The sequence below is a fragment of the Hibiscus syriacus genome, unplaced genomic scaffold (genome assembly GCF_006381635.1).
Source record: "Hibiscus syriacus cultivar Baekdansim isolate YM2019G1 unplaced genomic scaffold, ASM638163v2 tig00110462_pilon, whole genome shotgun sequence".
NCBI lineage: Eukaryota > Viridiplantae > Streptophyta > Magnoliopsida > Malvales > Malvaceae > Hibiscus > Hibiscus syriacus.
Genome location: NW_024062747.1, coordinates 2473838 through 2603021, shown reverse-complemented (window position 1 = coordinate 2603021; position 129184 = coordinate 2473838). Strand labels below are relative to the sequence as shown.

At 34.8% G+C, this 129184-nt stretch overlaps 14 protein-coding genes, 1 long non-coding RNA gene, 1 other non-coding gene and 5 pseudogenes across 22 annotated transcripts; 9 read left to right on the top strand and 12 right to left on the bottom strand.

Moving 5' to 3' along the window:
• Positions 1-7588: 7588 nt before the first annotated feature.
• LOC120126862 lies at positions 7589-7954 on the top strand. The gene has a single exon (XM_039144923.1). It carries the CDS (start codon positions 7589-7591, stop codon positions 7952-7954), a length of 366 nt encoding a protein of 121 aa, XP_039000854.1.
• A 22843-nt stretch (positions 7955-30797) lies between these two features.
• LOC120126941 (protein XRI1-like) lies at positions 30798-33794 on the bottom strand. The gene is made up of 9 exons (XM_039144978.1): positions 33575-33794; positions 33347-33466; positions 33099-33244; positions 32245-32299; positions 32053-32155; positions 31932-31972; positions 31694-31777; positions 30876-31462; positions 30798-30836 (listed from the first exon to the last, which is right to left on the bottom strand). Exons 1-8 carry the CDS (start codon positions 33741-33743, stop codon positions 31185-31187), a joined length of 996 nt encoding a protein of 331 aa, XP_039000909.1. The 5' UTR covers positions 33744-33794; the 3' UTR covers positions 30798-30836; positions 30876-31184.
• Positions 33795-35883: 2089 nt separating this feature from the next.
• Positions 35884-36676, bottom strand: LOC120126943. The gene is made up of 2 exons (XM_039144979.1): positions 36635-36676; positions 35884-36553 (listed from the first exon to the last, which is right to left on the bottom strand). The coding sequence occupies exon 2, from the start codon at positions 36528-36530 to the stop codon at positions 36042-36044; it is 489 nt and encodes a 162-aa protein (XP_039000910.1). The 5' UTR covers positions 36531-36553; positions 36635-36676; the 3' UTR covers positions 35884-36041.
• Positions 36677-37256: 580 nt separating this feature from the next.
• Positions 37257-40033, bottom strand: LOC120126944. Its single transcript, XR_005516489.1, has 6 exons — positions 39994-40033; positions 39815-39884; positions 39352-39417; positions 38102-38179; positions 37839-38010; positions 37257-37303 (listed from the first exon to the last, which is right to left on the bottom strand). It is a non-coding gene; the product is annotated as an uncharacterized LOC120126944 (long non-coding RNA).
• Positions 40034-41910: 1877 nt separating this feature from the next.
• On the top strand, positions 41911-43794 carry LOC120126960 (ankyrin repeat and SAM domain-containing protein 4B-like). The gene is made up of 4 exons (XM_039144988.1): positions 41911-42214; positions 42853-42927; positions 43037-43099; positions 43578-43794. The coding sequence occupies exons 1-4, from the start codon at positions 41930-41932 to the stop codon at positions 43620-43622; spliced, it is 468 nt and encodes a 155-aa protein (XP_039000919.1). The 5' UTR covers positions 41911-41929; the 3' UTR covers positions 43623-43794.
• A 313-nt stretch (positions 43795-44107) lies between these two features.
• Positions 44108-48092, bottom strand: LOC120126946 (GPI transamidase component PIG-S-like). Of its 3 annotated transcripts, none has more exons than XM_039144982.1 (13): positions 47886-48092; positions 47112-47766; positions 46809-46893; positions 46637-46726; positions 46409-46482; positions 46050-46134; positions 45868-45957; positions 45604-45734; positions 45306-45387; positions 45181-45228; positions 45005-45077; positions 44836-44893; positions 44108-44481 (listed from the first exon to the last, which is right to left on the bottom strand). In XM_039144982.1, exons 1-13 carry the CDS (start codon positions 48061-48063, stop codon positions 44445-44447), a joined length of 1686 nt encoding a protein of 561 aa, XP_039000913.1. In that variant the 5' UTR covers positions 48064-48092; the 3' UTR covers positions 44108-44444. The 3 variants fall into 3 exon arrangements, with proteins under 3 accessions (XP_039000913.1, XP_039000912.1, XP_039000911.1); XM_039144981.1 differs by having other exon boundaries at positions 44109-44481; positions 44790-44893; positions 45604-45698; XM_039144980.1 differs by having other exon boundaries at positions 44113-44481; positions 44790-44893.
• Positions 48093-48149: 57 nt separating this feature from the next.
• LOC120126861 lies at positions 48150-49706 on the top strand (annotated as a pseudogene).
• Positions 48167-48239, top strand: TRNAK-UUU. The gene has a single exon. It is a non-coding gene; the product is annotated as a tRNA-Lys (tRNA).
• Positions 49707-50243: 537 nt separating the features above from the next.
• Positions 50244-53550, bottom strand: LOC120126957 (B-cell receptor-associated protein 31-like). The gene is made up of 2 exons (XM_039144987.1): positions 52953-53550; positions 50244-50763 (listed from the first exon to the last, which is right to left on the bottom strand). Exons 1-2 carry the CDS (start codon positions 53250-53252, stop codon positions 50407-50409), a joined length of 657 nt encoding a protein of 218 aa, XP_039000918.1. The 5' UTR covers positions 53253-53550; the 3' UTR covers positions 50244-50406.
• A 3731-nt stretch (positions 53551-57281) lies between these two features.
• On the top strand, positions 57282-58998 carry LOC120126955 (RPM1-interacting protein 4-like). Of its 2 annotated transcripts, XM_039144986.1 has the most exons (5): positions 57283-57383; positions 57847-57993; positions 58051-58395; positions 58595-58777; positions 58882-58998. In XM_039144986.1, exons 1-5 carry the CDS (start codon positions 57378-57380, stop codon positions 58909-58911), a joined length of 711 nt encoding a protein of 236 aa, XP_039000917.1. In that variant the 5' UTR covers positions 57283-57377; the 3' UTR covers positions 58912-58998. The 2 variants fall into 2 exon arrangements, with proteins under 2 accessions (XP_039000916.1, XP_039000917.1); XM_039144985.1 differs by lacking the exon at positions 58882-58998 and having other exon boundaries at positions 57282-57383; positions 58595-58835.
• A 2995-nt stretch (positions 58999-61993) lies between these two features.
• LOC120126822 (cell division control protein 45 homolog) lies at positions 61994-62644 on the top strand. Its single transcript, XM_039144898.1, has one exon. The coding sequence runs from the start codon at positions 62009-62011 to the stop codon at positions 62477-62479; it is 471 nt and encodes a 156-aa protein (XP_039000829.1). The 5' UTR covers positions 61994-62008; the 3' UTR covers positions 62480-62644.
• Positions 62645-63577: 933 nt separating this feature from the next.
• On the top strand, positions 63578-65749 carry LOC120126772 (annotated as a pseudogene).
• Positions 65750-66706: 957 nt separating this feature from the next.
• LOC120126948 lies at positions 66707-70388 on the bottom strand (annotated as a pseudogene).
• Positions 70389-74927: 4539 nt separating this feature from the next.
• On the bottom strand, positions 74928-76772 carry LOC120127093 (dolichol-phosphate mannose synthase subunit 3-like). 2 transcript variants are annotated; one of them, XM_039145098.1, is made up of 5 exons: positions 76562-76772; positions 76224-76293; positions 75395-75582; positions 75198-75305; positions 74928-75019 (listed from the first exon to the last, which is right to left on the bottom strand). In XM_039145098.1, the coding sequence occupies exons 3-5, from the start codon at positions 75494-75496 to the stop codon at positions 74960-74962; spliced, it is 270 nt and encodes an 89-aa protein (XP_039001029.1). In that variant the 5' UTR covers positions 75497-75582; positions 76224-76293; positions 76562-76772; the 3' UTR covers positions 74928-74959. The 2 variants fall into 2 exon arrangements, with proteins under 2 accessions (XP_039001029.1, XP_039001028.1); XM_039145097.1 differs by lacking the exon at positions 76224-76293 and having other exon boundaries at positions 75395-75527; positions 76562-76754.
• Positions 76773-76900: 128 nt separating this feature from the next.
• LOC120127092 lies at positions 76901-82061 on the top strand. Its single transcript, XM_039145096.1, has 4 exons — positions 76901-77269; positions 77646-78173; positions 81018-81184; positions 81844-82061. The coding sequence occupies exons 2-4, from the start codon at positions 77804-77806 to the stop codon at positions 81961-81963; spliced, it is 657 nt and encodes a 218-aa protein (XP_039001027.1). The 5' UTR covers positions 76901-77269; positions 77646-77803; the 3' UTR covers positions 81964-82061.
• A 5021-nt stretch (positions 82062-87082) lies between these two features.
• Positions 87083-105416, bottom strand: LOC120127091 (ethylene-responsive transcription factor-like protein At4g13040). 2 transcript variants are annotated; one of them, XM_039145094.1, is made up of 7 exons: positions 105256-105416; positions 90435-90549; positions 90094-90224; positions 88809-88899; positions 88177-88357; positions 87556-87677; positions 87083-87460 (listed from the first exon to the last, which is right to left on the bottom strand). In XM_039145094.1, exons 2-7 carry the CDS (start codon positions 90475-90477, stop codon positions 87369-87371), a joined length of 660 nt encoding a protein of 219 aa, XP_039001025.1. In that variant the 5' UTR covers positions 90478-90549; positions 105256-105416; the 3' UTR covers positions 87083-87368. The 2 variants fall into 2 exon arrangements, with proteins under 2 accessions (XP_039001025.1, XP_039001026.1); XM_039145095.1 differs by lacking the exon at positions 105256-105416 and adding an exon at positions 90933-90973.
• On the top strand, positions 95897-120545 carry LOC120127089 (GTP cyclohydrolase 1-like). Of its 2 annotated transcripts, XM_039145090.1 has the most exons (4): positions 95897-95902; positions 103288-103293; positions 118744-118972; positions 119231-120545. In XM_039145090.1, the coding sequence occupies exons 3-4, from the start codon at positions 118774-118776 to the stop codon at positions 120427-120429; spliced, it is 1398 nt and encodes a 465-aa protein (XP_039001021.1). In that variant the 5' UTR covers positions 95897-95902; positions 103288-103293; positions 118744-118773; the 3' UTR covers positions 120430-120545. The 2 variants fall into 2 exon arrangements, with proteins under 2 accessions (XP_039001021.1, XP_039001022.1); XM_039145091.1 differs by lacking the exons at positions 95897-95902; positions 103288-103293 and adding an exon at positions 100963-100966.
• On the bottom strand, positions 110230-114085 carry LOC120127090 (nuclear transport factor 2-like). Its single transcript, XM_039145092.1, has 10 exons — positions 113909-114085; positions 113417-113484; positions 113198-113335; positions 112729-113017; positions 112434-112654; positions 112122-112305; positions 111855-111976; positions 111730-111789; positions 110726-110789; positions 110230-110488 (listed from the first exon to the last, which is right to left on the bottom strand). Exons 2-10 carry the CDS (start codon positions 113468-113470, stop codon positions 110232-110234), a joined length of 1389 nt encoding a protein of 462 aa, XP_039001023.1. The 5' UTR covers positions 113471-113484; positions 113909-114085; the 3' UTR covers positions 110230-110231.
• On the bottom strand, positions 115302-116778 carry LOC120127095 (ER lumen protein-retaining receptor erd-2.2-like). Its single transcript, XM_039145099.1, has 6 exons — positions 116547-116778; positions 116273-116472; positions 115977-116117; positions 115794-115874; positions 115571-115698; positions 115302-115458 (listed from the first exon to the last, which is right to left on the bottom strand). Exons 1-6 carry the CDS (start codon positions 116776-116778, stop codon positions 115419-115421), a joined length of 822 nt encoding a protein of 273 aa, XP_039001030.1. The 3' UTR covers positions 115302-115418.
• A 319-nt stretch (positions 120546-120864) lies between the features above and the next one.
• LOC120126859 lies at positions 120865-121463 on the bottom strand (annotated as a pseudogene).
• A 1865-nt stretch (positions 121464-123328) lies between these two features.
• On the bottom strand, positions 123329-125349 carry LOC120127087 (annotated as a pseudogene).
• Between the last annotated feature and the right edge of the window lie 3835 nt (positions 125350-129184).

The window sequence follows — 129184 nt, the reverse complement described above, 5'->3', positions numbered from 1 at the left end:
AGTCGGTTACTTGGCTACCCGATATCGAGTTATTTTCTACTCAAGTTCACCGAAAACATAGATAATATTTTTCAGGGAGATGACACGCTTACAACGCGACAACCAGAAACAGTGGAAATATTTGCAGAGATATGAATGTAGTAGAACCAGATGAAGATAACCATGAACAATATATGGCAGACAAACATAAACCTGATTGCAACCAATGTGATAACTCAAAAAATAGAGGCGATAAGACTACCAAATTGGACACAGATGGGACATTCGGTGTATGAATTTAGTCTCTTAACTATTAAATGAATCAATTTAGTCCCTGATTCAAATTCATCCATCTACTATAGATGAATCAATTTAATCTATATACTAACAAAGAATCAAATATAATCTACGCACTAGTAAAATGAATCAATTAACACCGATATATATAGATTTAACATTTATTGTTTAAAATAATGTCATTAATATTATTAACTTTTCGGTATAACCAATGGAATCTTAATCTGACTCGTTCATTGGCCGATTAAGTAATCAAAATCTATAGAGTTTGATTATGATAGTAACACTCATAATTCAATTTTCTTCATTCACAGGATTTGAATCTCTAACATTATTTAAAAGATTTAATATATCATCCAATTAGACTAATTGATAATTTTTCAATCGTGATTTAACTCTAAGAAAAGATTTCATTTGGAGATCCATAAAAGTTATAAAAATATCATCTGTTACACACTAATCGACAATAAATAAACTGATATTATTAACCCCGTAAAAAATGATTTTATTTTGTTCTTTTTACTAGTATAGGGACTAAATTAACCTATTTAATAGTAGAGCGATTAATTAGAACCAATCAATAGGGACTAAAACCGGTCTCTTCCATTTAGTAATACAATTGCTACAGTAGAGGTACCTGGCAAGGTACTTCAACCCACTAATTTATGCCAAATCTCACGGGTTAGGAAGAACGCAATTCTCTATGGATCGGAATCCTGCAGTAATTCTAAAGGATATGTGGATGTGCTTTTGTTCATTGAAACTCTAATTTAGAGCGAAATCCGAACAATTCTAACAGTGCCTCAACTATCCCAATGGAAATCCAATCCTACAGTACGCTGTGCAGTGGAAAACAATCAAACCAACAAGATGATCAAAATTACAACTTAAAGAATGCTTAGTGGGAGATCAATTCCAATAGAAATCAGATTGCAAATTTAAGAGTCGAAATCAATGTCAATTAAGCGAACACCTGAATAGTATGTTGATCTTAAGACGACAAAGCCAAAGACTCTAAAAACACCAAAGAAACACAAAGATCTGATTCCCCAATCAAGGTAATAATACTATCATTATTACCGTCCACCGTGATTCATCGACAATTTGACATCATTATTTCTTGGTTTTGTTTGCGCCACCGCCACCGGCCTTGTTCCCTTCAGCTGCCGCCTGTGCCACCTTCTTTGCAGCCTTTTCTTGCAAGGCCTTCGCATCTCTGCCCATTCACAATTCCAAAAATCAGAAGGAAAGAAATAAATAAAACTAAAAATAAATGTGAAAGGAGGAGGAAAATACGAAACCTTTCACGGCGTTGCTCAGGGATTAACCCATCGTCCTTGGTCTTGCCTTTGTTGCCCGCTCGGGCTTGAGCCCTTTCTCGATCTCGATCTCTCTGGTTACCGCGTTAGCTACATTAACAAGAACAGTTGAGAGCCCAATAATTAACGAATTATGCATTAATCATACAGATCGAGAGGATATGAGTCATGACTGATTCCCGAAACCAGATTACGATCAGCAAACGTTAACCGCTGAAAAATTCAAACAATCGATGAAACACGTAACAAAATGATTAAAGAGTTTAATTTATAGGGCGAGAAAGAAAAATTACCCGCAAAAAAGGTGAATTGGATCTTGTAGTGGAGGAGAAATAAGGCGTGGACTTTAAAAGAACGAGAGTTATTTGCGGCCAAATGGATCAGTGAAGGATTCCACGAGCCGCATATAATAGTCTTCAAGCCATGTTTAGAAGGCAAATTTTATTCTCATTGGTAAATCAAATAGTTGTGTTTCGTTAGTAAAGAGTACTAAAACATTTAGCCATTCATATAATTTTGAGGTTGCGGTATAATTTAAATTAAAATATTAGTATATATGAAATTTTAGTAAATTTTTAATTTAGTTCAATAATTTGGTTTCGGATCTTTATATTAGCTGGTTTGGGATTTGATTTTTTTTCGTTCTGATGTCAATAATTTTTTATTAAAAAATTAAATATAAATACTGATAAGGTTGTAATAAATTCTAAATTTAATTCAATGACTAAGCGTTGGATCTTTTACCCAGCGGTTTTCAGGTTTGATTCCTTTTCCTTCTTAAAAGAACGATATCCTTAGAATAAAAGGCAATGTTAGTGACAATATTGTCAAAAATAATAGTTAAGTGATTAAAAAAATCAATAGTTTTGTAACACTGAGCGTAGTTTACCCTAAACAAAATTTTAAACAAATGAAGTCATTTACTTGTCAAAATGAACCGTTTTGGTCATCAAACATTACCATATACATCATTTTAGTTGCATTGAGCTCGGCTGAACTCACGTAATAATACTGTGAAAAAAATTTATTCACAGCATAATACTCTCCAATAATTAATTCTTGAGATGGTGCGAATGCTACAGGGGTGAGATTGGTCGCCATGCAGTCGGGGCGAAGCATGTATTGGTCGTCATGCAGTCGGGGCGAAGAAGTAGGTCGCCATTCAGTCTGTTGAAGGTCGCCATGCACGTTCGGCATTGTTCTGCATGCACGGTTGGAGGTAGCTGGAAAATAATCATTTACTGGAAACACCATGATTCATATTATACTATTCCCTCAATTTTATATTTGTTCTCATAATGCACATATTTTAAGAAAGTCAACCTTCTTAAGCTTTATCATATCATTATAATTATTTTAACCCATTATATTAAAGTTATGTGGTTGTAAGAGTATTATATTAAAGTGGGGTTGTAAGAGTATTATATTAAAGTATATAAATATTTATTAAACCCATTAATAATAAAATATTATTATTGTTATTAATAGTTTAACACTTGGGCCACATGTGATATACTGGCTAACGGAAATATTGTTCATTAAACAATCTAAATGGTTCAACGAAAATATTGTTCATTCTAGAGGTCTTAGGTTCGAACAACTGGATCTGTAAGCTGTGTGTACGTTATTAATTATTAAGAAAAATTCTAAATCGATGATATATTGTAATTATCCTATACTATTTATAAAAAAAATAATATTTTAAAATATATTATTAAAATACAATATACAACAAATAATATAAGTAACTATTGATTCTACGAACCCTAAACCCTAAAATATTTTGGTTGTTGCTGAAAACCTTTATAAATTCATGGTATATTGAGGGAAATGAAAGTGGTAGAGGATGGTGATATCTACCATGATGGTGGTTACAAATTTGTTTTTTATAAGAAGAAATTGTTTGGATGGAGAATTGTTAGGGTTCAAGGTTTAAAGTCTAGGGTTTAGGGTTTTTAGCAACAACCAAAATATTTTAGGGTTTAGGGTTTATAGTTCACAAAATCAATAGTTACTTATATTATTTGTTGTATACTGATTTTACGAACCTTAAACCCTAAATATTTTTGGTTGTTACTAAAAACCTTTATATATATATAGTATGTTGAGAGCAATGAAAGGGGTAGAGGATGGTGATATCTACCATGATGGTGGTTACAAATTTGTTTTTACAAAGAGGTAGAGGATGGTGATATCTACCATGATGGTGGTTACATATTGTTTTTACAAGAAGAAATTGATTGGTAGATAAAGGTTTTAGTAACAACCAAAAATATTTAGGGTTTAAGGTTCATAAAATCAGTACACAACAAATAATATAAGTAACTATTGATTTTGTGCACTATAAACCCTAAACCCTAAAATATTTTGGTTGTTGCTAAAAACCCTAAACCCTAAACTTTAAACCCTGACCATTCTCCCTCCAATCAATTTCTTCTTATAAAAACAAATTTGTAACCACCATCATGGTAGATATCACCATCCTCTACCCCTTTCATTGCCCTCAACATACCATGAATTTATATAGGTTCTCAGCAACAACTAAAATATTTTAGGGTTTAGGGTTCACAAAATCAATATACAACAAATAATATAAGTAACTATTGATTTTGTGAACCCTAAACCCTAAAATATTTTGGTTGTTGCTAAAACTCTAAACTCTGGACTTTAAACCCTGAACCCTAACAATTCTCCATCCAAACAATTTCTTCTTATAAAAAACAAATTTGTAACCACCATCATGGTAGATATCACCATCCTCTACCACTTTCATTTCCCTCAACATACCATGAATTTATAAAGGTTTTCAGCAATAACCAAAATATTTTAGGGTTTAGGGTTCGTAAAATCAATAGTTACTTATATTATTTTGTTGTATATTGTATTTTAATAATATATTTTAAAATATTATTTTTTTATAAATAGTATAGGATAATTACAATATATCATCGATTTAGAATTTTTCTTAATAATTAATAACGTACACACAACTTACAGATCCAGTTGTTCGAACCTAAGACCTCTAGAATGAACAATATTTTCGTTGAACCATTTAGATTGTTTAATGAACAATATTTCCGTTAGCCAGTATATCACATGTGGCCCAAGTGTTAAACTATTAATAATAATAATATTTTATTATTAATGGGTTTAATAAATATTTTATACTTTAATATAATACTCTTACAACCCCACTTTAATATAATACTCTTACAACCACACAACTTTAATATAATGGGTTAAAATAATTATAATGATATGATAAAGCTTAAGAAGGTTGACTTTCTTAAAATATGTGCATTATGAGAACAAATATAAAATTGAGGGAATAGTATAATATGAATCATGGTGTTTCCAGTAAATGATTATTTTCCAGCTACCTCCAACCGTGCATGCAGAACAACGCCGAGCGTGCATGGCGACCTTCAACAGACTGCATGGCGACCTACTTCTTCGCCCCGACTGCATGGCGACCAATACCTGCTTCGCCCCGACTGCATAGCGACCAATCTCACCCCTGTAGCATTCGCACCATCTCAAGAATTAATTCTTGGAGAGTATTATGCTGTGAATAAATTTTTTCACAGTATTATTACGTGAGTTCAGCCCATTGAGCTCATTAATCTAAAACACTTATGTATTTTACCTTTATAATTTCATATATCATTTATTATTTGGGTTGATTGTGTTGGGCCTTTTTGTGCTCATTTATCTATTAGCAACCCAATATATTCAATAAAAGGTAATACCATGAATATACGGAGAATGAGTGAATTCATGGAGACCCGTTGAGAGTTCCCGAGCGTGTTTGGTCAGAAAATCTACTACTTTGTTGCAATCTCTTGGGGTATGCTTGATTTTGACTATCTGTTCCCATGCAAGTAGGGTATTGATATGTTATAGTAGCGTAAGTTGTCTCCCTTCATTACGGTGGCTCAACTTCACAATTTCGTTGTTGTCGTTTTTATTATTGTTCGTCTTTTCCCGATCTTCCATGCGCTTCTGAAACCCTCGTATTCCCTATAGTTCTGCTCCAATGGTTGAGCATATTCTATTTTCTTTGCAAAGCCTATTAACGAAGCTCCTCTATTGTACCTTATAGCTCCCCCGCCGGTAGCCTCACCAGTGGAGCTATTACGGGTGTCGTCCGTGTTCACCTTGCACCACTCGGGTGCCACGACCCAAGCCCTTGCTTCTGCTGTTAATCTCCTGAGCGGGTTCGGGCAATTTTGGCTTCAAATATTTCTTGGGTCAGCCTGATCCCTCTCTCTCCCGATGTTTACTGGATCAAATATGGCTTGTTTCTTCTGTCCCATAGGTCCACAATCACATCTATAACTACAACCAAAGAACAACAAATTGTAGACTTAAATTTAATATTAATTCATATTAAGGAAGATAAATAAATAAATGCAAGTTGAGGTGTAAAACTCGTAGGTTGGCGTAACGTCTGAGTTGATTCCTTAGAATCATTTATATATATAAAGAACAATACTAACCATTAACTAAACTATTAAATAATATTGGTCTTACATGTGAGCTCATCAATATTAAGATAAATAAGAAGCATATCGTGTCTAAAGTCAAACTAATACTTCATTGTTCCCACCTATATAGTTTGCTCGGTTGGCCAGTTGCTTAAATCAAGATGGATGGAAGACGTCAGGTTTAGTAATCGCTTTTTTAAAAAAATATTTTTTTATTATTTTATAATTTTTATTAAAAATTATCTTTTTATTCTTTAAAATTCTATAAATTAGTTTTCTAATACAAATCTTACATAGTCCAAAACATAAGCTGATGATATATTTTTTATTTTAATTATATCTATAAATGTTACATTAAATGTAAACTTTAATATAATTGTGATAATTTAATTTGGAGTATCTACGGTGGACAATTTATAATTCTGATTGTCGGAGGTCTTCCACGAAAGTTGCTCTCATGCTACTCTCAAGCTGGCATTGGAGGCAGCCTACTATCTTACCTCCCCCTCACCCCATTACATATGGGAATATGGTTAGCTAATTTTTTTTTACTCATGTTACTCAAAAGATATTTAAGTGTAAATATTGTTTATTTGACATGACATTTTAAAATTGAATAATATATTAATATGATTAATTATAATTTAATCAAAATTATTCCATTTAATTTAAATGTAGATGACGATAGTTAAACATATAACGTCATATCTTAATTTTAAAAAATAAATCATTTAAGGGTCAGTTTGTTTTAAAAAAGATTTTAAAAGTATCGTAAAAAAATATTTTTGAAAATAATAATTTAAAATTTAATTATTTTAGATTATTATTAAAAATGATTTTAAAAAAATAAAACGTCTATTTTAGATATTATGTTATAAATAAAAAAATATAATATTTGAGGATAAAAATATAACTTCATCAAAAAGTGATTTTTCACGATAAAAATCAAAAATTTGAACTTATAAAATTAGAGGTTAAAAATCACTTTTCAAATTATAATTTTAAATCAATTTTTAGATATTTAAAATTACTTATAGGAAGAAAAAAAATACTTTTCATTATTAAAAACATTCTCAGACTGATCACAAAATTATTTTTCTTATTTTTAAAATTACGAGGATGAAGATACAATTGCACAATTTTGTTTTTACATGTGATAATTGGAAGATCTGAGAAATTAAATCCAGCAAAGTGAGGAAAGGTTGTTTGTGTCTTTATATAACCCGACAAACTGCCACGCGGATCTCTAAGGTTAATGTTTATTTATTAAATATCTGATTGTAATAACCATGTCCACCTTCTTTAAACCCTTATTATCTCATCAGAAGATCACCCGAGCTTTAAGCCAAACAAACTCCCCGATATTCTTCTCCACTCTTTCATTTCCAAGAATTCTAAGAACTTTCTCTTTCTATCCTTCATTTGTTTTCTACCTCACTGTATCATTTTTAAAATACTAATCATGAACAAGTGAATTCCTTCTTTCTTTTTTCCTTTTTTAATGAAATGGAAAGTGGTAACCGGACGAGGAGTACGCTTTTTGAGCAGATGACGGCGGTCGAGAACGGCCGGGACGCTCTGGTCGGTCTAACTCCCGATGCCATTTTGGGAAACGCTAAGCAGCCTGAACAACCGCCGGCCCAGAACCGTACCCTTCTGGAGATTATACGAGACGATGAGTCTAACAAGGACAAGAAGAGTTGGAAAACGTTACGGGACAAGCTCCTGCTCAAGCGACCTATCTCTGCATGTAGTTCCTCAGTTCATATCCCGGCTTCTGATGTCATTTTTAATAGGAATAATCCCAGTTATCGCGGCACAGTTCCTTTCGTTCCCACTCTGCTAAACCCGATGATTCGTGTTGACTGTTGAGAACGGAGGCCAAAGTGTCCCGGTTTCAGACCCGCCGGTTATGAACTTTCGACCGCAATTGGCGCGAAGTGGTTCGATTCGGGTCAGGCGCAGTCCGGTTGATAACAATATCGGCTTGCGGAGCAATGCTTCACCGTCGAGAAGCTTTAGGTTAGAAATTACCGTGGGGAATGATGCTGACAGCAGCGAAGATGACGACTCTCCTGTGGCGCGTAATGAAACGCGGCAACTTAGAACTGCATTGACGCTGGAAAGGGCATTATCTGCGAGAGAAACGGCGGCGGAAGAGCCGGTGAGGATTTCACTGATGGACTTTTTGGAAGAAACGGAGCAGCAAATGGGGCTGATGGGAACGATCGACGATGAAGAATACGAGGAGGAAGACATGGGGGAAGCGAGCGGTGGGATGCAGCACATGTGTTGCGTGTGCATGGTTAGGAATAAAGGTGCGGCGATTATTCCATGCCTTATACCTTTTGTCGGGTTTGTTCGAGGGAGCTTTGGGTTCAGCGTGGGAACTGCCCGCTCTGTAATCGCATAATCCTGGAAATCCTTGATATCTTCTAATGTCTCATTTTCTTTTGAACAATAAAAATTTATATAATCACATTTTAAGGATTACACTGATAAACATCACATTTTATATAATAAATTTTATTATTGATGTTAAATATAATCATAATCTAGGTAAATATCATACTATAAAATCTAAATAAAAAGTTGGGATCAAATCCCATTTGTCTTCCTATAAACCAAACAGCATGATGATGAATTATAATGAATTTTGCTTTCTATGGGTCCAATCATTTTGTTTTAGCCACGTAATCAATTAAGCTTTTGATTATTTCATTGCTAAATACACCTTTTCATATCACTAAATCCACGTCAGCAAAAAGGTTTAAATAAGAGAATAATGACAAATCCCAAATTAATAGCCAAACTAGAGTTTTTTTTTCTTAATCCAAGATAAATATCAAATACAACTTCTTATTGTCTAAACAAATCCTACTTCATCCTTGATGAAAACTGTAAGGAGAGTCTATGTCAATCCTAAGTTAAGATAATGTTATTGATCTTGTAGAAAACAATAAATAATATTCACAAATTAATTATTAAATGAGATTGTTGATGAGATTTAACCTCTAAGTTTTACTAAAATATTAAATACTCATTAACTGAGATAAATTTTTTTTTACAAAGACTAGATCTAATCCTAATCATATCTAAAGGGAGGGGAAGTGGAACTCTAGGAAAAAGAAATAGAGTGTTCCTAGTAGGTCTAGAACACATGACCTAAAAGAGTACGAGGGAACAAAGATGAATAACTTAACCAACCGGATAAATGTTCTCGCTCCACTAACTAAGATTTTAAAATTCAAATGTTAGTGAATCCATTGGTATGTGCATTCTCGATGGCTAAAAAAACTTGAACAAGCTGTCATAACAATTTTTTATAAAAAAATTAAAATATTATTTTAAAAAACGATTATGACTTTAATTTTGGAAAAACTGGTGATTTTGAATTGATTGAAATAAAATGGAAAAGGGAGTCGCCATCGACCTTTGAGTTAGGTAGGTCGAATACCTAAAAACATCTTTTAAAAACAATTTTAAGGAAAATCATTTTTAAAGACAAAAATGGTCTGCGTTTACCAAATATTCGATTTAAACGGGTTCGAGAGTCGGTTACGCGTAGGGAATGATTAGCACCTCCACAACGCCCAAAAACTGGTACTGTGTCGCTTACACACTGTCGTAATAATGAAAATGATAGATCGAATATAAAGTTAAAAGATGATTCGTTTATTGAAATGTGATTGATTTGCTTCGAATTAACTATATAAAGAAAATCCTTTAACTTGATAAAAAATCTTGAAATTAGCAATCCTCCGTCGGGAAAGCTACTTCAACTATTTTTCATTGTTAAAGAATATTCTATCTTTGATTATGAAAAACAATATGAATCGAATATAACTATAAAACGATGTTTACATACAAATAAATTGATTAACTAAAAATTTGAATTGAATACAAATGAAAATTTTGAAATTTACATTTACATTTACCTAAAATAAAATAAATTACTATTTAAAATAACACACATTGCATCATTTGCACAAATTAACAAAATATACTCAACTTATTTTAAGTTACTTTGTCGTTAAAATGCCGTATCGGATCGCACCACTTCGACCAAGTGATACTTTCCACGCTCATTCTACGCATAAATGTTCTTAAAAGTATTCAAATAATATTAACAAATAAATAAAACCATGGAAATAAACAAGATTAAAAACGAAATAAAACATGTACAATAACTAGAGCCAATAATATATATATTCACAAATAACTACATTATATAAAATATTCATACATAAAGGACTAAAATAAAACTAAGATAAAATTACAAATCCAAATATAAATCAAATAAACACATAGGATAATTTCGGGGACTAAAATGATAAAACATGAACTTACATGGCTAAAATAGCAAAACAGAAAGTTAAAGGACTAAAATAGCATAAACATGAATTTATAGGACTAAACTGAAACAAATAGAAACTTAGGGACTACAACAATAATTACAAACAAATCAGATCCCAAGTAGAAAATGTTAAATAATACAAATACTGAAATGGAAATAACCCAAAAATTATGATAAAGGATTAAAATGAAATAAAAGTAAACATACATGCTACATTCCAGATTTAACACAAAATAACCAACAGTGACCAAAATAAAATTTTCATAAATTCTTTAGCCAAATTTGAACATCAAAGAAAATACACAAAACACGAGATTGGTGACTTAAATGCAACAATATAAAACATGGTGACCAAATTCGGATAATAACAATTGTAACCTAATATACAATAATAGGACCAAATTGAAATAAACATAAATTAAAGGGTCAAATTCGAACATCAACAAAAACATACACCACATAAAATCACTGACTAAAATGAAAACTTTAAAGAAAACTATGCTCAAAATAACATATAAACATACACATATTTAATATAAAGGCTAGGACTAAAATACAATGAAAACAAACATGATGCCCGAATCAGAATTAAACCAAATATCCAACAGTGACTAAAATAAAGACTTTACAAATGTCATGGCCAAATTAGGATGTCAATGAAAATGAACAACACACTAAAATAGTGACTAAAATGGACTAATTAAAAGTATCATGACCATATTCAAGCAATCATAGAAATATGTAAGATAAATGACTAAAATAAAATTATTACAAATAGGGTGGCCAAATTAGAATAACACAAAGATTATAAAATACATGGAATCAGTGATCAAATTGAAATATTTGAAAATATTGAAGACAAAATCAAATATAGACAAAAATGATATAAAACGTGGATAGTGACCAATATATAACAGTGAAAAAAATAAAAAAAAACTCAAAGTCAAATAAAATGAAACTTCATTTAATTGCTAAATCATGAGATTACAAGGATCAAGGACCTACGGTGTAGTTTACCCCTTTTACCAAAACACACAAATCCCCACAGCCTCAAACGACGTCGTTTCGCTTGATGGCTATAAGCCTAAAATCGGGCTTTCTCTGCCCATTTTCCTCATTTATGCTTCATTCTAAAAACAGAGAAGAGATAGATATTAAAACTTTCTCAACCTCTCCTTGCCGGCGAGAGGGAACCACGGCGGATTCGTGGCGGCGTACGGCGGCGCCAACGGTCGGAGAGAGAGAGAGACCCAAAAAGCCTCATTTCCTCCTCCTCCTCCCAGAAACTCACATACTTTTCCCTACAAACAACCTTAGAGCCTCAAATCTAAAAGGGTTACCTCTCGAATCAACGAAACGCCGACGACCCGTGGGCTTCCCCGACGAGCTCCGACCATGGTAAGGGCTTTTTTCACTCCCTTTCTTTCTCTTTCTTTTATTCTTTTTTAAGACCCCGAATGCTCTCTCTCTCTCTTTCTATTGTTTTTTTCCTTTTCTGATTTTTTTCTCTATTTTTCTTGTTTTCCCAAATCTCCCTCCTGGTCCCTTCTCTTGCATGCGATATCTCTTCTTTTATGCCCCAGAAGATTGATGGATTTGTGCTCAGTTTGTAGGGAAATAATACCCTAGGTTCTAGGATAAGATTTGTTTTGATTTATTTCTTTGTTTTCTGACTTGGTGTGATTTCTATCCACTGTTGATGATGGATGCGAGTCACTATTGTTGCAGAATAAGACGGCAACAACAGAAGGCTATTGGAGGGGAGGCTCAGCTTGATCGGCTCGACGACTGAGAAGCTTGACCAGGAAACTGAAACACCAAGAGCCGGCGGCTGCTGGGAAGCCAAACGGTTGATTTGGTACTTTAGGGTTTCAAAACCCTAAATTTTGAGTCGGGTCAGTTTTTTGGGCGGTTCACTGCTGATGGGTTGTATTTTTTTGGCTCCAGTATTGGGCTTTGATCACATGTTGGGCTTCGGGTGGACTGGGTCTTGGGTGAGATTATATTTGGGCCTATAAAAATTGTAAATTAATTAATTAATTAATAATAATAATAATAAAAAATTAAAATTAAATAGAAAAGACTCGGACAAAAACGGGTGTCTACAGCTGCCCCTCTTTGCACATTATTGTGTTAACAAGAATAGGGCAAAGACGATAAGACAACACGTTTTTGTCTGATTTTCTTCCTTTTTTTACTTAGAAATTGGATAATGTTGATTGCTGGGGACGACATTGCTCATACGTGGTGAAGAGTTCGGGTCGTCTAAGGGTGACTCGGTTCCTACGTGATGAGGAAATCTGGTCGAGGGATGACACTGCTCATACGTAATGAAGAGTTCTGGTCGGGGGATGACACGGCTCATACGTGATGAAGAGTTATGGCCATCTTTAGGAAGGGCGATAACACGGTTCCTACGTTATGAAGACATCTGGTTATCTATGGTTGACACGGCTCCTACGTGATGAAGAGATCTGGTCAAGGAATGACACTGCTCATACGTGATGAAGAGTTCTTGGCCATCTTTAGGAAGGGTGATAACACGGTTCCTACGCGATGAGGACGGTTGGTTATCTAGGTGTGACACTGCTCCTACATAATGAGGAGGTCTGGTCAGGGGATGACACGGTTCTTACGTGATGAGGACGACTAGCCATCTTTAGTGATTATGGTTTCAAGGGAAAATGTCTCAAAAGAGACAAAATTTTGTTTCCAAAGAAACCGACTCAAAGATTTTTTGTTTCAAAAGAAACAACTCAAAGATTTTTTTTTCAAGAGAAACTGTCTCTAGGGAGACAAAATTTGTTTTAATAGAAACGATCTCAAAGGTGTGTGTTTCAAGAGAAACTAACTCAAAGATAGGTGTTTCAAAAGAAATGAGTCAAAAAAATTTCACGAAAAATTGTCTCAAGCGAGACAAAATTTTGTTTTAAAAGAAAGATACTCAAAGATGAGTTTTGTTTCAAGTGAAACAGACCCACATATGGCAAATGTTATTTCCAAAGAAACAGACTCAAAGATTTTTCAAAAGAAACTTTCTCAAAAGATAAAATTTTGTTATCAAAGAAACATACTCAAAGATTTTTTCATTTTGTTTCAAGTGAAACAGACTCAAATATCCTTTGTTTCAAAAGAAACGACTCAAAGATGATGTTTGCTTCCAATGAAACAACTTCATAATTTGGAAAATTGTCTCAAGTGAGACAACATTTGTTTTTAGAGAAATTGTTTCAAACGAGACAAAAATTATTTTTAGAGAAAACGATCTCAAGTGAGATCAACTTTGTTTAATGTGAAACAAATTCAAAATTTGTATCTCAAAGGAAAAGTGTCTCAAGTGAGACGAAATTTGTTTTTCAAGAAATTGTCTCAAACGAGACAAAATTTGTTTTTAGAAAATTGTCTCAAGCGAGACAAAATTTGTTTTTCAAAAGAAGTTGTCTCTAGCGAGACAACATTTTATTTCGAGAGAAACAACATCAAAGGATACTGATAATCTTCTTGTTCCTGATAGTGGATGAAATGCCTTCAGAAGATTTAATTGTTGACTTCAGGAAGTCAAATCATTGTTTCTTCAAGTTTGATACATCTGGTAATTTCCGAGCTTTGATTTCCTGAGAGATCAAAATGATGCATTTTTGACTGACTATCTTGGATGTTATGATGGATGTCAAAATGAAATTTATTTGATGTTTTATCGAATTTTTCCTCAAGAGAGGAAAAAATGTCTTTAATACACATGATGATAAATGTTTGATGCAAATTTTATGTATCATATATGTATGCGTATGTATGTATGTATGTATGTGTGTATGTATGTATGTATGTATGTATGTATGTATGTATTGATGTATGTTTTTCTCGATCTGGAAGAAGAATAGTTGCTAGAGCAGTTTTCACTCTATCATTGATTCAGTTTGTCTGCATTTCCACTAAAGTGTACTCTTGCAAACCTCAACCTGAGACAATTTGTTTTCCTTGCCCCATCAAAATTTGCCCCAAAAAGTTATCTTTTGTAAATTCCGCAATACCGGGTTAGTGACCAAATTATAAAGTTTCAGAATTTGGTGACTAAAGTATAAGAATGAAATAGTTCAATGATTATTGGATATATATGATAATGGTTATTTAGTAATTATTAAAGGAAATAAAGGGCAAAAGGGTCAATTGACCAAGAAATGAATTAAAAATGGGATTATAAATGCACGTGGAAAGGGAGAGAATTCTCCAGAGTTCTCTTCTCCTTTCTTCTTCTTCTTCACGTGGAAGCAAAGAGCCAAAGGTAAGTTTCTTTGTTTATAATTGAATTGTTGATTTTAAGGTTGGGTTTTAATTATTAGATGATAACTAAGCTTAAGGAAAGCTTAAATCATCTTAAAAGCAAAGGATGGTGGAGTTAGGAGAGATTAGAGATTTAGAGTATAAATGAAATCTTGGAATAAAGTTCATTTCTTAAATTGGAAGTTAAATTTAACTTGTCAATGGTTAAATTAAGAGATTTGGAGTGATAGAATTGGATTTATAACATATAGAAAATTTGGTATGATTATTGAATTATATATGGAAGATAGGATTTTGAGGTTTAAGATGAAATAAATGAATATAGATTGGTTTAAGTATGTGTACTAGAGTTAAGAATGAAAAAGGGGATGATATATGAAGTGTTTGAGAGGAAATGAAGTAATTTTCGTGCTGAAAATGATTTCTGGGTTAGGGGGAATCAATACCCATTCAAAGGGGTACCGATACCCTCTCAAACGAACATGGAATTCCAGAATGCCAGAGGGGAACCGATACCCCCACAGGAGGGAACCGATTCCCCCTAAAGGAAAAATGTGAATATTGGTTTAATAAGTTCGTTTAAGTTGCTAGTATCCAACTACAAGGTGTAGGTATCTAATGATTGCCTCAAAATGTACATTTATGTAGATTCTGCGCATAAAGCAATTCCGGAACATTTGGCAAGTAAGATCGATCAAGGGAAAGATAAGAGGTTGGAATTGACTAGTAAGGCCAAGGTGAGTGCATACTAGTGATATGTAGTGTTTAATGGAAATAAGACTTGCGATGAGTCTATTTCCTAGAGTAATATGCATGAAGTCATGGACATGATTATGTGTTGTTATAATTATATGTGATTATCTATATTACATTGATTGTATGTATGCATGACTAAAGATAATGATATGCTTTGTATATGCTATATGATTTATGTAAGACTTTAATATGTAATAATGGAAGAACATGAAATAAGTTATATGATAGAGTCATAATAAATGAAATGAACATGAGAGAATAAGATAATCAAGTATAAGTTATATGATATGGTATAAGTGATTATATGAGAAATGTTAGGAGACTCTAAGAGAATAGTATGAATTCGAGGGCATAAATAAGGATACATAAGTTATATAGGGAAGATTGATAAATTAAAGGAAACTATGGTTTATGTATTATAGTGAAGAGCTACAAAGTTTTATTAAAGAGTATTGTGGAAGTCATGAGAAATTGAACTAAATAAATAGATTGTTTATGTGAGTGGAAAAGGAAAATGATATAAAATAAGTGGAAATTATTCATAAGATAGCATGAGACTAATTGAACATGTAATATAAACTTTATAAAGGAGTACTTGGGTAAAATCATTATATGATACAATTATAGAGTATTACTATACAAATTATATTAAAATATGATATATGAGAATATGAGTAAGTTTATATGATATTGATAGGACATATAAGAATATTTAAATGTATGATGATATGAAAAAGGGAATACAAAGAAATGGAGCATAAGGTAGATAATATGATATCAGTTATTATATATCTATATGATATATGTCATCAGGTAATATGAAAGGACTCTGAAAATTGATATAAGCTATGAGAAAGTGTTCTAGGTGTTTCTATGTGTTATATGAAGCATATATGATCATATGTGAACAATATATGATATGTATGTTTATATGAATATCTGAGAAATGATCTAAGCTATATGATATGATATATGTGATTATATGCACTTTGGGATATATGTTATATGACATGGATCTATGTAACTATGCGAGAAAGTATATAAGCTATGTGACATGTAAATGTGACTCATATGAAAATGTTCTATGAGTAATTGAACTATGTGTTATGTGAAATGATAAGTATAAAAGAAAATGCCCATGTTATGTGTCTTGAGAGCTAGGGGTATAGTTGGCATGCCAAGAGTCGAGGGTCTATGTGGTCCTTCGGGACATATATGTATTCTTTGGAACATGTGTGAAGTCTGGTAAGACACATACTTGATCCCTAGTATATGTATATGATTCTTAAGGAATGATATGTGGTCCTTCGGGACATATATGTATTCTTTGGAACATGTGTGAAGTCTGGTGAGACACATACTTGATCCCTAGTATATGTATATGATTAAAGAATGATATGTGGTCCTTATGGACATTATTATATGGCACTACGGTGCAACTCTACGCGGTACTACGGTGCAATTCTATGTGGCACTTCGGTACATTTATATGAGCTGTGGTGACAGCATTAGTGCACAACCTCCATAAACTCACATATCTATAGTTCTCACATATGTACATGGGCTAATCAAGAGATATAAACAAATATATGTTAGTGATATGATAAATGTTATAGAAATGATATGATGTTGTGTATGTATAGTGTTTGATTGAAAAGGTTAAGCATAAAAGTATGTGATTACATGATAAACTGTTAATGATGAGTTATGTGTATGTATGTATTTACTGTAATTAATCTGATATGATTTTATATGATACGAGGGAATCATGTAATTTGGTATAACAGGATAGAACAGAACATGCATGTATTGATATATGTTATAAAGTGCATTATAAGTTTTTATGCCTCACTAAGTCTTCGACTTAGCGTGTGATTGTTTCACACGTAGGGTACAGAAGCAAGAAGAGAAGAAGAGTAATACAGGTCAGCATCTCCCTTACAAGATTTCAGATCAGAAAATAGATAAGTTAAATGTTTTTGGTTATTTTGAGTATAGTTGGCATGTACTAATTGGTTGAATTAAATATGCTTCGATTGATTTTGGTTATTGTGGTCAATTTATGTAACTAAACCTCTTTTACTTTAATGAAATGTTTTAAAAAATCTTTGAATTTTATCAAGAGTCAAAGTTTGAAAAGTCAATGTGACACCTCATACTCATATCTGGGTCGTGTACGGGTTGGGGTGTTACATTTAATGGTATCAGAGCTACGGTTTAGTCGATTCTCGGCATAAACCGGAGTCTAGAGTGTCGTATAATGTATACATGCCAACAAAATAGAAAAAAATTATGATATGAAATTGTAAGGAATATGTTATCTTGCTAATAGAATAAGTTTAATAGAATACAATAGAAATGTGATTATAAGAAATGACAAAGTGAATCGATAGCTGACAAATCTGATGGTGATAGCAATTCACCTGCCCTGGCCAGGCAGGATGAAGAGCAGAAACCTAAGAAAGTGTCTTATAAGATTAAAGATTGATTTCAGAAATTGAAATCATATTCGAATAGTTATAAAAAGGGTTCTCACTGTTTCGAATCGAAAAAGTGATACGGAGAAGTTTTGTTATAAAGTGAATAAGATAGAATATGGTGAGCAAGTGTCACAATAAGGATATGGTTAGAATTTGTGGAAAGTTCGAGAATAAGTGCATCAGTGACAAGCATATAAGATATATACAGTCAGAGTTGATGAGTTTGAAATAAAGGAATAGTACTGTGTATTAATAAGAATGTGGATAGATTAAGGGTTTACATTTTGGATGGAAAGAGTTAGCGTTGGCTAACCAGATTATGTGATGGAAAATGTATAAAATTTAATATTTTGAGATGTTGTCATGATAAGACAACCAAATATGAAATGGATATGGATACAATTGTATATTTGGATCATAGTACTGTGGTATAGTAAAGGGAATAAGGATTGGTATATTTGAGTAAAGCTGAGGATTGATAAGAAGAGTTTAGGAATGGGTATATCGATGATCAGTTTATAAGACAAAGTAAGTCAGAATGTTCAGTTGAACAACGGAAATTATAGGATGTATGAGAATGGAGGTGAAATTGACAAGTTAAGTGAACGAATTGAGATAATTTCGATTGAAAAGGATGTATGTGATTGGTTGATTAGGGTTGTGTTCTAGATTGGACAGATGTTATCGATTAACTGTCAGAGTAAAAGTGATAGAGTTATAAGATTGGAATAAAAGGTAAAGTTGAGTTAATCAATTATGATGTGAATCTGAATATAGTTCGGTATTCTGATCAGATAGCTATGATGTAGAAAAGGAGATAAGTATTTGCATGGAATTTTAAGAAATGAAAATACAAGTATAAGAAATAATAAAGAACAAAGTTCTGTATAAGAAATAGGTTATCAAAGTTATGAGGATGCAATGAAGATTGGTATATAGCGATGAATATAGGTGATAAGACAAGAGTATGTAAACATGAAAGAAAAGATATGATTTGTGTATAAGGAATAAATAAAGGAAGAATGGAATAAAGAAATGAAATGGAATTGAGTTAAAGAATCCGACACGATAAAGGTTATATGGAAATGTAGGTGATAATTTTGGATATACCAGTGAGAAAAGAGGGATTGGTGAGGTGAAAAGATTTTATAAAGTGTATGTTGAATCATATTTAAAGAAGATTTAAGGTCGTGTTCTTGGTTAAATGATGATGGAAAATGAATTTGGTTATTATTATAAGATAGTTAAAGATGGATTTATGATGTTGATTGATGAAAATGGATTGAAGTTGCTGGTTGTTGTTTAAGTGATAAGTGACATGATATGAATATATATATATATAAAGGAAAAAGGTAATTGAAAAGCTAAATGATTGAAAAGTAAGTTTCTGATGATGACAAGAAAGATTAATTAAATGAAGCAACATGAGAACTTTAGAAGATATGTTTCTATCAAGATGTCCATTGAAAAATTCGAGGACGAATTTTCTTAAAAAAGAGGGGAGATTTGTAACATCCGCAATACCGGGTTAGTGACCAAATTGTAAAGTTTCAGAATTTGGTGACTAAAGTATAAGAATGAAATAGTTCAATGATTATTGGATATATATGATAAAGGTTATTTAGTAATTATTAAAGGAAATAAAGGGCAAAAGGGTCAATTGACCAAGAAATGAATTAAAAATGGGATTATAAATGCACGTGGAAAGGGAGAGAATTCTCCAGAGTTCTCTTCTCCTTTCTTCTTCTTCTTCACGTTGAAGCCAAGAGCCAAAGGTAAGTTTCTTTGTTTATAATTGAATTGTTGATTTTAAGGTTGGGTTTTAATTATTAGATGATAACTAAGCTTAAGGAAAGCTTAAATCATCTTAAAAGCAAAGGATGGTGGAGTTAGGAGAGATTAAAGATTTAGAGTTTACAAATGAAATCTTGGAATAAAGTTCATTTCTTAAATTGGAAGTTAAATTTCATTTGTCAATGGTTAAATTAAGAGATTTGGAGTGATAGAATTGGATTTAGAACATATAGAAAATTTGGTATGATTATTGAATTATATATGGAAGATAGGATTTTGAGGTTTAAGATGAAATAAATGAATATAGATTGGTTTAAGTATGTGTACTAGATTTAAGAATGAAAAAGGGGATGATATATGAAGTGTTTGAGAGGAAATGAAGTAATTTTCGTGCTGAAAATGATTTCTGGGTTAGGGGGAATCGGTACCCATTCAAAGGGGTACCGATACCCTCTCAAACGAACATGGAATTCCAGAATGCCAGAGGGGAACCGATACCCCCACAGGAGGGAACCGATTCCCCCCTAAAGGAAAAATGTGAATATTGGTTTAATAAGTTCGTTTAAGTTGCTAGTATCCAACTACAAGGTGTATGTATCTAATGATTGCCTCAAAATGTACATTTATGTAGATTCTGCGCATAAAGCAATTCCGGAACATTTGGCAAGTAAGATCGATCAAGAGAAAGATAAGAGATTGGAATTGACTAGTGAGGCCAAGGTGAGTGCATACTAATGATATGTAGTGTTTAATGGAAATAAGACTTGAGATGAGTCTATTTCCTAGAGTAATATGCATGAAGTCATGGACATGATTATGTGTGGTTATAATTATATGTGATTATCTATATTACATTGATTGTATGTATGCATGACTAAAGATAATGATATGCTTTGTATATGCTATATGATTTATGTAAGACTTTAATATGTAATAATGGAAGAACATGAAATAAGTTATATGATAGAGTCATAATAAATGAAATGAACATGAGAGAATAAGATAATCAAGTATAAGTTATATGATATGGTATAAGTGATTATACGAGAAATGTTAGGAGACTCTAAGAGAATAGTATGAATTCGAGGGCATAAATAAGGATACATAAGTTATATAGGGAAGATTGATAAATTAAAGGAAACTATGGTTTATGTATTATAGTGAAGAGCTACAAAGTTTTATTAAAGAGTATTGTGGAAGTCATGAGAAATTGAACTAAATAAATAGATTGTTTATGTGAGTGGAAAAGGAAAATGATATAAAATAAGTGGAAATTATTCATAAGATAGCATGAGACTAATTGAACATGTAATATAAACTTTATAAAGGAGTACTTGGGTAAAATCATTATATGATACAATTATAGAGTATTACTATACAAATTATATTAAAATATGATATATGAGAATATGAGTAAGTTTATAGGATATTGATAGGACATATAAGAATATTTAAATGTATGATTATATGAAAAAGGGAATACAAAGAAATGGAGCATAAGGTAGATAATATGATATCAGTTATTATATATCTATATGATATATATCATCAGGTAATATGAAAGGACTCTGAAAATTGATATAAGCTATGAGAAAGTGTTCTAGGTGTTTCTATGTGTTATATGAAGCATATATGATCATATGTGAACAAGATATGATATGTATGTTTATATGAATATCTGAGAAATGATCTAAGCTATATGATATGATATATGTGATTATATGCATTTTGGGATATATGTTATATGACATGGATCTATGTAACTAGGCGAGAAAGTATATAAGCTATGTGACATGTAAATGTGACTCATATGAAAATGTTCTATGAGTAATTGAACTATGTGTTATGTGAAATGATAAGTATAAAAGAAAATGCCCATGTTATGTGTCTTGAGAGCTAGGGGTATAGTTGGTATGCCAAGAGTCGAGGGTCTATGTGGTCCTTCGGGACATATATGTATTCTTTTGAACATGTGTGAAGTCTGGTGAGACACATACTTGATCCCTAGTATATGTATATGATTCTTAAGGAATGATATGTGGTCCTTCGGGACATATATGTATTCTTTGGAACATGTGTGAAGTCTGGTGAGACACATACTTGATCCCTAGTATATGTATATGATTCTTAAGGAATGATATATGGTCCTTATGGACATTATTATATGGCACTACGGTGCAACTCTACGCGGCACTACGGTGCAATTCTATGTGGCACTTCGGTACATTTATATGAGCTGTGGTGACAGCATTAGTGCACAACCTCCATAAACTCACATATCTATAGTTCTCACATATGTACATGGGCTAATCAAGAGATATAAACAAATATATGTTAGTGATATGATAAATGTTATAGAAATGATATGATGTTGTGTATGTATAGTGTTTGATTGAAAAGGTTAAGCATAAAAGTATGTGATTACATGATAAACTGTTAATGATGAGTTATGTGTATGTATGTATTTACTGTAATTAATCTGATATGATTTTATATGATACAAGGGAATCATGTAATTTGGTATAACATGATAGAACAGAACATGGATGTATTGATATATGTTATAAAGTGCATTATAAGTTTTTATGCCTCACTAAGTCTTCGACTTAGCGTGTGATTGTTTCACACGTAGGGTACAGAAGCAAGAAGAGAAGAAGAGTAATACAGGTCAGCATCTCCCTTACAAGATTTCAGATCAGAAAATAGATGAGTTAAATGTTTTTGGTTATTTTGAGTATAGTTGGCATGTACTAATTGGTTGAATTAAATATGCTCCGATTGATTTTGGTTATTATGGTCAGTTTATGTAACTAAACCTCTTTTACTTTAATGAAATATTTTAAAAATTCTTTGAATTTTATCAAGAGTCAAAGTTTGAAAAGTCAATGTGACACCTCAGACTCATATCCGGGTCGGGTACGGGTTGGGGTGTTACATCTTTTCTTGCCCCAGCTTCAATCTTGAGCTTCAGAGAGATCTTCGTTGAATTCCAAGATATGCCTCCAGAGATTATCTTGTTTGAAAAACATTTTTCTTCATCTTGTATTTTCAAAAGTATGAAAATATCAATTAAAAGAGTTTTGAAAAAAATATTTAATCAAAAGTTTTGAAAATATTGCTCCTTTCAAGGTTTCACAATTGACAAATCATAAAACAAGAGTTCATTGGATATCAAAGAATTAATTACTTTGTTAATCCTTCAATAAATTATAGTTATTTGACAAGTGTCAAAGTTATTACTATTTTTAAAATGGTTAAGTAAGAAAAGGATAAAAAAGTCTCAGGTGGTTATTTTTGGTCAGAGGTTTGGTATTCTCATTTATTTGTTGTTCACTGATCTGATGGAGTAGCTTCTGTACTTAGTTAATGGAAGTGTTCTCCGACTCCCAGCTCTCATGATCTTATTCGGGTTGTGCGATGCCTCATCAAGGAATTTGTGTGATCACCTCCTATGAAATAATTGTACATTCTTTATATTCGAGCCACATTTTCAGGTTTTCAACTTGAATCCTCATTTGGTTTCAAGACGTTACTCAGAATTTACGTCTTGAACCCCCTTTTTGTTATTTTTTATCTATCATGCATTAAATATTTTAGAAAACCTTTTGAAAATAAAAGATTAATCCTGATGGGCGGGATGAAATCTAAAGATAGTCTCTTCTGTTTAGAAATCCATGTATGATTAGAATGGACTTTTAAGGCACGTAATGTAGGCTGGGGTTCATGGTTATGAAAGAAATTGATAAAAGGCCAAACAAGTGTTTAAGGGTAATTGAACCAATGATCAATTCAATCTGATGCCTTCAATCTGGTTTTGCTCAATTTGGATCTGCTCGTATATGTCTTTCTCTTAATGTTCTATGATCTTCGAGTGAAGTGATTCTGAAGTGATTGTGCTTGATCAATCTCTCAGTTTTAAGCTCGATACGTCATTTGAGTCGAGAGACTCTTTGTCTGTGCTCTTTGTCCTCTTTCTTTTTTTTTTTTTTTCCTTTTTCTTTCTGCTTGTTTTTCTCTTTGTTTCTTTCTCTTTGATTTTCTTTGTTCTTCGCTTTTATTTGATCTTTGCACTCTGCATCTGGTTCATATTTCGGTATCTTATCTAGATCAATGGTCTTCACTCATGCGAGCAGATTTCCTCCAACTTGCCCCCCAGTGTGGGGGGTGATCCTTGGTTAGGGTTGAGTTAGAAGAAAATATCATTTAGGCTCAAATGGGGACGCAAGGGATATATATTTTCTCCTGTTGTGAAGGGATAAAGAAAGAAAGTCGTTCATCATCTCATACATAGAAATCCTTGCAAAAGAGGTATCCCCAGGGGGATAGATTTTTAGGATGAATTTTTATTCACATGAAAAAAATGTAATTAATGCATGATAAAATTATTTTGAAATAATTTCTTTTTCTTCTTCTTGCTCTCAGCATGCCTAAATTGTTTAAGCTCATCTTCAGAAAATTGATGCGAGATGCCCCACGTTGTCTTATTGTAGGAAGCTTCATGTTCAAATGAACAATCTTGTACTCAATGTATGTAGGTCTTATTGGTAGAAAAATGTTGGTTTGAAGTCTAGGAAGATGATGGTGTGAATTTATTAGCTCAATGAAAAATAAGGGTATGACTTTTTGTGTCTCGAAAAAAAAAAGATAAAGGCAATGTTTAAAAGTCTCAAAGAAAAGGGATGTCAAAATTTGGTTCTTTGGCAGTGGCCATGAATTATTTTGGGTCAAGAATTGAGAGATTTTATTTTGGGGTTGGACATGATAAGAAAGGTATAATCTTGTCATATGTCAAAAATCTATAATTCTTGAAGAATTAAAAGAATACGTAATTCATTTGATATTCAAAGAACTCAAGATTAAAACTCGTTCAATTACTCAACCTTAGAAGGTAACATAAGTTCAATCATTAAGATTAAAAAAATTAAGAAAATATTAAATACAGATAAAAAATGAGTCAAAAACAATAATCTCTCTGGATGCAAATAGATGCAATGACTTCTCTTGCTTAGCATTAGGATGCCCCTGAATAAATCAGATTCTGGATTTTGATCTTTAATTCCTTGCAGTTCTCAACGGAATGTCTGGAGCTTCTCAGGCGGTAATTGCGTGCTGGATCAACATCGTAGCCCTCAGGATATGGGACTCTTGTCTCATATCACCATGGAAGGCTCAATCCTATAACCAACTGAACAAGCTTTCATCGTGCTGATTTATTCGAATCTTGCTTCTATTCTCAATGGCGTCACATGATCAAGATCAGATCATTTCCATCGAATTCTCCATGAACTAATTTCATGCATGTGAAAATGCTTAAAAATTGAAATACATATGCAAAATGCAAATGCAAACGCAAAAATGTTGATCCCAACGATGAATATTTTATAAAAATTTTCACCAGAGATAAAAGTTTTCACATTACATGACAGTCCACTTTACATACTTGACTTCACTTAGATGTTGAATCTAGAGTGAATCATTGCTTTGTCTCAAATCTTCGTCCTAGAAAACGATGCCCTTCACGCGCTTTGTTAATGGCTCGATGGTGTTGAATTCATTACTTCACTCTTTGGTTGGTTAGTGATGGAATGTTCGCAGATGAGAATCTACTGTTGGGTTACTCCTCGGATCAATGGATCGTCATTTTAGCCTCGAATATTGCACGATCTTCGAGCTCACTGCTTCGTCTCGGATATATTTGGAACTGATGCCCCTCAATGCTTTGTAAAACTAACTTTGTTAATGTCTCGGAAGTGCCGAAGTTAGTGTGTCGCTCTTTGATTACTAGTATGACATGATTGTAGATAAGACTCCACTGCTGGATTACTCCTCGAAATAGTGGGTCATCATATCAATCTCGAATGTTGCACGATCTTCAAGGAAGCCTCATTCTAGTACTCTGTGAATTTCTTTTAGCCTTCGGTGCATATCTGTGTACGCGATTGCTTGATTGAAAACTTTTATCTCTTCTTGTGAAAATTTTCTCATGGATATCCCCTTGCGGATCAACATTTTCGCATTATGTTATGTCGATGCAATGCAATACAAAGAATAATAAAAAATGACACAAACAAAATAAATAAGTCAGTGTACACAAACAAAAGAAAAGAAATTAGTTAGTACAAGTAAAATAATTGATACAGATAAAAATGTTATTCAGAGATGAATATAACACCTACCCCGTCATGATATCTACCCGAGCATGCTTTCCATAGATAACATTCCTACCCGGGCATGCTTTCTACCTACAATGATCTATTTTCAAGAAATTGGTCCTAATCGCATGGTATCTAGTTCGCATGCTTTTATTCGAAAAGAAAATAGATTCTACGAATTTAAAGCAAAAGATAAGGGTTTAGAAACGCTCCTCCTTTGTGTACACCTATTTTGGGTACCTACTAACAGATAGAGGTTCGTTGTGACTATTTCTAGGGTGACCGTTCTACAGTTCACTATATGCATGGTTTAAGCTCTAACAGAAAAAGGGGACTCAAATTGTCCTTAATGTCGGTGCCCCCTTGGGCTGCCAGACCCTCGATCCTTACCCATTACAGGTTTTAAACGGAACGAGTTCAATTCGAGGGGATTCACTACCTTATACACATACGAGGAATAAATCCCTACGAAGGTATAAAGTGTGTATCCCATAGGTTATTTGCTAAAACTCATACGAAGAATAAATTCTTACGAGAGTAAAGCAATCACCCTGACTAATTTGGATCGAAGCTCGTGTCTAGAGCTTATGTTATGCAAATGCAGTGATGTGTGTGAGGAGGAACATACCTACCTTCGACTCAAAAGGAAAACAAAACAAGGAAAAAATGATAAAATCTTGACAAAGCTGAAAGCCAAAAATAAAATGTTAGTATGACAAAAAAACGAAGCAATTAAAAGTTTCAATAAACAGATCATAAGTTAACTATGTACTCAAACTTATAGTTTCCACTAAGACGACAATGTGTAAGCGACCTACAGCTTAACTCTCTAAAAGATGTCCCCAACAGAGTCGCCAAGCTGTCATAACCATTTTTTATAAAACAATTAAAATATTATTTTAAAAAACGATTATGACTTTAATTTTGGAAAAACTGGTGATTTTGAATTGATTGAAATAAAATGGAAAAGTAAGTCGCCATCGACCTTTGAGTTAGGTAGGTCGAATACCTAAAAACATCTTTTAAAAACAATTTTAAGGAAAATCATTTTTAAAGACAAAAATGGTATGCGTTTACCAAAGATTCGATTTAAACGGGTTCGGGAGATGGTTACGCGTAGGGAATGATTAGCACCGCCACAACGCCCAAAAATTGGTATTGTGTCGCTTACACACTGTCGTAATAATGAAAATGATAGATCGAATATAAAGTTAAAAGATGATTCGTTTATTGAAATGTGATTGATTTGCTTCGAATTAACTATATAAAGGAAATCCTTTAACTCGATAAAAAATCTTGAAATTAGCAATCCTCCGTCGGGAAAGCTACTTCAACTATTTTTCATTGTTAAAGAATATTCTATCTTTGATTATGAAAAACAATATGAATCGAATATAACTATAAAACGATGTTTACATACAAATAAATTGATTAACTAAAAATTTGAATTGAATACAAATGAAAATTTTGAAATTTGAATTGAATACAAATGAAAATTTTGAAATTTACATTTACATAAAATAAAATAAATTACTATTTAAAATAACACACATTGCATCATTTGCACAAATTAACAAAATATACTCAACTTATTTTAAGTTACTATGTCGTTAAAATGTCGTATCGGATCGCACCACTTCGACCAAGTGATACTTTCCACGCTCATTCTACGCATACATGTTCTTAAAAGTATTCAAATAATATTAACAAATAAATAAAACCATGGAAATAAACACGATTAAAAAACAAAATAAAACATGTACAATAACTAGAGCCAATAATATATATATTCACAAATAACTACATTATATAAAATATTCATACATAAAGGACTAAAATAAAACTAAGATAAAATTACAAATCCAAATATAAATCAAATAAACACATAGGATAATTTCGGGGACTAAAATGATAAAACATGAACTTACATGGCTAAAATAGCAAAATAGAAAGTTAAAGGACTAAAATAGCATAAACATGAATTTATAGGACTAAACTGAAACAAATAGAAACTTAGGGACTACAATAATAATTACAAACAAATCAGAGCCCAAGTAGCAAATGTTAAATAATACAAATACTGAAATGGAAATAACCCAAAAATTACGATAAAGGATTAAAATGAAATAAAAGTAAACATACATGCTACATTCCAGATTTAACACAAAATAACCAACAGTGACCAAAATAAAAATTTCATAAATTCTGTAGCCAAATTTAAACATCAAAGAAAATACACAAAACACGAGATTGGTGACTTAAATGCAACAATATAAAACATGGTGACCAAATTCGGATAATAACAATTGTAGCCTAATATATAATAACAGGACCAAATTGAAATATACATAAATTAAAGGGTCAAATTTGAACATCAACAAAAACATACACCACATAAAATCACTTACTAAAATGAAAACTTTAAAGAAAACTATGCTCAAAATAACATATAAACATACACATATTTAATATAAAGGCAAGGACTAAAATACAATGAAAACAAACATGATGCCCGAATCAAAATTAAACCAAATATCCAACAGTGACTAAAATAAAGACTTTACAAATGTCATGGCCAAATTAGGATGTCAATGAAAATGAACAGCACACTAAAATAGTGACTAAAATGGACTAATTAAAAGTATCATGACCATATTCAAGTAATCACAGAAATATGTAAGATAAATGACTAAAATAAAAGTATTACAAATAAGGTGGCCAAATTAGAATAACACAAAGATTATAAAATACATGGAATCAGTGATCAAATTGAAATATTTGAAAATATTGAAGACAAAATCAAATATAGACAAAAATGATATAAAACGTGGATAGTGACCAATATATAACAGTGAAAAAAATAAAAAAACTCAAAGTCAAATAAAATGAAACTTCATTTAATTGTTAAATCATGAGATTACAAGGATCAAGGACCTACAATGTAGTTTACCCCTTTTACCAAAACACGTAAATTCCCACAGCCTCAAACGACGTCGTTTCGCTTGATGGCTATGGGCTTTCTCTGCCCATTTTCCTCATTTATGCTTCATTCTCAAAATAGAGAAGAGAGAGATATTAAAACTCTCTCAACCTCTCCTTGTCGGCGAGAGGGAACCACGGCGGAGTCGTGGCGGCGTACGGCGGCGTCAATGGCCGGAGAGAGAGAGACACCCAAAAAGTCTCATTTCCTCATCCTCCTCCCAGAAACTCACATACTTTTCCCTACAAACAACCTTAGAGCCTCAAATCTAAAAGGGTTACCTCTCGAATCAAAAAAACGCCGGCGACCCGTGGGCTTCCCCGACGAGCTCCGACCAAGGTAAGGGCTTTTTTCACTCCCTTTCTTTCTCTTTCTTTTATTCTTTTTTAAGACCCCGAATGCTCTCTCTCTCTCTTTCTATTATTTTTTTTTCTTTTCTGATTTTTTTCTCTATTTTTGTTGTTTTCCCGAATCTCCCTCCTGGTCCCTTCTCTTGCATGCGATATCTCTTCTTTTATGCCCCAGAAGATTGATGGATTTGTGCTAAGTTTGTAGGCAAATAATACCCTAGGTTCTAGGATAAGATTTGTTTTGATTTATTTCTCTGTTTTCTGACTTGGTGTGATTTCTATCCACTGTTGATGATGGATGCGAGTCACTATTGTTGCAGAAGAGGACGGCGGCGACAGAAGGCTGTTGGAGGGGAGGCTCAGCTTGATCAGCTCGACGACTGAGAAGCTTGACCAGGAAACTGAAACACCAAGAGCCGACGACTGCTAGGAAGCCAGACAGCTGATTTGGTACTTTAAGGTTTCAAAACCCTAAATTTTGAGTCGGGTCAATTTGTTGGGCAGTTCACTGCTGATGGGTTGTATTTTTTTGGCTCCAGTATTGGGCTTTGGTCACATGTTGGGTTTCAGGTGGACTGTGGACTGGGTCTTGGGTGAGATTGTATTTGGGCCTACAAAAATTGTAAATTAATTAATTAATAATAATAATAATAATAAATTAAAATTAAATAGAAAAGATCCGAACAAAAACGGGTGCTACAAGTATTATCTTGTAATTACGTATATTATTTAAAAAAATTAAATGTTAGCAACGGCATTAATGATGAACAGCTTGCTGATATGATACTTGTTTGGGGGCACAATTAAGCAAGGATGGAAACACAAGTGTTGAGAAAATGTCCCTTTTGGTTATGTTTAATGAGGCGGGGGCTAAGGCATTTACATGAGATTCAATTTTGCAACCACAACCATGTGGCTCCACTCTCGAGTCTGCTGCTCAATAGAAAAGATAATACAAAATATGAGTACATACAAGACATGCTGGATAGGGATATTTTGAGAACATACGTGGATACTCATATATGGGGGAGAAATGGAGTCCATTAGATATGTTAAGAAAGCTACTAATAACCAATTTGTATAGTAAGTTGAAGCATTAGATTCCTTACGCAAGGTTATAGGTTCGAATCCTGATGTTATGAATAGAATAAACTGGATTGGAATGATCGTTCTCATAATAGTCCTGTGCAGTATCCAATCTAGACAAATATAGAACCAGCCACTGTTGATACAACCAGTAGCTATATCTTTGGATTCATTTTCCAATGACAAAACCAGCCACTGTGATGCAATGCAAGAGAACACAACTTGCCATTTCGGTCAACATGCTGAAAGATAAACCCTAAGTGGGAATTCTCTGGTATGCAAAAACAATTCCCTATAGTTTGTTCATATCTAGCGGACCAATGGATAATCCTTCCTAGACATGAGTATCGGTACCAGACCTAAGCAATTACCACAATGATCATACCGTAATATCAGACAAAGGTAGCTATACGATGTATCATACCACATACAGGTTAAGCAGACAAATGCATTAGCAAAAGATGAGGGACAACATAAATCTTGATGCCGATCACCATTTATACTTCAATATAATAATGCTGTAATTGACTCTGAGAGAGAGAGAGGAACAATCTTACAAATCTTATGCTTCTAAAACATATCTAAATATACTATGTGAATACAGAAATTCTTCTGGTGAAAGCATTGATCAGCTCTTTTCCAACACGGGAAGAAAATAAGCGAATCTCGAATATCACGTCATTTATAGCCTCAAAATATAAAGCACATTATTAGACAAATATTAGACCTGTAGAGTTCTACCATTTTGGAAACATAAAACACTTTGATGCGTTTTATGAATTCCAGGAGTCCGACGAAAAATGCAGTGTCAATCCAGGAATGATACATGAACCACCATATTTAACCAAGATAGAACACTTATCTACTCAGCCTTTGGTTCTCATAATTGTGATGCTGCCTTTTTCTCCATCGGTACGAATTTTAGTTTTGCCAACAACAGGCTTCCCAGAAAAAACAGAAGTTGGGAAAGCATCAGCAAGATCTTCATTGCTTTGTTTTGATTTTGATGGTGGTGGAGTTTGGATTCGCTGGTTTATATCCTTCAAGGTAACATCTCCGTGGAAACCACACGGTTTAATGAAAGCAAATGGGTAGGCAACAGATGATGCTTCCTTAGGAGGCATCCGAATGAAAGACTTCCTACCTAAATGATTTTAAAAAAATTCCGATCTGACAGTGTTAATCTCCGTTAGAGGTAAAAAATGAACATAGGTCACTGAGTCCTGCTTAAAGGACATGGTAAATTGAAATAGAGACATAATTCATACAAGCTTATTCTTATCCTATCTAACAACGGCAGGGAATAGATAGGTTGATACATGCAAATCGAAAGGAAAACAGAATTCAATAGAAATAAACAAGAGGGTAAGGGTACCTTTGAGAATAACATTTCCAAGAGTTCGAGTTGCCTCCTTTTGAACAGCATCAACCCCAGACTCAGGTTGGGGAAGGCAGAACTCTATGAACAGAGAGTCAAATTTCATCATAAAGTTAAGAAAATGAGCAACTTAGAGAGAGAGTAACGGAACAATGACACATAATGTTTTCTTTTAGAAAATGAAGATACAAACAGCACACTATATACAATATATTCAGAAGAAAAGGGATCGTACCTGAAGTATCAATTTGAATATCAGATGCACCAGCAAGATTCCTGAATCTCACATTATAAAGCAATCAGAACACATTCATAGCATGATCAAACAAAAACGTTGAAAGTCCATTGAAGCATACATATCATCAGCGCTAAGAAGCATCTCCGCATCATTAAAATATTCAGCAAACCACCCTTCACATGACTGATCTAGGCCCTCATAACTAGAGGCTGATGCATTTTCTGCAATATTTCCTTATGGTTAAAAATCCAACTGTGTTTTTTTATCAAGTTCATTATTATTTATATGAAAACGGGCTTGCAGTAGAAACCTGAAAATCCATAAACCCACTCAGATGCGACCTCTTCAATCAAATTATCCCTTTCCTAAGTATTGAAGGAAGAAATAAAAAAATAAGACATATCAATAACCATGTTACATTTTAACCAAAATTCATAAATATTGACTTCATCTCTTGAAAAAATAACCAGTCATAGATCTATCATGCATATTTTTTCAAAGGCCACCGGAATAGGAAGAACTCGAGGACTTGTTTTAAATAAATAATTGAATTGTAGCAACGATAAAATTTGAAAATATCAGCAACCTCTAGCCAGTAAATGGAAGCAAAAAATAATCCGGATAATAGAGCTTTCATTCTTAGTAATACAAAAGGGTTAATTACCTCAATCATACATGAACTACACCAATTCTCTGTTTCATACAAAATGTTTAAAAATTCCCGATTTCATACATGATGTTTTCTACCGTTAACAGGTTTACCCATTTCCGTCCCAGAAGGTGATGTGGCACTTTAAATGGGTGCCACGTGGCATTCCCGTCACCCATTTCCGAAGTTCCACATGGCATTTTGTTAAGGGTTCCACGTCACCTTCCGTGACGGAAATGGGTGAACCTGTTGACGGTATAAAACATCATGTATGAAATCGAGAATTTTTAAACATTATGTATGAAACTGAGAATTGGGTATACTTCATGTATGAATGGGGTAATTAACCCAATACAAAAAACAACTATGATCAACTAATATGTCTAGCATCATGATTCACATCTAGTATATCAATCCGTGTCAGCTATTCAAAACAAAGTTGAACGATAGAAGTTTGGACAATAAAACATGATTCTTTTAAGTTCACAGGATTAGAAGAGTTATCAAGCAGTCACCCTTGATTTTAGGAAAGCAGATGGCATTGGCATCTCGTCACACATAAGGGAAGAATCTGCTGCATGGGTGTCAAATTGAAGCATTCTACGCCTTTTAAATTGTGAAGCAGTCTCCCTTATATCCTCTGATTCCTTGCTCGTATTATCTAAAGGCCACGGTCTTATTAGTTATTACTTCGAAAGGAAAGAGAAGAGCAGGCGTTATAATGACAATAAGTTTACAAAGAATTTCAAGTAACAAAAATTACCATTAAGAGTAATGTGATATGATAGATCCCCACATTCCTTAACAGGGGTTGCTTCATCACACATGTAGGAAAGGTCTTCCTCGTTCAAGGTCACTTGATTCAATTCACCTAGGGAGGCACCTGCTTGGATATTATTCAGACATCAGTAACCTATTGTCTTGAAACTTTTTATTCGACTTCCCTACTTCAAATATATTAACTAGATGATAACCTCAGGTAATAAATTACCAAAATCATTGTTATTTTGAACACCATAATTCTCCTCATGCCAATTCCAAGGTTCCCTGTCACTGATCAAACAATAAACAAAAATGAGTAAATCAATCACGCCAAAGCTAAAAGCCAATGCAGAGACTTCACAATGAATCATCCAATACTTTACCAAAATGGAATCCATGCTCCATTGAACCAAGCATTAAGCAAATCCTAAATTCGGTTTCTAAATAAATTAGGAATTAAATCACCAACATAATCCATAAAGCTAAATAGACAAAGGGAAAAAAGGAAAGTAAATTATCAGGATACACAACATCAAAACAGTAAATATTTCCACCTCACAAGTAAAACAACAAAAAGGAAAAGGAAAAAAGTAAAATTGAAGCATTGGATCCAAAAATTATTTATGAACCAAACTAATTTCACATGTAGAAAAATAAAAAGGACACCTGTACCATTTAGATCTAACAACAAGAAAAAGGGATCATAATCTATATGTTTTTCAGCACTGATGTTTAAACTAACCAAAAAGCAAAAGAACAAATTAAAAACACAGTGACCCACCATTTTAATGAGAGCCCACTCCTTCACGCTTTCAATTTAGCATTTTAGTTACTGTACAAAATACAAATCCAAAAAATCCCACTGCAAAAATCAAAACGATAAACAAAATCCAAGCACACCCATTTCCCAATTGCAGCAGTTTATCCATTAAACCCCCCACCCCGGCGCAAAATCAAGCAGAAACCCATTTCAGAAAAACTAGCATTGATCCAAAAAATGCAAATAAATTTTCATAAAATTATAAATAAAATAAAATAAAAACCCAGAAACAATATCATGCAATTTAAAACCAAATGACATCAAAGAGAAAAAAGAAAAAAAAAACTTTACCGATCATAGTTGTAATCCATTCTCTTCTACTTCCCTTCAAAAACTGAATCAAATCACATCCTTCCCCCCCCCCCTTATCTCAAGTCTTCACTTCTTCAACAACACGCTCAAAGTAGGCGTTACACAGAGATCGACAATTTCTTTTTTTCCCCACAATTTATCAAAGCGAAGCAAATAGCTCACACACAGATATAGATGTAAAATATCAATAAATATACCAATATTTTACTTGTATCATATAAAGCAGTGGAAGCAGCCCTTACTGCTTCTTCACAGCAGCCCTTACTGCTACTTCACAGCAGCCTTTACTATTTGCCCTTTTCTTGAGATATGCGTTATATATATTTTACAGTTTAAACTATTTTATTTTTGCTTTTATGTTATTAAGCAAAACAGAAAAGAACTATTCGGAGGATTAAATTTTGCTGATCTATCATTAATTTGCTAAGATTTCCTACTTTTATTTTGCCTTTTTTAAGTTCTTTTTCCCGGGAAACTGGTTCACGCGAATATTTATGGAGCGTGAGTCACGAGTTAAATAGGAAAAAAGAAAACTGCTTCTGGTAAAGTTTAAAATACCTGCTTTTATAAAAGAAGAGTTGAAAGAGGCGCGTGGTGGTGGACTTCGACAAGATATTAAGTAGAAATATAAGATGGTGGGGCCGTTTGCCGTGTTTTTTCGTTGGGGGAGTGAATTGTGAAATTGACATTTGATTAATAGGCTAAAGGAAAATATTAATGAAATTTATTCTATCAGGCCGAATGAAATTTAATAATTTAGGTTCCATTTTTTTAAATTAGGTAATGTTTGGTAACTAATTAAAAAAATATCTTACAAAAAATAATAATTTAAAATATATTTAATAATCTAAAATAGAAATCTTCTTACAGGTTTTTTTAAAAAAATTTGTGTGAAAATTTATATATAGCTAAGCATCTATTTACTACTTAATGTGAAATTTATTTCATGAAAATTATTTTATTTGTTTAATAAATAATTTAATATATTTTATAATAATTATTAATATTTTAATATTTTTAAACTTTAACAATTTTAAATTTTTATCTAAATATTGAATAAACTCTCAAATTCTTTATAAAAATCAATTATGACGTCAAACTTAACTGAAAACAATTAAACTTCTTTGTCTATTATTATTGATTCGTAAATTATCACTTCAGTATCATACATCACCACATCAACAACAATAATTTCCATCGATCAAAAGACTATTAATACAATGCATGAAATCTAAAATTTCATTTAATACAATTAAAAATAATAAATATTATTGATTTAAAACGATTACGATAATAAAATTTCTTATCATTAGATCTTAAAAGGTATCATCATAATTTTATTTTATGTTGTTGATAAATATGTTAAAATAGTTTAAAATTATAATAAAAAATAAAAGCACGTGAATATTGTGTTGCGGAGGTTAGACCTAGGCTTCTACGAATTTAACAGTGTTATTTGCGGTGACTTTGGCTCGTGCAAAATGAGAGTGATTATTGGCAATCTAATTCCAGCAAAGGTCGATATGCTAATTCATAAACTAATTCCACTTTCAAGGTATGCACACTAAGCTCGACTTAGCTTTACCTTTACCTCTGCCTCTACCTCTACCTTTAGAGTAGACGATGCCGGAATGTTTATCTCTTGATATCGAACGATACCGGCTGCTCCTCCGTAGCACAACCATCTATCGCTACCCTTGTTCACGTTCCATCTCACTCTATGTATCGCCAAAATCTTGGCCTCGATTCCACTTTCAGCTTCTTTTCCGGATCCTTCTTTCTCTTTTTTCATTGGTTCTTCGGTTCTCAGTGCCAACGCTTGATCAGCATCACCTTTCTTCTTGCCGTCACTTTTAGATTTTTGCTTCAGTTTGGTTTTCAGAGCTGCCAATGTTTCCTCGGGTTCGGATTCCACACTGGTATCGTTGCTATCACAAAGTTTTGCAACAGATTTAAGAACACACTGGCTGTTACAAAAGAAACTTGGAATATCTGATTGGCAGCTCAGTTGTGAATGCTTGCCTAAAATTTGTTTATCAGAAGATGGAATCATTGCCTTCCGGCCATCACAAAGTGCTGCAACAGATTTAAGAACACGTTGGCTGTTACGAAATAAGCTTGGAATATCCGATTGGCAACTCAGTTGTGAAAGCTTACCTACAGTTTGTTTATTAGATGGAACTATTGCCTTCCCATCCTTCGCATGGATCTTTTTTCATCCACACAGTCATTATTCGGCTTCTTCAACGGCAGAGGAATATTTGGTAATGGAGTATTAACTATTACAGCGGAATCATCCTTGGTAAAGGATCCACATGCAAAATGCGGGGTTCGATTTCGTGAAAAATCTTTCTCCACTGCTTTTGAGTTAAGCTGGTTATAAAAACAATAGTATCAATCGATGCAAAAACTTGGAAGAGGTAGCTTACGGATATAAGACAAGTGGTTTTAAATTTTATTTTGAAGGAAATTTCAAGCAGCGGTATCACATAATTTCTTGATATACAGCATCAACGAAAGCACTCGAATAATTTTACACTGCCAGTTGACTGAAACTAAGGACCAAGACTCTGTACCTTAAGAAGTGGAAGAAACATGATTTGCTAGAGAAATGCAGAAGGTTAAGTAACAAAAATAACTCGTATAAATAATTTTCGACCAGTCTCCAAGATGAATTCTCATTGGAGAAAGAAAGAAAAGAAAATATTTACATCTTGGAAACAAAGTCTGTCAGGGGATAATTAAAGCAAGCATTGAAAATAAAGGTAAACCGACTCGCCTGAAAGCACGTTGTAGCACCATCTGCACCGCAATATGCCACCATACCTAAAATTTATATTCACCAGCCGATCTAAATTTGGAAACGACAATTTGAAAATCAAGTTGTTCATCAACCCACTTTAATAGTCAAATATTACACTTGTAACCACCAATAAACATTTGCAGTGACATGCAAAGAAAAAAAAGATGGAGAATACTAGATCGATAATTAGTGCTGCAGCAAAAATACTAGGTCGATAATTAGTATCTCACAAACTGAAAAAATATAAATAGTTTGTCACATGTAGAATGGTTTTATGCTCACAAACGATTTAATCTAAAGAATGTAGAGCCCATGTTATACAGCATCCACCTTGTGGAGCAAAATTTCTTTCTACTCTATGCCTACACAAACACAACTCTAGTCAAACAGTATTAACCATATATGATCTTTTTTTCTAACATATCTTATTCTTTAAAAGGTTTTCCAATTTCCGCATATCTAGATTCCCCCCCCCCCTACAGGCATATTAGGTCCACTGCAAATTTTATTATAATGAAAGCAAAAGTTAATCATATAAGAAAATCACTGCAAGCATACCTGTTAACTGCGACACTTGTACACTCCAGATGGCAAAGGATGAACAATTATAAAGGTGCAGTCCTTGTTGCTTGGTCCCCCCAAAAGGTTTTCCAGTGCCAGGAACGTCACATGCTGCATGAACTAAGCTGAGAAGTCTCATTGTTCCATCGTCAAGGATATCATAACACATCTACAGACATGAAAGGTTGTCTCAATTCTAGTCGAAGAGAAGACCATCAATTCCAATGAAAACAATAGGAAAGCGGTCGTGTACAGCCTACCTTGGTTCTAGCGGCCAATCCACACTATACATGAACTTTGGTGCCGGATGGACATCCCACAATGGAAGAAATGGATCACTGCATACACCCGTCAAACAAGAGCTCTTAAGGAACATGTAATCATGCTACCATAGCATCTTGAACAGGTTAAATTCTTAGAGATAAATGCTCCATACAACATCCATATATATATATATATATACATGCACAACATACTGAGAGAACACGTTCTGAGTGCTAATAGTTGAAAGGAACCCACAATTCAGGTCCATTCCCTTAAAATAATGGAAACCTATTTAACAGTTAACACATGCAAATGTGCCCTAAATGGAATCCTAGAGAATTACAATTCTTGTAGAAGTACTAAATTCAAACTGTCAATAATTCAGAACTTAAAGGGAAATAGGAAATCACTCTGGTGCCAACTGAACTTAAACTCTTGACTATGCAAAAATTTAAATGTTCCCACTTAAGCCAGCAACCAAAGAAGATCAAGTACGTGTATAGATCAAGTTAAGCATAAATTGATGTGCACAATTTTTCATCCTAATTGCTAATTACTTCAACTAAATATGCATAAAATGCAATACAAATGCCCATTGTTGGCAAGGCACGTGCCTTAGCGGCAGACAACAAAGCGCCTCAAACCCTGGACAATACTAGACATGCAAGTTCCTTTATCATACACTCAACAATAGCTACAACTCTAATTTGTGGTGATTTACAAGTGAAGGTAAAAATGAATTAGAAGAAACACTGAAGAGAATCGAGCAAACTCCATTCACTAGTACCAAGAAAAATAAAAATAAGTTTGTCTTTCTCTGTCGATAAACACTGTAACTTCAGCTGAACCTCCTATGTCTCTGTAAGCTTCAATAAATCATGAACTTTCATGGCACTTAGAAAGAATCCTAAAGAAAATGGACTACATAATGGTAAATTAAATAGTAAACATAAACTCAGTCTACACTATTGATATATGTCATGCAATATGACCTCCCTAAGAAGATTTTTTTTTTTGATAGGAATAGAAGGCCTCATTAAAAACCTCCCTAAGAAGATTTTAAAGTTTAATTAATCTTTAGAACTATACAGTCAAAGAGTTCAATCTTAAGAAACAGAATAAAGCCACCAAGCATCTGCAACTGAGATGAATGCATAGGGAACATGAGTGCATGACAAGCAAAAGCTCAAAGATAACTGAGATACAAAGCGATTAAACTTAAACCAGAACATGGTATCAAGGTTACCGTATGTCCCAAAACTTAAGACCTCCATGTCCAGCGGTAAGAATAACATTTGAGCTCTCCATATCACTGAAATTCAACAATAGAATTTTAATTACAACAATCGGGAAGCATCATAGTATCAAACATACAAGTTGGTAGACTAGGTCAACAATATTTATAACTAGATCCATATAATATTTCAGTTTTCTTAATGAAAGGGGCTTAAATCTGGTTGTCTGACAAAAATAACTGGTTAATAAAGTAGTTCCAATTCATTAGCAATACAGCAATAGTCCAACAGAAAACACATAGCCCATAACCTTTGAAACTCAAAGAGAAAAAAAGATAGGTACAATATCTACGAAAGGTCACTCCCTTTGCATTTTAGCCACCAAATTCCCAGAATATATTGTTTAAAAACAGAAGAAGAGGTATTGCTACATCAAATTTAGTCCGCAAAAGGAATACGGCAGACATCACTGACCTTGATGGGGCCCATGCAACTGATCTAATTGGAACTGTATCTGCACTAAAACAAAGCAGAGGTCTCGTATCTGCATAATTACAAAGTGCAAAATAAAATTCAAATAGTACTTTGATGCCAATAATCAAAGCCTTTATTCAAACCACATCAATAACCAACTTCTTTTACTAATGTATTACCATTAACTTTAGGTGAACCACTTGCTGTGAATTTCCACAAAGCCACCTGATATTAACCATGTTAGTTTTTGATGCCAGAGAATTCAAAATTACGAGTAAATGATAATCTTAATAATTGAAGTGGTAATAATAGGAAAAATATAAACAAACCAGAAAATGTTCTATTGAAATACTAAGGCAGGAAAAACTTATTTTACAAATATTCCCTGGAAAAGTTACATTGATTATGCAGAAAATTTGTAAACAAATTAGAAAAGTTCTAATGCCCTTTTATCCAAAGGCATGATATTGATTCTATAAAGTGTAACACCCCAACCCGTACCCGACCCGGATACGAGTCCGAGATGTCACGTTGACTTTTTGAAACAATATTCTTACAAAATAACAAAACATTTGAACTCATATTAAGAAAATACAATAATATACCATTAAATTATGTTTCATTATAAAAATTTAACTCAAAAATATATTTATGAACAGTACTATACGGTATGAACAGTGCTACAGTGTACCGATGCATTGCTACAGTGCACCGATGCACAAAAATTTACATGTCGACTTATTTTCACATAATAAGACATACTATTTAATCTACTTCTGATCTAACCTTCAAGTGGAGTTATATTGTTTTGCTGAGCTTATAATGGATCTCTCTCCTTTTCGGTACCTATGTGTAAAACACTTACACGCTAAGTCATAGACTTAGTGAGGTATAACATATAATAATAACAATGCATTTCATATACATATGAAAATATCATCTACTTATTCAATCATGTCATATATAATTCCATGTAAATAATAATAACATGATAATATGTAATAATGCAAACACTTTTTATACCTTTTTGTAAGCCTATGTACATTACTGAGAACTCAAGGTATTCGAGTACATTGAGGTTGTGCACTATTGTTGTCACCACAGCTCATATGGGGTCCCACTAGGGGCATGTGAAATTTGTCCCGAAGGACCTATGTATTTGTCTCGAAGGACCTATGTATTTGTCTCGAAGGACCTCTGTATATGTCCCGAAGGACCGCGTAAACCCTCGACTCTTGGCATGCCAACTATACGTATAGCTTTCGTATCATATACCATGGGCATTATTCTTATGTTTCTTATGTTCATATACTCATGTCATTTCTCTTGTGATCACATATACCTTTTCTTCTGTCACATACCACATGTATGTGTAAACATCTATGTCATTTCATATAACATGTAATACATATTGCATATTCATGTAAGCAGGTATAGCATGTCACATATAATATACTATACCCATTTTCATGTATTCATGCACATATAAGAATCACAAATCAAATAACATTTTAGGAGCCACTTCTTACCGTAATAACTCCATCACTGGCTCATCGCAAGCCAATGTTCGTTCAATAGCATAAGTACAATTAAAATTGCACTCACCTTAGCCTTGCTTGCTTTGAATAAATCCTAATCCTTAGATTGTTCCGGAATTCGTTTAGGCTCTGTATCTACATAAATATAATTTTCAAGAAGATTATCAGAAGCCTAAACCTTATACTTCGATGCTATTAACTTAAACGAATTTAATAAACTCATATTCCTAATTTCCTTAAGGAGTGTACCGATGCACCCATATGTTCGAAATTCCCATGCATCGATGCACCCCTTAATGCATCGATGCACCTTCAAATTTTGTCTTAGTGCATCGGTACCCATTCATAGTGTATCGATGCACATGTCCAGAATATCTGAAAACCATCTACACTTCACCCAAATTTTCATGTATACAACCCTTATTATGCTACTAAACTCATCTATAACAACTTTAACTAATTTCTATCATTCCAACACTTTATAATCTCCCATATTTCATCCAAATTCTTAAGGCTAAAATCATCCCAAATTTTCCATGTTATCCCAAATTATCTATATATCGTTTTGACTGTGTTAATGGTTTGTGAAGATCGTAAAGTCGATGCCCAAGATCTTCGTTCGAAGCTGCAAAGGAAAAGTCTCCAAAATGTGTCTCAAAGCGGAAGGGGAACTCTCTCAGGTGTACGCGATCTTCGTGAAAAATTATCAGGAACAATGAATACACAGCCAATAAATGCTGATCCACCGACACAGAAAGTAAAAGTTGCCCAACCAGCCAGGAAAAGTGTAGCAGTTGAAACTCCTGAACCAGAGCCCAAAGGGGCTGCAAATACAACAGCAAGAAAGAAAGCTAAGCAAAATGTATTTAGCTTCTTCTCTTTTTGCTTTTTAGCACCTTCCCTTACATTTTGTAGTCTTCTGTTTGTTGGACAAGCATGATACGTCAAAGCTTTGGTTTTTGTCTGTACCTTCTGCTAGAGGTGTATGCATGTGTGGGCGGGTGGGGAAGGGGTTCAAAATCTTGCCATCTAATGGTATGCATATCCCATGGGCTTCATTTCAATCCATGATGAATCGAACCAAGTGAAATTGCCCCACCACGGTATGGATATTGCCAGGTCTTGTTTTCATTGATTTGGAATGCACAAGGAAATCAACTAGGTTAAGTTCCACCTGTCAACTCTGGATTGTGGACTAAGATTAACACATTAACTGAAATTGGATTCTGCATAGTGTTGGCAGGTTCAAAGTATAATTAGTGGGAAAACAAACCATGTTAAGCCATATGATGCTTAAGAATATTTGCCAAGTTAGGGATTGTGTGGAATATGGAAAATAGGTCACTTAAATGCTTTCTGGTTTTCTCTTAAATGGAATGGTAAATCTCTCCATGTTTGCATAACTATACTTCTCTTTTGTTGTTTCCGACATAAGAGGCATTCCTCCATTTTTGAACTTATGATGATTCCGCAGTTTAAGCAGTGTGCTTTCATATGCAGACTGATACTTCGGTAGAGGGCTTCCTCCAGTCTTTGGGTCTCGAAAAATATGCAATCACTTTTCAAGCTGAGGAAGTGAGTTTTCTACGTTCCTTTGTATATTGTAAACAACCCCCCCCCGGGACTCTTCATCATTACATAAATTAAACAAATATCTGCATCCGTTATAAACCCCCTTCTGCAGGTTGATATGGCTGCACTTGTACACATGACTGATGAGGATCTAAAAGTTTTAGGCATACCAATGGTAACTTTAAATCATTTTATCCAGTTCCTTAAATTTGAGATGCCCCAAATGTTATTTCTCTTTTAAAGCACCAAGGCATATCTTCTTAACTCTACAAGAATGTCCCTTTTTATCATGACCTATAAAATCCCTTTATTTTGCCTGCTTCTTTTGAATTCCTTCTACGTGCATATGATCATTTGGAGGTATTATTGAAATTAACTGTTATATGCAAGTTAATGCTGGCCTTTTGAAAAGAAATTGGAATTTTTGGAATGTACTGATAATTGGTGCTGAAGGGAGTTCTGGGAAATTCTTGTAAGTCACTTTAGTTCCATCTGGAGTCCTATACAAATGTCTGTGCCTTTTGCTTGTGGTCTTTAAAGAACCCCCTTCGCCCATCAACCCTTCACTATTGAAAGCATTTTTTATCTCTATATTCAACTTGTTTTTCTCTTCCCTTTACTTGGTTTCAGTTATCTTTTGTTTGTACCTCCAGGGCCCAAGGAAGAAGATAATTCTGGAGCTAGAGTCAAGAAGCTGATATTCGGAGTTTTAGCAACAAGTGGTTGTTGCCTGTTGAATCTAAAGATATATTAACAGTTGATCCTAGGATATTGCAAGGCTATGTTTTGGCTGATAAGAACCTGCATATGTAGCTATTCTTCCCGGTATTTCATGTTGAAATTGATTAACAAAAACATGCCTTAGTGAGCTTGTTATTGAAATCAAAGGATGGAATGTTATTAGATTGGAAGTAGGTGGAAGCCCTTTAGCATTTAGAAACTTTAAACTAACTAATTTGCTGCATTGTCTCGATTTATATCCTTGGAAGCTTTCAAAAATCTAAATCCAATTGCTCGAGCTGAAAACCATGTGCTAACCTACGTTATCATACAAGTTCGTGCTTTATTTTTCTCCGGCTACCAATTATATACCGGGATTATGAGGTTAAATTATGTAGTTTTCTTTTGCTCTGGGGTTTGTGTTTAAAAAAGAAAAGGTTTGGCTCAATAATACATTGCACTACTATGATTCTATCATCAACTCAAGAGTTTCATCAAACAATAATCAGCATACATCCAAAACTAAGACTCGTCAAAATAGTCTCAAATTCAGCAAATTTGATAAAAATCTCCATGGATGCAAGCCAGCATAACGTGTTTAGAAAATTGACTTTCAGATCCTGTATGTTTCTTGAATTTCTCACATGGCCGATAAGAGTCTTTCCTCTTGCCTGCTGAGGCCTTTACTTGATGTCAGTCTTCGATCCAGAGAATTACTTAAGATGATGTGTTTGCTTTAGCCTTCCAAACTAGGTACTTGGCCTTTTCTTGCTTATATCTTCTCAGTTCTCTTAGAGCTGCTAGCACAACATGCATCGAAACTGGCAAGAAGAATGGCTGCAAAAATAGAACAACCACTGAGTTCGAGCCTTGTCCAACAAATCAATGCTACTGGTGAACTTGTAATAATTTGTTTCGATGAACAGAAATAGTTCACCAACCAGAATTTATAAGAAAGATGACTCAGAAAAAGAATGCAGAATGCTATGTTGTAAAGGAAAGGAACAGTAATTCACTGGATTGCAAATAGAACTCAAAGCAAAATCTCAAAATACAAAGTACTAAAAAGCATGCTTTTGTAAGAAAATCTCAGTTTCTCCTCAATTTTTATATATATAGAGAGAGAATAATGTCATTTAACTGACCGAGTAGACAGCAAAGCAGTGCTCAAAGGAATAGTAGCTAACAGACATAATAGATGGGTGGAAAAAGGCATCCTCTGCCAGAGACCTTGCTTGACTTGAGGCGGCTGACCAAAAAGGTGTAAATCATTTGTTAGGCAGCCGAATCGATAAGAGATTTGAATGGTAGATAATCAAGACAATTGAACTTCAATCTACATGTAAATTTAGGAAAATACCAGCTGAAGATTCATACGCTCCACTAGATGCATTACTTAGTGCCAGCTTTGCTGCCTCAAGAGAAAACTTTACCTTGTCGAAGACACCACCATAAATAGTTCAATGGTTATTTTCAAACAGAGTTAAAAAGCAAGTACTCAGATAAATGAACTTATAGTCCAACGTAGTATCTTACCTGTTTTCCTATATCATCCATGATAATCATCCTTGGCAGTGATTGAACCTGCATTAAAATTTGTCATCAGTGGCAAAAAATCTTATTGAATCAGATGGTCATTTTTAATACCAATGAACACATACCAATCTTGAAAGAGATACAAGTGTTGTGGCACAAGAATGAAGATTAAAACATGTATGCTGTCGTGACAAGACATCCAATTCCCTGGACAAGAATTGAAAGTAAGAAAACTCGAACACAAAATGAACAACTGATCAAGACAAAACTATGCCTATTCTTTTAAGAAATATTTGCTGGAATTTAAAACTTGCTGATCAAACCACTACAAATTGAGTTCATTTTGAACTAATCCATTATTTGCCGGGAACTAGAAAATGTAACTATTAGGCAAAGCTTGGTAGTTGCATAGGATTTTCTTACCACTCAGTAAAACCTCTTTCACTAGGCAGAAGGTTCCAATCGCCTGAGGCACCAGCATAAACATTGACAGATTTAAAACCAAAGAGTTGCCGGAACTGCCCAATGAATACTTCAAACATGTTCTCAAGATCCTGTTTAAGAACGTTCATGCATCAAAGTAGAGAAAACTAATGGAACCATGTGTATGGAAGAGATAGAGAGAGACAGAGCAGAAGAGGAGAGGGGGCAGCAATTTTTTGTTGAATTAGTCGTGCATCATCTAACCTGTATTGGAATTATGTTCTTGGCACTGGGCTCAAATTCTGAATCATTTAAACAGCCTTGGGGATTCCAAACAATAACACCTCCCCACATCTAAAAGGTTTCATGAGAAGTAATAAGGTAATGCAGCCTCACAGAATAATTAGTAGTGAAAGCATGAATATAATGAAGTCTAGATAACTAACTGGAGATATAAAGCCATTTGTCTTGGAAATCTCTCCATTTGGTAGCTGGAGAAGAAGAGGGCATTCCTTTGCAGATGGTACATATCTGGTGACAAAGGGAAAAATGAACACCTTGAGAAAATGACTTGCAAGCAAATCACAAATATGAGAGCGAACCAGAGAGGTTATTGAAAAAGGGCATATCAAAGCAGGCTGGCATTCCTGAATCAATATTTTCTCCCAAAATGGACATTGAACAAAAAAAAACATTGACAGGAATGGAACCACGCAGTTATAGGCTGATACACCCTTATAACTCAATAAATGCAATCCGTATTTACAGTTAAGAAATAAAGGAAGCATTGAATAAAAGAATATACACCGCAAATTGCAATATATTTGACCGCCCACCAGCTGCAATTGAAGTATCCAAGTGCCATTCATTAGAATTTACCTGTTAAAACCATGAGCTCCATTACAACCAATATCTGACATTTCTTGTGTCCAAAAAGCAATAATTGCAGAAACATACAATAATTCAAATATAGGGCATCAATCTTTTATCAATAATATACAGAAACAGAAGCAGAAAATACTTAGACACATACAAAGAAAGGAAGATCTTTGGTGCTAAAGACATAGCTCTCCAACTTTTGATTCCAAAAAGAGAATGAGGCCTTTGGGGTATGGTACAAAACCTACGAGACCAATGAAACAGCAATCAGAAGTAAACCAGAATGCAAAATACAAATGAAATGAAGAATGAAGATGACCCTCGACCTGACTCTCTACACTGATATTTGCCACGGGTCCCAAAGCCTCAATCATAGGGGCCAACAAGGTATCATCTATCTTCTCAAAATCCCTGCAGACCAATAAAAGGAAACATCAGGTGAGCAAAATGCACCACCAGCATAACACATTCTAACTATAACAAGTTTCGTTTACAATTACATTATCAAACAGTTCCCCAACTAAAGATTTTCAATATAAACAAACAGAATCAAAACAAAACCAGCAAACGTTTGAAAATGGATCAAATTTGCAAAAAGCTGTAACGGTTAACATATAAATGTTCCATACCAATCATAAACCCAATCAAGTGGATCCGCATTGAGCAAATTGAAGGAAAGAACGATTTTTCCATCAGCCCCGACTGGCATAAACTCGTTCCGAATAGATCCTTCCTCTCTTCCACCATTAATAAACAACTTGACCAACAGCTCAGCAACTTTCACCGCTGCAACCTCCACCTTCCTCCCACCGCCAACTACCATCCAGGCGTGCCTATGCTTCCCCACAACAGCTCTCTCACTCCCACCCTTCACCACCGCCACAATGTACTCCTTAGTTTTCCCGCCAAAAACCGAGACCAATCTCTCATCGACCGCCACGTCATCGTTCTGCACAAAATCAGTGGCGGTGACTGATCCGCACGGGTATGAACTCGAATGTGGAGACGAGACTGGGCTGTGGAGGCAATGGGAGCCTAAATCCACATTGACGGAGAGAGTATAGCTGTTGGAGCATTTAGGGTTCTGAGAGGTTAATTTGGTAATTTCGAGTAGGATTGACCGACGGAGGTGATCGGGATCATGATCGAATCCGACGAAAAGGGCGTGGAAATGGAGCGGGAAGAGTAAATTGTCGGATCGTAGCTGAGTCGAGAGCGAGTCGATTTCGCGAAACGGCAGAGGAGAACGGTAGATTTCGACGGATTTCCATAAGAATGGGAAACCTGCAAATTCAATACGAAAATTAAAACAAAAATAAGAAGAAAACAAGACTCGTTTATTTATTAAGAAACCAAAGGGATGAATTTAGAATTAAAGCTGTGTCGGAGATATAGAGGCGGACCGAGGAGGAAGGAGAAGAGGACGGAGAAGGTGAGAACGAGGCGCTTCAATCCGGGTTTGGTTTTACGCATTAACTTCGGGTCGAAGTCGGGTTCAGATTCAGGTCGCTGTGGTGCTTCACTACCATTGTCTTGTAATTCGGAGGAATCGGAGTCGTTAGCTTCTGAGATTTCGGCCATTGCTGGAGAAGCTGCTGCTACACTCTGAAATTACTAGGCTTAGATAGTTGAAACTTGGATGGTTAAAATTACATATATAATTTTTAATGAACAAGAACAGTGAGCCGTCTTAGCTCAGCCGGTAGAGCGCATGGCTTTTAACCATGTGGTCGTGGGTTCGATTCCCACAGACGGCGTCTTTCATTCTCTACCCAATTTTCTGTTCAAGTTTTGGGTTTTTACCATCGGATGATTCTGGAAGGCACTAAGCCGACAGCTCAACTTTTACCATGGCCAGTAAGGCCTGTGTTAGCTTGATGGACTTGGAAATGGGGGAGGAAATTTGGCGTAAAGCTCTGTGAATTTTGAATATCTAAATGAAGTGTTTGTAGCGTCTTTCATTTTGAATTTGTATGTTAAGTGCGGGAAAATGGATGAGGCGACGGTGGTGTTTAACAAGATGCCGAGGAAGGATCATGTCTGTTGGACTAATATGGTAACAGGGTTTGTGCAGAGTAGGCAGGCAAGTGGGGCGATTGATTTGTATAGAAAAATGCAAATGGCAGGGAATGAAGGAGATGATGTTGTGACGTTGGGGTTGGTTCAGGCATCTGTAAATCTTGGCGACTCAAAGTTGGGACTGCAATTCATGGATATATGATTAGGAAATGTCTCTCCAAGGATGTCGTGGCTGAGACTAGCATTCTTGCTATGTATACTAAGAATGGATATTTGGAATATGCTTTGCGTGTCTTCAAGAAGATGCCAAGTAAGAATGATGTTTCTTAGGGTGAATTAATTTCTAGCTTTTGTCGGTAGAGATGCAGGGTTGTGGTTTTAAACCGGAATCGGTGCCCCTTGTGGGTGCTCTTATGGCATGTTCACAATTTGGGTTTTTAAAATTGGGTAAATCTATACATGGTTGAATCACTAGAGGGCTTGATTTGGAACAAGTTTCGGGCACTGCAATGATTGACATGTTTGCAAAATGTGGATTGCTTTCTTATGCTCGTGCAGTCTTTGATCGGATAGTTTCGGTAGATATGATCTCTTGGAATGCATTGATTGCTAGCTATGCAGTACATGGGCATAAAGGAAGCTCTATCACTGTACAGTCAGATTACAAACACGAGCTTAAAACCTGATCATGCAACTTTTGCTGCACTTCTCTTGGCTCTCAGCCACTCGGGACTGGTGAATGAAGGTCAATACTGGTTTAATCTGATGGTTGATGAATATAATATCCAACCGAGAAGCATTATGCTTGCATGGTTGATCTTTTAGCTTGTGCAGGACGTTTGGAAGAAGCTTATAAACTAATAGGGTCTACGAACAAGAAATCAGGGGCGGCCGTTTGGGTTGCTCTACTGTCTGGCTGCTGTAATCATGGGAAGCCGTCAATTGGAAAAATGGCAGCAAAGGTCCTTGAGTTAAATCCAGATGACGTGGGAATTCATGCATTGGTCTCAAATATATTTGCCAATGGAAACATGTGGGATGAAGTAGCTGCGGTACGTAAACTCATGAAAGACGCGGGAAAGAAGAACGTACCTGGCTACAGTGTCCTGGATGTAAACGGGAAGAACCATGGTTTCCTTATGGGAGATGAAAGCCACCATGAATTCGAAGCTATAGCATTTGCATTGGATAAATTGGACCGTTAGATGATTTTCATGGTCAAATGAAGAGGCTTCCTGTTGCTATTGGCCTCTCAAGCTCAGCTTCATCGATCCTCACTGCTGGTCATGAGAAACTTTAAGGTGGGTGAGAATGACTGTTCGAAGCAAGTTTTATCGTTGCAAGGATCATATATGGAGGATTATTGCAGGAACAATAAAGCAGGTTCTTCACTCCAAACTGTCAAAACTGCCTTCGCCCTTCAACGATGCAGCAAAGAAATCCAGCCTCTCTTAAATTATGTTCTGCCATTTAGATGAAGTATATATGTAAGTACTCCTTTCTATACTGTCATTTGTTTTGACATTTTAGAAAATTAAAGCACGATGTTCCCAACTTTTTTATGTGTTAATTTTCACTTTTTAGCTTAGCAAAGTTAATATGGTGGTAATAGCAAACTCCATCCTGCTTATGACAATTCCGGCAAATGGACACTGCAGAAGAAATCTGAGAACCAAATACTTACTGTTGATTTGCTTCTTAATTAGTTTTTTAGTATTAAAGTAAACTAATCTAAATAAGGCTAAATTTAGTTATGTCAACAATTAAAATTTCATGAGTTACAAAAATTTTCAACAACGCAGAGACCTACTTCCCCCCACTTGCACAGATCCATTTAGTCTCTTTAAGAAACATAAATCAATACCCTAAACACTTTTTCTTTTCACCCAGCCCTTCAACATTTCCTCAACTCTTGTATCCCGAAGCATGATTCTGAAGGTTTTGGTTATCTTCTAATAAACGATCATACTCAAGTAGCAAATCTGCAGATTGCTTTTGGAGAGCAGCAACATGCGCTTCTGCAGTTTCGATCTTCTTGTCTTTCTCTTCAGATTCCGACTTCAGCTTCTTCAGTTTCTCTGATAGTGTAGAGATTTCTTCTTTTAGTAGCTTTATCTCCTTGGAGGCTTTGTCGTCCTTGTCTTTAAGCTGTGATCTTTCTTTCTCGAGATGTTCGAGTTCCACTTTTGAAGATCCCACCCTACTCCTTAACCCAATAAGCTTTTTAATATAATGGTGCATACGATCAATTATGAAACCGAGTAACAGGGTAAACCTACAAGTTCAGACAATCACAATTATGCACCGATACCACTAAACAAAAGAATAAAAGCTTCTTCATTTCACTTGATATTACAAGCTTGAAGCTCACTCAGTTTATAATCAATGACTGAACAATTCACTTCAATTTTCAGATCACTAAAATTCAGGGATCGCAAAGGAAAATATTTAACTTCCAAAAATCCTCAAAGTTTTTGTCAGAAAAATCACCATGCCGTAAACCCAAAGGCCGTAAAGCTATGAAGGATTGGAGGGTAATACATCAACACGACTTTATATTTCCAAATTCCGGACATAAAAATGATGCACACGCATAATTTAAGCAATGAAAAATAAAGATCTCTACACCTCAAAACAGGGTACATATCCAGAATGGTTAGTGAGAGTTCAGTCAAAACCTTGTCACAGAAGTTCCATGAAATTGAACGGATATACCAGATGTTAGAAACCTTCAACATTTGATCTCATTATTAGAACAGTTCCATATAAAATTCTCTTCCATTCCAAACCCTTTATATTTGCAGATAAAATAGCGGTGTTCTTGCCCTAAACACCTTGAACTAAGTACAATGCATATAATAAAGCTTCAAACTGTTTAATTTTAAGCAAGGTTTTTATCACAAGACATCTTAAACTTTAATTTGGTATCCAATGTAAGTATAACCGTTGCATATCTAATCCAGAATTAACAATAGGTTAAGAAGGGTTTATGATGTGAGAACATACTAGTTACAAGACCTGGTAAAGTTCATAGTGATAATAGTCATGTCAGCTATGTTACAGACAATCGCTTATTTGATCCGACTGCTTCTAATTCTACATGATCCACAAAGTTAAAACAAAATGTAGAAATGATAGATCATATATATATATATATATATATATATATATATATATATATATATATATATATATATTTAAGTCGGTAATTGCAGAGTTTTGGTTACTCCATTTTTCACTGGAAAGCCAACAAATATCACTCCATTTCTCAAATATCTGATGGCTCAATGAAGTCTGGACAAGAGGAAACCGGTTAAAAGTCCACCAAGAGATGGAATTGTGAAGTGAACCGTTGGGGTAAATATCGGAAACAATAACTAGCTAACTACATGTGAGAATGCTGCCATGGAGGCTGAGAGTGATGAAAGCTGGTGGACTGAGATAACAAATGGAGGAGGAGGAAACTTAAAGATAGAGAGATGACAGAATGAAGTTTTTATTCAACATTGAAGAAATACTCTGCCTACAACCTAATACAAATATGGCTTATATAGCCCAAGTAAGCAACAAATCATAACAAACTAATAACAAATACTAACTAATATTTATTAACATTCTAATATTATAATACTACACCATACTTATTGATGGATATGTGGGTTCATAGGAATGAGGAAAAGACAACAACGAACCCCATACAACTGAAATAACCAAACACTCTACACAGCTAACTTCCAAAAGGTCTTGAGTTCAATTCCGCATCATCAACTATCGAATACAAATTTTGTTTCATTTTCCAAAATGCTCTAATGACTTGTCAAGCAAATGGACCTTCAATCACACATTTCAAAAGGCTATTGTTCTATAATGGTTTGAACACTGAATGATGCGTCATGTATCAATATCTATAACATTTTACCGTCGGTGAGTGACCATGTATTAAGTCTACTGACTCTTCATTAAGAGCCATTGACAAAATTCTCATTAAAAGATTAAAGCACTATTAATTTCCGTATGCAGAAATCAACTTAATGAGTCGATATAGGTAAACTGGTAATAAGACCCTATAGCTTATGTACCAGATTTCATGATATGTTAATATATTAACATTGCTTTCCCTGATACATAATGTTAATCTCAAATTCAGAAAGATGAACTATTGAACGACCTCGTGCGTTAGTCTCCACTATATACCCGTGCAGTTGTCCTCAGCCGCAAAGTTTGTTCGCATAGTTCCGACATCTACGTTTCTAGCGTTTTCCAAGTCCTTTAAGGTGTTCATTACATTCTAGGAGTTATTTCCTACTATTTCAGTTGATTAAGCACAACCTTAAAACCAAAGGTACCCGTTCAACATTGTAGACGCTAAAACAAAGGCAATAATTGAACAGTAGAGCAAAAACACAAAATTACTAACAGATGAATGCAAAAACCCAATGAGGCATGATAAAGAAGCAGATCATACCAATGAGTGAAGCTTCAAGCAAGTGGGTTCTCCATAGAACCTGATCCATAGGTGACATAGTTCCGAGCTTCGCACCCTTGTTCTGGATCTTGACAATGCTCGTGAGATTCGACAAAAGGATTACAGACATGGTACCAGCAATAGTTTTCACAGTAGCTGGACCTTTCCCCATCTTTATTTGATCTAAGCTCTTTATGACGAGCTCTCTTAAAGGCCCAATCTTCACCAGTAGAAGAAGCGCCATTACACCCTCAGCAAAAAGGACCAAGAACAATAACTGAATCATCCTAAAACACTTGATTTTGACTCAATGGTTATCGATCGTTCATCGGGTAAAGGGAAAAAAAGGGGAAATCGGTAGAAACGAGTGGGATTTCTTGGTTCTGGTAGCTGGTATTTAGTTTTGTTTTGTTTTTTTTTTACAAGAAATCGAAAATCCGCGTTTCAGTGAAGTAGGAATTATCTTTGGAAAACACTAAAAGATGTACACATTTAGCCCTAGTGTAGAAAGCAAGAAGCTCTTTTGGAGAAACTTACTAGTGTTTCTGCTTTTTCTTTTCCTTTCCTTTCCTTTCCTTTTTCCTTCCCTTTTTCCTTCTTCACAGCTGAGTTGATTCGTGTAACTTTTTTATTTGTTTATTTTAGAAATTGATTCGTGTAAATTAATGGATTAAGCTTGCGGATTAGTGGTGTGTGATCTGCTAATGGTCTTGCTTTTTAGGCAAAAGGTGCATGAAATAAACATTACTTTAGGTTATGGACTTATGGGTTAATTGTTATTATTAATAATTTTATTAAGTGATTTTTTTTTGTTATTGCCTTCCGATTTCAAGATTTTCCATGACTTAAACTCTAGTCTTTGTTTAAACAATAATAATAATTGGTGGGTCAACTCTTTACCATTTCAATTAGCCCTATTGATATTGATTGATTTTAATAATAAAAAAATTATTATTTTAATGATATGATAAATATAATATAATATATGTGATTGGTGCATAAGTTTGATATAATATTATATTCATCATACTATTAAAATAATAATATTTATTATTATTAAAATCACTTAATACCTGTATTATGTTGTGATTGAAATAGACCATAAAATAATTTATCCTGATAAAGACAGCAAAAACATGGAGACAGACGCATTCCAGTTGTTTTCCTGACATGGCAAATTTGTAATTCAATCTCAATGTTTTGCCGGCAACTCATTTGGTATGGTTTGGTCTTCGGTGGTAGGTAGCTTGTGTCAAACCGTTAATATAGGGATGGCTTCGTCAAATGTACAAACAGCAACCCGTAGCCTGTAAAGTACACCCAACTGTTTCTTCTAATATTCAACTTCATCTTATGTTAAGTTATATGATCTTAAATCGGATAAAAGCTCTTTTGATTTCAATGATGCTTTTCATTAACAAAAATTGAACTCAATATTAAAATAGTATACTTTATATATATTTTTAAATAACTTAAAATTTTATAATACAATGTCTATAGGATTTTTTTAACCTATAAATAACATACATATACAATTATAAACACAATTATTAAATTTTAGGGTGTGACGACTTTAGTGATAAAAGAGAATATTGTTATCTTTAGAAGTCTTGAGTTCAAACAATTGTATTTATGAGATGTGTTACGTTGTCAATAAATTAAGAAGGATTTGTGCATGGCCCATGCAAGAGGAAGACGTAATGCACTCCATGTGCCATTGGAGTTGAGAAACGCATAGTAAACCATGCAACTTTGCCAGCCATAAATGCATGGACACCCATGCGTCTTCGAGGGGTTGTATTATACGACGTTGGGACGACATCATTATCCGATCAACATTATAGCATTAATCCCATTTCACGAAATAATCTCTCCACAACATTATCCGACAAAATAGTACATTATTTGAAAATTTCAACATGTCCTAATCAATTAAAAAGATATTCATTACTTTTTTTCATATCATGCGTACATATAAATTTTAATTTTCAAATCAGGTTTTTTTATTAATATATCATAATTAAACATAAACTAAAGCATTATCTTGAGGGTCTTCATCCCATTTTCTCAAATGGGATGTTTTGAACAATAGTGCAAAAAAGATGCAAGAAGTAATGAGTGTCTTCCACACTAGGATCACTCGACATCTTCTACATGTCATAGGAGCATAGGATAGGAATGCATGAATGTATAACGATTATGAGAGTATGGGTTCTTTGCGTTTTCATGAAGACGTCGATTATTCTGAATGTTTTTTTTATAGTAATGTTCAAAAAAGATTATTTAAAAAAATAATTTAAAAAACGTATTAATCGGGAAAAAATTTGGTACATTAATTAATTAATTTACTAATTAAAATAAATTTATTGATTAAAATATTAAATTTGTACGATATTAAAATGATTCTATAGTGACCATCTATGTATATGTCATTGTTAATATACTATTATTTCAATTTATATGATTCAGGCTACCACGTCAGATTAGTGAAAAAGTTGACAGGTCAGTCAACATCTGCTTTAAAAGCACAACAATTTGACTATTAAGCATAGAGCAGGGCATACACACGGCTTTTAAGAACAAGTCAGCCGCCATTGGAATGACCCATTTTGGTGTTGATTTGAATTTCTTCGCGTCGATTTTAACCCTTCCGACAGAAAATTTCATCTGTTTATAAAGTAGGGTAAATTACAGATTTGATCACTTTTGTTTAAGTTTTATAAATATATGGTTACTGAATTCAAAAAACATAATATATAGTCACTTTCGTTTTATTTTAATTAACACGCGGTCACTGAAACATTAACTTATGTTAGTTTGATGATGTGACACGTTAATAAAATTACAAAATACTAATTAAGGACCATTTTATAAATTCAAAATAATTTAGGGACAAAGTTCTAGTTTACTCTTTTTTAATATTATTTTATTCTTTTGCTTCCAAAATCCAATTCAACTACACAAATCTCATTGCAGACAGAGATGCTTTCATGGTCTGGGCCACTGATGAGAAAGTGACACGCTTCTGCACTTGGGAGCCTTACACCAACAAAGAAGATGGCTTGAACTACATCAAGAACATCGTGTTGCCTCACCCTTGGTTCCGAGCAATATGCGTCGACAACCGACCGGTCGGGGTCATTCGGTGACTTCGAATTGAGGGAACGATAAATGCAGGGGAGAACTCGGGTATGTTTTGGCGTCCAAGTATTGGGGCAAAGGGATCGCCACGAGGGCTGTGAATATGGTAGCTGGGACCATATTTGATGAATGGCCTCATTTGGAGAGACTCGAAGCTCTTGTCGATGGTCACAGAGGGTTTTGGAGAAAGATGGCTTCATAGAGAAGGTGTTTTGAGGAAGTATGCCATTTTCAAGGGAATGCCAATAGACTCTACTTGTTATTTGCAGCATCCATTCTCATCTCCTCTAGTGTCGCATAGTGTCGCAAGCTCCGCAGCTTTCTTCAACAAGTTCCGTCTTCGTCTCGAGGCGGCTATTTTACTCGCTTTTTCATTGCCCATAGCCATGGAAGCAAAGGAGAAGGGAGGGAAAGCGGTGTGCGGCGGCGCATGCGGGGAAGGTAGGGGAAGAAGAAAAGAATATTAAAATAGGTAAATTACAACTTAGTCCCTAAGTTACTTTGAATTTATAAAATAATCTCTAATTAGTATTTTATCTAAAATTTAGAGATTAAATTAAAAATTAAACACTTTTACTAATGTGTCACGTTATCAAATAACATTAATCAACGTTTTTAAGTGGTCACATCTCAATTAAAATAAAATGAAAGTTATTATGTATTATATTTTTTTTAAATCCATTAATCACATTTATAAAACTCAAACAAAAGTAATGAAATCAATACTTTACCTATAAAGTAATACAATCATCTTTAAAAGGATTTTTTTTAATATAACATATACTTTAAATAACAATGATTTAAGGCTATCAGAAATTATAATTTAATTGTAAATCTAAATTTAACAAAATCGAATCATAACCAATCGATTTTCAAAAACTTTTTAGTCGAGGGAACGTTGATACAGTCGTGGAAGGAGTGGAAATTTTAAAATTTGATCAGAAAAAAAAAAGGATAAGATGGGTTGAAAAGCACGAGAGAGACATCTGAAAATGAGTAGAAGCATATATTTTTACAGAGAGGAGAATGGTCAAATATTACCGGTGGCGCCGGTCAATGGTTGAGATACTCTCTAAATTCTCTCTATAAAAGGTCTCTTCCTTATTTCTCTCTCTATAAACGGTCTCTTCTTTCTCTCTCTTTCTTGTGTTTGAAATTCTCCGTTGAAGGGTTCTTTGATCGTAGAATTTTCTGGGTCTTATTTGTAGTTTGTTTGATTACGAAAGAAGCTGATTCTGGGTTTTCTTTCTCGAGTTTGCTAGAGTGATAAATGGCAGTAAGTTTATCTCTTTTTAATCTTTCTTCCAGGTTCATTAGTTGCTTTTGCTTTGGTTTAGTTTACACTATTCTTCTGTTTGTTTCCTGGGAAAATTGCAAAAGACAGGAAGACGAGAGTCATGGAGTTTGTGGTTTTAAGCCATCCTATGTTCACTTCCATATTCCGATCTCTGTAATTTGTTTGTAACTAAAACTCTTTTGGAATCATAAAAGCACAATTTCATACATCTATGACAGGAAGAATGATTACAAAGTTGATTACTTTCTGCAATAAGGAAACATTTTTTGTCTGATTTCTTTATAACATGACGTGTTTTGTCGAAATCCATTGCTTGATTGATTCATTTTAAGATTTGGGATTGCTTATGCTCCATCTGTAATCTGCTACTGTTTTCCCCCATTAATGATAAAGATAAATTTGTTCGTGTTTTATCTGTAACAAGCTTCTGTCGCCATTGCAGCAACGTTCTCGTGTACCCAAGTTTGGCAATTGGGAGAGTGAAGGGAATGTTCCCTACACGGCCTATTTCGATAAGGCCCGCCAGGATCGAAATGGAGGAAAGATTGTGAACCCAAATGATCCCCAGGAGAGTCCGGCATTACATCAAGATTATGTTGCTCCAACTAGAGCTCCCCCTGCTTTACGACCAAACCCGGAATCGAATGAACCAGTAGGACATGGGCCTGGAAGGAGCAGGGAGGAAGGTGACCTCAAACAATATGCTGACTCTCCGGCGCGTAACGAGAACTTTAACCGCAGAGCTTCCGAGGACTCTAAACCTTCTCGTTACGGTGGTGGAGTAAGTTCCGGTGAAGCCCCGAAACGATCTGCAAGAGCAAGCATTGGATCTGAAAACAGCATAGATAAATCACCACTTCATCACCAGGCACGGGGCGCAGGGAGGGGTAGCATGGCATCACCTGCGTGGGAAGGAAAGACTTCATACGATAGTAGCCATGGTACTCCTGGGAGAACCAAAATGAGGCCAAGCGCTAGAGGCAATGAAAGTGTAATATATCTTTCTTCGCCCTTTTCCTTTCCGATGTGGAATTCACGTTCGCTGTGACAATCGCTTATCGAAAACTTGAGGTCTTCATGATTGGCAGCCTACATGACACTCGCCTCATGAAAGCCTTATCTACCTGAACGTAAATATTTGTCATTTGATTTAAAGCATGGTGCTAATAATCTGATTTCTGGTGTCACAGCCTGATAAAGGTGCTGCTGTTCCAAAATTTGGTGACTGGGACGAGAACAACCCATCCTCCGCCGATGGTTACACTCACATTTTTAATCAGGTGCGTGAAGAGCGGAACAACGGAGGCAAGGTAACACCGGGGGAGCGATCTCCATACCACACTGCCCGAAAACCAACTAACGGCCGTGCAAAGGTATGGTTTTCCTCTGACCTCACTAGGCACTTTGATTGCTAATGCCAGTGGTTTCTGAAAATCTTTACACAAACATTAATTCTTTATTTCTTCATTTTCCCCAGGGTTGCTGCTTCCCGTTCTGGAGGAAATGAGCGGATTTTGCTATAAATTTGCGTGGAACATTGTAAATACATTGAAGGCTCCATCAAAGCATAGGAATTTCACTGAAGTTGAGGGTTCGCAACGTATTTGCACCTTTTGTTTTCTTTCTTTTTCATGGTAGTCTATTTGATGAACATGTTTTGTTCTTTCCCCTTCCTCTCTTAGATTGTCTGTTTTTGTAAACCACTTTACATTGCAGTTATGTTTTGGTTAGAAATAACAGCAAAAGCATATTCTTTTATTGCATTCTAAATGTTTTGGTCGAATTATTTGGTTAAATCATTTGTTGTTTTCCCTTCCATACGCCAATAATATGAGATTCGAGAGCATACTATGTTATATTTACTCTAGATTTATATACATATAAAAATTAGAATCCCAAAACATTGACCTTCAAGGTTTCGGGTACAGCTGCATGGAAGTTTGAAATTATTGACTTGATTTCTTCAAACAATAATAACTTGACGGGGTCATCCATCCAGAGAAAAAGCCACAATGTTACTAGCTGCAGGCAATCCAAACTAACACGTTCCACATTTCGAAGGGATGTTCTGTTAGATTAGAATATTTCAAACTTTTTAAATTTCTAAATTGGATTAATCTTCATATTATGGTTAAAATTTGAATATTATTTAAAATACAGTAAAATATACAAATAATTTCTGATATAAGATATTATTTTTTGAGTTTTAGACTATTAAAATTTATAAAATGAACCCTCAGTTATAGGATGTTTTTTGTTCAGTTGCTCGACTAGCAGTAGTTTTGTTTCTGCAGTTCTGGTGGTTCTGAGTTTGTTCCTTATGGTGCTGGCCTATTTGGGAGTTTTCTGTGAATTTTGGATTTCCAGGCGGTTTATGGCAACCACCTCGGCTTTCAAAGATGCTGTTAGGGTGTGTTGGGTTCTGCAGCAATGTTTAATTTGCATTTATCTTTAATCGTGAGAGGGGGCCGCTTGTGTGTTTGTGAGGGAAGAGTGTTTTGGTGTCTGATTTGTAAATCGAATGGTTCTTTCTCGATTCGGTCGCACTCTTTTTCCTCTGTTTAGGTTTAAGAATGTTTTTTAATGTGGTTCTTCTACGTCATTCTTTGTACGAGTTTTTTTTGTTTTGAATTCATATAATACATTTTAAAAATTATAAAATGGTCACATGATCTTTTATTATGTTTTAAATTCGTCTTTTTATATTAAAAAATTAACGGTAATTTAAATTGGATGATAACATATTAATTGATATATGATAGTCGTTTGAGATTATGAGATCAAATTTTATCATAGCTCAAACATGTTAACTTCTAGCTTAGACTGTCGTCAAATTTTTAACGGAAAATGACGAGTTTGAAACATAATAAATAGTCAGGTGATTATTTTATAAATTTCAATAGTCGGTGACTCAACAAAGCAATGTCATGTAATTAAGAGAATATTTATATACTTTATTCTTAAAATATGAATATTAAATTTAGATTTTACATTAAAATAAATAAAATCTTTATAAATTTCATCAATATTATTTATTTTTAAAACACGAAAAATTACTAATGCCAATACAACAAATACATATTGCTTTACAGTTTGACGCACGAATTTAAATATTTTACACCTCCAATTGATGGAATTGATATTAACGTCTGAATTAACAATTAGATTAGCATAAAAACTTGATTGATTTAGCATTAACGTTTATGATTAATTTAATTTTTGTATAATAATTTTGGGATGTTTGCTAAAATTAATCGTTTTCAATATTACATGGACAGTCAAATTATTCCAAAAAGTTAAAATCAAAGGCTAAATCTACATTTTGGTACTTAAATTTATCTTCAAAGGGTAATATGATTATTAAGGTTTTTCTTGTATCTAAACTTAGTTTTAAGGTTTAATTTGGTACTTAAACACCTTTATTTAGTTTTAAGGTTTAATTTGGTGCTTAAACGCCTTTATCCCCAAAACTACACACTTGAACTTGTTGGTTAAAATTATTACTCAAATATAATTTTGGGTAAAGTGCACAAATGGTCCTCCGACTAAAAGGCACTACTTTGTTGATTCCCTTGACTACTAAAAATTACAAAATGATCTCCTAACTATTGGGCGATGTCTTATCGAGTCCTCACAAAATAATCACCGACTATTCATATATTCCAAAGTCGTTCATTTCTATTAAAAATTGACGATCGTTTGAGCTAGATGTTAATATACTGATTGAAATATGATAGAGCATATTTTAATGATGTATACTAACATTGTCGTAGCTTTCAAGAACTAGCTCGACAATAAAATATTTTAAGCACTTGCTCAGTGACATAATATAAACACATTTTCGATCCATAAAATACAACTCAAACAGTTCTCGAATCATATTTTATCATATCCTAATCAATAGGTTAACATCTTACTCAGATGACCACTCTTTTTTTAACATAAAATAATGATTTTGGAACATATGAATACACGGTTGACCATTATGTAACTTTTAATAGTCTGAGAACTCAACAAAGCGGGGGATATAGTTGAGGAACCATTTTATAAATTTCGTAGTTGGAGACTCAACAAAATAGTGTCTATAATTTGTTATCCAAATTGTTATTTACTATAAATTATTTATTTGAAATATAAAAATTTAGATACTAATTTGAACTTAAAAGTAAAGTTCATATGCTTAATTGAAAAAATGTAGGTACGAAATTGAACCTTAAAACCGATCAAGTATCTAATTGGACAAAATAAAAGTTTGGATAACCAGATTGCATTATGAAACAAAATTAGGGTATCAAAATAGATATTTATCCAAAATTAAACAACAATCCGTCGGCGTGAGTGAAAGTCAAGAGCGCCAAAAATTCGCGGTCGCTCAAAACAAATCAAAATTTCAATGAAAGCCCACCAAAATTAAAAAAAAAACCAAATGAACGTCATTCACAACTAAAACAAAAGGAAAGCGCTGAGAAAATTTCATCATTCCTTTCTCCTCCTTCAGTCTAGGAAAATCAGATGGAAACCCTTGAAGTATATCGCTTAATGATTTCTACTACAAAAGCTCCTTGCGTTTACATGGTTATACTTCTAGGGTTTCAGCAGCAGATATGGTTTACGGGGTTACTGCATTGCTTGAATCATTCATGCAATCGGACGGCACGTGTGCTCCGAAGCAGTTCGGGATGGCATACGATGCTCTGTCACTAGGTAATCTCGATAAGCTGAAATCTGGAATGCAACAAGCAATCAAGATACGAAGAGCTATTCTTAGGCAAGGAAGTGCTGCAATAACGACGAGTGGCTGCATCAGGAGTGGGAGAAAGTTTAGGTGGGTGAAGCTTGAAGATTCAGTAGACACCAAGCTGTTGGGTCAACCCCAGGCTCTGACTAAGTTCTGTTACTTTCTAATGGATGCCTTGAAGGAGAAAGGAGCTAAGTTGAAGCCTTTGCTTTGTGCCTGCATATTGCAAGATTCCTCTAAGGTGTTGATTGTTGGGGTCTGCGGGAAGCCTCATCTCGGTGCACTTAAAGGGAATTCAGTCGGTCTTGCATTCAGGAACGCGGCCGAGGAAACATGAGCTGAATTCTTCCATGAGCTGTTTGAATCTTCATGGATTGTGTTGGATGCAGGTGTTGTTAATTCCTTCATGGTCAAACTAACTGAACAGCTTTGATGTAAAGCTTTCAATAGTAGGGCAATTGTAACTTTGCTTTGTCAAAATGAAAACATTTGTTCATTAATTTTAAGCGAATAACATGATAACTCCGGTCAAGTAATTGGCTTTATTACATGTTTGGCGTTTCCTCAAATGATGTAATGATTGTTGGATTCAATTGTCATGTTTCTTTAAGAATTTTCTTTTGTTCATGTGCTTGCATATGTATTGTTTTCCTTTTCCTCAGGTTTAGTTTAATCGTTTAACACTTTAAACTTCATTTTTATTTTAATGGTACTTTTATCGGTATATTTATAAGAGAATATAAGATCAATTATACATGCTTTAATATTTAATTTCTTCTGATTTATAAATAAGGAGAGGTCTAAATAATATAAATATTATATTAAAAAATTGATACGATATACTAAAATGCTAAAGTGTCAAATTAATTTAAAAAACATTTAAAATTATAAGAAATTAGAGAAAATTAATTTATCAATACAAGTAACTTGATTTGTTAATAATTAAAATTGAATGATATTATATGATAAACTTAAAAATTTATACTCTATTGAAAAATTGAGATTAAATTGAATAATCTAAAATATAAATTATCCCATAAATTAACAATTATGTTATAATAGTATAATACCAACTCTAAATTGTATTCTTATTTATTTTTCAAATAAAGCCGTTTCACATCAGCCCACTGTTTATTTAATTAATTTTGTTTAAATAATATTATATATGGTATAATATAGATTACAAATCATAATTAATTTCAATGATAATTATTAAAATGTATTAAATCAGTATTTCTTTGGTAGTCTATTTATTAGAAGAGTTTTTTGGGTAAGCTATTAAATCAATTATTCAGTACCCATATAATTAAATATATATGATATTATTATATAATTATATTAAAAATACCAATTATACAAAAATCAATAATAATTTAGCTTTTTTATATATAAAAAAAACACAGTAGTGATAATTTAAGTTCAAACAAGATATATCTCGAACCCATGTCTCCTCCATTTGTGCGTCGCGGTTACTCTCAAAACCCTTAACAGGGAAGACTTTCAGAAGGTTTCTGGGCTTCGCTTGTTTTCTTCGATTTTTTTGGTTTTTTATTTTTTCTGGAAATTTTTTAAAGCGATTGGATTTCGGGGTAAGATTTTGATATCTCAACTCTCCTTAATTCCCTCATCAATTTGTTTTCTTATTTCAATTCTCTTTTATTCAAGTATCGGTGTTACTGTTGATTCGTATTCCTTGGATTTCTGGAAATTTTTAAAAGGATACATTGCCCTATTCGATAAAATTTCTTTAATTTTAAATTGTCATTCGATTATTAGTTTATTACACTTCATAGCTGTTTTTGTTTTGGCCCATCGTTTGAATGAAATAAATAGTTGCAACTCGTTTGTGATATATATATATATATATGTATATGCTAAAATATCTCTCATTCACCTTGGAGGTGTTCCTATCCTTATTGAACTGGTTTGTGTTTAGTGAAAGCTTGATATTATATATATGGTGAACGAATGTGAGGAAGTTATTCTTTTTAGCTGTCTTTTAGGTTTTATTGAGGCTGTGATATTTAGGCAGTGAAGAGAAAATTATAAGCAGACATGAACACTATTGAAACGAGGGTCCCTTCTCTCAGAGGGTATCGACATAGGAAGATAGTGCTGGATCTAAATGTTCCTCCCTGTGATATTAGAGAGCAGGCTGACCTCGAGGAAGTGGTCAGCTATTCCATAGAGCCCGTGCCACCTGATACCATTGATGTTGAAGCTATTGAAGATGATGTAATTGAATCTTCTGCTACAGCATTTGCAGAGGTTTGCTTCTCTTGCTTAATAATTTTTTTGTTTTCTTCTCTTTAACTGTATGTGACATTTGTTTTATGGATTCATTTCAATCATGGGTGTCACTAGTTTTCTTGGGATTTATGTCAGGCTAAAAATAATTCAAGGAGCAGCAGTAGAGGGACCGTTATGGACGTGGATTCAGGTAGTTCAATTTATGAGGGAAGCACGTTCATAATATTTCCTTCATGTTGCAGCAGCAGGATTTTATGTTTGTTTCTTAACAAATGCTTGTTTTGATGCACCATTTCCACCTTGCAAATTCAGTCTATTTATCTATATGAGGTCAAAATAGTCCTTGTTAATTTCAAGCAATATGATAAGAAAAAAAATATTTGACCTTAACCGAGATAGATGATATTTGCTTGGCAACACTCTGGGCCAGTCCAATCTTATGTTTTGTGATTGCCCAGGTCAACCTGTTTAGAGAATGGTGGTTCTTTGTTTCATTCATTTATCTTTCAAACCTTGGATTACTGTCTGAAGTTGATGTATCTCACACCTCTCTTCTTCCAGGTCGTCTGGCTTGGTCAACTACTAATAATCAGAACAAACGTAGAAGACTTAATCTGAGCCAAACAGTTATCAATTGTGATCAATACATTAATTTGGAAAGCACTCCACAATCTATTGTAAGAACTCTTGCATCTGTTTGTTATTCAAAAGATGTAATCTAATATTTTCAAGGAAAGAATGTTTGAGTTTGGCTGCTTATATAAGACATTGTGATTGGACATCTCTTGTTATTTTTGTCCATCCATGTGTTCACACGGTGGTGGTGCATCTTTGACTTTGATTAGATTTATGAATGTTTTAAGTCTCATTAACTATTCTATTGGCAGGTCAAGGAAATTATAGAGTTGCAACCACCCCAAAGAAACCAACCTTCAATTGTCCAATTTGCATGGGTTCATTTGCCGAGGAGATGTCGACAAGGTGTGGGCACATATTTTGCAAGGCATGCATTAAAACTGCATTAGCTGAGCAGCGCAAATGCCCAACTTGCAGGAAAAGAGTCATCGCGAAGGAACTAATCAGGGTCTTCCTTCCATCAGCTAGTTAAATATGAGCTCTATGCCCAATTAGTAACGTAAGTTTAATGTTCTATATCTTTATTTTATAGTTAAATTTTCATTAGTAAAAGAGAATGAAATCATAGGTTGTTATTAAAGTGAATTATGTTTGTACGATGAATACTCCGTTGTGGAAGATGTGGAGCTTGGTGATTTTTCCTTGTAGTCTTTTGATATATGGCAGCTTTGTGAATGCTATTATTTGTTCTTTTAAATGATGTTCTTATGATTGTTTTTTTCAGTGATAATTCAAACTGCCCTTGAATGGAGTTGGTATGTCAACGGAACAAAACTTTGAAGGGAAATGTTACTAGCGCCTTGCGGTACATGCCCTAATAGCAAAAAGAAGAAAATATCAAAATTAATAATTCAATAAGCCTTATCTAATGCCTATAGGCACAGGTTAAGCAAATCCTTCTCTCAATATTGGAACATTTGACATGTATTGAACTCTGTTTGAGCGGATAATCTATTTGATTGGTTATGTGATTAGTTTTTTTTTTAATTCCCCTAGACCATAACCTTCATGCAATACCAATACTCAAATGGTTGGTATTGATACTACTGCTTTAGAATGACACATTGTTCACTCAATATGCTTTGAGTAGCGAAACTGTCATTTGGGTATAATATCATGACTAAAATTTCTATAATTTCCCAAGTCAGTAGCATGTTTGGTGTTGATACCGGATCCTTGGTATTGCTACCGACACTTGAATTTTGGAAATCTTTTCCAGGTATGAAAAACTACCTTGAACCGTAAGTTATCAACAGTTCTTGACTTGATTGATAAGTCATACAGTTTAAGTGATTCAAAATGGTTATAATCTATTGGTAAGTTGTTATTGTGTCTTGATTGTGCTATGAAGCACTTGATATTATTATAATTATCATTTTGCATCAGACTTCCTAATTAGTTTATTTAGGCTCTGTTTAATCAAACAGTTTAAGGGGAATGTGAACATTTATTTAGTGCAAATTCACTAAACTGGATATCAATCCCTCTAATTAACTCTCTTAATGCACGTTTACAATGAAACCAGTGACAGCATAAACCATCCCAATTCTAATTGGTTCATGAGGCAATAACTGCTGTGATAATGTAGAGTCTTCATCTATGCATAAAAAAGATGTCAAAGCTATTTACCGGAAACAGTGCCTGAAAATGCAATTGTAAATGCAATAACATGGCATGGTGGCTGAATCTTTTTCTTTTTCATCTTGAATGTCTGCACGGTGTCTCAACAAATTAGTTTGCACTAAATGCAGATAATGAAAGACATTTTGGTATACATATTTGTTGATGGCTTTTTGGCATCATTAAAACATCCATCTCGGGGATGAATGACTGGTGCTTTGGCGTTGTTTGGTTGGTGGCTGCTCTGAGTTGTTTCGTTTCTTCCTGATTGAGGAGACTGTAGGGCTGTAGTAGTCGTTACTTCTTTGAGAAGTTGCCCCTTGAGAGTATGTCTTCTTTCCATGTATCAAGTTCCTCTGCTTTTCTACCAATGCTCTGCGAGCCGCCGGGTTTCTTTGAACGGCTCCCCATCTTGTGTAACCCACAGAACTCTGGCTCCTTCCCCCCTGCTGAAACTTCCCTCTCTCGGACTTGTATAGTTTCGGCTCTCGGCAGTCTCGGCAGAGTACATGGTCTCCCCCTCACTGCTGTATCCGTTATACTTCTCGGGACATTCTACTAGAGATGAACTAGATTGGACCTCGCACTGGGCCCCGTTTACAGATGCCATTGAGCCAACTTCAGCATCCTTACTGGGACTTGCATGTAGTCTATTCTTGATTTGCTCTTCTTCTCTCAATGGGCTTTCTGGAGGGAGCTCCTTCAAAGCATTCTCACCTGAATTCGGAAGCTCTTGTTTGGCAGGTTGTGAAACTACAACAGTTCTCACAATCCTGGGAGGAAAATTTATATCCAAAAGTTGGATTTGGCTGGTCTCTTTCTTCCTAAGAAGGACCGAGGTTAACTTTGGCGATTCATATATTTCAGGAGTTGGGATTCCTTGTACATGTGCAGCATGTGGATCAGAACATGGTGTCTCTTCTTCATGAGTGTTCACTGCAGCAGAACTGCTTGGTGCTGGTTGATCCTTGCCTTTCGTGATTATATTTGACGAAGATGGAGTTATGTCATTATTATCGCCGGTTGATTTAAAAACCTGGCGCATTGTGAAGGATGCAGAAGAATGGTCACTCTTCTGGCCCGAAGACATCAACCTAATTATTGGTAGCTTGGGTTTAGTAACTTCATCAAGACCACCTTCCCAATGCTGGTTTAACCAATCACAGATGACAGGAAAGGGAATACCGAACTGCATAGGAGTATCTTTCCTACAAGATGATGAGGATGAAGAAGAAGTCATGGACGATTTGGTATTAGGAGAGGTTGCTAGCTTCATAGGATCACAGATCATAAATGCAAGGTTCCCTTGCAAATCAAATCCGGCTGAGCCAGGGTTCCAGATTATTCCATCGGTTGACAGTTTTATGAGATTGTCTGTGGCAATCACCACCTTTCCTTCACCTACTGTCACTTCTTGTTTCTCAGAGTAACCTAGAATGTAAACAGCACTTCCTAGATATAAAATTGGTTTAGAACACTTCAAGTAATGAGGTTGGTGCCCTTGGATATTTGATTCTCCATCCAGGGCATCTAAGCCCACTATTGTTAGATCTAAAACAGAGCTGGTAATGAAAAACCTGCAATCAGAATGAAGACCATGAATTAAATTTGGGATGTTGCTAAATAAAAGAAGATTTAGAAAGAAATATTTTAGGAGATCTGCCACCTGTTTTTCTTAGCCCATGCATAACAGTAAATCACAGGAGGAACATCAATCATGAAACTGTTAAACCACAAAATTGGGACTACCTAGAGAACAACCAGAATTACATCAACTGGCTAGAGCAAGCCAATTGAACAGAAGGGGTCAGACTATTTTTCCAACTTATAATCTAATATCAAGAGTTTACACCGGCTCTGCGACTTTTAGTGAACTAAGCAGGTCATCACCTATAGCTACCTCTACTTTATGACTTCCAAAGGGAAGAACTTGCCTTCAATAAAGGGACACGGGGTTGAAAAGCAACACAACATATGCAAAAGGAGTATTACAATGTTAGGGTTGCATCAAGGGTTAGGTTGAAAGATAGAAGAATTACCCACTTCAATCCATACAAAAGAAAACTCAAAAAACTAAAGGTAACTATATAGTAGAAATCCAATTTATCACATTAAACGAACATTTTTTTTTAGAAAATTATGAACATCACCTTTGCATTGTGACAATGTAAATGATAATGAACAGTACATTACTGATCACAGAATCAAGAAGCACAGATGACTCTGTATACACATTTCATTTCTTCTGTTGAATAAATATGTTATCACCGAATAGTTGAAATACATATTAGTTAGCACAATACGTTTGTATATATCATCTAACATATTTGTGAACGAATAATGTTCTGTCATGTGTGCCACATGTGGAAAAGAACAAAGAGTAAAGATTCAGGGTTAGCTTGAGAGCAAAGCCTAATAATGCCTGATTTGCTACACAATTCAAACCCGTGTGTGATCAGCAATTGAAGTTATTACGACTCTTGCATTTTCCTCTGCTGCACTAATGTAATAAACAAGGGCCCTTGCATTAAAATAACTTGGCAATGAAAACTAAATTAACCCCTTATCATGCTAGATAGGCATTAGGCAAAGTTAAATTATCTTGTATGTACACGATTTTAGGAGAAAACATACCATATTTCATCTTCATCCAAAGAACATCACTGAAGAAACTCAGACGATACTTATCTCACCCTCAAGCATAAACAAATTTCAAAAATTAACTAAATTAAGCAAATTAATCAGTGCCTCGTACTAAAACATCGAATTCAAAATGGAAGCTCAGGTTGCATATCTTCCAGTTAAGATGAAATTTTACGACCCCTTACTAAAATAATTAACTTCTAGTTGAAAAATGAAAGCGCAAATTGCAGTTATTTAGGCATTCATAGTAAATTCATGACGGTGAAATTTCAACAAAAATATGAAGAAAAAAATCAGTTGAAATTATAACAAAGATAGATAAAGAATGTTCTTTTAATAATGTAAACTATACTGCTAAAAAGTTCTGCCATATAATGATATATCAGCAGAAAAGGTAAAGCCAAATTAATTACCTCAATCAAATCTCAAAGCTGAGAATTGTATGAGGTATGAAAATAAATTCTACAACTATCAATCTTGGACCCACGTTTCTTTAATCAACTAATCATAATTCAGTAGAATTAAAATCCCTCATTTTTACTATTATAAACCGGAAAATTACCTGTGAGGAACGAGAGTGGCAGCAACCCCGTTTTGGAGCCGGATCTCGGAGCTCTCCGCAGCAGCTACAGAAGGGAGGTTAACGTGAGTAGTTAATAGAAGATTCCGGTGGATAAGGAATCCGGTAACCGGGATTCCATCAGCTGAGGCGCCGGTAATTCTGGCCATTGCCAGAGCTTTACTTGAGAAAATGGCGCCCTTCATTCTTTCTGACTTGCTTACTCCTTTGCAGAAACACCATGACTCTCTTAAACCACCCATATTTCTTTTTCTTTTTTCTTTTAAATTATCAACGCTTCGACGAGTCAGAGAAATGGGGTTCTGGTTGTTTTATCAAAGGGCTGGATCTGGAGATAGTGACATTGAAGTATTGAAGGTGTCGGAGTAGAAAAGTACTGGAATGTGAAGTGTTTGAAAGTATGCTTCACTGAGAACAAAAATGGAGAAAAGAAATAGAGCGCCAGGAAGTGAAAGGGGGGTGGGGGGATACGAGATGGTCGTCAAATGAGTAAAGGGGAATGGGATATGGAGAACTGGAGTTTGGAGGTGTGTTTTTTGAGCTGGAATCTGCCTCTGTGAAAAATGGTGCGAGATAGCTGAGTTGATTATGTTATAAACGCTGTTATTATAATTACTTTACCATTTGTTATTTTTTTAGAAATGTACTATTTATATTCTTAACTAATTTAATATTTAAATTTATCTTTTTATAACACGATACCTACATTTATTAGTATATTTATATTTGTTGTATATAACTTATGTGATATAAATTCAGAATTGGTTAGAAAAATACATGTATCGCATTTATAGAAGTGATAATTTTATATATCTAATGAGTAAAAATGATAAAAATATGTATTAAATTGATTTAAAAAAATATCACATTTATAAAAAATATAATATTATATTATAAAATTCCATTACGATTTCAACATTAATTATTAAATAAATAATCGATTACATAAAAAACCAAACGATAGTTGCATTCATATTTTTAATTAAATTAATTTAAATATCAAAATGGACAAAGCAACGAATATCAAAAGACAATAAGATTAAGCAAGGGCAACTGCTTTCTAGGGGACCATTCAGTCTTTTCAGACAATTATTTTTAGTACCAGTTTGTGTTCTCATTTTATTTTGGGTAAACTACACGTATGCTAAATTAACTTTACTCTCTTCTATTTTCATCGTACTTTTAATTTTTTTTAATTTACTCAATGAACTTTAGAGATTATTTTTTGTCACTATGTATTAAATAATTAACTGCGTTATAATATGGCGTATTTTAATCAAAAAGATATCTTTTAGTCTAAAATCTAATTTTTTACGGATAGAAAACGATGTCATTTTGATGTAAGTTGTCATATCATAATGTCGTTTAATTATTTAATAACAAGTGTCAAAAAAATTCAATCTGTAAACTTCAATGAGTAAATTAAAATTTAAAAAATACAGTGAGTGAAATAGGAGAGAGTAAAGTTTAATGCACCCTTTTATTTTAGGCAAGGAATTAGGAAAAGTTTGCTTGCTAATTGCTATAATCTTAAATTGTGTTTTTGCTAAATTTAAACCGAAAATTTTAGAAGCCTAAAATTTGTGTTCTCTTTTTATTTTGGGTAAACTACACATCTGGTAACTAAACTTTACTCTCTCTACACTCTCTCTCCTATTTCACTCATCGTACTTTTAATTTTTTAATTTACTCAATAACTTTATAGGTTAATTTTTTGTCACTATACCGTTAAAGAATTATGCGTTATAATATGGTGTATTTTAATCAAAACGATATCGTTTGTCTAAAATCTAATTTTTAGGGCTAGAAAACGTTGTCATTTTGATGTAAGTTGTCATGTCATAACGTCGTTTAATTATTTAATGACATAGTGACCAAAGAAATTCAATCTATAAACTTCAGTGAGTAAATTGAAATTTTTGAAAGTACATTGAGTGAAATAGGAGAGAGTAAACTTTAGTTACCAAACTTATAGTTTACCCTTTTATTTTAGGCAAGGAATTAGGAAACGTTTGCTTGCTAATTGCTATAATCTTAAAATTGTGTTTTTGCTAAATTTAAACATAAAAATTATAGAAGTTCGTCAAGTGTACGATGTGTACTATTAAATTAATTTATAAAATTAAATCATAAAATATAAATGTATAATTATAAATTAGTTAAAAATTAAATATAATTTAATTAAAATACAATATTTATAAAATATTAGTTTTTATAATCTATTTTAATTATAATTAGATTAAATATTAATTTGAAAATTTATAAACTCTAATTTATTTTCATAGTTTTGAAACCATCGTTGTCGTCGTCGCTATCGCCACTGCCGTCGCCACCGTCACCGTCGTCACTAGGATCATCTTTCGCCGTCAATTTAATCTTTGTCATTCACCGGTGATGAAAGATGATACCAACGACGGCGGTGACGATGACGAAAACTTCAAAATTATGAAAATAAATTATGATATATAATTAAACTGTGATCTAATTATAATTAAAATAAGATTATAAAAACTAATGTTTTATAAATATTGTATTTTAATTAAATTATATTTATATTTTTAATTAATTTATAATTATACGTTTAATACTTTATGATTTAACGTTTTATAAATTAATTTATAAAACTTTTGTACAATAATATTATACATTTTATTATAGGGTAAAGTACGTCGATAGTCCTTATGATTTCAGTATGACCGACTTTGGTCACTCAAAAAAATTAGAGAAAAATGATACCTAACGTCATTGTCCGTCCAATTTAAATTCATCCGCCTTTAACTTCGTTAACCCCGTTAACGAATTTATTTTGTGATAATTAAAAAATAATAAAACCACGTGGTCCCCACCACCCCTTCATCTACTTCTTCCTCTTCCCCATTAACCACCCAGCATAATTTCAGATAAAACCATGCAAATAAATAAATAAACAGTAACAAAAAACCCCATGTCGCGCTCTGGTTCTTGGTCCTTCTCCGACGAACATTGCTACACCTTTTTCGTTAGTAGGTTCAAAGTCTATCGATTTAAGGCTATAAAATATGGCCAAACCTTTCACCCGACTGTGAGAGTGAGCTAGCAGCAGAGGAGCACTGAATAAAAAAAAACCTAAGCGATGAGAGGAATCGGAGGGCCTTTGCTTACTGTGGGGGATCTGTTTAGCGACGTTGGGGAAGAATCCGGTAAAGCAAGAGAACACCATCAGATGTCAGTGTTCCATCACCCTCAATTCTTGATTCGATTGATGCCTCTTCTCAATCCCTGGACCTCCTCAAACTCTTCCAGGTTCCTTTCTTGTTCCTCGATATTCACAAGACCATATTTTAATTCCTTTTTTATAGATATTTTTATGTTTTGTTCTAGCAAAATTTTATTGCTTGAATCAAGTTGAGTTGTTGAAAATATCTAAAAACTTTTGCAATTGATCCAATACTTTGGAATCTAAAGTAAACCTTTCAATGTCTGACGAAAATTACTAAAAAAATCAGGGTATTTTCTATTCCTTTAATATGTTAAAACTGTTTCAGCAGTTTTTCTTGTTAGCGTGGTGCGGTGGCCATAGCTACGAGGGTACTTCATGGGTGGCTAGCAATGGAACTCTGTTTGTTATGATAGACTTGATGAATCTGAATCTTGTTTTGGTGGATATGGTGACGGAGACGGCATGGGTGGAAGGTTTAAGAGTTTACGCTCGAGAAAAAGAAGGAAAAAAAAGGCTTATGAGTTTAAGCTCACGTGGATTTTTTTATATATTTTATTTCTCACGTAATATTTCCATTAAAAGTTAATGGGAGTTAACAGAAGAGATCTAAAATTAAACAAATCGATAACGTAAGAGATTATTTCCCTTTAAAATTTTTTTTGACCAAAATCAGTCATACCGAAAACAAGTATCAACATAGTTTAACCTCTTATTATATATATCTATATATATCTTTTAAGAAAAGGCAATAATCCCATAACAGGATATTTATTTATTTATATACAACAAATTTGATTCGAATATATCGTTTATGATCGCTTGATCCGAACATAACAAAAATAAAATCAGATGTAATATGAATAAAAATTTAAATGTAAACGTATTTTTAAAATCTATATGAATATAGAGGAAACAATACGATCAAGCGTACACAAATTATCCAAGTGAAGGCTGCAACCATAATTAGTGGTTGTCTGAAAAGTGAAAAATCTTCACGAATCACTCCACTTTCTGAAGAGATTTTAATTATTTTTTATTAAGCACATGAACGAACATGTTAAAGAAAGGATTTTTCCTTTCTTTTCTTTTTAAAACTTTATATTTTTTCTCAGACATGAATAAGCTGTCAGTGGAACAAAACATGCGATACGTAATAATTGCATGGAAAAATGTTAGGGTTCATAAGAATTTTTGTATCAAAGAACAAAGATGTTGAATATCCATTTTATAAATTCATTTATTTAAGAAAGAAAAAAACATGAAAAATACTTTTTTACCCTAATGAAATATGAGATCTCTATCACAATTCAACAAATACAATGGCAAGTAACATGGAAGAAGTTAAAACTACTTATGAGGAAAGCCGTAGCATTAAAGTTCGTGTTTCGATTTCTAAATCAACTTGTGTGTGTCGGATATGACAGCAACTGGTACGGATATGGTTAGATTTTTCTAAATTTTCACATATTTGTAGGATCTTTCGAGGTTATGTTCGAATGAGTGTCAAAAACATATGTATTCAAAAAGAAAGAAGAATCCGAGCAACATAGGAGACCGATTCCTTTATGGATTTAGGCTAGAGTGGATCATATCAAATAGAGGTCAAAGAATCCAATATACGATGAACAATGAAGTCCTGTCCAGATTTTCAACGTGTTCTATTGATGGGAAAATCACTCAACAAATATAACTAAAAGAAATGTTGCAAGTAGCCAATCTATGAGAGCTGAAAATAATGATAACTCGTTTCTTTTACCAAATTTACTCCTCATTGTTAGACACAAAAGCAATGTAATTCTTCTATGAAAGTTGTGCAAACTTTGAAGTTAGTTCCCAATTTGTACCTTTTCTCTCATTTGGGTCTGAGAAGAGATATTATGGAGCAACCATCAATCGGAACCAACATCAACGCCCTTTTTTTTCAGAAAATCCTTGGCTTCGGCAATATCCTGTAATCATACCACAACATTCGAGCTTCTCAAAGGATGTTAAGATGAAAATTTATGTCCCACTCTAAAGCCTAGTAGATATTACAATACTCTGCCTAAAAACTTATTAGAAAAACAAGAGAGGAAACGGAAGGGGAGGTCGTACGTGAAGAAAACAAGACAGAGAGAAGCAAAATACCTTCTGCAGCAGCAATGCTTCTTGAGGGCAAGTAGGGAATCGCATTAGACCAACTCCAACCATTAATAAACCATAGCATCCAAGTGATACAATAAAATAGATTGGGAGCTGGAAAAAATTGTAGTACAAAGTGGCAAATGCATTGGAATAAGTCGCCATAGATAAAACAGAACATCAAAGCAAAGAAAGAAACTCACCAACCAAGTATGGGTTCGTGGTATTATGGATGCCTGCAAGAGGCCTATCCAAAGTGCTGAGATTACCACCAGCAGAGAGAAAAGCTTTAGAACATGCTTCATTGGAGTTGCAATGCAAATTAGCTCAGAAGTCCTGATTTTATTTCAAACAACTTGAACCTTTAAACAGATAAAGAAAAATTGTGCAGCTGAAAAACGAAATGCATAAGCAATGAGAAGCTAAACTGTGAAAAGTAGACAAAATCACAGAGAAAGGAATTCTTGAGATAAACAGAAACAATAATAAGTTTGTGTACTCTTCATTATCGGTTGGGAAAGAAAAACGAAAACACGAGTAGAACAAAAGTAACCACTAACATGCTCAACAAATAAACAAAGGTCTTACTGAAATCGTTAACGGATTGTATTAACAAGTGCCCTAAGCACACTCATCAAAGTTACTATACAGTTCCTATATAAATTGTAAATGATAAGTTATCAACTACTACATTCCATATAAGATTATGACTATAAAATAGTATATTAACTAACTTGAAAGAGTTACTTAGGGGCATTCGTTAGCAAACCCATCTTTAAAATATCTAGTTTACTCTAATCTGACCCTTCTTTAATATCAGTAGTAACAAAGTTTTTATGGTCCAAAGAGAACAAAAGAAGAAGAAAATGCTATTAGACATGGCCATTCCAGAAACAATTTTCACATTAAGAAATACAAACATGGAAAGAAAAACAAATTAAGTATTTATTGCCAATGGAAGAAATGAAGCAGAAATGTTGTTTAGTAATTATTCCATGATCGTGTAACTCAAAGCTCTAGCTCAAAACGTACCCATCATCAGCTGGCAAACTCACGTAAAGGGATCAGCTATTTCTCAAATCTATGTTAGTAAGCTAAACACCTAAAACCAATTTAAATGATGGAAAATAAACGCCCACGAGAAAAGAAAAGCAACCCAAACAAACAGATCGAAATTCAGCCATATAGATAATAAAAAATCTTTTTTTTCTCAAAGTACAATTTGCTTTTTGCATCGAATGAACCCAAAGCCAATGATGAAATTCTCCTTAAAAAAATCATTTGGAAGTTTCAATTTATGACTGCTGTTTCCTCAATCAATTAAAAAATCAGATAGAATAACGAGTAAATCGAGTGGTTAAAGAATATACCTTTGACGAGAGAGGGGAAGAGTCAATTGGTTCGGCAGCCGAAGGAAAAAAAAGAAGAAAATCGAGCAGGAAAGCAAGACAATAAGCACAGAGAGAGAGAGAGAGAGAGAGAGAGAGAGAGAGAGAGAGAGAGAGAAGTATTTTCAACTGGTTTGGTTACCTCGTATGCACAGCCATGAAACTTGGGTCATTTGGGCTCCAATTTGATTTTGAAGAAAGCAAAAGAATAAAGAAACCAAAGCTGAGCTTTTATCGAATAGAAAGGCGCCGAAGTTGGATATTTTAAGCTTTGGGCTTTAGATTATTTTAGCCTTATTAAAAAAAAGCACACGGTGGGTAATTATGAAATCTGATAAATCTTAGAAGGTAAACTGAAACCGGAGCGGACAAACCTTCCTGCAAACTCCGATATCCTTCTCATTATTTGAACAAGCCATTCAATCAATCAATAATTCAATCGAAACCGACATTGACCTATGGGGACGACGGGTGAGAGCGACGTGGAGGCGGGATTTGCCAAGCTACAAGAGGAAGACGACAGAGCCTAGGAGGCGGTATGAACATTTCCCTCCACCACGCCCGCATCTTCTACGACTATAGCTCTATCTTAACATGGTATCAGTCGCTGTTTCCTGGAGGTTTGACTTTCGCTGTGTAATTCTATGTTACTGGTTTGATCGACTGCTCGCAAATAATGCGTCTGCTCAGGTGTGTTACTTCTGACTTGTTGTTATGGTGGTAGTTATGGTTGATCCACAAGTAGTCTCTCCGATGAATTCACCTGGGAATTCCTCGAGTCTTCCTTCTATTCTCTTTTCTGTTCAGCATATTCCCAAACATGATATAGTTAAACTGGCTGAAAATACATATTTACTTTGGAAGCATCAATTAGCACTTATACTAGATGGTTATGACTTAATGAAATATATTTCTTCTGATAGTGTTGTTCCGAGTGAGTGGATTACAAATGATTCTGGTCAAGTTGAGGAAAATCCAGCGTTTGTTGTGTATAGGTAGCAAGATAAGTTGCTAGCCTCTTGGTTGTTAACAACAATTAGTGTGAATGTTTTACCTCATCTCACAGGGTTAATGTCTTCCCTTACTATTTGGAATGCCATTGCACGACTGTTTGGTGCCAAATCTAGTGCTAAGATCTCTGCACTTTGACATAGTTTGCACTCACAAAGGAAAGCTGGATTATCTGTAAGTGAATATTTGGAAAAGATAAAATCTGTTTGTGATATGTTAAATGCAGCATGGTGTGTTGTTACTGAGCAGGAGCAGGTGAGTGTTGTGCTTGTTGGGTTGTCTATGGAGTTTGAATCCATTATTGCTATTGCTTCTCGTGATACTTTGTCCTTAGATGCTTTGACTGAAATGTTTCTTGACTGTGAAGCTCGACATAAGATGTTTCTTAGTGATGGTCTTTCAGCCAACATGGTGGTTCATTCGAATGATACTCGTGCTGATGATGTGCCAGTTAAGGTTTCCACTGATGAAGAGATAACTGAGAAACAATCTTCTCAGGCAAGAGGGCAACAAGGCAATAGCTATCGTGGGAGAGGTCGAGGACGATTTAATGGCTCAAATCGACCTCAGTGTCAGCTGTGTGGTAAGTTTGGACATACTGTTAAAAAATGTTATCATCGGTTTGATAGGGACTTCACCGGTATTACTGTTGGTGAGTCTCTACATAACGATATTGCGAAGAAATCTTTGAGTATGAATGCTGATAACCTTTTTTCTCATTCGTTTTCACCTCGAATGCAAGCTTATACACATTATATGCCATCTCTTTATCCAGCTGGTTTTATGTATCCATCCACTGTGTATCCTGGTACTTTAGGAATGTCAGCACCATTTTATCATGGTTTACCATATGCATCATTTACTTCTTTGCTTGTTGATACTCGGTTCAGCAATTCTCCTCAAAATGTGTCATCAGCAGCATTTGTTTCTACATTACCTGCTGCCTCTTCGAATGTATCAAGTCAGTCGACTGCTACGAATGCAATTTGGTACCCAGATACTGGTGCTACTCACCATGTCTCGAATGATTTGTCAGTTTTTGTCTCAGATGTATGGGGACCAGCTCCTTTCACCTCTTCTGATGGTTATGTTTATTATGTGTCGTTTATTGATGTATGCAGTAGATATACATGGCTTTATTTGCTTAAGCGTAAGTCAGAAGTTGCACAATGTTTCATTCATTTCTATAAAATGGTTGAAGTTCAGTTTGGACATAAAATTAAAGCTGTGCAAAGTGATGGTGGAGGTGAATATCAGGCTTTGTATGCATGGTTTCGTGATCATGGCATTCAACATCGACTTTCATGTCCGAGTACTTCAGAACAAAATGGGAAGGCTGAGAGAAAACATAGACATGTGGTTGAAATGGGATTGACTTTGTTGGCTCAATCACATCTGCCACTAAAATTTTGGAGTCATGCCTTTACAGCAGCTGTTTATATGATAAATCGGTTACCAACTGATGTTTTAGATATGGTAAATCTCCTTTTGAGAAACTTTATCAAGTGTTGCCTGACTATTATGATTTGAGAATCTTTGGTTGTGCTTGCTTCCCGTTTCTGAGACCTTTCAATAAACACAAGCTGGAATTTCGTTCTCAGCAATGTGTGTTCCTCGGATATAGTTCATCTCACAAGGGTTATAAGTGCTTGGATGAAAATGGTCGAATTTTGATCTCTCGTCATGTTGTTTTTGATGAGACAATTTTTCCTTATAGTGCATGCAAGGTTGAAAAGTCCAATACTGCTAATGGTGTTTCTAATGGAGTATTGCCTGTGCTTGTTGTTTCACAACAACAATCATCAGTGGACAACGGCAGCAATTCTGAACGTGCTACCTGTGGTTTTGTTGAACAGGAAGCTTTATGGTGTAACTGGTCAAGGGTTGACAAATACCAGTTCTAACCATTTGATCGATAACACTGCTGAATTACCTACTGCTGGTAGTGAACCATGTGCTGCTGAATTGTCTACAGCTGATGCAATTCACTATTTGTTTTTTCTCCCCCTTAAAATTTATTATTTATGCGATTGTTTGATCAAATTTTGTCTTTTGTTATTTCCTGGTAGTTGTCATTAAGGAATTGTAAGAAGAAAATTTTCCATTCTTCAACCATTGCGTTTTAAAGTTTATCATTTTGTAAATATTTAGTTATTGATGATATAAAAACGAATTTGCTTGTTGTTTTAGTATACTTTCGTAAGACAGCAAACGAGTAGAATGGTAGATCTTTGTTTTAGAGATTATCTATCTATATCTGAGTTCTGCTATTACTAGCTCCTTCGTGCATTCTTTTCAATGTTATTCTTCTTGGTTTTTCCGGCCATCATAAACTAGCATTGTTAATTTAATCGTTGTTGCAGCTTTCAAACTATGTTGCTAGATTGAATCTGAACCCTGTTCTAGGTGGTCTTTTGTTTCCTAAGCTTCATTCTTGTTAATATCCTGGTTTAATCTATGTCATCAACTCATCATTTTTCTAGGAGCGTTCCATTGCATTATCCCGTAAATTATCAGCAGTGCTTACCTGCAGCACCTACTGAATCTTGATCTGGTTTCGTAGAATCAAACTAATTCATTGGGTTGTCTTGGCTTTGAGTTATCTTTATTTATTTGGTAGTTAAAGATACTCCTTAGGAATTGCATGGTCTGTACTCTGTAGAACATCAAATGTAGTCATCTTGAAGCTTTAATTAAACTAGTAACTGTGTCTACGTAGAAGAGAGAGCAGAATGTTTGGAACTACTGATTGACACTGGTTTAATACTTTATGGAACCTATACATTGCCGTAATCGGTCAGAGATGATGGGCATAATTTTTGTTTTCTGGCACTTCTTGTTATTCTCTGCTGCCACTTGCGTCCTCATCATTCTTTAGCCTTTCTAACACTATTATCGGCTTCTGTTCTTTTCATCTGACACTCTGTTATTAGGCCTGTTACTTGGTGTTAGTCGGATTATATCTTTTAAACAGAATCATACTATTAACACATCCTGCCTCTCAACCTGAAGGCTGAAAATAAGCAAAGATCTAGTTGCCAAAGTGTTTTATCCGGTTACCATGTAGTCTATTAGGTTTTAGGTTGTAAGTCATGATATATCAGCTATGCATTGCTGTCTCTAACTCTCTATCATTTCAAAAGTTTCTTTAGATTTTTATTGTATCAAAAATTATTTATAAGATTTCATCAACCAGTTCTATTGTTTTCTGGTACCACCCCTCTTTTTTTTTTTTTTGGTCATACACTCTCTCCCACTACCAGTTTTTAATCCTTGGACCTGAGCTTTCATTCCTTAATGCTGTTCTCATTCAGTTCATCAATATTTTCCCCCTTTATATTTTACCTGAACTTGGGAACTAGAGGTTCCTCATTTATTTAGTTAATGGATAATAAATATCGTTTCATTGACATGGTAATATCTGCAGTTCCTGCAGAGAAGAAGGGAGAGGGAAGATCAAGAGTTGACCGTGAATCAGATAATCAACAACTTATGCAGTTGGAAGAAAAGGATGTGGTTTCTTCTGTAGCTACTGTGCTTTCGGATCTTTGTGGTCCTGGAGAATGGATGCCCATGGAGAAACTCCACGCTGAGGTTAGTTTTAAGCTTTGGGTGATTAAAACTCATGTTAATTCCACTCCTTTGGCCATGCATCTATTTACTTTTAATTATTTGTTTTGGTGACGACGCTCCTGTATAGTTGACTTGACTGTAGTCATGTTTTTCTTTTGATTCTCCCCTTATTGCCACGATTTAAAGATTTTGGCATGGAAATAGTTTTCTTCTATATTTTGCTCTGAAATTTTGATAGAGTAGGGGTGCCCTTAAAAGTTAGGTCATTTTCTGCAGATTGATGTCATGTTTACGAAGAGGCCACAAATACAATCTATACTTATTGGGGAAAGAACAGGGAAGAGAGCCCTTGTGAGAGGATGATAATGTCATGATTGATATGTCCTTTTTCTTCTTCTTCTCGTGTTTGTTTCTTTTTACCTCTGCAATTTAGAGCGGGAAACAAGATTTATTCTGTTATGAATTATTGTTTTTAATAGTTCAAGTTATTTTGTCTCCCAACTGCCCTTTGTTTAAAGTGGCTATGAATTCAATGATTTAGTGGTTGTATGATCTCCTTGGCATATTTGCATTGGATGTCTGGAAAGTTAAACAGATCTTTAGAATTACTTTGCCTGCATCTTAGTCTTATGATTTTTGGGGCCTTGATATTTACAAGATTGCTTACTTTCTTGTTACAGTTGGTTGAACAGTTCAGTAATGTCTGCATCACAGCCGAGTTAGAAGATATCTTACATCGGAGGACTGTCCTGGTCCCGAATCCAAGGGGAAACCATGGTATGGTCTGCTTATGTTATTGAGAAAATATCCTGAACACTTTGTCATCAACACGAGATCCAAGGGTCGGATAACGCTGGAATTCGTCTCTTGTATCTTTACTTTCGTAGAGTGGCGGTAACATGAACCGCCCTTTCATGATCATCTTACATACCATGTTTTTGGAAGTCGGAAGCCGCAAATAGTCGTATATGATGATACTGATGTTCTCTCTCTTAGATTCACCCACTTGGAGCTCAGAGCTGTATGCATTTAATATGTACAATTTGGCATCATTTTTCATTTATTATTTTTCTTTTCTTTGGATGAATTCTCTGCTCATTTTATGATGGCTATTAAACATTCCATACAGGGAAAAGCGTCATATTCATTGGCAACACAAAAGATTATTTTTACCCAAAATAGAAATGGAAATTACAATCCTGCCCATGAAGTAGCAATTAAGATTCAAGAATATTGGGAATTATATGAGTCAATAAAAATTGACACGTGTAGTGGGATCACTTGGAATATTTCTGCTACAACTTAGAGAGCAAGGAGAGAGTGTGTATATATGATGTTAACATTCTGACACGAAGTTACCTAAGCGCTCTTCTTTCATTTCATCTTCTTCAGATTATTACTAGTTTCTTTTCAGCAAATCGCATGAAATAGAATGAGTACAGTCAAGGGGTTTAGATTCCACCCAACTGATGAAGAACTCATCGAGTTTCTGCAGATCAAAACCTCCGACCGTGATTCTCTTGTCCAATGTAGTGACGAAGTCCCCGTCATCAGCCGGTGGGAGACTCGGCAACTAGATATACTCTCTCCGGTTTATTCTAAGTGGATCGTACAGAAAAGACTAGAGCACTGTTGAACATGTTGCGACTCCATATACCCAATTAGGTGAAATATATGTGGCTAATGTTTCCTTATGTTTTCGTCCGTACAGTTTTGGTCATCGCATAAAAAAATCAGTTTTGATCCCTTGCGTCATCGGTTTTGTAATGAAACAAAGCTCCTCCTCCTCCTCTCTAAATCTGCAATAAAAGTAACATATTTTATTTATAAGTATTAAATGATAGAAGTTTCCATAGTAAAAAGTCACCTCGATCCTTCTGCCGATCAGCCCCTGAAGTTGAGCTAGAATTGAGCAACGTGCTGGCTTTGGATCCATGATTTTGTTGGGTAACAGCATTGACATTTGTTGGCAAGTGAGAAGAATAGATCACATGCACTTCTAGTTCATGGTATGCCGGAGTAATATCCATAGAGCACCTATTTGACTTGCTCTCCTTCAACTTTCAATGTGCAACTTTCGTTGCCGAAAACTCAGCCTGCTTCTTGGATTTTGCTTCATGCCCGGTTAAAACCTCTCCCTTTACCATCACAATGAAAACAAACATCGATGCATGGGCCTCACCGTATCTTGTTGTAGTGTAAATTGGTAGAAGGCAACCTTCCTTCTGCGCTTGTTCTTGCAACAGGTTCTTGTATAAGCTAGACTATTCCTCAATTCAATGGTATAGACAACATATATGACTGCACCAATTCATGTGTTGTTGCAGATTGATCCGAGACATCGATATGGGCATAAGTTACACTTGTATTATGATTTTTGAGAATCGGGTTCTTAGCTATTCATCATCAGATCTCTAAAAGTAGAGATGAGTAAAAATTAAATCTTGACAAATGTCCGAGAAAAAAAATTACAACAGCAATGCGTCACATACCTTGGACTAGTACGTGTTCATTTGACAGCTTGTTGTATATCTAAAGTTTCTCCATTAATGAAGGTTCTTTAGAATCAAGTAGATGGATTATGGAACGGAATTTCTTTACCTGTAGCTGTAGCAGCTGTAAGAGTTACAATATTGTCAGGTGAACGAACAGTAACAGCGGAGCTCACAACCGAAGCAAGATGGTCACGTTAGGCTCCCATGGCTTCAGCTGCCTCCATGCATTGCGCAGCTACTAACGTTGCTGCTGATGCCACGGCCATGTCGGTATTGGTTGACTGTTCATGTTTTCCCGACGTAGAAGAAGAAGAAGCTGAAGTGGTGGCCACTGCAATGGCTGCTAGGGCAGAGGCAACTGCAGCGACTGATATAGCTGTGTGGAACTATAAGACTTCGGTACTTTATATAGTCACCAAAATATAAGTACTTTATATACTCACAAAAATATAAGTACCGCAGCAACAGTAAGCGGATTAACCGTATAACCAGTGAAGGTTATTGGAAACCCACGGGCAATGCTCAGAAAGTTGTAGACCCTGAAACGGGAAAGGTTATTGGAACCAAGAAAACTTTGGTTTATTACAAGAACCAATGTAATGATAGCAAAATCAAGACTTGTTGGGTCATGCATGAGTATGAACTCAGGGCTGACCCTACCTGCATTGACATCGATCAAGTAAGTCATCGTTTTGTTTCAATTAAATTTGTTCATAAGCTTCATTGCATCAATATCTTGTTTTTAGCTTTTAAGATGTTTGATATTTTGTTTATATCCTTTGATTTGTTGTAGAAAACATGCAATCTTTGTAAACTGAAGAAAAAGGTTGATGTTTCAATCGATGCTGGTCAATTAGGTCAGTATAATATCAGTTTACAAAGATTGATGTTTCAATCTTTGTTGAGAGCTATGTCAGAGAAAGTAGCAATCAACGTAATAAGGTTAGTGAGGATGTAGTCTCTGACTCAAGATGTTAAAAGAATGCAATGGACCTAATGACAATAATGGGACTTAAAATCTGTATAGCATTGTTGAAAAAGATGATAAGTCCTATAGTTCAATTCTTATTGATGTTGATGAAATCGTCACCGAAGAAAGAAGCAACCAACATAGTGTAGTTGTTGCAGTTCCAGGATTTGGAATACCTTCTGGCTTCGAATATCTTGCCGATGATAGAAATCTATTTTTATTAGTCTTTTGTTCATGCAGGTTATGATAAAGATAAAGAGAAGTGAGCTTGTTTTTGTTTTTGTCTGTCTTTGTTTGATGAGTTATTAGAAAAACCAGAGGCAACTAATAACTCTTATTGGATTCAAGATCAATCTATTACCAACAGAGAGGATGATGAGTTCTTGAATTCAATTCTTGTTGATGATGGTGAAGCTTACGTCCAACAAGAAACAGACAGATGTGCCTGCCTGCTGAAAATGAAGCGTTCGGCCTGCCTTGCATAAGTACGATCGAATCATCCGATTCGATAGAGAAACCTAGGAAAAGACTCCACGTGAAGGCAATGTAGAAACTGCTGAGGCTCAAGTTTGCGGAAACATCGCATACCGGAGTAACAAAAGAGCTAGAGGTGCTCGAGGCAAATGCATTAGCTATTGCGGAATGTAAAGAATGTTCCCTTTTTTTTAAAAAAATCTTGGAAGGGTTTTAGTACTGTAAAATAAGTATTACAAGCGATGTTATATGGAACCTAATGGAAGATAACATATGCTATTAAGAATATAACGTTGATGGTTTTCATTTATCGTTTTGCTCTGAAAGTTTGTGCTTTAAAACAAATTTTGATGCTAAATTTGGCGAAGATTTTGAGGTTTTTTTTAGAATGTTCCTCATGAACGAAGCTGGTGTAAGAAGAAGGGTTGAAGTAATAACACAACATTTTAACCATCATCAACATAACGAAACTACAAGGTACATGGGCTGAAACACTGATTTTAACCATGGTTTTCTATGCATGGAAAACATTATACAAATGCAAGCACCAGAGTCAAGTAAAATTACAAACTTCGCTATGAAAATTTTGTCACATTTAGTGTGATCCACTTGGAATATTTGTACTACAACTTAGCTAGCAAGCAAGCAAGGAGAGTATGAACTCAAGGCTGATTCTAACTCCATTAACATAGATCATTTAAGTCATCGTTTCATTTCAATTCAATTTGATCGAAAGCTTCATTGCAGCAATATCTTGCTTTTAGCTTAAGATGTTTGATGTTTCGTTTAATTTTTAGCAGAAAACACTAAATCTTTGTAAACTGAAGAAAAGGGTTGATGATTACGCTGATCGTAATCAATCCAGCGACGTTGAGAGCTATGTTGAAGCAATCAACGCGATGTGGTTAATGAGGATGTAGTCTCTGACGTATCATGTTGTCCAGACGAACGCTCATTTCTCCAGTTCAGGAAACTCTACACCTTAAGGAGATGTCAAAAGAATGCAATGGACACCTAATGATTATAACGGATGATAAGTCCTCTAGCTCAATTCTTAGTAATGTTTATGAAACCGTCACCGTAGAAAGAAGCATACCTGTTGCAGTTAAGGTATTTGGAGTACCTTCTTGCTTCAATTATCTTGCCGATGCAACTTAATTCCGATTGTAGAAATCTATTTTTATTAGTCATGTGTTCATGCAGTGATAAAGATACTAAGAAGTGAGCTTATTTCTGTCTCTGTTCAGACTTTCTATATGATGACGGTTATCGTTTGATGAGTTGTTTGAAGAACCAGAGGCAACTAATTACTGTAATTGGACTCTGAGCTCAAACCATCACCAACATAGAAGATGTTGAGTTTTTGAATTCAATTTTTTCCTGATTATTATGAAGCCTGCCTCCAGAACAGACAGCAGTGCTTGCCTGCTCAAAATGAAGCCGTCAGCTGCTCATTCTTTGATGCGATGGAATCATTTGATTCAATCGAGAATCCTAGAAAAAGATCACGTCTTCTGCAATGATGGCCATGTAGAAACTGCAGAGGCTCAAGTTGGTGTTAGCATCACATACCAGCAGCAAGAAAGAGCCTGACATGCTCAATATAGATGTTAGGAAGCACTGCAGAAAGTAAGTAACGTTCCTTCTATTTATCGTTGAGGAGTTTCCAGACTGTAAAACAAGAATTAGAAGTGACATTATATGTAACCTAATGGTGTCTGAAATATTTACAGCTTGAATTTAAATTATGCTGCTGCTGTTTGCTATTTAGTCTTTGCAGACGATTATGCAGAATTGATGTAATGAAATCTAAACTTTACCATCAATGTAAATCGAACGCATTACTCGTCTCCGAATAGAACTAAGATAAAATACAGGGCCAACTAAGCAAAGGAACCCCTATGTTCTCCCCAATAATATAGCAGATGGAGATAGAGTACAATTGGCATAATTTAATGTGAATAATAAGGATTAATGCTCTTTTTTTTAAATAGAATTTTTTTTAGCAATAATCATTTTGCATGCCTTCGATTAGTCTAATAACAATGGTGCAGGCTGATGATGCAAGTAGTATTTACCACTTATTTGGGATTTAAACACTAGATATCTGCTTACCAGAAGATGATAATAATGAGATTTATCATTGCTTGTTGCCTGAATAGGGGGCCTTTTATACACCCAAAAATGGAGACTCTGCAACTAGAGTTTAGTTACTAAAACCAGATTACTCAGCCTCATTCTTTGGTAGCTGAGAAGCTATTGACTCCTAACTCCTTGTATGCTGTTCCCAGTCACGACCGTCCACTATTTCAGGTTCAGTGCTTTTCTGTGATCCAACCCCGAGCTTTCGCTTGTATTCTGTAATCATCATTCAAAATAGACCCATTGAATGTTATCAAGTGATTACAGCTGAGATAATAAGGATAGAGAAGCAGTACACAAAAGGTTTTTACTTTTATTGGCAATTGAATGTCGAGTATATGCCAAAAACTCATCCCATTTGAACTTTCTAAGCTCTTGTTTTTCCTCCTCTGAAAGCTCAAAGTTAGGCTCTCTTCCACACATGAAAGCGGCTCTACATATAAAAACGTCTATCTATCAACATAGTTACTCAGTAAGACGGTTATATTACCAAAAATCAACGCTAGGAAACCATCTTAGCACATTACAAAATGATAGAAACCAGCACTGTTTACTTACATTCGTTGACAAAATAAAAGCCGGTGAAAACTACTGAAAGCAAACAAACAAAAATTCCAGGCAAATTCAGCTCTTTACTAGTCCTTTAGAGACAAAAAGATAATCACATATACTCACCGCTTTTTCATACATAACATCTTATATTTTTGTGGAATTTGCATATGAGTAGCACTTCATTGTATTTATCATCAATGTGCATGAGCACTTTCAAAGAAATTCATTAATAGCCATGAAGAACGATTTTAACTCATTCCAAGTTAAGCATGAAAATAAATGAACACCATTTGTATGTATCAGACAACAATATATGAAGCTTAAAGGTTTTTGCATTTACATCAAACTAGACAATTACAAGCAAGATAAAAGTCAACTACCTGTCATATAAGCGGGCAGCTTCTTCTTGCGAACCAACAGTGCCCAGGTGAATTTGTTTCTTGTCAACTTTTATTGCAGCCTGCCATTTCATGTTTTTGAAGTATACACCCCTCATTAGACAAGGCTCTTGGTTTTGAACATGCTTCCTTCTGTGTCGCTTCCTTCGTTTGATTGGTTGCCCTATAGATTATAGATTGTACACAGGCATCAGTCAAAATGTAGAAATTAAAACGGCTCATAGCATCAGACTTTGATGCTAATGAGTAATTACATGTTTAAATAAGGAAGTGGCACAACATCAACTCAGTTCCGAGATATATGAGTTCCTCTTTATTCTAACAAAAAGGGGTAAAAGTTAAAACACCGACTCCCACTGAAATTGCTTCTCGATTTATTTCAAGTGTCCTTTTCCAGAAGGAGCACTCTAGGATAGCCTAAAAGGAGATATAAAGGAAAGTCCAAAAATAACATGGCAGTAAAAATGTTGATCATTAAAGAAAAAAGTTAAGAAAATAATGAGAGGAGGGGATAGAGAAAGGAGGAAAAGGCAACAACAAGCCGTAAACAAGTGAAAATTTCAGTTTCAACTATATAAGTGAACAAATGAACATGTGTTTCCAGAGATACAAACCTGGAAATGGTTGATTATGATGGTCTTTTGATGAACCAGAACCAAAACCAGAAATGATTGGTGACCCGCAGCTAACCTTAGCAATGCTTTTCTGAGAGAGCATTAAATAGTTACATTTAAGTATAATCTGTAGTAAAAGACAGAATTGAACAGTGCATGTCTCTTAGCGTTTATCTATCATGAACTTAAGAATCCGAATCATGATTGCTTAATATATTCATTATGAACCTCCATTTTGATGCATGCCAATTAAATAAACTAAAAGAAAAAACACAAAATATTTATTAAAATTCCAAAACAGCAAAGGGTATCCACAAACAGTAAAACCGATTTTGTAATGCGAACAGCTTATTTCCAATTACATGTTCTGGATCAAGAGTGCAATTGGCCAGTATGCCAAATATGTAGGCACTTGAATATCATTTTGATTGACGACTGAATATTTATCCTATGATTCAAGCTCGAAAAGGAACCATGATATGTTAAACAAGTTTTATGGCCCGGGAACCTAGGAATCCTAAGGATCAAATATGTGACAAAGTTGCAAACACAAGAAAAACTACCATCACTACCAATTGCATATTTTCTATCGGTTATGAGTGAAGAAATAATTCTTTCTATTCAACGATTCTCATACAGATCTGTTAAATGAGGCAAAAGGTGAGTAGCACATACACCTACGTTTTCTCATGTAGATCCACCTTTTAGCTCACTAACCACACATGCCACCAATAGATGGCTTGGATGTTCATATAACAATAACTACCAAACCAAACATAAATATTGACCGATCTCATGAAAAGATGCAATTGTAACCCCTGCAATGCAAACACAGATAGCAAAACAATGATGAAGGTAAAATCTAATCTCTACCAGTAATCATCAATAAACACATTCTATGATGTTTACTTAGTTAAATATTACCAAGCCTTTGTAAAATATGGAAATAAAAAAAGACCAAATTCAAATTAGCAGAGATACAAGAGATTGGGGAAATGCACTATGATTTATGATCCGCAATATATATTCCTAAAAATGTCAGATACTGGTTAATAACTAAAAGTGGCTATAGTAATCTTAACATAAATTAATGAGGCACCATTTAGGCAAGCATCCCTAGCCCAAGAGGGAAAAATGGTAAAAAGAATATCAGCAAGCTGCCTGGTTCGTACATGATGGTAAAAAAATCTGTATGCAAACAACTGATACCAGCACACTGATCAATCTTACCATGTGAAACCATTAAATGCCACACCTGATAAATCGATTATTAATGCAAACTTACCATGTGCATGTGGTCGGCAGAATCTGAGTGCATGGGATGCACACTAACTGATTTTGCATTCTGGCTTGAACTTTCAGGGACATTTCCATTATCAAAGAATCTAGAAAGTGGAGTCAAAAAGGAACACTTCCCTACAAAAGGTCACCGAATTTCGTGAATGATATTATTCAATCATAATCTCGAACTTGATTATACTCTATCATAGTTTACTCAATTAGAAAGGCAAACACTTGAAGGACACACTTTATATAACACAATATAGCAAATGTTCCTAATCATTCATATATATCAATAGGAGCAATTAGTTATACAAGATAAAGAACATCTCAACTGAAATTTACCAGAGCAGAGTCTCAGGAGTCTGCGTCTACGTAAGCTCACCATGTTGGCAACCTTTTAATCAGTGAACAATGGCTAAATCGACCGTCCTTTGCATCTATCCATATGCTTGTGCTCCTAAGGTTATCAAAGATGGTGATTTATAAGTGGATTAAACAATTAGAAAATGATGAAAAATGAAGAACTTATTGAAAAATGAACAAGATGGCAGGAAAAAACAGAAGGCTGTTATCGGAAACAGCTTCATAAAATAAGTAAACAGGAACTAAGATATCACCCTATTCTACTTAGCTACATAACAAAATGAGAAAAAGGACGAGACACAAGGAAGGTCATCAAAATTACGAGTCCATGTTAATTTAGACAAGAAATTCAAGGAAAAATAGAATTGCCAGGTGAAAACTCCCAGATGCTAATCAACTTTTTGTTATCAAATACTAATATCAACCACACGTACTATTCGGCAGCCTGAAAACCAACTAGTTTCTCATTACACGCACGTTTGATTTTGATTTCAATAATGTAGGATAGAAAAACAAAGGGGTTAATATCTAACGCCCATGCACGGATTAGATTTCAACTAGAGAAAATAACCTCAGTGACCAAAAATCCCATATAATATACGATTTTAACCAACTTTTTCCGGATTTGCAAAAATGACCAACAAAATCGCAATGCGATCGCTAATTCGCAACGCGATCTCCATTATCGCAAATTCGCGTTGCATTTCGCGTTGCGATAGTTGGAAATCGCGTTGCGATGGTATACAGTGTCGTTGCGATTTTCCCAATTCGCAATGCAAATAAGTAAATCGCAACGCGAATTGGGAAAATCGCAATGCGATACTGACTATCGCAATGCGATACTTACTATCGAAATGCGATAATACAAAATCGCAACGAGATACTGACTTTCGCAACGCGATTCTGACTTTCGCAACGCGATTTACATAGCGCCATTCGTATTAACGCGTATTTTTTTTTTCAAATTCCAAACACGAATTTTTTCTTAATAAATCGGAAACTGAACCGTCACAGTAATCGCAACTCATAACCTCAAACCCAAAATCACAACACTCAGTCTCATCTCCATCTCTCACTCTCTACGGCGAAATCCGTCCCCATCTCCGAAGATTTCCGTCCCCATCGCCGGCGAAATCCCTCACAACCATTCACAGTCAAAAATCCCTCACAATCATTCAGAAATGGAAAATCAACCTCCGAGGGTTAGTTTTTTTATTTTTATTTTGAAATTTTTGCATTATTTTAGGTTTTTCATATTGAGATTGATGATAAGTTTACTGGTAATTTCAATAATAGATTAACCATTTCACTTAGATTTCTTATTAAATTCATTCGATTGCTGCCAATACTGCTAAACTGTTTAGCCTGTGAAGTTAGTATTTGTCTTTGTTTTGTCTTTTGGTTGAAGTAATGCAGAAGAAGAATAGTTTCGAGAATGAAAATCGCAACGCGGAAATAACTATCGCAACGAGAGAATCACAACGCGAAATAAAAAACGCAACGCGAAACAAAAATCGCATTGCGATTTTCATTTCGCGTTGCGATTTTTATTTCGCGGTTGCGATTTTCATTTCGCGTTGCGATTGTCTGGTCGCGATAGTCATTTCGCGTTGCGATTCTATCGTTGCGATAGTCATTTCCGCGTTGCGATTCTCATTATCTCGTTGCGATTTTCATTTCAACCAAAAGACAAAAACAGTGTTGCAAATTTTAGTTTCAAGAATAAACTACTATTTATGTTTATTGTTTTGTTTTTGGTATATCTTGACAGTGTAGTTTTTGGTATATCTAACTTGGTATGTTTATTGTTTTTTGTAGAAATTTTTTTCGGCTTCATTGACATTAAGGAATAAAGTTAGCCTAGCCACTACAATTGCTTCGAAGCTTTCACCTGCACAAAGAAAATTGTTTGAAGAAACCTGCTTCGGGCCATGGCTGAGAGTACAGCATCCGGGTGGAGATGCTAGTTTGACCCATTTGTGGCTTCAGACTATGACTAGCGATCTACCCGACAGTATACAACGTGGTGAGGAAGAGATATGGTTTCATTTTCCACCGGCGTATACTTGTTTTGGGCGGAAGGAGTTCTGCTTAATCACTGGTCTACGATTCGGACACGATGATGTAGGCCGGTACACTCGTCATATCACCCGCCCATCATGGTTATCCAGGGTTTTTCCTGATGAGTCAATAGAGAAGCCGAACTTACACGTCGACGACATGAAGAAATTGTTTAATAAGAAAGATGGTTTTACTCGGATGAATGACGTCGATGTTGTCCGAGTATGCCTTCTACTACTTTTGTATGCCGGCTTTTTAGGTAGAGAGGCCAGACAACCTATTCCTCAGGAGCTAATATTATTGGTAGATGACCTAAATGCATGGAATCTGTTTCTGTGGGGTTCGTATATATGGAAAGCTACCTGGACTAAGTTGTCGTCTGCCTTTGATGACCGCAAAAGTTTGCGGGGCGATGGGTCGAAATACACTTTGTCAGGCTTTGTTTGGGCCTTTAAGGTAAGAATTTCTATATAATATTTTCAAAATTATAATTAATTATTTAACAATTACTAATGTTTGTTATTATATTGTTTGTAGATTTGGATATTCGAGGCCTTTCCCGCCATGAAGACATATGCAATAAAAACTTCAAATGATATTCCCAGGGCTATTTCCTGGAAGAGGAAACGTCTGTTGGATTGGGAAGACTTAATACCATATGCGACAATAAATAATGTAAGTTAACACAAATACTATCATATATAAACAAGTTATTAATAGTAGACGTTTAACTTTGTTTGAGTTTTTATATTTTTAGGAGGCCAACATTCCATTAATGAGACTGATACCCACGAAGGCTGAGCTTGCCACTGATTGGTGGCAAGCTAGTCAGCGTTTTCTTGATGGCACGAATGATGAGCAGCCTTCACTTCCTCCACTTCGAGAGCCATCACCTGATCGACCCGACTATACACCTCTACAACGAGAGCCATCACCTATCCCGTCACATCATCGAGCCTCTTCTCCACCATCACCTCATGATAGGCGACCGGCAAAGATTCCACGACTTATATCTCCCTATTCTCCACCTCCATGGGATGAGTTAAGGGAGTTACGTGATGAGGTCAATGCCTTGCGTGAGGAGATCGGTACTCTACTTAATAACGATGGTGCATGACGTGTGGAGGTGTCTACTTTACGTGGTGAGGTTACCGCTCTACGTGAGATGGTAGTATCGTTGCAGAATGAGGTTCATACTCTACGCAACGAGGTAAGTTTAAGATTTTCCATATTTAACTTGATGATAAATTTACTCGTAATTTCACTTAAATTAACCATTTCACTTAGATTGCTTAGTAAATTTATTCGGTTGCTGCCAAAACTGCTAAACTTTTTACTTTAACACTGTGAAGTTAGTATTTGTCTTTGTTTTGTCTTTTGGTTGAAAGTTTGAAATATATTTATCTTTGTTTTCACTGTTTAAATATCATGTCTGTTTATTTACTGATATTTGTATTTAATTATTTAGCGGACCGATAAGGTGGATGCTTTACGTCGTGTTTTTCTTGCACGACAGAGTTCACGCATCAGACGGCGTGCACGTGCTATTAAGTCTTCGTATACCCCAATAGTGCGAAGACACCGCAAGAAGAAGCCCGACTCGCCTGTCATCCCTCAAGAGTCCACTCCTATCGTTGAAGAGGCCCCTATCATTCCTCGAGAGTCCCCTCCCACCGTTCAAGAGGCCACTGTCATCGTTGAAGAGGTCCCTCCCACCATTCAAGAGCCCGATTCACATGGCGTCATATGTAGGATTCTTGAGAAACCCTCTGACGTGCCGGACATGATGGATTCAAGTTGGCTCTCGTATGAGTTACCAGCCAGTACCATACCGGTATCTGAAGAGGAGAGGAAACAACTACCGGACACAATTCTGGATAACACCCTTTGGGCTAAGACCGCAGTTGATTTTTATCTACATGAGCGAAGCCAGGGGTGTTTCACTGACATATGCAAGCTCAATGATGATATCTATTTGTTGCTTGATCGGTCTTGGTGGGGCGTATTATTAGGGGTCGAAGACAATGGCTATTTCGATGGAGGGGTAAGTCTTATATTTTTCTTATATTTTCATTTGATTGTTTTTTTGTAAATTTATGTAAGTTACTAATATATGTCTTTTTTTGTAAAACAACATATCGATGTGTGGGTGTCACGTCTTCTAATAATTAGGAAACTTAAGGAAAATAAAAGAAATACACGATATACAATTATGTCGACGTCTTTTAACGCCGTTCACTTGAAGAATCAACGAGATGAATCATTTGCGTTGGGCAATGGACAAGCTAAACTTTATCCTGCATGGTGAGAGGTCGATAAGGTTAGTGTTTATTTTAGATTGAGTTTAAAGGTATTCATAAATAAGTGCGCAAATGAATGAATTATTACTTATGATTGTAGGTGTTTATCCCTGTTTTGGAACGTAACTATTGGCTTCTCGTCGAGCTTCAGATCCCATCCCTTAAGGCAATAGTATATGACAGCATGATAAATTACATATCATTGGCTGATTTAAGAGCTCTTATTTGGCTAAATTCTTGGATGGACTCGTTCTGGAAACAAGAAGCCAAAGAAGCTCAATATTACAGTTAGCAGAGACGAGACCGCACCACAACAAACGAAATGACCCAGAGGGGATTGTGGTCCCCTCGTATGCTTGGCGTTGGACCGTTTGATCACAGGAAGTATAAAGTATCTACCTCTCACCGATATAGATAGAGCTGCAGTAGGCTTGTGGTTTCGACATTATATGGCTAGATCAATATATACGAGACGCTGCCTACCTGCATCCGCGTTATAAAAATGTCCATAAACAATTGGTATGTTTATAGGCTTGTGGTTTGAAAATGTTTGGTTAAGTACCTAGAATTCAATAATTTGTTGTTTGTAGGTTTTAGATGTGTAGAAAGTGTTGTTTGAGCAAATGTTTGGTTTATGCAGGTTAATCTCAGAAGTGAGCTGCGTGAAAATGATGTATGGCTGCAAAAGTTGATTCAATAGTAGAAGTGTTATTTTCTCTAATAATTATTGCTTATTTTTTGATTGTTTAATTGATTTGTAAAAGGTGATTTGTAAAAGTTGATTTGTTTAATTGATGTTAACATAATTCTTATTTGTGCTTGTTTAATTGATTGAAATGTAATGGTTGATTTTGTTGATTTCAATCTGCATTATGTTGAAGGCAAAAAGTACTATCGCAATGCGAAATGAAAATCGCAACGAGAGAATCGCAACGCGGAAATGAAAATCGCAACGCGAAATTAAATTCGCGTTGCGATTTTCATTTCGCATTGCGATTCCCTCGTTGCGATTTTCATTTCGCATTGCGAAATTAGCGTTGCGATTTTCATTTCGCATTACGATTCTCTCGTTGCGATTTTCATTTTGTATTGCGATAGTAATTTCCGCGTTGCGATAGACATTAAGATGATTGCCTATTAAGTGATAACAACTGAACAGATCATAGCAATTTTCAAACTCAAGTTACTAATACATGCCTAACTAAAAATGTTAAAAGTTCACACATAAAATCTACATAATACAACGTTTGCATTTAAAAATCACCTAAGTTAACAGTCCCAAAAGGTGAAGCCAGTTGTGATTGGGATTTTAAAGATGATTGCGATTTTGATTGCCTTTTTCTTGACACCATATGAGCTTTGGATTTTGATGATGATCCATATTTTGGTAGAGGAAAAGATGATTGTGATGGCACTGGTGATCCACATGTCAACCTTGTATGACCACTTTCCTTGCACCGACTACATGTCGATCTCTTCTTCTCTTCACCCTTAGACGGTATACGATCGTGACTTTTTGGTCGGCCATGTAGCCTTCTGTCCATGGCTGGTGGCAAAACTGTTTGTAAGTCATCTGGTATGTCCCACTCAGAAGGATGTGAAATATGGTAGACAATCTCGGCATAAGTCTGTCGATATACTTCTGTAGTGTAGCAATCCATAGCGTATGTGCTTGAATCATCTTGGTTTAGATGAAGAGCAACTTTTATAACATGGCCACACAGATAACCAGATGTTTGCCATTTCATACAACTACACGTCCTTGCATTTAGATCGACAAGCCCATTTAAGTTATTATCCAGTACTTCAAACAAAGTGTTTGAACATGGTTCAACTCTCCATGACGTTAACTTCACAACACGTTTCGTTATCTTTTTTTCAGTCCATGGTGTAACACGATGTTCCAATGTTCCTGTAAATTTAAATAAATAATACTTAGTAAAATATATGATAAGTTACGAATTCAAAGAAATAATACCTGCATGGTTTCTTTTCTTGTAGTACCACTGTTGAATAGAGGCTCGAAAAAACTCCATTAACATAGTAATGGGTAATTTCCGAGAATGACGACTTAGAGCGTTAATTGATTCTGCACTATTAGACGTCATGAAACCATATCTTGCTCCAAGTTGATGTACTATTGACCATCTTTCAAACCCGACATCTTCTAGTGTTTGAGCACACTGAGGCAAAACATGTCTTAAACAGTTTATATGCTTATTGAAATCCACTTCCCGATAAGCCTTTACAGCATTCCAGTATGTCCATTTGTGCTTTTTTATACCAGCAGACCTTGATTTTAGATTTCTATACAAATGAACACCACAAAGTCCATGAAAAGCATCTGGTAAACACCTTCTAACAGCATTGTCAATTGAGTTTGCCCTATCGGATATGATTGTCAGATTGCTAATAGGACCTATGCAATCCCTAAGATGCCCCATAAACCATGTCCATGAATCAGAGGTTTCAGATTTGCCAACCCCGTAAGCTATTGGCAATATCCCATTGTTAGCATCCATGGCTACTGCTAATAAGTTTACTCCAAGGTATCGACCTTTCAAATGTGCTCCGTCAACTATAATAACTGGGCGCATGCAAGTAATAAACGAACGAATCTACAAAATAATATACACAAGAAATATATTCATTTAAATGTGAAATACATGTAACTAACAGAAATGGGTCAACATAATTATATTGATTTACTAACCGCAGCACCAATGGCGATAAACAGCAACTCAAAGCGTCCATCTCTATCTGTTTTGATATGAGTTACCGACCCAGGATTTTTCAGCTTTAAATTGTGACAATAAGCTGGCAGTTGGGCAAACGATGCTTCTAGCGACCCCCTCAACAATTCCAAGGCATAACATTTGGCTCTCCAAGCTTGAGAATATGATATACTAATCTTGAACCGAGCATTCATGTCAGTCATAATTTCATGTCCCCGATATACCCTGCCATTCAAAAACATTAACTCAGACAGAAAACCACCCAACACCTTTTTGTTTGCCTGTCTATGGTGAGGAAAAACTTGGGTTCTTGAACATGTATGTTTATCAATAAAAGTCCTAACTTGAAACATTGTGCAATCTTTTATCCTCTTTGCAATCATACGCCACGTACAGTTTTTGTCAATCGTACACCTTGTTTCGAAACGATCTTTGCTTGATTTGTTAACTTTTAGTTGATAGCCATCTTCCACACATTTCGTATACAAAGCTATCTTCAATTCTTCCTTTGTATCAAAACAATCATCTTTCTTGATACGAATAACTTTTGTGTAACAATCAACTGCTTTCTTTGCCAACTCTTCTTCCGGTAGCTGAAGTAATTCTGGCATATTACAGTTATACTCCCGTGGTATTTTCTTTTCTTCGGGGACTTTTTCTTCTTCTTTTTCTTCTTCAGGATTATATGAATTACAGAATGGATGTTCAACATGTTCATTCACAGTCGTAACTTCCTCCTCATTATCATCAACAACATCTTCCTCGGCAACGGGTGTTTCATCATCAAAATTCAGGTATTGACCAATATCAAAATCATTACACGCAGATTAAATTTCGAATACTGACTAGTACTCACAATTTTTTCTCTTGGCTCATCATCGTCTAATTGGTCAATACGAAAACCGGAATTTGGTGCTGAAAGTTGATTTGGATTTGGATTAGTGAAAGGCTGTGGGTTTTGAGACCCACTTAGTTGATTACTACCCGCTACTGACCCAACAATACTACTTCTAGGTTCAACAACATACAATGTAACATCATCACTTGAAATATTAATGTAAGCAATGAATCGTTCAACATCTTCATTGTAGGTTAACAAATAAACTTTACCATTTCTCTGATAAGATAGCCTAAATCCACTTAGGGGCTCTAAATTCAATTTCTTTGAAACATGTAACATTAGGGTTTCATAAGTTAACTTCTTTAATGACAGTTTTAGTTGAAGATTCATGGGTAAAGGCATATATTGTAAAACACCATGAACATTCTTCCATAACCCTCCAAAACACAAATCTATCCAAACATGATCAACATTAGATGATTTCATGTTTGTAACTAAACAAACGAGATACGAAACTAAGACCTGTTACCGGATGGGGAAGGATGTCGTTGGATATAGGAACGGATGTCGCCGGAGAGAGTGATAGATGGAGATGGAATGAGTTGCGATTTAGGGATTTAGGTTATGAGTTGTTGATGCTGCGTATATATATACACAAAAAATTTGGCTTGCGAAACTAAAACCTGTTGCGAACTTTGAAACTCGCATTGTGATTCTGTATTATCTCGTTGCGAAAGTCAGAATCGTGTTGCGAAAGGCAATCATTTGACCATCGCAATGTGAAATGCAAATCGCAACGATAGAATCGCAATGCGAAATGAAAAAGGCAACGAGGATTAACATGCATAAACTTTTAACAATTATTGAATTCTAGGTACTTAACCAAACATTTTCAAACCAAAAGGAGTATATATGTTAACAAAACTTGCATTATGTGTATTTTATGTGTGCACTTTTAACATTTTCAGTTAGGCATGTATTAGTAACTTGAGTTTGAACATTGCTATGATCTGTTCAGTTGTTATCACTTATTAGACATTCATTTGACTATCGCAACGCGAAAATGGCTATCGCAACGTGAAAATGGCTATCGCAACGAGAAAATCGCAATGCGAAATGAAAATCGCATTGCGATTTTCTCGTTGCGATTTTCATTTCGCATTGCGATTTTCTCGTTGCGATAGCCATTTCGCGTTGCGATAGTCTGTTTTGCCTTCAACATAAAGCAGATTGAAAATCAACAAATCAACTATTACATTTCAACACAAATTATGTACACATCGATTAAACAAATCAACATTTACAAATCATCTTTTACAAATCAATTAAACAATCAAAAAATAATAATAATTCTTATTTCTTCATCAATTATTGAATCAATGAATCAACAACTTTGTGACCCCGTACATCCATTTCACGCAGCTCACTTAAGGATTAACCTACAGAAACCAAACATTTGCTCAAACAAGACTTCCTACACATCTAAAACCTACAAACAACAAATTATTGAATTCTAGGTACTTAACCAAACATTTTCAAACCAAAAGGAGTATATATGTTAACAAAACTTGCATTTGACTTACCAATTAACAATGGACACTTTCATAACGCGGATGCAGGTAGGCAGCGTCTCGAATATATTGCTCTAGCCATATAATGCCGAAACCACAAGCCTACTGCAGCTCTATCTCTATCAGTGGGAGGTAAAAACTCTGTGCTTCCCGTCGTCAAACGTGCCAAGCAAAGGCATACGAGAGGACCACAATCCCCTATGGCTCCCAGCGATTGCTGTGGCGTGGTCTCGTCTCTGACAACTGTGACATTGAACTTCTTTGGCTTCTTGTGTCCAGAATGACTCCAATACTTAATTTCATCCAAGAATTTAGCCAAATGAGAGCTCCATCCCTTGAAAATATCTCTCAAATCAGACAGTGATATGTAATTGATCATGTTGTCATACACTATTATCTTCAGGGATGGGAGCTGAAGTTGGACGAGAAGCCAGTGACGACGTTCCAAAACAGGGATAAACACCTGCGATCATAAGTAATAATTCATTTATTTGCGCACTTATTTATGAACACCTTTAAAAAATTTAAAAAATAAACACTAACCTTATCGACCTCCCACCATACAGGATAAAGTTTAGCTTGTCCATTGCCCAACAAAAATGATTCATCTCGTTGATTCTTCAAGTGAACTGCGTGAAAAGCCGTCGGCATTATTGTATATAGCGAATTTTTTTTTATTTTTCCTAAGCTTCCTTATTATTAGTAGACGTGACACCCACACATCGATATGCTGTTTTACAAAAAAATACATATATTAGTGAATTACATTAATTTTTAAACAAATTAATCAAAATCATATATAAGACAAATATAAGACTTACCTCCCCATCCAAATAGCCACTGTCTTCAACCCCTAATAGCACACTCCACCAAGACCGATCAAGCAACAAAAACATTTCATCGTTGAGTTTGCTGATGTCAGTGTAACACCCTTGGCTCCGCTCATGTAGATAAAAATCAACTGCGGTCTTAGCCCAAAGGGTATTATCCACAATTGTTTCCGGTAGTTGTCTCCTCTCCACTTCAGATACCGGAAGGGTACTAGCCGGTAACTCATACGAGAGCCAACTCTCATCCATCATGTCCGGAATCGGTGGGGGTTTCTCAATACTTCGATATATTACCCCATGTGAATCGGGCTCTGGAATGGTGGGAGGGACCTCTTCAACGATGACAGTGGCCTCTTGAACGGTGGGGGGAATCTTGAGGGAGAATAGGGGCCTCTTGAACGATTGGAGGGGACTCTTGAGGGATGACCGGTGAGTCGGGCTTCTTCTTGCGGAGTCTTCGCACCATTGGGGTGAACGGAGACGTAATAGCACGTCCACGCCGTCTGATGCGTGAACTCCGTCGTGCAAGGAAAACCCGACGTAAAGCATCCACCTTATCGGGCCGCTAAAAAAATTAATACATAAATCAGTAAATAAACAGACATGATATTAAACAAAGACAAATATGTTTCAAACTAGCATTGTATTCACCCAAATCATTATTCTATCATAGTTCACAAAATGCTCAGATAACATTCCAGAAGTAAGCACTTATATAAACATTTAAAAGGACAACATATATAAACATTCCAGAAGAAGAATAGTTTACTTTCGCAACACGAAACTTAAAATCGCAACGCGAAATGACTATCGCAACGCGGAAATGGCTATCGCAATGCGAAATGAAAATCGCAACGACAAAATCGCAACGCGAAATGAAATCGCAACGACAAAATCGCAACGCGAAACACAAATCGCATTGCGATTTTCATTTCGCGTTGCGATTTTGTCGTTGCGATTTCATTTCGCGTTGCGATTTTGTCGTTGCGATTTTCATTTCGCATTGCGATAGCCATTTCCGCGTTGCGATAGTCATTTTCGTGTTGCGAAAGTAAACTATTCTTCTTCTGCAAATTGAAACTTGAATTGATTGCATTACTTCAACCAAAAGACAAAAACAAAACCAAAAACAAATACTAACAAAAACAGTTTAGCAGTATTGGCAGCAACCGAATGAATTACGAGTATGAAAAATCTTAAACTTACCTCGTTGCGTAGAGTATGAACCTCATTCTGCAACGATGCTACCATCTCACGTAGAGCGGTTACCTCACCGCGTAATGTAGACACCTCAACACGCCATGCACCATCGTCTTTGCGTAAAGTACCGACCTTCTCACGCAAGGCATTGACCTCATCACGTAACTCCCCTAACTCATCCCATTGAGGTGGAGGTGGAGAACAGGGAGATAAACGTCGTGGCATCTTTGCCGGTCGCCTATCTTGCGGTGATGGTGGAGAAGAGGCTCGATGATGTGACAGAATAGGTGATGGTTGTCGTTGTGGAGGTGTATAGTCGGGTCGATCAGATGATGGCTCTGGGTGAGGTGATAGCTCTGGGCGAGGTGATGGCTCCCGAAGTGGAGGCTGCTCATCAACCGTTCCATCAAAAAAACGCTTACTAGCTTGCCACCAATCAGTGGCAAGCTCAGCTTCCGTGGGTGTCAGCCTCTGTAGAGGAGTGTTGGCCTCCTAACAATATAAAAGCTCAAACAAAGTTAAACGTGTACTAGTAATAACTTGTTTATAAACATATGGTAGTATTTATGTTAACTTACATTATTTATTGTCGTATACCGTAGTAAATCTTCCCATTGCAAGGTCCGTTTCCTCTTCCAGGAAATAGCCCTGGGAATATCATTTGAAGTTTTTATTGCATATGTCTTCATGGCGGGAAAGGCCTCAAATATCCAAATCTACAAACAATATAATAACAAACATTAGTAATTGTTAAATAATTACTTATAATTTTGGAAACATCATATAAAAATTCTTACCTTAAAGGCCCAAATAAAGCCTGTCAAAGTGTATTTGGAACCATCGCCATGCAAACTTTTTCGATCATCCAAGGCAGACGATAACTTATTCCATGTAGCTTTCCATAAATACGAGCCCCACGGAAACAGGTTCCACGCATTTAGGTCTTCTACCAATTTGATTAGATCATTTGGAATAGGTTGTCTAGCCTCTCTACCTAAAAAGCCGACATGCAAAAGAATTAGAAGGCATACTCGGACAACGTCGACGTCATCCATCCGAGTAAAACCATCTTTATTATTCAACAATCTTGTCAGGTCTTCTACGTGTAGACTCGGCCTCTCCAGCTCAGGAAAAACCCGGGATAGCCATGATGGGCGGGTAATGTGTCTAGTGTACCGACCTACATCATCGTGTCCGAAGCGTAGACCGGTGATTAAGCAAAACTCCTCCCGCCCAAAACACGTATATGCCGGTGGAAAATCAAACCATATCTCTTCATCACGACGTTGTATAGTCTCTGGTAGATCGCTAGTCATGGTTTGAAGAAACAGGTGTGTCAACATCGCATCTCCACCGGGATGTTGTACTTTCAGCCATGGCCCGAAGCATGTATCCTCAAACATTTTTCTTTGTGCAGGTGAAAGCTTCGACGCAATTGTTTTGGCCAGGCTGACTTTATTTCTCAAGGTCAATTGAGCCGAATAAAAGTTCTACAAAAACAATAAACATACTAAATTAGATATACCAAAAACTACACTGTGAAGATATACCAAAAACAATAATAAACATAAAGAGTATTAGTTTATTCTTCAAACTTAAATTTGCAACACTGTGAATTTCGTATTTGTCTTTGTTTTTTGGTTGAAGTAATGCAATTCATTCAAGTTTCAATTTGCAGAAGAAGAATAGTTTCTGAAAATGAAAATCGCAACACGAAAATGACTATCGCAACGCGAATTTGACTATCGCAACGCGAAACTAAAATAGCGTTGCGATTTGCATTTCGCGTTGCGATTCTCGGTTGATTTAATAAGCAATCTAAGTGAAATGGTTAATCTATTATTGAAATTACCAGTAAACTTATCATCAATTTCAATATGAAAAACCTAATAATAATGCAAAAATTTCAAAAAGAAAATAATTAAAAAAACTAACCCTCGTTGGTTGATTTGGTTGATTTTCCATTTCTGATTGTGAGGGTGGCTCTGAGAGATGGAGATAGACGGATTTCGCCGGAGATGAGGACAGATTTCGTCGGAGATGGGTGAGAGAGTGAGAGATGGAGATGGGACTGAGTTGTGATTTTAGGTTTTAGGTTATGAGTTGCGATTACGGGATATACTGTGGACGGTTCAGTGTTCCAATATATTAATATTCGTGTTTGGAATTTAAAAAAAAAATACTTGGCCAGGATACTAATGGCGCTTTGAAAATCGCATTGCGATTATGTATTATCGCGTTGCGAAAGTCAGAATCGCGTTGCGAAAGTCAGTATCGCGTTGCGAAAGTAAGTATCTCGTTGCGATTTTGTATTATCGCATTGCGATAGTCAGTATCGCATTGCGATTTTCCCAATTCGCGTTGCGATTTACTTATTCGCATTGCGAATTGGGAAAATCGCAACGACACTGTAGACCATCGCAACACGATTTTCAACTATCGCATTGCGAAAATGCAACGCGAATTTGCGATAATGGAGATCGCGTTGCGAATTAGCGATCGCATTGCGATTTTGTTGGTCATTTTGGCAAATCCGGAAAAAGTTGGTTAAAATCGTATATTATATGGGATTTTTGGTCACTGAGGTTATTTTCTCTTTCAACTATGTATTTATTTATTTATTTATACATGTGTTGCATTTTATCTTTATTTTTAATTTTTTAATTACTGATGGTCTCTCAACCTGACACGTTGGGACCCTACCTCCCTTTACCCTCATTGCATATGAGAATAGAATTTTATTGTTGTTGTCGTCGTCTCAACCCCTAATACCCCTAATAAGGTGAAATGGCATTCATTGATTCACTTCTAAAAGTTAATCAGGCATCGGATAAGGGGGCAAGATGACACGAAGCTCAGCCGTAGTTTTTTTTTATATAAATAAAAAAAATCATCATATTTTGCATAAAGCAAAGCCAAAACTTTTATCGTGTGAAGCTAACAAAGATGTCCAATGAGTCTGCCTAATAAAAATCTCAATTATCTTACCCTCGAAAACAAGTCAACCCCACCAACCTACCACCTTTCATGCAAGCGAAGGCGGTGAAAAACACAAGAGAACAAAAACACCCAACCCCCAAAACACAAAAATCAAAGAGAAAAAAGGAAATCCACAATGGCAAAACCTTCTTTAAGCGCATCAAAGCCAAAAAAATGGAAGGACTCCATGACCATAAAAAGCAAAAACAACCCATTACAGAGAATAAGATTAATACACAAAAAACAGATAGAAAAAGTCATTGTTTTAATCAATGTTTGGTACCTGAGAAAGGGAAAGCAAAGGTGGTGGTTGAGATAGCGTAGAAATCGAGGAGACAAAAATAGGGTTTTTTTAAGGATTAAAACCAAAATAAGGTAAAAGGAATTTCAGGATTGTTTGTTGTTAAAAAAAATGAAGGTTGTGAAAGAAGTAGAAAGAGTGAATTTAAAAAGTTGGTATTGTGGTGGTGGCTCATGCATCTTGTTTGTCGTTTGTTTTTATGCTAGTGTTTACCGAGTTTTGCCAAAGGCCTAGTCTATGTGGAAAAAAGAGAGAGAACGATGAATTAATACGAATGAGAACTTGGAGAAATGGGAACGTATTTTTTGGGTAAATTATTACTCATTTTACCCTCTCCTTCATCAAAATTATTTTTTAAATATAATTTTAGATACAATACCTTATTTTTAAATTATTCTAATTAGATAAAGATTTTTAACCATTTGATAATGAATGTTTTTATCTTTACATATGTGATATTAAATCCTGAGACCTCAAGAGATAACAATAAATCTCATAATCGTTGAGGTCGTTTGGTTCGTACAATAATATCTCGTCAATTGTGCTTATTAATAGTTATCTTTATATATTTTTATATGTATTAATTTTGAATTTTTTAAATTTTATTTTATTTTTTAATTAATATAGGGTAAATATAATATAATAATTATTTAAAGACTTTCGAACTCTGACCTTAATGAATAATAATAATTTAATCACTGAAGTCGTTTGGTTCATGTTAAATTTATTTTATTTATATTCCAATAAATTATATTTATGTATAAACCACAATTTGAAAAATTAATTTGATGTGATAAAGAAGTATAAGATTTACCCAAATAAAATGATGTGATTTAGTCTTTTTCATTATTTAGAATTTTTTTATCATTTATTTTTGGATCAGAATTATATTTTAATAAGTTTCTTTTGAAATATGCTATTCGTTTGTTCATGTATTTAAATATTCGATTTGATTTCTTGATTATCTATGTAAAATATGAAATTAAATTTAGTGTTAACTGGTATCAATTCAGTTGATAAAAATAAAATCAGTAAATAAAATGTGAGAATGTTTATATAATTTGATTATAAATCCCTAGTAAAATAGAAATTCAATTTGAAGATTCTTTTTAACTGCGTTCCTAAAATGGCTAATCTTTTCACCGAAAGGGTTGCTGCATCTAACCTACGTCCCTATTGTTCACCGGAGGTGGAAACTTTCTGCCATGCTGTTCGTGATTGCCAGTTTGCAAAAGATGTTTGAATTTCAACGGTTTTTCACACAGCTTGGTCAAAGTATGACCAACTGGTTAGAATAACAGTTTGACAAGCGGTGGAGGAAGACCGGAGCTAACTGCAACCGCCGTGAACTACGGTGGTAGGTTGTTTGTCTTGGTTCGATACGGTTGAAATGCTCCATAAACATCGCGATCTAAGGGCACCGACGAATGACGATGAGATGATTGGTGCGGCGTCCCAGCTTATAAGCATCACTGGTGTGGATAATGTCCCGCCAACCTCAACCCTAGCTATAAGCATTTTCCCTCTTTATTATCTGTCTGTTGGATCTAATATTTTAGACTGGTTGTACTTAATTTTGAGTGAATGTTTATTAATTAGATTATGTTTTCTCTTATATAAATTTATTATAATTCGATATCAGAAGGTAAAGGAAATTTAGAGCATGGTATGGAACAATATATTTTTCCCTTTAAATTAGAGATTAAACACATTTGAATTTACATTTTTTAAAATATAATATAATTTTTGTTTCATTTATTATATTGCTTCTATGTATTCGACTTATTGTAAGGATTAGAGCTTGGCCGAAAGTGTTTTATTTTCCAGATTACTTTCCATTTTTCTTTTACCTCTTTAAAAACAAATCACGTTATGAGAGTGACGTAAAACAATTTGAAGTTGGGAAGGTCATGAGAATTTTAATATGGGTTGGTGGCTTAGTAAGAGAGTGACAATATCTATTTATTTAGTATTATAACATATAGAGTAGTAATTTATATATCACTTCAAATTATTTTAAAAAAATAGAGACCAATATTAAAAAATATAAATTATTTCAAAATTTATATATTATTAATAATTAAAATATTTTTTTAATTAATTTGGGATAAACAAGAGAGTATTTGTTCATATGCTCATACTTCTAAACATTATTGATACTTGAACCCAGAACTTCAAATAATTAATATTAATTTGCTCCAACGTTCCTGTCCACCCTACAAATCTCTAGTTGTGTAATTATGGAACGAATATTTTACATTTTAGTCCAATATATCTGTCTGCAAACAATTAATAACACCGGCTTAATTCTAGGCCTGTAAATGAACTGAACGTTCAACGAACCGTTCATGAACCGTGCGGCGGGAAGTTCGTTTATGTGCGTTTATTTATAAAATGAACGAACATGAACAAGATTTTGTGTTCGTTTAATTAAATGAACGAACATGAACATAGGTCTCGTTCGTTCATTTACGTTCGTGAACGTTCGGTTATGTTCGTTCGATTATGTTCGTTTATGTTCGTTCGGTTATGTTCGTTTATGTTCATTCATTTATGATTAACCATTCTTCTTAAATCAATTTTGGTGACCAATTTGTAAGTATCTTAAAAACATTAATTATTCTGATAACCAACTTCATAATTAACCCAATTTTATTTGGAAAACCCAACAATATTAACATGGATTAGTTCTTTTTGAACGATCCATAAGCTGCATACCCAGCACCGTCAACATCCACTGCGCCGAAACCCTATGTGACTGCGTCACCAGCTGGTTATCCGATGAGCAAAGAGGAGTCCCAGAAACCGGTTGCTTTCGAAACCAAGTCCAAAGGTGATGGATTCCGGAAGGGATGTTAAGTATTAAGCACTGTTTCTTCTACTCAAATAATCTCTTTTCTTTCATATATAATGGAGTATTCGAATTTACAAGTAAATAGTGATCAACCAGCAACTCAAGTCAGCTTACTTTGAACTCAAGAACCCAATAATGGTGAGGCCTTATTCCATAGGTTGAGAAGTTCTTTAACGCGTTTCATCAAACAAATTTTGTGTGCCATCTAGATATGGAAGTTTAGCCAGCCGAGAAAGAATGGTTTTTGATGTATGAGTTGGTGTGAACAATAAACCAACCTACTTCTCTCATCTCCCAATTTTCAACTTCTACATAGCATGAAGCTAAGGACATATTTGTTTGATCTCAAGGATTAAGGTCGGCAATCACATGAAACACAATATGTGTTCATCTCGACTGTTGTTGAAGGAGAGAGGAAGAAAGAAAGTGGAGGAACGTTATGCAATCCCACAGCAATAGCAAACAAGCAGCTCGGGGTTGGTAACTTATATAAAAAAAGATGGGGGAGAATAGGTTTAAGCATCTTTGTGCTTGGGGCAATGTCGAGCTTGAATCGAGCTCAGAATCGAGCTTGAATCGAGCTCGACTCTCAAGTTTTAATCGAGCTCTTAAATTTTTTTTTGAGTTCGAGCCTTTTCAAGTTCGAGTCGAGTTTCAATATTATATTTTGAGTTCAAGTAGAGCTTGATAATTTTAAGCTCGCGAGTTTTCGAGTCGAGTTGACTTTGAAAGTTTTCGAGTTTGAGTCGAGCTCAGCAATACTCGAGCTCGACTCGACTCGTTTACACCCCTAGGTAGGGTCTCCAACGTTTATGTCCGTTTATGTTCGTGTCCATTTATGTTCGTATTTGTTTATGTTCGTGTTCGTTTATGTGCGTTTATTTATTAAATGAACGAACATGAACAAGTTATATTCCTTAATAAACGAACATGAACAAAAAAAATTTTGTTCGTTTATGTTCGTGTTCGTTTATGTTCGTTTATTTATTAAATGAACGAACATGAACATACCTCCGTTCGTGTGTGTTCGGTTCGTTTACAGGCCTACTTAATTCCAATGTACTAGTCAACTAAACCCACGGTGTAATAAGCCTTACAATGGTAAAATTTAAAATTTAATCCTTAAAAAATAAAATTAAGCTAATATTATATTTTAGCCCCTACAATTAATAAAATTTTAATTTAATTGTCTTAAATCATAAAATTATAATCAAAAGTAATAATGAAATTTATTATGATCCTTTAAAATTTATAATTTACTTCTGAATCCCCAAGAAAATTGCTTGAATTCGTTAGAATAATTTTTTCTTTAGTTATCTAATTAAATTCATGGAAAATGAATCCGATGGAAGACTCGAGTGCTTGCTGTAAAAAGAATTAACGCCACAGTAATAATTTTTCATTGAAAGAGGAGAAAATTAAAACAAAGTCAAAGCTTCGATCCTCCAATGAAATTATTAAACCACTGTACCGTACGAAACACAGGCAACTCTGTTCACACGTTTCGTTTTATCTGTTTAAGTAAACCGATAACCGAACGACACGTTGATGGTTTAACATTTTAGGCTTCAATTCAATTGGTAGTCGACAGAGTGGGATCATGTGTGGTAACGGGCACGTGCTTTACTGCACCGGACAGCTACGATCGAGTGACTAGTCAATTGCGAAGTAAAACGGGTAAACACTGCATTACCGTAAATATCGTTCCATTTCAAACTATTTGGTCATATAAATAGTGTTGTTTCATTGCAATTTCTGCTACAACAAACCAAATCATAAGGATGACTAAGAAGATGTGTTAAATGATATTCCATCAAAAAAAATTTGTTGTCCATAAGGCAACAAAGGCAAAAATCATCAATTAAAGGTAATTTTCAAAAATGCCCCGGAAAGCCTGAACAATAAAGAAGCCCAATTAACAACAATTTGTTCTACTGTGCACAACCCAAAACCTTTCATTGTTATATTAGAAAATATAAACCCTAACAGACAAATCTTACCCATTTCTTTCCTCTAAATGCCTATGCAACATTTTGATAAATCACTACTGTAAATCGAAAGTTAAAATTTTCTACCATTCCACAGCAATCCGGAATTAATTCCTTCAAGCAGGGGCGGATACAGTTGGTGCTACATTCTTTGCTAGCCCACCAGAGCGGTTCACACGGCCACCATTACTACTTCCCATATGTTCACCCCTTGTATATCCATCACCACCTCGGTTGAAATATCCTCGGTTATTGCTCCTGTTTCCAAACTCTCCCCTCCCATAGCCCCTTCCACCACTGTAGTTTCCACGCCCCCTTGCTCCCTCATTCCTGTATCCAGCCCCAGAACCAGGTGACGACCGACTTCTGTTGCCTGCATGTGAAGAAGAGTCTTGTTATAACATGCAAAAATACATCTACGTAGTTTGGATTTTGAATATACCACAAAATTTGCTTTTCGTCTCATGGCAACAACCGCAGATTTCAAATATTGTTTCATAGAAACACCATGAATCAGTTTACCATGTGAAAAAACTACCAGTCCACTCATCTTCACTGAATCAAGCAGACCGCTTGCAACAAACTTAAGTTAACAATAAAAGCAACTTACCTCGAGAAGTAGATCGTTTTTCTTCAACAACTGCTTTACGTCCACCAATATTAACAGGTGAAGACTGAGAGAGGTTCGACAAAATGAAAACAAATAAATAAAGATGTAGACTTATTGCACTAAAAAATAAATAAGAAAAAAAATGCATCATTTATTGTTGGGACGAAAATAAAAATGTGTAACAATAAACCCCTCCCTTTGCTATTGGAGAAATAAAAAAAAGGACCAAGTTAAATCTGAAATCATCCACGAGAGGATAAACAGGTCTTAAAGAAAACAAATAAAGATTAAACCCAATAAAAAAAAATATGTTCTCTGATGCAAAAATGCGAGTACATTTGAATGCAACTTCACAATGACAGTAAATGATAATTTAGGCTAAACTCTTTTTAATGGAAATTTATTTTAAATCTATTATATATGCTTTTTTACCACCAAAACAAGCAGAAACTGATAAGCTTTAGGATTCCTTTTTAAAAATGATTCAGCAAAGTAACCCCTTATCCCCATAATTTGGCACCGCATACACCCATACTCCCTTTGTGATCTCTACTGCTGTGTTCACTACCAAATCTTCATGTATCTTTAACTTAGGTACTCTACGTCAAAGCTTCTAATCTTATGAATATGAAGGCATGAATCACCTTTGCACAACATAAACTAGAGTCCAAACAATATTCATTTATAAACATTATAAACCCAAACACCTTTTCATCATTTCTAATATCCCCTAAAACAAAACAGCATTTCTAACAAGATAACAGAAGGTTCACTTAAAGTCTAGGCACAGTCATAACTTTATTCAAGTCATCTTTGAGAGATTAAATTGGAAATCCTGTCGTAAGCTGAAAAAAAACCTGTATGTGTGCTGGGCAAAGGCAAGTTCAAAATTGCAGAACTTGTTGCAACTCAGTGTCACAAAACAGATCTCTAGGCATGTAACTAAATGCATTTTGACAGAAAATAACAAAAAGGTCAGCATAGAATAAGAATTCAATAAATACCTCTAAAGCACTTTGCACAGAACTTGCCATTTCAAATTCCACGAAACCAAAACAGAACCCCTGTAGTGAAATACAGAGAATATATTAATTGAATATAAAGTCACAATTTAACACTTGAAATATACCTTCTGGCTTCGAACTTGAATACCACCAATCTTAATAGGTCCAAACTTCTTAAATTCATTCTCCAACATGCTAGGTGTGGCATTCAAAGGCAAACCTTTGATATAGATAGAGAGACCCTCAGCTGTGCATGATCAAAAGAATATACTTCAGTATATGATTCACAGGCACATAGAGGCCTAAGGAAATAACTAATAATAAAGCAGAAAAGAAATGAATTGCAAGCAAACTATTTGAAATTTGTAAAGGTAAGAGAAAACGATTTGTACCTTCCACATCTTGATTATTCCCATTTTCTACAACATTGTTACTGGAAACCCCTGCATTAGATGCTATTGATGGAGCACACGGTGGTGCAGCAGGTATTGGTTGCTCATGAGATTTTGATGAAGACTTCACAGAGGAATGTGTAGGATTTGATACAGGGATAACATTCTCCTTCATAACCTTCAGCTAGAGCAATAATAGATGAGGGTAAAACTATCAGCTTAAAATAGGAACTACAAATCCAAAATCAATACCAACTCATTCTCTAAAATATTATAAGTCTAAAATGCAGCAGAATGCTACTTAATACATACAATAGACGCATATGATTTCTTAGGCACTTCCTCAATTTTGGAGTTAGAATCAGCAACCATCTGTGAATCATCAAGAATCTCATCAACAACCTCAGCCGCTGGAGCTTCCTCTTCTTCTTTAGAACCATCCCCATCCTCAAAAGAATTGTACAATTGCCGATTAGCTTCTTCTGGCAAAGTTTCCGATTGCTCAATGTGATTCTCCATAGCAGGTGAAAAATCTGCAGACAACCAGTTACCTCAATAGGAATTAATAATTATAATTCTGTGTTTCAGAGAGCGGATTTCCAATTACCTTGCTCAAGAGATAGAGAAGTTTCAATATTAATAACTGGATCCGGGCTCCCACTTTCACATTTCCCATCATCAACGTATCTAAATATATCATTTAAAACAAAATAGCCCTTGTCTTGGGGAGCCAAAAAGAAAGTTTGAGTGAATTTCCGCTTCAGTTTGTCCTTTCCAATTAAATACCCAGATACAAGTACAAGTACTCCTCCACTGTGAGAATCCTGTGCATCTACACTAGTTATCTCTGCTGTGAATTCTCCATATCCAAGTGCGAGTATTTTCTCATTGATGGCCTGATCCACAAATGACATGCCACAGGTCAACTATACCAATCCAAACTTACAAAGACATGTAGCTCTCAAAAGAGCAGGAGACATGGTTTTCAAATAAAAGATTGGACTAGAAAACAAAAACAAAGAAGGAAAGAATATTGAAATACAATCACAGAAGCATGGAAGATAGAGAAAACTCACTTGCAGTGTTGTTGTGATACTCATGATACCATTTTCTTCAGGTCGACCAAGTTTACTACTATCATGGTAAAATCGGTGAACCAGTTCCGGGGATTGATGCAAGATAAGGTAGTATTGATGAACAAATGCATTCCCAACCTAAAATCACAAAAAAACAGAGATCAAAACTTAACTTTATATGCATTATTAAAAAATCCAAATAAGAAGGGGAAAACATACAACGTCAGGAGTAGGTGCTATAACTCCAGCAGGGACTTGGTTTGAAGATGCCATTGACAATTTGACACCTGCAAATCAACGAAGGCCAAATTAAAACCAGTACTAAACTCTAGCCCCAAGTTTAACTAGCGAGCCAAGGAAATAAAAGAGATTAATAGATTCCCACGGAAATAAGTCAATAATTACGAAGCTTCATAACCACCTACCGAACGAACAACGTATTTTGAACCAGAAAATATATCATAAAAGAACTTTCGGGAAAATTATTAGGCGAAAACGAATACAACTTCACGGATTCAAGAATTGAACACTTTTATTAAGGTTAAAATTCAAAGTTTCAGTTTTCCTGTAAAGCATCTTTTGAACCTAGAGATTGAACATTTACAATTGATCTGAACAAGAAATAAAGGCATCCAGAAGAAAAATGTACACTATAAAATAAAGAGACAAATGAGATCAAGTATATAATTAGTTGATAAGGAGGTTATTCACCTTAGCTTTTAGATTCAGATCGCAAAGAAAAAAAAGAGGTGAGAGTGAAGAGAGTACTTTTTCTTGAACTTTTCTTCTTTTCCGTTGGTTGCTCTTTCTCTCGCCTCCCTTCGTTGAGGGAGTTTGGCGGTTTCTAGGGTTTTTGTGAATCTTGAAGAGGCGCGAGCAAAGGGGAAGACCGCCGCAACAAGGTTTTTGGTATTTATAACCCTAATATTATCTCGTTTTCATACTCCATAAATCTTTATCCTTTGTACTTAATAATTCTAATTATATACCTATTTTGATTATATTTGTAACTTTCAAATATGCATTGTATTAATTAATTTTGATGCGGTCATATTTGCTTAAAATTGTAAAAGAACGAATATTAGATCAATATTATGAGTTAAGGGAGTAGTAACTCAATTTGAGAATGCTTAAAAAATATTTTTAAGATGATAATTAATAAAATATATATCTATTGTATCGTAAATATGATCAAATTTAGTTATTATTAAATGCTTAGTTGTTAGTATATGTCTAGTTTAACTTTTGATACTAATATCGTGGTTAACATCATGCATAATCGTTGTTTTTTTGAACTCATATACTTTTTGTCTATGTTATCTAATTACTCTCTTTCACAAGCCTTTCTGAAAAATTATTAATGTCGAATAAAATCAATAAAATATTAAACCTTTTAATTTATTTTAACTTGACTTGTAATTGCATAAATTCAAGTCAAAATTAAAAAATACAACTTAAAAAATTCAAATGAAAACTAAATTATAAAATTTAATTTAATTTTTTAATAATTCAACTCGAATTTCAAATTTATTACCCAATCTAAAAAGTGCATGAAAAAGTAACTTAAACATTGCCATGAAGTAAGCCGCACAAATTAAAAGTATAAAACTCTATTAAAGTATATTTTTACTTTATTTTATTTTATTTTGTAATTAAATTTTTATCTTTATAAATAGACACTAAGAGTCAGAGGTAGAAATCAAGTTTTTTTTTTTACAAAAATCTTCTTGTATTTTCTTTATTCATATTAATGAAATTCTTCTCTTTTGTCAGTGTTTTTTCCTTTTAGGTTTTTTAAGTAAATATTGATGTTCTTTGTTTTTTTCTTCGATCGTGTTTATTTGTTTGTCTATAATCATCGTTCCGATAATACAACACTATCCAATATAATTATGCACATCATCTAATGTTTTGTATATTGTTATTTAAATCGATAATAAAAAAATTAATAAAAAAATAAACTCCGGATGATTTAATTATTTTAACAGCTATTATCATTTATTTAGTTAATAATATATATAAATTAATAGAATGGAATTCAGAGATTCAATAGATTCAACACGAAACATACTTATCCGGATAGTCAAAACCACATTCAAAAGGATTCCAGAAAATTTGTATTACAAAAAGTATGTTATGGCTGTTTGAATTAAAGTTCAAAACAGATGAACCGAGGTCATGCGTGTGTCCATTACATTGCCCAACATCAGTCTCGAAATCACTAAACTGGCATCCTCATTACTAGTTGGCCCTGCATAAAGCTGCCATAAAAAAATGAAACAATGTTAATATATAGATTATTATTCGATACATTATTTGACCCTCCGTATATCGTATCATATACAGGAGAAAAACAAAGAGAGAACGGCTGACCTCTTGATATAATAGTAACAAAAGTCAAGCAAGATGAATGTTTGAACAATTTCAGCAAGGATAACCATGGGCAACCACAAATAACCATATCCAAGCAAGAACAGATACCTCCCTCCTGTCTCATAAACCTTACATATACGATTAACAATAATGCGTTAATCATCATTAACAATTTAATTAATTATATCTAAATTATAGATTATGTCCAGATTAAGAAATGAACCTGCACGATCCAATGAGCGCAGGAGAGGAATCTGGCAACACCAAGTGCGAATACATAATGGGCCGTGAATGGTTCGATTATCTGAAAAATCGAAAAAAATATCAGGAAATTCATAATTTCTCATATATCTGATGTATATGTTACAAAAGATACAAGAATGGATTTAAATAAGTAATAAAGAACCTTTGCATTCTGCATCATACGAAGCTGTGGCATCACTGAAACTGATTCCAGATAAACACAAAAGGCCCAAAGAACTTGACTGATGTATGTGGATGTGCCAAATGGGTGGATTAACACGGCAAGTATGGCACATGGCACCACCTGTAAATTACATACATATTTTGTATTCATGGATTAGTTACTACTAATTAGGAACACAATTGAAATGTATTTTGACTCATGGTAACACACGAAAATACTCAATTGGACACAAGAATAACAATATGAAGAATCAAATGAGTGAAGTTTGCCATTACCAAATAGTAGATGGGAAAATTATCAAGCTCCTTAATGTAGGTGGACTTCAACTTGAATCGAATCATGTACATAACCCATGCGGTGAAAACAAATGTGGCTAAATCCAACAATGTATGAATGTCACCTTCCAACATGAAGCTGCACACTACTCTTGCCGCTAAAAACATCGCTGTGAGTTCTTGAGTCTTCAAAGAAAGCCCTTAACAATAAAAAACAAACACTTCACTAAATCACATGCATGCATATAGAATAATGAATGCTACATGTAAATACCAGAACATGTCTTCTTGGTGGTAAGCTTGTAAATCAAAGCAACAATCCCAGCTACATGGATGAACTCAGAGGCAACAAAGAAGTGGTTATGATTCTTCACCGTAAGCTTCAATGCCGTGAAACATAACACCAACGCCATTACTACAAGCAAGATCTTTATCATCGCCGGTTGCTTCCATATCCATTGAAGCACGTCTTTCATCGCCGATTTTGAATCTCTCTTGCTCCCCATTTTCTTTCACGAGGATTAAAAGAGAACAGTTCGATTGTGGTTTCGAGGGCTAAAAGTTGGTGTTCTGAAAATGGTGGATCCGAGGGTACTGAGAGAGACAGTGTAAGAAAGAGACAGAGGAAGAGTCGCTTTTGGCGAAGACACGAAGAGGGCATGCAGGAGGGTGAATTATGTGGCACTGACCAATGGCTTTTAAGGACGTGGATTCTTTTTAAGACATGGAGATTGACTGAATCATGATTTTGGTGCGATTGCCTAATTTGGCGGGTGCTGATTTGGTAACATTAAGTTTCGTGAATTTCATATAGATACTTTGCTATTTATGTCAATAAATTAAATGAGTTTCCTTGTAGGTTTTTTACTGGATAGCATTTTGTTTTTTTAGTTAATTAAATATTTTTGTTATTGTTTTGTATATAATTATTTGTTTTCTAGGTGAATATATGAATTATCAAAAGAAAAAAAGATCGGATCGAATTGGAACCTATCGAATTTGGATCTTCTACTCATCCTTATAAATGGGTAATTACAACTTATTTCTTCTAATTAATATAACCCAAATCCATTAAGTTAGAAGCCTGAACCCATTGAACCCAACCCAAATCTTAATTCCTAAAATCCGATTGCGTCAATATCATTCACATGCACATTCTCTGCCATATGGAACACCTTTATTCCCCACTTGAAACTTTCGTTATTTTCGTATGTCAACAATAAATCTTTTTATTTAAAGTTTGCATAAAAAATACTGTAGTATCTTCCTATCTTTGCTATCTTTTATGTGAGATCGATCTTTGGTTATTAAAAATCTTTGAAAATATTTTTTCTTAGTTCACAATTTTTCCGTGTAGTGAGATTATGCTCTCCTCAACCGATCATAGATCTTTTACAAGAATCTTGATAAACCCAAAAGATATTTCAAGACTAAATCTATTAACGGGTGATAATATTATACATTATGTTAATTTATAAATAACAATTATGACTCTCTACTTTATAATCACTCCTAAACCATTAAAAAAATTAATATATAAACCCTTACTATAGGTAATAGAGAAAGAATGCCAACTTCTTCTTCATCTTTAACTATTCTTTCATTGAGTTATTTATCTTTTGTATCCCTTTGTAATTAAAATTATTAGTTAACAATAGGTAAATTATCATTTATAAATCTTCGTCTAAAAGAAAAAAATAGTTTATATCCGCTTTAATCATTTTGTTTTCATCAACACATTCATAAATTATTCAAAATAAAATATTAATATATTTAAATTTAACGTAAAAATAATTGAATCGATATTAAACTAGATTGATTTTGAAGGCGGCTCAGTGTTTCCGGTTTAGTGGGTTGGTGATCCCTCTCCTACCCATTTAAGGTTTATTGAATAGAAGAGAGCTTATCTTGGGTGCCATCCATCCATCATTCTTTTGACCTTTCTATCATCTCCTTTATCAAAAAATCCAACTTCAAAATTCACCTCTTGATAGATAACAGAAGCTCCAGTTGCTAATTGCTTTCAAACACGGGTCTGAATTAAAATGTCTATTACTTCAAAAAATTTCTCTCTCACCTAATATTTTTGGTTTTACAAAGCTGATAATTTTTTAATAAAAAATTAATATTAATATTGAATTATATATGTGTGTGTGTGCGCGTGTGTGTTGTGTAAGACATAGGACGGAGTAGGAGAGGATCCACACATTTCAAAGACCAACGGCAACCCTACATATTCATCCCATTCCCCTCGGTTCGCCCCCTCCCCATCTTTCCTCAAAGCTTATCTTTTCCTCGTCTTTATTCATATATTTTCTTTTACTTCCCTGCATCTGGGTCTGGGAGCCTCGGATTTCACCGCTTTCTAATCCAAATCTGGCTTTTGCACCAACGTTTCGATTGTGTGGTGTATTTTTTTAAGGTATCGAATCAAGGTTTGGGGTTTTCGTTATTCTTTAATTCTCGTCGAGGTTGGTTTTCATTCCCTTGTGGTTTTTTCTATGGGCTCTTTGGATGAGGGCCATTTATGCGTTGAGATTGAGAATGGAATGAAGCTGAGTTTTGAGAAAGAGCCTGAAACCATAGCTATTGAGGATTCAGTGAAAGTTTTATTGCAGGGTTTGGGCGAGGATGTCAACAGGGAAGGTCTTATGAAAACTCCCCTTCGTGTTGCCAAGGCACTTCGTGAAGGAACAACGGGTGCTTTTTTCATTATTTTATTATTCATTCTTCCAAATCCTAGTTTTTTAGTATATTGATTCAGAGTAATTTCTATGAGATATGCATTAAGTATGTATGAGGTTCTTGGCTTTTGTTGATTATGTATGTTTTAGGCTCCATTAGAACATTACCATACAAGATTATATGTTGTTTTTACATGGTTTTTAATGCTAAAATATAAGGCTGTGTTTACTCACGACATGTATTTGCATGTTTATCTCATGTTTTTGTCCTCAGGTTACAAGCAAAAGGTAAAGGATATTGTTGAGGGAGCTTTATTCCCTGAACTGGGTTTACATGATGGAGTTGGTCATGCTGGAGGAGTAGGTGGGCTTGTGATAGTTCGAGATCTCGATATGTTCTCGTATTGCGAGTCGTGTTTGCTCCCGTTTCAGCTTAAGTGTCATGTAGGTTATGTACCATCCGGTCAGCGGGTTGTCGGATTAAGCAAACTGTCTAGAGTAGCTGATGTTTTCGTGAAACGACTGCAAGACCCGCAGCGTTTAGCGGATGAAATATGTTCTGCTTTGCACCATGGAATCAAGCCAGCAGGGGTTGCTGTGATACTCGAGTGTTTGCACATTCGTTTCCCGAATGTGGAATCAGTCTTGCTTGACTCAAAGCATCAAGGATGGGTAAAAGTGCTGGTGTCTTCGGGTTCGGGGGTTTTCGTAAATGAAAATGCTGGTGCTTGGGTTGATCTTCTCGGTCTTCTGAAATTCAGAGGTGTGACTGTGGAGAAAATTCTCACCAGGGACTCTATAAAACAAAGTTGGTGCCCTTCACATTCTTCATCTATGGCTAAAATTTCGTCCGAGCTTGTAGCAGCCAACCCCGATATGGTTGCTGCGGTAGCATCGATACTCAGATCTTTGGGTGAAGATCCATTAAGGAAAGAGCTTGCAGAAACTCCTATCCATTTTGTGAGGTGGTTGATGAAGTTCGAGAATTCGAAGTTGGAGATGAAGTTGAATGGCTTCACTTGCGGCATAACCGATCTCCTTAAATCCAATAGGGAAGTCGGCTCACACAGCAACAAACATATGCATTCAGAGTTGAACCTGTCGTTCTTGTCACAATGCGAACATCATCTACTTCCGTTTTACGGCGTGGTCCATATCGGGTACTTGTGCCCTAAAGGATTCAACCACGTCGGGAGATCCCTTTTGCAGTCTATAGTACATTTTTACGGCTTCAAGCTCCAAGTGCAAGAAAGACTTACCCGGCAAATAGCTGAAACGGTTTCATCAATCTTAGGTGGAGATATCATGGTCGTCGTGGAGGCTAACCACACCTGTATGATTTCTAGAGGGATCAAGAAGTTTGGCAGTAACACAGCAACCATCGCCGTGCTAGGCCAATTTGCAACCGATCTGACTGCTAGGGCGATGTTTTTACAGAGCATTCCAGACGGCACTGCATCTCAAATATCATAGTTATTCTTTTTACAGAGTTATTCTTTGCCTCAGTTCATGCTTTCCCAGCATGCAGCAGTGCAGAAAATTGTATAATTTTATATTTTATTACACAAAAGAAAATTCAGCTTGGGGCCTGTTATGTTCCAAAATCCAGCTTGGTTATTGAAGGCATGCTTCTCATAATTAAGTTCAAATAAAATATTTTATAGTTAATATTTGAATTGTTGGTGAATCCTGTTATATGCTTTTATCTTCTTTAAGAATTAGAGATGTTCAATACAATTAGTACATTTTAATAACAAAACAAAGTGATCAACATTATATCTCAAACAATATTGTTCACATGCAAAAGACAATAATGATAAAGAAAACAATAACTCACACACCAACACTTGTATTGTTCAGAACACAAGTACCTGTGAATATACAAATGGTTCATTAGTAAAAAACTAACTAGGGCTCCACAATAATCTTCCCGGTGGCATGACCGTCGATGCTCTTGGCCCAAGCCTCTTCAGCCTTGCTTAGAGGATGAGTTGAATCAATTACCGACTTAAGCTTTCCTGCTTGCGCCAACTTACAAGATAATCCAGGTTCTCTTGCTTAACCGCCTTAAACAAAGGCATCATTTTCTTTTTCGCGAATGTGATCTTTTCCATAGCAACACTCATCAGGATACCAAAACCAGGTGTGGTATCCACTACCTTTCCTTTTGAAGTCAAGTTAGCCTTGAAGGTAGACCAAGAAATGTTGGCCGTACAGAGGATGATTATATCGTATTTGCGACCGGAAGGGCTCTTGAGAACCGTGCCTTCGGGAGTCTTGTACTCGAGAACCTCATCGGCCCCCAGGCTCCTGACTAAATCCATGGTACGAGCCCCGCAAGTGGCGGTCACGTGTGCGTTTGCTAGCTTTGCAAGTTGAACCGCATATGTACCTACACCACCTGAAGCAGCGGTGATCAGATTCTTAGCAATCTTTTTCAAGTTCGTCGAAAGGCGAAAACCAAGAATGAAATATTTGAGAGAGAGAAGCAGAGGACGGGATGGTATATTTTGGCGTCAGATACTTTGAACTTATAGTAAAGTGATCTACACATGAAACATTTAAAATCTTTCTTTCAAACCCAGAGCATTGAATTTTTATCGGTCTAAGGAAATGACGACAGTCAGATTAATATATATTTTATAATTGCTTCGATAGTCAAATAAAACTGGACATACATTCTTATCATTTTCTTCTTGTTTAATTATTACAACAAAAAACAATTAATCTTATTATAATTAAATTTTCTGGTCCGGCGGCTATTTCTTTTCAATTACATAAAACGGCAACTTGGCACTTCCACGTTGGTGTTGCTTTTTCTTTTCAAGCTAGTCTCCAACACGACAAGAATAATTCTCATTTATTATTTTAGAAGTGAAATATAATATTAATATTATCTTTTAGTGTTGAATTCAATATAAAATTGAACGGATTTTTTTATTAGTTTATAATGATAATAAAATAATAAATATTTGAAGAAAAATTAATCACTTAACAATGAATACTTAAATATTTTTACTGTTCAAAATTGAAAATTCTAAAAATAATCATTAAAATCTTTTAATTCGTACTCATCAAATATTATTTTATATTTACCGTATATTAATAAAAAAACATCATCTTTAATCGATTACTGCCATCAAACAATTAATTTCTCTTCTGTTTTCTTTCTATTGGTCTCCCTGAGGTTAGCATAACTAAACATCATTAAGTTAATATTTTATCTTAATAAATTATTTTTTATACCTAAAAACTTGTAATTTTAATTATTTTTTTTAAAAAAAATTATTTGATAATTTTACTTATAAATAAAATTAAATTAAGTATATTTACGACCACTATAATTTATTTATAAAAATATTTTTGAATAAAATGATTCACGTTTAAATATTTTATTCTACTTTGATTAGGGAAGGCATCTAGTCTCATCCAAGATTGATTGCTGGAACTTTTTGAATTAATATTTCTAGCCAATGTTGATCATCAAAGTGTTTAAATTGAAAATTTATTACATTTGATTAACTCTTAAATTTTTTTAGTATTTAACCCTATTTATTATCACGATAAATGCCATCGTACATGAAAATACGTTAAAAGATTAAAAAATGAAAAATTCAATTAATTCATTATAAACTAAAATTAAATCAATTTATTCATTCTTTTATAATTTGTTAATAATTAAATCAGTCAACAACAACAACAAAAATATTGATTTTTTTTGTTTGACAGTAGTTAATTTTATTAATAAATGTTGAAGATTATATAAAAATAAATAAATCCAAAATTTAAGATAAAATTTTTATTATATAAGATTGATATTCGAAATTATCAATTGAATTATGGATGAAGAATCTATCTAAATATTATAAAGGAAAGAACGTTTTTACCCCCAAACTAATAATAGAAACCGGGCCGGGATCTCAATCCATTTGAATGGGCTAAGTTGGGTCAGAAGTGTTTGGACTCTATGTGAAGGATTACGTCAGAAGCTCAAGTAATAGCAGCGCCAACCTATTGTGAGTTTGAGCATGCTGTGGTAACTGCGTTGTGGTCGACTATGCCCACATATTGGCAGCATGCATTAACTTTCAATAATTAGGCAGGTCTTGCCCGGTGAAAGACATTGATGAGTAGAGTGTTGGCTGGTGAACCACTTTCAGAAAGGGAGTATGAAGAGCCTACCTTAGCTGGCCCCAGCTATCCAGAAGCTTAGGTGGGAAAAAAGTTATGCCAAAAGCCGAAAAGGCTAAAAAGTTAATTTTTTAAAGAATGCAGCAACCAGCAAATGGAAGCAGTCTTTATTTATCTAGCCGTTGGGCAGGCAGGACCCATCTCACAAAAACATTAAAAATGAAAATAATGCTCTTACTAATTGCAAACGAATCGAGAATGCCCGTTTCCATAAATAATTGTTTAATGTGGAACAATAATTAAGCTAAGCTCGCAATACGAAATGAGAAGACCGGACGGCAAAACTAAGTATCACACCAATCTCATTTTAACCCCAAAGCTATCATATTGAAACGATGCTTTATGATTAAATTAATCATAGAACAGCTGCAATAATAGTGCCTTCCACTTTCTTCCCACAAAAAGTTCTTCAAAGAGTCACACTTGGAAACTTACAGTGTCCAAAACCTGGGGGGGGGGGGGGGAATCAAACACAAAATAATTACAAACGAGAAAAGGTGCGACATATTTCCACTCAAATTCTTAAACTTTAGTACGACCGACATTATTATATTTTTAAAACTTAAATAATCAAAATATCATTTAAACATCTATTTTTTAGTTTCAAATTACGCTATTATTATAGTTTTTTTATATAGTGAAATTAATTACGCTATCATATCAAGCAAGTAAATAAGAAAAGCGAACTTACTTGGATCCTTAGCCGTCTGAGTAGCCAAGCCGTTAAAGTAACAGCTCCCGCCAGCCTTCTTGAACTGCGACCAATAAGAACTGAACGCGTAGCTCGCGTGCCAAAACAATGAATCAGGTTTGAAGCATGGTTTTCCGGGTTGTATTGGTTCACAGGTCTTATTCCCCTGCGAACACGCATACGATAAAGCCGAACTCAGCGCAGTCGCATTAGCTCCTCCAGCTGCCATGCACCAAATCTTCCCCTTATACGGCTCATTATTATCTGGCTTCGGCAATGGCTCGAAATCGGAATCCGGAGTCCTCCCACTCAAATCGATCCCGTATACGTATGACCCGTTAGGATACAGCACCCCGAAATTCCGCTCAGTTCCCGGACCCGGTTTCTGGTTCTCGTTATACAGAGCAAATATGAAAGAGGGACAACACATCCGGGTCGCGCCGGTGTGCCGATCGATGGCTTAGCAGTTAGTTTCTTGACAACATTCCGGTTGTAGGTAGCCGCATTGTAAATGTTGGCTCCGATTTGATCGATATTGCCGGCATTCGGCCAACCAGTTTCCGCAATGAAGATCCTAATATCCGGGTACCCGAGTCTCTTCATTGCGAAAACAACAGAGTCAACCATCTGATAAAACAGATTAGTGTAGGTTAAATAGGAGACGGGGTCGGTGTAAGTTATGTTTCTGGACTCGAAGAGCGCGTAATCGAGGTTAATGTTTTTGGGATCCGATGCCCAAGGGAAATAAGGGTAAACATCAAGGAAGTAAAAAGATTTGGTCCGGTTCAAAAACTGAAGCAACGGTTTAACAATTGGATCGGCGATATCAGATCGGAAAGTTCCGTTTGAAGGGGGAAACGACGATTCCAACACATCCATTGCCATCGAGGTAGAGACTTTGATTTTGTTGAGGCTATAGGTTTTTAACGAACTTTTGATTTTACGGATGGCGGGTACGATTCTGGGCCAGATTTCTTTAGGGGAACTGCTGATGACCTCGTTGCCGACAAGGAGGTATCGGATTTTGGTTTTGGAGTAAAAAGGGACGACCTTGGATTCAACCCAAGAATCGGCTAGCTTCTGGCTGTTGGAGATATTGATTATGAGTTCGTTTGGAACCATAACCGATACTTGAATGTTTGTGTCCTTGAAAGCATCAAGGATGTCGGGGTTTGCATCGTAGATTTTGACACGTTTGGCTCCCAGAGATTGGACTAGCTTGACCGATTGCTTCGGCGATGGCAAATTGTTCCCAAGCTGACCGTAGTTCACTCCCACAAAATTTGAGATCTCCCCACCTGAAAGACCATATAAAAAATTTTCACATGTTAAAAATGTCGCAAAATCAAGTAAAAATGACTGTTGTTATTTCTGGGTTTTAGAATCGAGCTTACTCGACACGGAAAGGAAAAGGAAGAGGAAGTAAAGTGGAATAATAAGACCCATTTCCAGATGCTCTGTTAAAACAATGGAGAAACAGAGCAGAAGAAAGGTCAAAGATTGGATTTTTAATCAGTGGCTAAAACTTGCTGAACAAGCGTGAGATTTATAGAGAGTTGAACTTGATGAACGCGGGCTTTGTTAATAGATAAGCGTATTAGAGACTCCAGTGTGGGAAGGAACACAGCTTTTCTGATAGACTCTTTTAAAAGGTAAAAAGATGCAAGGTAAAGCTGAGGAGATTCCCGGGTGGGGTGAATTGAAATAAGATTATTTATAGGGTGATGTGATATTTAAGGAATGTAAAAGTCGTAAATAAGACATGGAAAGTGGGGTCTAATGTCTAATATAGTATTATAGCTTTCTCTCTAGTTTCCAGGAAACGTAGCGAAAAACATAGAAATTAAAAATGGAGATGGAAAATAATAAGAGCAAAGAGCCGTTGCATGACGTTTGTGCGTGGATGTTTAATAAATGAGCATCTGTCCTTTGTTTTGTCGTTGATGTGTCGGTGAATGTTTTGAACTGCAGTTTTGCCGGCCGTACATTAATTTGTTCGCTCCGCCATTGGAACGTCGACACCATTGTTGACTTTTACCGACAAAATGGTAATCAATTTTATTTACTTTAAAGTTTATGGCTTTTTTTAATAAAATCACATAACAATGTTATTTTTAGAGTGTTGTTATTACTCTGAAGGTTTTCTCCGAAATTCTTTCAATCTTTGTTACACTACACTTCTAAACACTTCATCAATAACTAGTATTTATATAGATTTTTTTAGTTATCGGAATCTCTAGTCTTTTGAGCGTAGTTTCTTAAGTTAACGTAAACGAGATTTAAATAAGTCCCCTGATAAATTTAAGTGACTTACCATATCATCGGATTGATATTAACTCAATTTAAATTTGATTTGAAAATATATATCATTTACTTGACTTGTACTCGATTCGTTTTTTTAGATAAAATCTGAACTTAACCCATCTTTTTTAGATAATACTCAAATTAGACCCTGGCCGGCCCAACTTGATCTAAAATAATATAAATATTATTTTTATTTTATACAAATAGGATTTATTTAAAAAATAATATATAGATGAATATTATCGTAATTATCTCTAAATATATAAAGTAAAATTATTTTTTTCAAGGTCAGATAGAATATTTTTCATTCTAAAATCGAGTCAATCCCGACCCAAAAATAATCACTAAAAAATACAACTCAGTCCAACCTGAACCCAAAATGATCGAATCGAATCGAAACCTGTCGAATTAAAATATCGTGTCCATCCCCAATTATATCTCGCCAACACAATTAACCTACAAATAATTGTTATAACTTAACGTCTGACACGCGTAATAAATGTCACAATAAAATCCTTCAATCGAGATAATCCACTATAAATAGTCATCATGGTTCTTTGACTGACTGATTATAACGGATCAACCCTCCTTTTTCTTCATTGTAATTTATTATCTTCCTCAATCAAACACCTTCAAACTATTGTTCTCTTATCAACCTACAAAGGTGAATTATCAACCAATGACGAGTTAAATTTATTTACATCAATCAATATAATATTCATTATCATTACATATAAGATGTATTATTATTTTAATGTTTATCTTATAATTTATGTTCGAAATAAACAACTATTACTCATTTCTGAAGCGCGTTGGAGAATTTAGCGATTTGCATACCCATTCTCAAAGCTTAAGAATTGTACATTTTCTTGAGCTAAAGTTAAACTTGTACGAATCAACTTGCATTAGAGGAGCCATTACTGAAGCATGTCACGGTTGCGGGTCACAAACAGACAATTGCCTATGAAAGGGTTTCAGTCGTATGCTTTAACGTGTGGTCACAAATTAAAAATGTCAAAATATACAGTTAATCCTGTTTTTTAACACAATTTAAGCTTTAGACTTTAAAAAAACCTAACAGTGCATTTGTTCCACTTCAAAAACAATTTAAAAAAACGTTTTATAGATTTTCCCCCAAAAAATAATGATTTATAAATGACTGAATCACTAAATTTACAACAGTTTCCATGGTCTAGTCAATTTTTAGGAAATTTATTTATTTTAAATGTCATTAATATTTTTTAATTAGTCACTGGTCATCGATCTATTTACCGGCTAATCCATATCGGGTATTGCAAAGGCAAGAGTGACCCTCCCAACCCAGTTTGATCCATTCACAAACGCCTATACTCCTATCGATACTTGAACTCATGGCATCTAAAAAATAATAAATCTCTTATTCATTGGAGTCAATTGATCCGTGATTACCAATATTTTAACAATAGAATTTAACATTATTATTCACAATTGTCCTTGTTTGGGTTTGGTTTAATAGACAAAGTAATGTATATAGAGTAGGGTACCATATTTACATAAAGCCTCAAAACTGCTGTTCCCCCCCCCCCTCCCCACCCCCACCCCACCCACCACATATTAGAGGAAATACCTTAATCTAATTAACTCTATATTTTTATAAAACTAATATTATTTGCAATTAATAATTCAACCTTAAAAGGTAATTGATTTTTTTTAATAAATAAAAAGGTATTTTTCCTTTATAAAGAGATGAGAAAGAATAAATCCCTGTATAAAAGTTGATTATTCTCCATAAAAAGGAATTGAAAAGTCTATCAAACCAAACACCAGGGTATCCCTAAGGCTGGACATAAGAAAGAAAAGTAAAGCATCCCAAGTTCACTTTGGTAAAAGCTAATCCAACCAATTAATGATTATAACTTAATATGTTTCGTTATTTTTTTTAAATGAAATCTTTAAAAATTTGTAAACTTATAACACTATATTGAAAGAGCTACGCAGGAGTCGAGTAATGATATTCTTGAATTACAGGAGGAGTGGAAGAAGAGGGATTTGTCAATAGACCAAAAGAGACATCGAATTTTAGTGAATTTTAGTGAATTATAGTCCTTTAAATGTGTTGAACTTTGGAATTTAGTCCCTCCTATTTTAGTTTGAAATAATATTATTCATCAACTTTTGTAATGTTACAAGTTTAATTTGATAATGCCATTCATCGTTGTTTTTAAAATGATGATCTCGAATTGTTTTTTATTTTTATTTTATCATACAATTGTGATCACTTAAAAATCTAGTTAATAATTTTCAACCAATGATAAATTTATGTTGAATATTGACTTTGCACCAAAAGTGCAAGGAACCAAATCAATTTAAAAAAATGAAATGGGGCATCGAAAGTGGGCACAATTAATGGCACATGGCATTTGTTGAATTTTTTGGAAATGGTAAAATCATTTTTAGTCATTGTAATTTAGGATATTTACAAATTAGTCCATAAGTTTCAACCATAAATACCCTAGCTCATTTAGCTTCAAAATCATCCCAAAGCATTCTAACTTTCTTCCAATACTAGAGAGAATTTAGAGAGTTTCTTGAGAGTTGTTTTTTCCTTTTTATTAAGAGAGAATTATCATTGTTTTCTCCTTGGTAGATCGAGAGAAGTTGTAATTCCTATTTTCTCATAGTGAAATTCTTCTACTGTTATCCGTGGTTTTTACCTTATATTATTTAGGGGTTTTCCACGTAAGTTTTGTTTCTCTTTTATCTTCATTTTTATTTTTTCAAATTATCAGTTACGATTTTACTCTATCGATAGCCGTCTTTCGCAACAATTGGTATCAGAGCCAGATTAGAGTGTGTAATATATGCTTATTGTCTTTGTGGTTGCCACCAAAAAGTGGATCCTCAAACATAAGAAAGTAAGAAGTTATTACCCATTTTTGAAGGTTCCAGAGAACTATTCACGATAGTGAAATAGTGGGAGCTATCCGTAAAAGAAGCTATGGCAACGAAATTTGATATTGAAAAATTCAATGGGAAAAATTTCTCATTGTGGAAATTGAAGAT

Excerpts from the sequence above, each read along its gene's own strand:
- LOC120126960 (XM_039144988.1), top strand. The coding sequence starts at position 41,930 with ATGGTTTGTGAAGATCGTAAAGTCGATGCCCAAGATCTTCGTTCGAAG. Across the intron at positions 42,928-43,036 it reads TCACTTTTCAAGCTGAGGAA|GTTGATATGGCTGCACTTGT; the intron begins GTGAGTTTTCTA and ends CCCCTTCTGCAG. Across the intron at positions 43,100-43,577 it reads AAGTTTTAGGCATACCAATG|GGCCCAAGGAAGAAGATAAT; the intron begins GTAACTTTAAAT and ends TTGTACCTCCAG.
- LOC120126862 (XM_039144923.1), top strand. The coding sequence starts at position 7,589 with ATGGAAAGTGGTAACCGGACGAGGAGTACGCTTTTTGAGCAGATGACG.
- LOC120126957 (XM_039144987.1), bottom strand. The coding sequence starts at position 53,252 with ATGATTCAGTTATTGTTCTTGGTCCTTTTTGCTGAGGGTGTAATGGCG. Across the intron at positions 50,764-52,952 it reads TCATTGGTATGATCTGCTTC|CTCGGTTTCATAATTGATCG; the intron begins TTTATCATGCCT and ends TTTACCCTGTTA.
- LOC120126943 (XM_039144979.1), bottom strand. The coding sequence starts at position 36,530 with ATGATTCCATCTTCTGATAAACAAATTTTAGGCAAGCATTCACAACTG.
- LOC120126946 (XM_039144980.1), bottom strand. The coding sequence starts at position 48,063 with ATGGCCGAAATCTCAGAAGCTAACGACTCCGATTCCTCCGAATTACAA. Across the intron at positions 46,727-46,808 it reads ATATCAGTGTAGAGAGTCAG|GTTTTGTACCATACCCCAAA; the intron begins GTCGAGGGTCAT and ends TTGGTCTCGTAG. Across the intron at positions 45,735-45,867 it reads AGAACATAATTCCAATACAG|GATCTTGAGAACATGTTTGA; the intron begins GTTAGATGATGC and ends GTTCTTAAACAG.
- LOC120127095 (XM_039145099.1), bottom strand. The coding sequence starts at position 116,778 with ATGGGGAGCAAGAGAGATTCAAAATCGGCGATGAAAGACGTGCTTCAA. Across the intron at positions 116,473-116,546 it reads CACCAAGAAGACATGTTCTG|GGCTTTCTTTGAAGACTCAA; the intron begins GTATTTACATGT and ends TTTATTGTTAAG. Across the intron at positions 115,875-115,976 it reads GTATGATGCAGAATGCAAAG|ATAATCGAACCATTCACGGC; the intron begins GTTCTTTATTAC and ends TCGATTTTTCAG.
- LOC120127093 (XM_039145098.1), bottom strand. The coding sequence starts at position 75,496 with ATGAAGCATGTTCTAAAGCTTTTCTCTCTGCTGGTGGTAATCTCAGCA. Across the intron at positions 75,306-75,394 it reads CACGAACCCATACTTGGTTG|CTCCCAATCTATTTTATTGT; the intron begins GTGAGTTTCTTT and ends AATTTTTTCCAG. Across the intron at positions 75,020-75,197 it reads AAGCATTGCTGCTGCAGAAG|GATATTGCCGAAGCCAAGGA; the intron begins GTATTTTGCTTC and ends GTATGATTACAG.
- LOC120127091 (XM_039145094.1), bottom strand. The coding sequence starts at position 90,477 with ATGGTGAGCTTACGTAGACGCAGACTCCTGAGACTCTGCTCTG. Across the intron at positions 88,358-88,808 it reads TCATAATCAACCATTTCCAG|GGCAACCAATCAAACGAAGG; the intron begins GTTTGTATCTCT and ends TATAATCTATAG. Across the intron at positions 87,678-88,176 it reads GCTGCCCGCTTATATGACAG|AGCCGCTTTCATGTGTGGAA; the intron begins GTAGTTGACTTT and ends TTTTATATGTAG.
- LOC120126955 (XM_039144985.1), top strand. Across the intron at positions 57,994-58,050 it reads AGAGTCCGGCATTACATCAA|GAACCAGTAGGACATGGGCC; the intron begins GATTATGTTGCT and ends CCGGAATCGAAT. Across the intron at positions 58,396-58,594 it reads GCGCTAGAGGCAATGAAAGT|CCTGATAAAGGTGCTGCTGT; the intron begins GTAATATATCTT and ends CTGGTGTCACAG.
- LOC120126822 (XM_039144898.1), top strand. The coding sequence starts at position 62,009 with ATGGTTTACGGGGTTACTGCATTGCTTGAATCATTCATGCAATCGGAC.
- LOC120127092 (XM_039145096.1), top strand. The coding sequence starts at position 77,804 with ATGTTAAATGCAGCATGGTGTGTTGTTACTGAGCAGGAGCAGGTGAGT. Across the intron at positions 78,174-81,017 it reads ACCTCAGTGTCAGCTGTGTG|TTCCTGCAGAGAAGAAGGGA; the intron begins GTAAGTTTGGAC and ends TAATATCTGCAG. Across the intron at positions 81,185-81,843 it reads TGGAGAAACTCCACGCTGAG|TTGGTTGAACAGTTCAGTAA; the intron begins GTTAGTTTTAAG and ends TTCTTGTTACAG.
- LOC120127090 (XM_039145092.1), bottom strand. The coding sequence starts at position 113,470 with ATGGCATCTTCAAACCAAGTCCCTGCTGGAGTTATAGCACCTACTCCT. Across the intron at positions 111,790-111,854 it reads TTCAAGTTCGAAGCCAGAAG|GGGTTCTGTTTTGGTTTCGT; the intron begins GTATATTTCAAG and ends ATTTCACTACAG. Across the intron at positions 110,489-110,725 it reads AAAACGATCTACTTCTCGAG|GCAACAGAAGTCGGTCGTCA; the intron begins GTAAGTTGCTTT and ends CTTCACATGCAG.
- LOC120127089 (XM_039145090.1), top strand. The coding sequence starts at position 118,774 with ATGGGCTCTTTGGATGAGGGCCATTTATGCGTTGAGATTGAGAATGGA. Across the intron at positions 118,973-119,230 it reads ACTTCGTGAAGGAACAACGG|GTTACAAGCAAAAGGTAAAG; the intron begins GTGCTTTTTTCA and ends TTTTGTCCTCAG.
- LOC120126941 (XM_039144978.1), bottom strand. The coding sequence starts at position 33,743 with ATGGATTCCATTTTGGTAAAGTATTGGATGATTCATTGTGAAGTCTCT. Across the intron at positions 33,467-33,574 it reads TCAAAATAACAATGATTTTG|GTGCCTCCCTAGGTGAATTG; the intron begins GTAATTTATTAC and ends ATATCCAAGCAG. Across the intron at positions 31,778-31,931 it reads TATTCAAATTGATACTTCAG|AGTTCTGCCTTCCCCAACCT; the intron begins GTACGATCCCTT and ends CTCTGTTCATAG.